General features: G+C 40.8%; 1 protein-coding gene and 1 long non-coding RNA gene across 3 annotated transcripts; one reads left to right on the top strand and one right to left on the bottom strand.

Annotated features, from left to right (window-relative positions):
* Positions 1 to 18,354: 18,354 nt before the first annotated feature.
* On the top strand, positions 18,355 to 29,033 carry LOC126203720 (uncharacterized). The gene is made up of 2 exons (XR_007540355.1): positions 18,355 to 18,488; positions 28,682 to 29,033. It is a non-coding gene; the product is annotated as an uncharacterized LOC126203720 (long non-coding RNA).
* Positions 29,034 to 77,599: 48,566 nt separating this feature from the next.
* On the bottom strand, positions 77,600 to 134,931 carry LOC126203681 (zinc finger FYVE domain-containing protein 21-like). 2 transcript variants are annotated; one of them, XM_049938046.1, is made up of 7 exons: positions 134,670 to 134,931; positions 134,540 to 134,590; positions 134,141 to 134,309; positions 123,894 to 123,975; positions 100,963 to 101,057; positions 90,782 to 90,909; positions 77,609 to 77,898 (listed from the first exon to the last, which is right to left on the bottom strand). In XM_049938046.1, exons 1-7 carry the CDS (start codon positions 134,787 to 134,789, stop codon positions 77,854 to 77,856), a joined length of 690 nt encoding a protein of 229 aa, XP_049794003.1. In that variant the 5' UTR covers positions 134,790 to 134,931; the 3' UTR covers positions 77,609 to 77,853. The 2 variants fall into 2 exon arrangements, with proteins under 2 accessions (XP_049794004.1, XP_049794003.1); XM_049938047.1 differs by lacking the exon at positions 134,141 to 134,309 and having other exon boundaries at positions 77,600 to 77,898; positions 134,670 to 134,850.
* Positions 134,932 to 144,179: the final 9,248 nt, after the last annotated feature.

Raw genomic sequence — 144,179 nt, 5'->3', positions numbered from 1 at the left:
ATCTTAAGTTATATGTTGTATACCTCGTTAATCTGAGAAGATTTTTATAATCTGTTCAGGATTCTACCGCTGTCGTCGGAAGTGGACGAGCAAGGCGTTTGTGTACGGTCGAAAAATAAAACTGTTAGCACGAAAAGGCTATGGCCCACATCCAGCATTCTCGGCGTGTACAGTCACGTCACAGATTGTGGCAACACTTTCGCCCCTTAACGCCGATTTTGGGTTATAGCAGCGACATATTATCATAGCAGAGAGCTGTGAATTGGCGAAAACCCTTGAATTTAAGGGTTTTTGAGTGTATGTGTTCGTAGGGCTTTAATACCTGAAGTTGTGTAGATGTTGCAACAGTATGGTTATATTCTGCACGAAGTACTCTTACGTTAGCTAAATGACTTGTCCTCCAAACTGATTAGCCTAACTATGAGGCTAGGTTTCTGCGCAAGATGGCTTATTTCCAATACGCTGTACCATAGGTATCCCAGAACGTGACAGCGTCGCATATTAGGATATGCTATCTCGTTCTAGGATAACTTCAGCTTGCCATTCTAATATTATATGGATTCAGAATCATGTATTAACTAAGTGGTTGACAATTTCGTGAACTTTGTGAAGCCATCTGATGATCATATCGTGCTAATTCTTACTGGGCATCATATCACATTTGTGTGATACACAAAGCAAGAGAAAAGTATGTCCACATCGTCTGTTCATCACACCCCCATTATACACATAAAATGCAGCTTCTTATTTGGAATTCATGGGACGGTTTTAAAAACATTTTCACCAAGAAATATAAACTTGGAGGGCAAATAATCCAGTCCAAGCAGTAAGTCAAATAACACAACGCTATGTAGGGATCAAGAACATGTCCCGTCTACTTTCCTCCTAATTGAATAAAATACGTCATAAACAGCATTGTTCTTCTAGATGTCTCAACTCATTTGCTTCTAGCGAGCAAAAGTATCTGTTGGACTGCTCTAGCCAGGAAGTGGCAAATGCCAAAATGACTACAGAGAAAAACAAGGGCTTAAAATTTAAGAATTTCCACCATCTGTAGCGTTGCTCCTTTGCAGTATTCGCTGACATCGAATGCCTCCTCGCTCTTGTAACAGGCTGTGAGGGTGACCCCATTGCTTCCCATACAACGTAAGCAGAGTGACACATACCATATGTGGCAGCAACTCAAGCCTACCGTACGATTAAATCTAGTTAAAACTGTTTAAACTATTATCAGTTACTCGTTCGAAATTCTGAGTGGTTGTTCCCGTTCCCCTTCTAACACACCTATTTTCGCCTTCAGATACATAATGTCATCTTCGTCTTTGTAGCTTAAAACCAAAGAAATTGCAAAGAGGCAGGAAATTAGGGCGATGGGATCTGGATAAAGAACAAGCGATTGTTGAGAGATTGACAAGAACGGTGAAAAGGAATACAGTAGAAGACGAATGGGTAACTTTGAGAGTTGAAATAGTAAAGGGAGCGGAAGATGACAAGGCCTAGTAAAATCCTTTGATAACACGGTATGTGTCTATTGGACCTATCAAAGCTCAATATACACCTCTCTCATTACAGATTTGTGAAATCTCATTTTGCAGATCCAAAGTTACTTTATGCAGATACAGACAGTTTCATCTACTGGGTGAAGGGTTTCTATTCATATAAATTTATAAGGTGGCACCCTAACTCAGACGACACCTCTGGGTACACAGCCGATAACCATTATGGCATAACGCTTGGAAACAATAACGTTACCGGTCTAATGAAGAACGAGTGTGTACTTCGTGAGCCTGGATCAAAAAGAACGCATACTGTACAGGCATAGGAGAGCGGAGAGCGTGCACCGTGCGGCCTCAATGGCTCTCACAACTGATGACTACAAGGACTGCTTGATGAGTGTTGTTAGCGGTGCTCCACCTGCTCCTCAGCGTATGGAACACTAACTAAGCACTTGGTCACGAGACCACGTGTTACACAGTGTATCGCAAGGAACACTAACTAAGCACTTGGTCACGAGACCACGTGGTACACAGTGTATCGCAACAGAAAGTCAGGCTGTCGCCTCGTCAACATAATGCCATACTATTCCACATACATAAACTCATTTTCACTATATACAGGGTGAGTCACCTAACATTATCGCTGGATATATTTCGTAAACCACATCAAATAATGACGAATCGATTGCACAGACCGAACGTGAGGAGAGGGGCTAGTGTAATTGGTTAATACAAACCATAAAAAAATGCACGGAAGTATGTTTTTTAACACAAACCTACGTTTTTTAAATGGAACCCAATTAGCTTTGTTAGTACATCTGAACATATAAACAAATACGTAATCAGTGCCGTTTGTTGCATTGTAAAATGTTAATTACATCCGGAGATATTGTAACCTAAAATTGACGCTTGAGTACCACTCCTCCGCTGTTCGATCGTGTGTATCGGAGAGCACCGAATTACGTAGGGATCCAAAGGGAACGGTGATGGACCTTAGGTACAGAAGATACTGGAACAGCACATTACGTCCACATGCTAACACCTTTTTATTGGTCTTTTTCACTGACGCACATGTACATTACCATGAGGGGTGAGGTACACGTTCGACGGGCGTTTCATAGGACGTGGAGGACGCATAAATTGGCCAGCCCGTTCTCCTGATCTTACACCTCTGGACTTCTTTCTGTGGGGTACGTTAAAGGAGAATGTGTACCGTGATGTGCCTACAACCCCAGAGGATATGAAACAACGTATTGTGGCAGCCTGCGGTGACATTACACCAGATGTACTGCGGCGTGTACGACATTCGTTACACCAGAGATTGCAATTGTGTGCAGCAAATGATGGCCACCACATTGAACATCTATTGGCCTGACATGCCGGGACCCACTCTATTCCACTCCGTAATTGAAAACGGAAACCAGGTGTGTACGTGTACCTCACCCCTCATGGTAATGTACATGTGCGTCAGTGAAAAAGACCAATAAAAAGGTGTTAGCATGTGGACTAATGTGCTGTTCCAGTCTCTTCTGTACCTAAGGTCCATCACCGTTCCCTTTGGATCCCTACGTAATTCGGTGCTCTCCGATACACACGATCAAACAACGGAGGAGTGGTACTCAAGCGTCAACTTTAGGTTACAATATCTCCGGATGTAATTAACATTTTACAATGCAACAAACGGCACTGATTACGTATTTGTTTATATGTTCAGATGTGCTAACAAAACTAACTGGGTTCCATTTTTAAAAAAACGTAGGTTTGTGTTAAAAAACATACTTCCGTGCATTTTTTTATGGTTTGTATTAACCAGTTACACTAGCCCCTCTCCTCACGTTCGGTCTGTGGAAACGATTCGTCATTATTTGATGTGGTTTACGAAATATAAATATATCCAGCGGTAACGTTAGGTGACTCACCCTATATATATATATATATATATATATATATATATATATATATATATATATATATATATATATATATATATATATATATAGGGTTTCCTTTACTGCTTCTCAGTATAGATTGAATAACATCGGGGATAGACTAAAGCCCTGTCTCACTCTTTTCTCAACCAGTGTTTCCCTTTCGTACCCCTCGACCCTTATAATTGCAGTCTGGTTCAGTAAAAATTGTAAATAGCCCTTCGCTCCCTGTATTATACCCCTGCCACTTTCAGCATTTGAAAGAGAGTATTCCAGTCAACATTGTCAAAAGCTTTCTCCAAGTCTAAAAATACTAGAAGCGTAGGTTTGCCTTTCCATAATCCATCTTGTAAGATAAGTCGTAGGGTCAGTATTTCCTCATGTGTTCCAACATTTCTACGGAATCTAAACTGATCTTCCCCGCGGTCGGCTTTTGCCAGTTTTTCCATTCGTCTGTAAAGAATTCGTATATTTTGCAGCCGGAACTTACTAAACTGATAGTTCGGTAATTTTCATACCTGTCAACATTTGCTTTCTTTGGGATTGGAATTATTATATTCTTCTTGAAGTCTGGTGGTATTCCGCCTGCCCCATACATCTTGCTGACCAGATGGTAGTTTTGGCATGGCTCGCTCTCCCAAGGCTATAAGTAGTTGTAATGTAATGTTGTCTACTCCCAGTGCAGTGTTTCAAGTCTTTCAGTGCTATGTCAAACTCTTCACGCAGTATCATACCTCCCATTTCATCTAATCCACGTCCTCTTCATTTTCCATAATATTTCCCTCAAGTACATCGCTCTTCTGTGGGCCCTGTGTGTACTCCTTCCACCTTTCTGCATTCCTTCTGTGCTTAAAACTGGGTTTTCATCTGAGCTCTTGATATCCACAGAAGTGGTTCTCTTTTCTCAAAAGGTAGGCAGTATCTATCTTACCCCTAGAGATATACAGGGTGTTAAAAAAAGGTACGGTCAAACTTTCAGGAAACATTCCTCACACACAAAGAAAGAAAATATGTTATGTGGACATGTGTCCGGAAACGCTTACTTTCCATGTTAGAGCTCATTTTATTACTTCTCTTCAAATCACATTAATCATGGAATGGAAATCCACAGCAACAGAACGTACCAGCGTGACTTCACTTTGTTACAGGAAATGTTCAAAATGTCCTCCGTTAGCGAGGATACATGCATCCACCCTCCGTCGCATGGAATCCCTAATGTGCTGATGCAGCCCTGGAGAATGGCGTATTGTATCACAGCCGTCCACAATACGAGCACGAAGAGTCTCTACATTTGGTACCGGGGTTGCGTAGACAAGAGCTTTCAAATGCCCCCATAAACGAAAGTCAAGAGGGTTGAGGTCAGGAGACCGTGGAGGCCATGGAATTGGTCCGCCTCTACCAATCCATCGGTCACCGAATCTGTTGTTGAGAAGCGTACGAACACTTCGGCTGAAATGTGCAGGAGCTCCATCGTGCATGAACCACATGTTGTGTCGTACTTGTAAAGGCACATGTTCTAGCAGCACAGGTAGAGTATCACGTATGAAATCATGACAACGTGCTCCATTGAGCGTAGGTGGAAGAACATAGGGCCCAATCAAGACATCACCAACAATGCCTGCCAAAACGTTCACAGAAAATCTGTGTTGATGACGTGATTGCACAATTGCGTGCGGATTCTCGTCAGCCCACACATGTTGATTGTGAAAATTCACAATCTGATCACGTTGGAATGAAGCCTCATCCGTAAAGAGAACATTTGCACTGAAATGAGGATTGACACATTGTTGGATGAACCATTCGCAGAAGTATACCCGTGGAGGCCAATCAGCTGCTGATAGTGCCTGCACACGCTGTACATGGTACGGAAACAACTGGTTCTTCCGTAGCACTCGCCATACAGTGACGTGGTCAACGTTACCTTGTACAGCAGCAACTTCTCTGACACTGGCATTAGGGTTATCGTCAACTGCACGAAGAATTGCCTCGTCCATTGCAGGTGCCCTCGTCGTTCTAGGTCTTCCCCAGTCGCGAGTCATAGGCTGGAATGTTCCGTGTTCCCTACGACGCCGATCAATTGCTTCGAACGTCTTCCTGTCGGGACACCTTCGTTCTGGAAATCTGTCTCGATACAAACGTACCGCGCCACGGCTATTGCCCCGTGCTAATCCATACATCAAATGGGCATTTGCCAAATCCGCATTTGTAAACATTGCACTAACTGCAAAACCACGTTCGTGATGAACACTAACCTGTTGATGCTACGTACTGATGTGCTTGATGCTAGTACTGTAGAGCAATGAGTCGCATGTCAACACAAGCACCGAAGTCAACATTACCTTCCTTCAATTGGGCCAACTGGCGGTGAATCGAGGAAGTACGGAACATACTGACGAAACTAAAATGAGCTCTAACATGGAAATTAAGCGTTTCCGGACACATGTCCAATTAACATCTTTCCTTTATTTGTGTGTGAGGATTGTTTCCTGAAAGTTTGGCTGTACCTTTTTGTAACACCCTGTATGCCTCTACATCTTAAGCATCCCTGCTTAGCCATTTTGCACTTCCTGTCGATCTCATTTTTGACCTTTTTGTCTGCTTCATTTACTGCATTTTTATATTGTCTCCTTTCATCATGGGAGATACGATACTGCGTGAAGAGTTTGATAGAGCACTGAAAGACCTGAGTCGAAACAAGGCCCCCGGAGTAGACAACATTCCATTGGAACTACTGACGGCCTTGGGAGAGCCAGTCCTGACAAAACTCTACCATCTGGTGAGCAAGATGTATGAGACAGACGAAATACCCTCAGACTTCAAGAAGAATATAATAATTCCAATGCCAAAGTAAGCAGGTGTTGACAGATGTGAAAATTACCGAACTATCAGTTTAATAAGTCACGGCTGCAAAATGCTAAGGCGAATTCTTGACAGACGAATGGAAAAACTAGTAGAAGCCGACCTCGGGGAAGATCAGTTTGGATTCCGTAGAAATGTTGGAACACGTGAGGCAATACTGACCCTACGACATATCTTAGAAGCTAGATTAAGGAAGGGCAAACCTACGTTTCTAGCATTTGTAGACTTGGAGAAAGCTTTTGACAATGTTGACTAGAATACTCTCTTTCAAATTCTGAAGGTGGCAGGGGTAAAATACAGGGAGCGAAAGGATATTTACAATTTGTACAGAAACCAGATAGCAGTTATAAGAGTCGAGGGGAAGGAAGGGGAAGCAGTGGTTGGGAAGGGAGTGAGACAGGGTTGTAGCCTCTCCCCGATGTTATTCAATCTGTATATTGAGCAAGCAGTAAAGGAAACAAAAGAAAATTTCGGAGGAGGTATTAAAACCCATGGAGATGAAATAAAAACTTTGAGGTTCGCCGATGACATTGTAATTCTGTCAGAGACAGCAAAGGACTTGGAAGAGCAGTTGAACGGAATGGATAGTGCCTTGAAAGGAGGATATAAGATGAACATCGCCAAAAGCAAAACGAGGATAATGGAACGTAGTCAAATTAAATCGGCTGATGCGGAGGGAATTAGGTTAGAAAATGAGACACTCAAAGTAGTAAAGAAGTTTTGCTATTTGGGGAGCAAAATAACTGATGATGGTCGAAATAGAGAGGATATAAAATGTAGACTGGCAATGGCAAGGAAAGCGTTTCTGAAGAAGAGAAATTTGTTAACATCGAGTATAGATTTAATTGTCAGGAAGTCGTTTCTGAAAGTATTTGTATGGAGTGTAGCCATGTATGGAAGTGAGACATGGACGATAAAAAGTTTAGACAAGAAGAGAATAGAAGCTTTCGAAATATGGTGCTACAGAAGAATGCTGAAGACTAGATGGGTAGATCACATAACTAATGAGGAGGTATCGAATAGGATTGGGTAGAAGAGAAGTTTGTGGCACAACTTGACTAGAAGAAGGGATCGGTTGGTAGGATATGTTCTGAGGCTTCAAGGGATCACCAATTTAGTATTGGAGGGCAGCGTGGAGGGTAAAAATCGTAGAGGGAGACCAAGAGATGAATACACTACACAGATTCAGAAGTATGTACGTTGCAGTAGGTACTGGGAGATGAAGAAGCTTGCACAGGATAGAGTAGCATGGAGAGCTCCGGACTGAAGACCACAACAACAACATGAATTAAATTCAATATCTCTTCTGTTATCCAAGGATTTCTACCAGCCCTCATCTTTTTACCTACTTCATCCACTGCTGCCTTCACTATTTCATCTCTCAAAGCCACCCATTCCTCTTCTCACCACTAAGCTGAACTATTCATTGGAGGGCGTGCCCACGACCACAGGTTTACTCCCACTAGCCTCAGTGAGCGTGTTGGCGATGGTGATGGCGGGCAACTCGAAATCCGAGAAATAGGGCTCTCTTACATCCTGCTGCTCCTACAGGGTGTTTCAAAAATGACCGGTATATTTGAAACGGCAATAAAAACTAAACGAGCAGCGATAGAAATACACCGTTTGTTGCAATATGCTTGGGACAACAGTACATTTTCAGGCGGACAAACTTTCGAAATTACAGTAGTTACAATTTTCAACAACAGATGGCGCTGCAAGTGATGTGAAAGATATAGAAGACAACGCAGTCTGTGGGTGCGCCATTCTGTACGTCGTCTTTCTGCTGTAAGCGTGTGCTGTTCACAACGTGCAAGTGTGCTGTGGACAACATGGTTTATTCCTTAGAACAGAGGATTTTTCTGGTGTTGGAATTCCACCACCTAGAACACAGTGTTGTTGCAACAAGACGAAGTTTTCAACGGAGGTTTAATGTAACCAAAGGACCGAAAAGCGATACAATAAAGGATCTGTTTGAAAAATTTCAACGGACTGGGAACGTGACGGATGAACGTGCTGGAAAGATAGGGCGACCGCGTACGGCAACCACAGAGGGCAACGCGCAGCTAGTGCAGCAGGTGATCCAACAGCGGCCTCGGGTTTCCGTTCGCCGTGTTGCAGCTGCGGTACAAATGACGCCAACGTCCACGTATCGTCTCATGTGCCAGAGTTTACACCTCTATCCATACAAAATTCAAACGCGGCAACCCCTCAGCGCCGCTACCATTGCTGCACGAGAGACATTCGCTAACGATATAGTGCACAGGATTGATGACGGCGATATGCATGTGGGCAGCATTTGGTTTACCTGGACGGCTTCGTCAATAAACAGAACTGGCGCATATGGGGAACCGAAAAGCCCCATGTTGCAGTCCCATCGTCCCTGCATCCTCAAAAAGTACTGATCTGGGCCGCCATTTCTTCCAAAGGAATCATTGGCCCATTTTTCAGATCCGAAACGATTACTGCATCACGCTATCTGGACATTCTTCGTGAATTTGTGGCGGTTCAAACTGCCTTAGACGACACTGCGAACACCGCGTGGTTTATGCAAGATGGTGCCCGGCCACATCGCACGGCCGACGTCTTCAATTTCCTGAATGAATATTTCGATGATCGTGTGATTGCTTTGGGCTATCCGAAACATACAGGAGGCGGCGTGGATTGGCCTCCCTATTCGCCAGACATGAACCCCTGTGACTTCTTTCTGTGGGGACACTTGAAAGACCAGGTGTACCGCCAGAATCCAGAAACAATTGAACAGCTGAAGCAGTACATCTCATCTGCATGTGAAGCCATTCCGCCAGACACGTTGTCAAAGGTTTCGGGTAATTTCATTCAGAGACTACGCCATATTATTGCTACGCATGGTGGATATGTGGAAAATATCGTACTATAGAGTTTCCCAGACCGCAGCGCCATCTGTTGTTGAAAATTGTAACTACTGTAATTTCGAAAGTTTGCCTGCCTGAAAATGTACTGTTGTCCCAAGCATATTGCAACAAACGGTGTATTTCTATCGCTGCTCGTTTAGTTTTTATTGCCGTTTCAAATATACCGGTCATTTTTGAAACACCCTGTATATACAGGGTGCGGCCCATAAAATCAGGGCCAGTTACAATCTGAATTTCCGACCATATCGTAGTTCTGCCAGAGGTCACGATTGGCGTCCTTGGAAGCCATACGCATCTAATAAACAGTCATAACCTCATAGTCGCGGATATGTTGCGGACAACTGCGGAATACAACCGAAGAGCAGCGATTATCGAAAGTCATCGCTCTGGGCGTTCGCCGACTGAAACAGATTCGTCGGGTACCCGATATCAGCTGCTTACGATATTGTGGCCAAGTATAATGCTTCGGAGAAGTCTGGGGAAGGTTCCGCTAATCAAAAAAAAAAAAAAAAAAAAAAAAAGATGTGGTAAAAATGGCTCTAAGCACTATGGGACTTAATATCCGAGGTCATCAGTCCCCTAGACATAGTACTACTAAAACCTAACTAAGGACATCACTCACATCCATGTCCGAGCCTGGATTCGAACCTGCGGCCGTAGCAGCAGCGCGGTTCCGGTCTGAAGCGCCTAGAACTTTCGGCCACAGAGGTCGGCTTCCGCTAATCCGGCAAGGAAACCTCATCCGAGGAAATGCATGTCACGAACTGCGGCAGTTATCGAAAATGCTAAGGCGCTGATTTCGGAGGACCCGGGGCAATCGCTGATGAAATTAACGTCAATATTGAATGTCAGAGAGAACGATGCGTCGGATGGCAGGGGAGATACGAGCCATTTCGTCCAAAACTGGCTTTCGGATAACGTTGACATGTTCTGGTCTAAGGAATTCTGGCCCCCGAATAGCCCGGGTTTGAAGCCCCTCGACTACTTAATTTGGAGCGTATTCGAAAGGGTTACCTAATTTCGCATCTCTACGCATCGCTATCGAAGCAGCATTCGCGAATATGGGCAGCGCTACTTTAAAGAGTGAGTGCAATCGCTTCTGGACAAGATTGGAGGCGGTCATTGCAGCTGAAAGGATTATATGTAAAAGGATTTTCATTTTCATTTGAATTTTGTTTTAATAAATTTGTTTTTAAAAAAGAAGTTTCATTTGTTCGGATGTAAGCGCCGCACCCTGTATTCGCCAACGTGCTGCTGCACGTACGAGAATAATGAGCCACTGCATCATCAGTGGTTCGTTGCGCACTGTAAGGTAAATAATAATCAATGTAACAATATAATGAGCAGTGAGGAAGATGGAATGATGAATAATACATACATTCGAATGTGAAAGTCTTGTTCTTCTTTTCACTCTCTCTGGAGGAGGTGACTGATCCCTGTTGGCCGTTGGTGATGGTGATCGACCGACTTACGAGGACTGATCAACAACTGCTGAGACGTATTTTTTCACATATATTTATAACTCCATTTCAGTGTTTCATGATCTTTTTCAAAGTACCCCCCGCCCCTCCCACTACTTGAATGTACTTTTTGTAGCGTCTCTGCCAGTCCTCGAACACATGGTGTAGGTCACTCTTTCTCAGGTCCTTGAAATCGCCTCACTTTTCCTGAGGATTGCTTCAGAGTTCTTAAATCAAATGCCCCGCAAATCTGCCTTTACTTATGGGAACAAAAAAGTCTTTAAGTTGCAAGATCGGGGCTATAAGGCGGACACGGTACACGGGTGGTGTTGAATTGGCCAGAAACTAAATGACTTTATTTGCAACGTAAGGCCGTGCATTGTCAAGAGGAAGTAGGCATACATTCCGAGAAACTTCTGGCCGTTACAATGTGCTTGTTTAATGTAGCCAATACTGATGTACAGTATGCTGCTGTAACAGCAGTGTGAACTGCATACTGGTACATCATTCTATGACAGTTAAAAAAATGTGATCACCATTATTTTCTCTGCAGATGAAAGAACTTTTGCCTTTTTTTGGTGTTCGAGAACCTGGCGATTTCCACACTGTGCTCGCTCATTTTCCTTCCGGATCATAATAATGTAGCCACGACTCGTCACTGGTGATAATCGAATCCAGAAACACATTACCCTTATCACAAAGAGACGCGGCACCTCACTGAACATTCGCGCAGCCTTTTGTTCGGGAGTCAATAGACGTCGCTTCCGACAGGCAAAAACACGGGTCATATGGAGAGGATCATGCATAATCATAATAACATTGCCACATGAATTCTCAACACTTCACAGAGATTACGTAATGTTATCCTCCGATCCTCACGGACAATCCAAACAGCTGTGTTGATGTTGATTTCAGTCACAGCAGAAGTCGAAACACCAGGCCCAACATGCTTAAGACAGACAAATCTTTGAAGTCCTTGAACCACCCAAACACTGTTGCACTAGATAATGCATCTTCACTATACACTTGCTGCAACTTTCTGGAAGTTTCATTGGTTGTATCATTTAAACGACACAGAATTTTATTGCACCGTACTCTTCCTTTCGCATCACCTCCATTGTTTGGTATGCGAAATGCAAAGAGCGCCTACAAAAATAAAACATTACTGCCAACCTACTGATACGAGATTGCTGCTGCCTATGGACATTATACACAAAAACCCGCTCTTTTCAAATTTTCGTGGCAAAATAGGAAACTATCATGGAAGCTACAGGAAAACATCACTCTCGGTCTTTGTTGACCAGCCCTCGTACACTGCATGGAGGAACATTTTATGATAGGGGCACCCACAACGCTAAGAGTGTTGGTGGTGGGGAGAGGGGGGGAGGGAACATGCAACAATAGCACATCTCCCCTCTTCGGGCTAGAGGAATAGGGGAGAGGAGGCCGCCATTTTGTAGGTCAGAAATTATGGTAATTAAGATTAGTCTCGAAGCATTTGGTCAAAAATTACACTTTCATAAACATAAGAGCGTACATATGTAGTTTATTTAAGTAAACATAACAAGTGATCAATTTTTGCATAAAGATGATAGGCCAAGTGACTGGTTTGTTTGCATAAGGAGCGGGACCGGCTCTGCTATGCTACTTCAGTCTAATTCATTGCTCCTAGAAACATGAAATTTGGAGGGAACTTTCATTATGTACCTTAGACACCATTCAAAATTCAACTCCACGGGGGGTATATATGGTATGAACTGCATAATTAAAATTTCAATCTACCGTTGGCGCCGCGGAAATTTATCGACAATAAGGGTAGCATTAGGTTCACTCAAACGAAAATAATTTACGTAGCAACGGACGCAGACAGCGAGTCGTAACGAAACAAGAAAAGCCAATCTCCAACGTACTAATCAAAATTGTTCACAAAGACTTGTTCTGAAACGTCTAACATAGAAACTGATAGTTCCATACACTAGTGAAGTGAAGTTGATGATGATACTGTGTGTGTTTTTGTCCGATTGGCATCCTGTAACTTGTAAAGAATCTCCTTCCTTGTGATCAGAAGACTTCAAGCATCAGATACAGAGACAGGGAGAGAAGCAGATGGCGGTGTAGACCTCTTAACGTCCACGTTTCTGAAGTAAACCGCTTTCAGCTGCATGTGAACGTTTACAGGAATATGGCTGGTTTTGTGACTTCACATCACATCGTCAGTTGTACATCCACAAGATAATAAACGTGCAATCAACATTATGACAAAAATATGCTCATTCCAATAATGCATTCTCTATGAGAACCAATATAACATACTCACGCATCAGTAAAAACACTTAAGCCACGGTACGGGAAGGAGTGAGACTCAAACTTGTCAAAACAGAATAATGTTACCCGCAACAAGCAGAGCGTCATAATTCACATTAATCAGTTGAAAAACTGGCATGTTAAGAGTGCGTTTACCTGCAATGAAAGGGCAAAATAAGAAAGAAAGAAAAGGTAAAAGGCCCAGCTAGCAACACTGAAAGGCAATGGTTTAGAAAACTCACTTCATACTAAGAAGCGACGGACAGTAACCCTCCAAGCGCCTCACCTCTGATCATTGTGCTCCTTTTTGTCACTGAGAGCACTACTGCCACCATACACGTAGCGGGGAAAATTACAAACATTTTCGCTCGTATCCAATATCTTGTGGATGATAGAGGCCTCTGTTACACATTATCACCACTTAAACTATAAAATACTTCCGGTTGTGTTCCTGTAAAAGTTCACATACAACTGAAAGTGGTTTAACTAAGGTACAAGAATTACATCAGCTGTGTTTTCCCTCAACAGAAAACTATTTGTCACTTACCGTCTGACGTTACAGATGATAACGCAACTACAGCTGAGTTACTAAACATGGTGCTCCGTAATTCATTCATCAAAGAAGACGAAGTAAATATTCCAGAATTCAAATCAAGGACAACTGCAAACACGAGAAACTTAGAAGTCGATATCCTCGGTATAATGATCCAATTTAAAGCAAATAATAAAGACAAGTCTTGCAGTCGACTTGTATACCAATTACGTCCTTTTCACAATACGCTGATATAATAGCTCCATACGTAGCAAACATATACAACCACTCGCTCAACGAAATATCTATACCTAAAGACTGGAAAGTTGCACAGATTACATTAATTATGGACCTGTTTCACTGGTATCGATTTACAGTAGTATTGTTGGACGTATACTGTTTATCTCGAAGAAAAAATTCTGTTGACAAGTAGCCAGTTTGTATTTAGAAAATATCGTTCTAGTGAAACACAACAAACTCTTTATTCTCACCAAGTAATGAGTGCTATCGGCAGGGGATCGAAAATTGATTCCATATTTCCAGATTCCCAGAAAGCATTTGACAGAGTTCTTCACGTCGCAGGTTCGAATCCTGCCTCGGGCATGGATGTGTGTGATGTCCTTAGGTTAGTTAGGTTTAAGTAGTTCTAAGTTATAGGGGACTGATGACCTCAGCAGTTGAGTCCCATAGTGCTCAGAGCCATTTGAACCATTTTTAGAGTTCTTCACGTCCGCCCCCGGTAGCTGAGTGGTGGCGCCACGGTAGCTCAGAGTGTTCTGTCAGAGGGTTAGCTACCCTCTTTAATAAAAAAAAAAAAACTGAGTGAACTAATCAACGAAAAACCTGAACGGGTATCATCGGACGTCCGCCCTGAACAAATTCAACGAACAATATAGAGCAAAAATGAGATTTGAAAAAAAAAAAGTGGTCAACGCGACAGAATGTCAATCATAAGGACCTGGATTCGATTTTCTCCGCTCAGAGACTGGGTGTTGTGTTGTCCTAATCATCATCAGTTCATCCCCAACGACACGCAAGTCGCCGAAGTTCCGTCAACGAAAGAATTGCACCCGGTGAACGGTCTGCCTAGTCACACAACAATTGCATTTTACCGTTCTTCACAAGCAGCTTTTAATCAAACTGCGTGTCTATGGAGTTATCAGTCGTCTTACTTCGTGATGTCCTGTTACAAAGGTTACAGTTCGTAGTAACTGACGGAAAGTCGTCGACTAAAACAGAAGTGATATCTAGCGTTCCCTAAGTAAATGTCGGACACCTTCTTCCGTTCTTAATCTATATAAACTGTTTAGGAGACAGTCTGGGCAGCCCTCTCAGATTGTTTACAGATGAGGTTGTCATTTATTGCATAGTGAAATCATGAAAAGATCAAAACCAATTACGCAATGATTTTGACAAGATACTTCTAGGCAGATTAAAACTGTGTGCCCGACCGAGACTCGAACTCGGGACCTTTGCCTTTCGCGGGCAAGTGCTCTACCATCTGAGCTACCGAAGCACGACTCAGGCCCTGTACTCACAGCTTTACTTCTGCCAGTATCTCGTCTCCTACATTCCAAACTTTACAGAAGCTCTTCTGCGAACCTTGCAGAACTAGCACTCCTGAAAGAAAGGATATAGCGGAGACATGGCTTAGCCACAGCCTGGGGGATGTTTCCAGAATGAGATTTTCACTCTGCAGCGGAGTGTGCGCTGATATGAAACTTCCTGGCAGATTAAAACTGTGTGCCCGACCGGGACAGGAAGTTTCATATCAGCGCACACTCCGCTGCAGAGTGAAAATCTCATTCTGGAAACATCCCTCAGGCTGTGGCTAAGCCATGTCTCCGCTATATCCTTTCTTTCAGGAGTGCTAGTTCTGCAAGGTTCGCAGAAGAGCTTCTGTAAAGTTTGGAAGGTAGGAGACGAGATATTGGCAGAAGTAAAGCTGTGAGTACCGGCCGTGAGTCGTACTTCGGTAGCTCAGATGGTAGAGCACTTGCCCGCGAAAGGCAAAGGTCCCGAGTTCGAGTCTCGGTCGGGCACACAGTTTTAATCTGCCAGGAAGTTTCATATCAGCGCACACTCCGCTGCAGAGCGAAAATCTCAAGATACTTCTAGATTGTGAAAAAAGAGAATTGACCATAAATAATGAAACCTGTGAGATCGTCTACATGAGTAGTATAAGGAAGCCCTTAAATTTAGGTCACACGGTAAACGCACAAATCTAAAGGCTATCAGTTCATCTAAATACCTGATGATTACAATTACGAATAATTTAAACTGGAACGACCATACAAAAAATATTGTGGAAAAGGTGAAGCAAAAACTGCGTTTTGTTGGCGGGACACTTAGAAATGCGACAGGTGTACTAAACAGCTTCACCATACATATACAGTTGCATACATGTACAAAAACAGTCTGTCTTCTTCAGGAGTATTGTTGCGCGGTATGGAATCCTTATGATAACATCATCGAAAAAGTTGAAAGAAAAAGCAGCTCGTTTTGTATTTTCACGAAATAGGGTAGAGAGTGTCATGGATATTAACACGAGTTGGAATGTTTATCACGACAACAAAGAAGACGTTTGACGTTGACGAGATCTTTTTCCAAAATTTCAAACACCAACTTTCTCCTCCGAATACGAAAATGTTTTGTTGACGCTTACCTACGTAGGGAGAAACGATCATCGTAATAAAGTGAGAGAGAACGAAGCTCGCACGGAAATAGTATGAGTTTGTTTTTCCCACGCGGTGTTCGGGAGTGTAACGGAAGAGAAATAGTCTGAAGATGGTTCGATAAACCCTTCACTAGGCACTTCAGTGTAAATTGGAGAGTAGTCTTGTAGATAAATTCTTGCTTCTACACTTGCGCTTCGCATACACAGCACCAAACGGCTAAAATATTCAACGGGCCACCCAATTCCAGTTGGAGGTTGCCTATTTAACGGCTCTCAGAAGTAAAAAAAATTGATTTTCAGTATTTCATATAATTATTGATAGAATTTATAAATTTAAAATGCTATTCACGTATACCACTGAAGGAATGTGCAAAATTACGTCATTTCGCGACACATAATTCAGCAGACACGACGCCAAAAACAATGCGATGTCTGAAAAACTAGCTGTTCTTAAAACGGAGCATAAATCTTCAATTATTTAAAGAACTGTGGTGTCGGAAGGAACGGTGGAGGGTGTGGAGGGGAGCTACTGGCAATTTCTAAACAAATATGGGCTCCTTTTTCCGATTTTCTCTTCATGATTCATGATATACTATTTACTCCAGCAGCCAGCACCCACGAAAAAGAGCGACGGTTCGTATACGCCCTTCCTTAACTTCCTTGGAATGCACGGGCCTGCATTTATCATGAGTAATCTCGTTTCTGCTGATATTCGTTTACCATTTATCAGCTCAATGTGTACTTCAAAGTCCTGCTAGAAACATTTTAAGGTTAGAATGACTTGAATACTCGTAAATAATCAAATCTCATTTTTTTAAATTATGGTGAAACGGCCAGCCGAATACCAGAGGAGGTACATATCCGCTGTAGTATACTTTCTAAGTTTCTCAAGGGTAGTAACGCAACAGTTGCTACTAAAAACAACTGTGATGTATAGCCAAGTGGATTAGACGTTCTTAAATGCCTGAATGGCTTTTCTAAGTTTAAATCCGGTAATTCTGATCTTTCCGACTCTTATCAATCAGGAAGTCTAACAACTGTTAGTGACATATTGAGGGTGGAAATGGAAGCAAATCCGACAATGGAAGAACTTTAAAACACTTTCGACCATGCAAGAATATTCGCAACAGATCGATAAAGACAAACAAAGCTAACCGATCCACCACATGCAACTCATTGCAATAAAAAAGCGTTTTTTTAACGATTGATCACTTCACTCCACATGAAAAAAGAATCCTCTATGGTAATCCAAAACGCAACAGGTACTGTCTCTCTCCGAATGAATCGTCACGAAGCACAGCTAAGCTATGTTTACATCTCAAAACGGCGCTTTTGTATGTTTGGTGGAGTATTCTCGGGTTCGTTCATTTTGGGCAGCTGAAACCTGGACAAACTGTTAATGCAGACCTTTACTATGAATGACTGGATTTAGTAAACATAGCTTTAACTGAAAACTGACCAGCGATTGTCAACGGAAAAATCGTTATCCTGCAACACTACAACGTAGTACCGCACTACGGAAGACGAACGCCGAAAAAGAAAATAATTACACTGGAGTTGGACGTATGACCTCACCAACCATATTCGCCCGATACTGCGCCTTCGGTTTTCCATTTTTTCCGAAGGGTACAACATTTTCTAAGTAGCAAAAAATGTGAAAATGAGGATTATGTACTAAACGCCATCTCCAGATATTTTGTTCAAAAACCACTTGATTTTTATCGATCTGGCATTGAAAATTTCCATACTAATGGCGTAAGGTTGTTGGTAACGAGGCTGCTTACGTCATGGATTAAAAATGAAGAGAATTTATTTGTTTGAATTTAATGTAAAAATACATTACTATCCGGTCCCCTAAACGTAAAATATTCTCTCGTCTGATTATGGTTTCGATATCATTCTGTACCGTGATAATGATGAACACACTGGACCTATCTGACAGCAAACCAAGAACATTCAAGTTAATAACGCAACTGTAATAGTATTTTTCGGTAACAAAACAAGAATTTAACATAAACAAAGAAATATTCGGCTAAGTAGTTCACAGAATGCCATATGCCACCACACGAAACCTATTGGTACGATCTGTAGACGTAACACAATGGCCATTGTATGTCACAGTCGGTGCTTTTGTGCAGTAGCCCTTTCCGGCACCTTACAAAATGTGTTTTTGGTTGACGCAGACAGCTGTAAGAGCAAGGCTCACGCGACATTTCGGCTCTCTTCCGCTTCGAGGAGCACGCAGCAAATCCTTTATAAGGGCCAGGGGGACATCAGAGCTCCATCAGTCGTCATGACAGCCTGCACCAAGTGTCTCCTGCTCCTCTGCATAGTTCTAGCGGTAAGTTCGACTACGCTTCGTTCTTTCATTCACATAGACAAGTGCAGCTGGCTCAGAACAACATCAACACCTATCAACCAAAGCATGGTCATATGAGGTATCAAATTAAACGTGTTACTGGAAAGAAGATTTCTTGATTGGGAAGACAGAGTATGTCATCTTGGACGGAGAGTCGTCGACAGATGTAAAAGTAACCTCAGACGTACAAGAGGAAAGTTTATTGCGACGCTTGGTGTTCGTATTACATCTTAATGACCAGGCAGACATATTAACATTAACCTCATATTTTTGGAGCTAATACAGTTGTAAGTAACGAAATATCAGTGGGATCGAAAAGTAATGTCGTACTTCTACTTTAAAAAAAAATGGTTCAAATGGCTCTGAGCACTATGGGACTCAACTGCTGTGGTCATAAGTCCCCTAGAACTTAGAACTACTTAAACCTAACTAACCTAAGGACAGCACACAACACCCAGCCATCACGAGGCAGAGAAAATCCCTGACCCCGCCGGGAATCGAACCCGGGAACCCGGGTCTACTTTAAATTCCAACACATATATTGTTAACAAGTTTTTTATTTTTGATCAGTGGTCTACTCAGCCTAAACAGCTGTAAGACTGGCAATGTCCTTAAAACGTTTAGGAAACTGTCCTTGTAATTGTTTCAGGGTCACAACGAATTCTTCAAACATCGCGTTTTCCTTAGCTACAGTGAGTTTAGTGAACTGAATTGTGTTCGGGAATTGGGCTGTGTTCGTCAGAATATCTCCATTCTACAGCGCGATTTTCGTTTTAAATGCTTCCTCGTCAGATCAGAAAGTAGTTGTTTCTTATCTTGCAGTATCTTACTATGGGCAGAGTGCAGTCCACTTAAAACGCGAGGTCTGCAATCCATTCCGGATCTAATTTTCTTTCCTGTTCTTATTTTCCCTTCATAAATTCAATAATAGCGAGTTTTAAATCCAAAAATTGTTCCAGGTATGCCCCTTGACTAAATCAAGTATTTTGCAGTAATATACAAAGTATCCATGCTCTTCGTTCAGCTCCCTTGAAAACTTGCAACTGAGAGTAGAATAACGCGTGCGACTTAAGAAACTTTACTATTCGTACCATTAATTTCTCCACGTGTTCCATAACTCCAAATTTAGCACAAAGTGCTTCTACATGTACATAACAATGAATCCTGTCTGTCTACCGTTCTAATTTTGTACTCTTTCACTGTCAATTAAATCTTTAATTCTTTCTGCATGGTGTTGTGATGTCGTTTCATAGCAAATTCGCAATACCCGCCGCTTATGCGACTGCATGATGTACACTGAGAATTCTCATGCCTCTCTTCTGTCATTCCTATTCATTTTTAAACGCTTGCGACGATAGATCGCTACACTACCTCGTCTTGTAAGAGCAGCCATTAGGCCTGTAAAGTCCTTCATACCATGGACAACTAGGGAAGGGTAAACAGTGCTGACACTACGACTGCAGGAAACTGGTATATTTTGTGATCTGTCAAAGGCATTTGTATCTACAAATCACAATATCCTTTTAAGTACGTTAGAATATTATGGTGTAACAGGAAATGCTGCAGAATGGTTCAGACCTTATATCTCTGGCAGAAGCAAAGGTTGTTATTGAGAAAGAGACATGGATTAAGCTATCAAACATCATCCAACTGGGAACTAATTACATGTGGGGTTCCTCAAGGTTCCATCTTAGGGCCCTTACTTTTTCTTGTGTATGTCAATGACCTTTCATCAGTAACATTACCAGATGCCAAGTTTGTTTTGTTTGCCAATAATACAAACATTGGAATAAATAGCAAATCAAGTGTAGTCTTAGAATTATCGGCTAATAAAATATTTGTGGACATTAATCACTGGTACCTAGTCAATTCTTTGTCACTAAACTTTGAAAAAAACACAATTCAGGCAGTTCAGAACTTATAAGGGGTCTCCCATGAGTATATGCCTAACATATGATGACAAGCAGATAGAAGAAGTCTACAGCGTTAAATTCTTGGGATTACAGCTTGATAATAAACACAACTGGGAGGAGCACACCACAGATCTGCTGACACGTCTAAACAAATCTCTACTTGCAATGCGAATTCTGTCAGACATAGAGGATATTAAAATTAAAAAGCTGGCATACTAAGCTCACTTTCTCTCCATATTGTCATATGGGATTATTTTTTTGGGTAATTCATCAAGTCAAGCGAAAGTTTTCCAGGCACAAAAACGTGTGGTATGAACTCACGAACATCCTGCAGAGGCCTGTTTACGGAACTGGGGATACTAACTACTGCTACCTAATATATTTATTCCTTAATGAAATTTGTCATTAAAAATATATCACTTTTTCAAACCAACAGCTCACTTCATGGAATCAATACTAGAAATAAGAACAATCTTCCCAAGGATTTAAAATCACTGATATATATATATATATATATATATATATATATATATATATATATATATATAGAGAGAGAGAGAGAGAGAGAGAGAGAGAGAGAGAGTACAATCTGACCTCTGCACCATTTCAGTACAGTAATGTGTTCATTGTAAATAAGTATTGTAGTAATTCTATTATATGTTTATTACCTTATAAATAAAAAAACATGTTTTTAATTTTAAATTCAGTGCATTAAATCGATCTTAGTAAAGGGGTTTTGTAAAATGATCCTTTCATACAGTGTTCATTAAAAAAATTACGATCCTTCCACTTTGGACCTATGGAAGGTACATTAGCTTGTTTATTTCAGTTGTAAGTATTTGTCATGTTTTATTGTTTTTCTGACATGTTCTACATCCTGAAGAGCCTCCTTACTGCGGATCAATTGGAATGAAAGTAAATCTAATATAATCCAATCTTCTACCGAACTGAAGAGAGTTGCGCCGACCGAAAACTGCCGCACCTCAGTTAGGACTGGGCAGACGATACTCGCCTTCGAACTGCTCGAGATTTCCCGATATGCCGCGGCGTTCGACACAATATCGAGTTTGTTCGAATAATCGTGCAAAATAGACTTAAGTGCAAAGTATACGTACAAATATACAAGCAAAGTATCCGAGTTCAAAGTATATGTAAGAAACAAGCCACAACAATAAGCTAAGGCATTGTTTTAAATTTCACAATTTTGTGAAATACTGGCGAGAACAGCAATAAATCCTACCATTTCACAAACTCCTATTGTGTTTGAACAAATTTACGAATTCTCATGCAATACTGGTATGTATGGATATATTAGCATAAACATTTATGCTGATTTTTAGGTAAAGGTAACAGGCAAAGACGAAAATTTTGTTCTCCAAAAAAGTTGCTTGACTGACCACACACAGTATAATATTTTATTCGTTTATGAGAGGCGGTACTGATTTACCAGGTAAGCCGCAAATGAGCAGATCGATATCTGTTCACATGTTAGAGTAAGATATAAAAACGTTACCACATATAATGAGTTTGAAAACCAGACGGCAACATTAAGGATGAAACAACAAAGACAATTAATCAAGAGCTAAATACGAAACTAACAAAATACATCGTAACAAAATGATTGTAATTCATATTGCGAGAATGAATTACAGCGACAAGGCCCGTCTTGAAAATAGTGCAGTACGAGCAAAAGCTGGAGAACTGGACAGAATCATGATTGAAATCTTTTATTTATTTATTAGTTGCTGTTGTTACGCATGACCTGTACTCTAGAAGATATTTCAGTCCGTGTTTCAAAGTTATTTTTATTATTAAAATCCATAGTTAATTAAAAACGCTAAGACAGGTCGTTGTGATAGTACCAACGAAAGTGACTAGATCGCTGATCGATCAAAATATCGAACAGAACCCGAGATTTCACGGACTGTAACGAAAACTGCTCGAACAGTTCGAGCCGTGTTCAAACACAGGCCTAACCGCAATACTAAACAAAATGACGCGCTGTTCCGAGTACTTGCGAGAAGGACCGAACCAAGCCGAGACGCTGCACTCGTGAACTTGGGCACATCGTGGCCGTCCCTGCTTTATAACAAAATGAGACCCAGAAATATATAGATATATGCGCTCAGGTAGGTCCCGTGTTCCTTGACTTCCGTAAACTGTTCGATACATTTCCGCACTGTCTCCAAATGAACAAAACACGAGCTTACGCTATGTCAAGCCAAATGCGTGATAGGATCGAAGAGTTTCTAGCAAACAAAACACAGCATGTCACTCTCAACGGATAGAAGTCTGCAGACGTAAAAGTAACTTCTGGCGCGCAGCAAGGTAATGTTGTGGAACCATTACTTTTCACAATATACAGGTTGTTTCAGAAGTGATGGTCAATAATTCATACATGGAAAGTACAGACCAAAAGTAGGTAAAAAGCGCCAATACCCATGGATCTCCAGATCAACCGTTGCCGAGTTATCGCATTAATTCGCGATAGTAACAAACTACAAACGCACCTGGATACCGTGGTCTTTACCTTGTTACCTCAAAGTCTGGGAACGACTTTTTTTTTTTTTTTTACGCATGCGCAACTACTTCCCTTTCCCCTTCCGTGCACTGTGCCGTACTGTCCTCACAATCAGTTACGAATGTGAAGGTAGCATGGACGGAGGTGACACCAATAAAGAGTACGCCGAGATGCACTTCATGTGTGGCAAAGCGAATGGCAGTGCCCTTGAGACTGCACGAGTGTATGAAGAAGCTTGTGGTCTCAGCAGGTGGCCCAACAGGCGTACATTTAACCGGTTACATCAGCGCCTTAGAGGAAAAAAGAGAGCACCGCACACCACGTACGAGAAGGTCGACCTACCCAGATCCATAGGACAGGGTGTTACGCATTGTACGTACATCAACACATCAACATCCGGGTACTTTAACAAGGACGCCCCAAGGGTGTGTGGCGGATTTTACATCGGCAATTACTCAGTCCATATCATTTTGAGTGATTGCAAGCCCTCAACTATGCAGACCTCCCCCATAGAGAGAATTTCTGCGAATGGGTGCAACGACAGTGTACCCTGAATCCCCCGTTTGTAAGCAATATTCTGTTCAAGAATGAGGCTGGATTTACCCATGACGCTATTTCTAACTACTATAACTGTCACATTTGGGCTGACGTCAATCCTAGTGCAACACGACATCAGCAGCGCTATTCATTTAAGGTCTGGACACGACTGCTCGGAGACGGCGTAACTGCACCACACTTCCTACGACAGAAACCGAACAGCAGTACATGCGATTTCTGCGGACTTCCAGATGTACGTGATGATGTCCCTCTGAACCAACGCCTCAACGTGTGTTTCATGTGTGATGGTGCTCCAGCACATTTTCATTTACGAGTGCGCCGGCTTCTAGCTTGGATTTATGATCAACGTTGGGTAGATAGTGGAAGGTCTGTACCATGGTCTCCAAGGTCTCCGGATTTAAATCCCATAGATTTCTGTGTGTGGAGTCATGTCAAAAGACTGGTTTACGCTACCGCGGTCAACTCTCTTGAGGAATTACGCTTGCAGATTGAAGCAGCCATTCAGCATTTACAGAGTTCCCCTGGACTGCTGAGAGGATTCACAACTCATTTCAGAGACGAGTTGCATTCAGACGCATGGACAACATTTCGAACACGTGCTTTAACGTTTTCAGATGCCACTTGTTCCTAGACACTGATGAAGGGCAACAGAAAATGTGCTGTATCTCAACAACGATTGATTTGTGGACCCATGTTTATTGGAGATTTTTAGCTACTTTTGGCCTGTTCTTTCCATGTGCGAATTATTGACCATCATTTCTGAAGCAACCTGTATGTGAATGACCTAGCAGATAACGCCGGAAGTTCCGTGAGGCTTTTCGCAGGTTATACTGTTGTATACAGAGAAGTTGCAACGCTAGAAAATTGTAGTGAAATACAGGAAGACCTACAGAGAATCGATACTTGGTGCAGGGATTCGCAAATTGACCCTCAGCATAAACAAATGAAACGTATTGCGTATATGCAGACGTAGATACCCAGTATTGTGCGATACACAACTGCAGAACAATCACTGGAAGCTGTTACCTCCGTAAAATATCTAGGAGTATGCGTACGGAGCAATTTGAAGAGGAACGACCACATAAAACTAGTCGCGGGGAAAGCATATGGTAGACCGAGATTCATTCGAAGAATGTCAGGCAATGTAATCCACCCTCAAACGAGGTACTTACAAAACCCTCGTTCAACCGATAACTAGATGTTGCTCGTAAGTCTGGGAACCGCACACAGAAATAGGAAATAGAGCAGCACGTTTCGTTACAGGCTCATTTACAAAGCGCGAAAGCGTCTGGGAGATGCTTAGTCAACTCCAGTAGCACACGCTCCAGGAGAGGCATTCTGCATCAGGTTATGGTCTACTGTTAAAATTCCGATAGTGTACGTTGCTAGAAGAGCCAATCGATATCTTGCTTCCTCCTACGTATATCTCGCTAAAAGATCGTTAATTTAAAATCAGAGAGATTGGAAACCATATGAAGACTTATCAGCCATCGTTCTTCCCGCGAACCATACTCGATTGGAACAGCAGAACGGGGAAGTGGCATGTACACAGATTACCTTCCGCCCCCCCCCCCCCCTGCACACAACGTTTTCAGTTATTCGTTCATCTTTCCCTACAGTTTTTAGCCTCTATATATCTATATATCCTGATATCCTATGTCTAATCATTCTGTCGCTTCTTCTTGGTAATGATTTCCGGTTGTTCCACTCTTCAACGAGTCTGCAGAGAACCTCACCATTTCTTATCAGTCCCACTAATTTTCAACATATTTCTGAAGCATCACATCTCAAACGCTTCAGTTCTGTTCTTTTCTGGTTTTCCCACAGTCCATAATCCACTTCCATACAATTCTGTGCTCCAGACATATACCCTTAGGAACTTCCTCCTGTAATTAAGGCCGTTTTTTCTCTAGCTCACTTCTTTTGGCCAGAAATGCCTCCTCTGTCTGTGCTCTTTTGCTTTTTATATCTTCCTTGTATCGTCTGTCATAAATTATTTCGCTTCAAAGGTAGAAGAATTTCTTCACTTCACCTGCTTCGCGTTCCCCAGTTTTGATATTAAGTTTATCCAAAATCTCATTTTTACTACCCCAATATTAAATTTAGCTCAAATCTCATTTTTACTACCCCTCTTCATTTTCGTCTCTCTTTGGTTTATCTCAATCTGTGAGGGCTGCCCAGAAAGTAATGTACCGCATTTTTTCTTCAACATTTCTTTATTGAACATAATGAGAATTGCACACACGAAAGAATGGTGCTTTATCTACACACCCTATTTTTCCACGTAATTCTCCAACACGAAACGAGGGCGTGTACGCCATCTCGCTACCAATCCTTGTCCTGGTGGTGGAGCCAGTGCCTCACTGTGTGAATCACCTCCTCGTCGTCCTCAAAATGTCTTCCCGGAATGGCATGCTTTAATGGGCCAAACAAGAGGAAGTCCGAGGGGGATAGGCCAGGGCTGTAGGATGGATGGAGTAACACTGTCCAACCCTGTTTTGCGATGTGTTCAGCAGACCTCAGACTTGTGTGGGGCCGAGCGTTATCATTGCGAATACATAGAAAGAAGGAGCCTTTATTGTACGATTATATGATAGCGGAACAAACACTGGTAGCAGTTACTTCTGTAAAATATCTGGGAGTATGCGTGCGGAACGATTTGAAGTGGAATGATCATATAAAATTAATTGTTGGTAAGGCGGGTACCAGGTTGAGATTCATTGGGAGAGTGCTTAGAAAATGTAGTTCATCAACAAAGGAGGTGGCTTACAAAACACTCGTTCGACCTATACTTGAGTATTGCTCATCAGTGTGGGATCCGTACCAGATCGGGTTGACGGAGGAGATAGAGAAGATCCAAAGAAGAGCGGCGCGTTTCGTCACAGGGTTATTTGGTAACCGTGATAGCGTTACGGAGATGTTTAATAAACTCAAGTGGCAGACTCTGCAAGAGAGGCGCTCTGCATCGCGGTGTAGCTTGCTCGCCAGGTTTCGAGAGGGTGCGTTTCTGGATGAGGTATTGAATATATTGCTTCCCCCTACTTATACCTCCCAAGGAGGTCACGAATGTAAAATTAGAGAGATTAGAGCGCGCACGGAGGCTTTCAGACAGTCGTTCTTCCCGCGAACCATGCGCGACTGGAACAGGAAAGGGAGGTAATGACAGTGGCACGTAAAGTGCCCTCCGCCACACACCGTTGGGTGGCTTGCGGAGTATAAATGTAGATGTAGATGTAGATGTTGCAGGAAAACATCTCCTGGATTGCTGTGGCGTCGAAGTCGCTGGAAGCGCATCTTGAGTTTCGTTAATGTGTTGACATATGCTTCTGAATTAGTGGTACTGCCTTTTGGCATCACATCAATGAGAATCACCCTTTCAAAGTCCCAGATGCTTAGTATTTTTTTCTGCTGTCGAGAGTGGGAATGGCGCCATTCCATCGACTGTCGTTTTGTTTCTACAGTCGCAGGTTCGAATCCTGCCTCGGGCATGGATGTGTGTGATGTCCTTAGGTTAGTTAGGTTTAAGTCTAGGGGACTGATGACCTCAGATGTTAAGTCCCATAGTACTCAGAGCCATGTGAACCATCTGTCGTTTTGTTTCGGGCTCAAAATAGTGAACCCAGGTTTCATCACCTGTCACGAATCAGGACAAGAAAGCCTCTCCCTCAGCATCCATGCAACAAATCAAGACAAATGTTTTTTCTGTGCGATTTGTGATCCACCGCGAGATACCGCTGGACCCATCTTGCACACACTTTTGAATATCCAAGAGTGCGGATAATTGCATCAACACTTTGTTTGCTGATCGACATATGCAGTGCCAACAGATATTGGCATCCTCCGTGAAAGTGAGGAAAAGTTACAGGGCTTGTTGTGTGGAATGAACAATCTTCTGAGCACAGTGTATACGAGGGTTGCCCAAGTCTGTCCTCGCGCATGACAGAATCAGCTAGCTGCAACATGTCAGGTATGACAGCCATGGATGGTCTCCCTGACCGCTGCAAATCATGGAACTCCGCCTTTTTGATGACCTCACACTCCGTGCCCAGAAACTAACTGTACTTCTGACGACAACAGGCGCTCCATAGACTTTGCAAAACCGTTTGTGAATATTTCCGATAGTTTCTTTCTCTGCAGTGATGAATTCTATGACGGCACATTGCTTGTGACGTACATCACATGCAGACACCATTCTGCAACTGTCCTGCTGCTACGCTATCTGTCGGAAGTGACGGAAACTTGGCACGCTCACTCAAGGGACTTCAAATAATACATACGTAACGTTTCGCATTTTTAGCATTGTTGTCGGCTGAGAAAAAATGCGGTGCACTACTTGGGCAACCCTCGTATACACTGTGCTCAGAAGATTGTTCATTCCACACAACAAGCCCTGTAACTTTTCCTCACTTTCACTGAGGATGCCAATATCATTAGTGAACCCTATCATTGATATCTTTTCATCTTGGAGCTTAATCCCTTTCCTCAACCCTTCTTTTATTTCGAGTATTTATTTTGAGTACTGCTTGAGCGTTTGGGATGCCTATACGGAAATGCTTCAAGAACTCGGGTGGGAGTCTCTGGAGGAAAGGAGGCGTTCTTTTCGTGAATCGCTACTGAGGAAATTTAGAGAACCAGCATTTGAGGCTGACTGCAGTACAATTTTACTGCCGCCATCTTACATTTCGCGGAAAGACCACAAAGATAAGAGAGATTAGGGCTCGTACAGAGGCATATAAGCAGTCATTTTTCCCTCGTCCTGTTCGGGAGTGGAACAGGGAGAGAAGATGCTAGTTCTGGTACGAGGTACCCTCTGCCACGCACCGTATGGTGGATTGCGGAGTATGTATGTAGATGTAAATGTAGATCATTGTCTCTCGGACTGTATACATTTAACGGTAGGGACGAAAGAGTACACATGTCTAAACCCTTTTAAACTGATGCGTCGTTCTTGGTCTTCCATCATTATTTTATCCTTTCGTTTCTTGTACATAGTGTGTATTACTCGTCATTTCCTTTGGCTTACACCTATTGTCCTGAGAACCTCAAACATCTTGTAGCATTTGCACTGTCGAACGCTTTTTCTAGATAGGCATATCTTATGATCATGTTTTGATTTTTCTCAAGACGTGGTGATTGAAAAATGCGCGCTGGTTTCAATAGTGACTTGTCGTCCTTGTCTGCAGGCTGTAGCCGCCATGCCGCAGCAGTCTGCTGACGCGCCACCACCAGCGCTCCCTGGCGGGGATGTCGCCAGCAACCAGGAGCCGGTGCAGCCAGTAGCGGGCGACGAGGCATCTGGGGACCAGGCGCTACAAGACCGCTGGGGAATATCCGTGCACTTCCATAGCGGCTGAGCGAATTGCTGGTAGCACCAAGAAACACAGAGCTCTACCTTATTTTAAAGTTTTCAGTTTATTACACACTGCAGACTTTTAACACTATTCCTGTTTCTATATCAAGAGCGACCTGTCCTTTTTTTTCAAATCTATAAAAGAACATTACAAAAAATAAATAAATTTTAGTACTCAAAAAGCACTACTGACTTCGTTTGTTTACTGAATGTTTTGCCTGTTTAGCTGTCTTCGCATATCCCTAAGCATTCACTGATTGGTATGTAAACGTCACAACATCCAGCACCAGTCTGACATTTTTCAGTATTTATGGGGATGGTCATCACATAAAGGGTATTAAATGATTAAACGTTCATCCTATTTGAAAACGGCATCCTTCATGATCAGTGTAACGTGTGGCACATACTGGCACGAATACGTTCTTGCTGTGCCTGAAGCAGATGCTGTGTCAATTCACGACGATTGCTGACTGGAGACTGCAATGAATCTGCACGTCTTCCCATCGTATCCCAGATACAGGGTGTTTCAAAAATGACCGGTATATTTGAAACGGCAATAAAAACTAAACGAGCAGCGATAGAAATACACCGTTTGTTGCAATATGCTTGGGACAACAGTACATTTTCAGGCGGTCAAACTTTCGAAATTACAGTAATTACAATTTTCAACAACAGATGGCGCTGCAAGTGATGTGAAAGATATAGAAGACAACGCAGTCTGTGGGTGCGCCATTCTGTACGTCGTCTTTCTGCTGTAAGCGTGTGCTGTTCACAACGTGCAAGTGTGCTGTAGACAACATGGTTTATTCCTTAGAACAGAGGATTTTTCTGGTGTTGGAATTCCACCGCCTAGAACACAGTGTTGTTGCAACAAGACGAAGTTTTCAACGGAGGTTTAATGTAACCAAAGGACCGAAAAGCGATACAATAAAGGATCTGTTTGAAAAATTTCAACGGACTGGGAACGTGACGGATGAACGTGCTGGAAAGGTAGGGCGACCGCGTACGGCAACCACAGAGGGCAACGCGCAGCTAGTGCAGCAGGTGATCCAACAGCGGCCTCGGGTTTCCGTTCGCCGTGTTGCAGCTGCGGTCCAAATGACGCCAACGTCCACGTATCGTCTCATGCGCCAGAGTTTACACCTCTATCCATACAAAATTCAAACGCGGCAACCCCTCAGCGCCGCTACCATTGCTGCACGAGAGACATTCGCTAACGATATAGTGCACAGGGTTGATGACGGCAATATGCATGTGGGCAGCATTTGGTTTACTGACGACGCTTATTTTTACCTGGACGGCTTCGTCAATAAACAGAACTGGCGCATATGGGGAACCGAAAAGCCCCATGTTGCAGTCCCATCGTCCCTGCATCCTCAAAAAGTACTGGTATGGGCCGCCATTTCTTCCAAAGGAATCATTGGCCCATTTTTCAGATCCGAAACGATTACTGCATCACGCTATCTGGACATTCTTCGTGAATTTGTGGCGGTACAAACTGCCTTAGACGACACTGCGAACACCTCGTGGTTTATGCAAGATGGTGTCCGGCCACGTTGCACGGCCGACGTCTTTAATTTCCTGAATGAATATTTCGATGATCGTGTGATTGCTTTGGGCTATCCGAAACATACAGGAGGCGGCGTGGATTGGCCGCCCTATTCGGCAGACATGAACCCCTGTGACTTCTTTCTGTGGGGACACTTGAAAGACCAGGTGTACCGCCAGAATCCAGAAACAATTGAACAGCTGAAGCAGTACATCTCATCTGCATGTGAAGCTATTCCGCCAGACACGTTGTCAAAGGTTTCGGGTAATTTCATTCAGAGACTACGCCATATTATTGCTACGCATGGTGGATATGTGGAAAATATCGTACTATAGAGTTTCCCAGACCGCAGCACCATCTGTTGTTGAAAATTGTAACTACTGTAATTTCGAAAGTTTGTCTGCCTGAGAATGTACTGTTGTCCCAAGCATATTGCAACAAACGGTGTATTTCTATCGCTGCTCGTTTAGTTTTTATTGCCGTTTCAAATATACCGGTCATTTTTTAAACACCCTGTATGTTCTATGGGTAATAAATCAGGGGACTGGGCAGGCCAGTCGATGATCCCTACATTCCTCAAAATATTTGTGCTGTGAGCTGCTAGATGGGGTCTTGGTATCGAATCCAGCGAGCGTTCTAGACACTGAATGTCTTAGATATGGAGCCAACGTGGTGAAGGCTGACCAAATGATTTCAGGAATTATCTGTGGAACTTGTTTCGGAAATATGAACAAATTAAGGCAAAGCTTTAGCAGCAATAAACTTTACTGCTCGTCTGAGCAAAATGGATAATGATATACTATTCCTGTCTGAATTGTAGAGTTCCCTTGGAGGGTGGAACACAGCTATATACAAAATGCGAGTGGAGCCAGAGCAAATAATCTAAATCCAGACCCCCAGGCCTGATCTATACGAAGTTCCCCCCATGGCGACTGTTGCATTCATTCACAGCCCGAACGGTTGGCCGAACCGCTCACCAACCATAGCTGTGATTTGTCCAACTGTTTGTGGACACTGCCAAGCGCTTGGCAGACGCTGTTTACCAGTACTGACGGAGTGTGGGCCGGCAGGTAGCAGTCGAGGTAAGGAGGGAGGGACTTGCCAGTGGGAATGACTCACCCGAAACAGAGCGGGCAACGAGCCCTTCGCTCAACCATAGGCGAGTAGGTCGGGCCTGATCCGCTCGGCGAGCGTGTCGGGTGTACGGGTGTCTTCACTCTCAAACTGACCTAGCGAGCGCCCCTGCCTCCATATTTACACTACTGGCCATTAAAGTTGCTACACCACGAAGATGACGAGCTACACACGCGAAATTTAACCGACAGGAAGAAGATGCTGTGATATGCAAATGATTAGTTTTTCAGAGCATTCACACAAGTTTGGCGCCGGTGGCGACACCTATAACGTGCTGACATGACGAAAGTTTACAACCGATTTCTCAGACACAAACAGCAGTTGACCGGCGTTGCCTGGTGAAACGTTGTTGTGATGCCTCGTGTAAGGAGGAAAAATGGGTACCATCACCTTTCCAACTTTGATAAAGGTCGGATTGTAGCCTATCGCGATTACGGTTTATCGTATCGCGACATTTCTGCTCGCGTTGGTCGAGATCCAATGACTGTTAGCAGAATATGGAATCGGTGGGTTGAGGAGGATAATACGGAACGCCGTGCTGGACCCCAACGGCCTCGTATCACTAGCAGTCGAGATGACAGGCATCTTATCCACATGGCTGTAACGGATCGTACAGCCACGGTTCGATCCCTGAGTCAACAGATGGGGACGTTTCCAAGACAACAACCATCTGCACGAACAGTTCGACGACGTTTGCAGCAGCATGGAGTATCAGCTCGGAGACCACGGCTGCGGTTACTCTTGACGCTGAATCACAGACAGGAGCGCCTGCTATGGTGTACTCAACGACGAACCTGGGTGCACGAATGGCAAAACGTCATTTTTTCGGATGAATCCTGTTTCTGTTTACAGCATCATGATGGTCGCATCCGTGTTTGGCGACATCGCGGTGAACGCACACTGGAAGTGTGTAATCGTCATCGCCATACTGGCGTATCACCCGGCGTGATGGTATGGGGTGCCATTGGTTACACGTCCCGGTCACCTCTTGATCACATTGACGGCACTTTGAACAGTGGGCGTTACATTTCAGATGTGTTACGACTCGTGGCTCTACCCTTCATTCGATCCCTGCGAAACCCTACATTTCATCAGGGTAATGCACGGCCGCATGTTGCAGGTCCTGTACGGGCCTTTCTGGATACAGAAAATGTTCGACTGCTGCCCTGGCCAGCACAGTCTCCAGATCTCTCACCAATTGAAAACGTCTGGTCAATGGTGGCCGAGCAACTGGCTCGTCACAATACGCCAGTCACTCTCTTGATAAACTGTGGTATCATGTTGAAACTGCATGGGCAGCTGTACCTGTACACGCTATCCAAGCTCTGTTTGACTCAATGCCCAGGCGTATCAAGGCCGTTATTACAGATAGAGGTGGTTGTTCTGGGTACTGATTTCTCAGTATGTACGCACCCAAATTGTGTTAAAATGTAATCACAGGTCAGTTCTAGTATAATATATGTGTCCAATGAATAGCCGTTTATCATCTGCATTTCTTCTTGGTGTAGCAATTTTAATGGCCAGCAGTGTATTTAGTGCGTCAGGCCACGTCGCCTACTCCACACTGACGCTTCTGGCCATCGTCTAGTGACACCTCAGGTGACCGTATTACGCCTAGCCAGTGCCGTGCCGCGCGTAGTGGCTTCTTCAGGTGAGTCCACGTAAGTTTCACGTTCCCATCAAGCCATGCCTAAGATAACAGGATTCCTGCAGCGTCACCTTTGTATTCTCAAGCAAAATGATTCGTTGTAGGTTCTGCTCTTTGCCTTTTAGGCGTAGCTATACGACTCTGGATTACTCTCCTGAAGTATGCCAATTGACATACTCGTCAAGAAGGGTATGACATTCTTGCCAGATACTGATCTCTTCAGCAATTACCAAACCAGTCCTCTTACGGTATCTAATAGCTTCTTTACTTTACTTTTACTTAACTATTTATTGAACCTCATTTGATTAGGGTCAACAGGCTCTCTCTTACACTGGACCAGGGCTTCACCGGTACAGTATATTTTTTACATCCTAGTTCCCTAAGAAATAACAATATTAATATGACAGCTAGTATTAAAATTATTTGTGTGTCTGAAGTGGCATTGTGAGTAAATTATACTGACTATGGGCGAATACAGCTAATAGTGCCAGTATCTGTACAAAACGGATGTTTTCTGATACAACGAATTCTGGGGATAGGGGATTTAAGCATCGGTGAAGAACACTGAGAAATGAGGAAAGGCAGGTTGAAAAGAGGGACATACAAGGGTAACGAGTATCTACAGGGACAATGGTAATCCTTGTTGTCGCTTTAGGAGGCATGTCAGTAGCTGTCTTTTGAAGCTGGAGATGTTGTTCAGTTCTCTAATATAATGCGGAAGGTTATTATAGAGTCTGGTTCCTGTTAATTAGAAGGATAAAGTGGGACAGAAAGGAGTTTGCTCTGATGGGAGCAAGTGTTTCTGCCATGTTGCTCAGACCAGAGCGTTGAGGTCCAGGAGAGTTATGAGGGACAGTGTTAACTGATAAGCCAGTAGAGGAGACAGAAGGTATGCTAATCTCTGCGCGCACGTGGACAGGGTAGCTGTGAAGTATGATCAAAGAGTCGAATATCACAATATAAGGAACATAGGCATTCATAAGCGGTTCTAGGTATCGTGAGCTACCCTGAGAAAGGCCTCGCAGGATAACGTCGCTGTAATCAACAACTGGAAGTGTAAGTGTTTTCACAGGTTCTTTTTCAGGTCAAGAGGTAAGAGCTTTTTAAATATTCTTGTAGGGCATGGAGAGATGCTGATGTCTTCTTGGACAGTTCCGTGCTCAGTCCAGTTTAGAGTTTCATCTATTATTATGCCTAGATTCTTTGCTGCAGGACTAGAGTGGACAACTGTCCCATTTAGAGTTAAAGAAGGAACGAATTCCCAATATTGTGAGCTAATGAGTTTAGAATGACCAGCCACCGTCGTTTGGATGCGCCAATTTCGATAGTACACACAGATCGGCATTGGGATTCTCAATAGCTGTCTTCAGGTTTATAGATTTTGCATTTAGATACAATTAGAAGTCATCAAAGTACTTGTGGTATTTGCAGTAGGTCAAAACTGATGACACATTACTTGCGTATGATGAAAAGAGTGTAGGACATAATACTGAACCCTGGGGAATCTCACGATTCCAAGAAATGGAGAAGTATGGGTAGCGAGTATCGCTACTTCCTGTGACCTCTGATCAGGTCATCTACGGATTTGTTGGCGTCGATCTGACCCGCACAAACGGAACGCTGAACACCACAGAAAGTCGCTGACTATGGCCCTACATCACTCAAACAACACTCAAGCCCATGTTGTCTGTCGAATTGTATCAGCGGCAAACGACGGGTAGAAACTCCAGATCTCAAGTCAGCTTCCAGCAATCGATTCCCGTCTGTTAGTGGTGACCCTCTGCCTGCGACCTCTACCTGGATTTCAAATGCTGGCATCCTTCTTCTTGTCTGAACCAGTCGAAAAATCTTACTATCTTCTCTTGTTGTAGTCCCAGTTAGGGTTAAAGATAGTAGGGATTCCCGATATTTTGGGCTAATGATTCTAGAAAACTATTTATCACATGAGTACCCAACTTCATAGGAATGACTTTCGGACTGTGCGCTGCTATACTTGCTTTGTTAGCAGTGTTGGGTAACGACTTGTTATTAAGCTCTGGTGCAGGTACGTCGATGTAGCGTTAAAACACAAGCATCAGTGCCCATTACAATTGTCGACAGCCAACATGAATCTTTTGCCAAAATAACAGCGACAACGCTGCTGCTCTTCTCGGCTATCGATGCATTAAAGCTGCACGGATAGTTCCATCTTCCGTACCGGAAATTCGTAAGTTCGGGTTAACTGGCGATTTAGGAATTGCTTCTGGTAGATGGCGACTGGCGACGGTCAATTTTTTGTAACCTGGAACGTGAACGGTATGCTATTAACAAATGTTAGTCTCTCATGTGGAAATTAAAATGTCTTTCAATGGTTTATTCGTTATTTCTCTTCCACATATCCTTACAAATGTTGCAACGAAATTTCTTTATCCTATGATCGCTCATTTTTCCTCCCAGGTAGCGAAATTTTTGTTATAATCACAACGTATGTAAATACTGCAGTAGAATGTGTCGGAAGCTCTTTAAGGCTGTTCGCAGATGATGCGTTTGTGTGCAAGAAGGTAGCAACACCAGAATACAGTAAAGATTTACAGAATGACCTCAAGAGGGTTGACGAATTATGCAGGCTCTGCCAATTGACCCTTAACATAAATGAATGTAACATATTACGTATGCATAGGAAAATGAATTCACTACTGTACAAGTATGCTACTGATGAAAATCGCTGGCAACAGTAACCACCGTAAAATATCTAAGAGTATCTGTCTGCCGGCCGGATTGGCCGTGCGGTTCTAGGCGCTACAGTCTGGAACCGAGCGACCGCTACGGTGGCAGGTTCGAATCCTGCCTCGGGCATGGATGTGTGTGATGTCCTTAGGTTTCTTTTTTTGGTCAACAGTCTACTGACTGGTTTATTGCGGCCCGCCACGAATTCCTTTCCTGTGCTAACCTCTTCATCTCAGAGTAGCACTTGCAACCTACGTCCTCAATTATTTGCTTGACGTATTCCAATCTCCGTCTTCCTCTACAGATTTGCCCTCTACAGCTCCCTCTAGTACCTTGCAAGTCATTCCCTCATGTCTTAGCAGATGTCCTATCATCCTGTCCCTTCTCCTTATCAGTGTTTTACACTTATTCCTTTCCTCTCCGATTCTGCGTAGAACTTCCTCATTCCTTACCTTATCAGTCCACCTAATTTTCACCATTCGTCTATAGCACCACATCTCAAATGCTTCGATTCTCTTCTGTTCCGGTTTTCCCACAGTCCATGTTTCACTACCATACAATGCTGTACTCCAGACGTACATCCTCAGAAATTTCTTCCTCAAATTAAGGCCGGTATTTGATATTTGTAGAGTTCTCTTGGCCAGAAATGCCTTTCTTGCCATAGCGAGTCTGCTTTTGATGTCCTCCTTCCTCCGTCCGTCATTGGTTATTTTACTGCCTAGGTAGCAGAATTCCTTAACTTCATTGACTTCGTGACCATCAATCCTGATGTTAAGTTTCTCGCTGTTCTCATTTCTACTACTTCTCATTACCTTCGTCTTTCTCCGATTTACTCTCAAACCATACTGTGTACTCATTAGACTGTTCATTCCGTTCAGCAGATCATTTAATTCTTCTTCACTTTCACTCAGGGTAGCAATGTCATCAGCGAATCGTCTCATTGATATTCTTTCACCTTGTATTTTAATTCCACTCCTGAACCTTTCTTTTATTTCCATCATTGCTTCCTCGATGTACAGATTGAAGAGTAAGGGCGAAAGGCTACAGTCTTGTCTTACACCCTTCTTAATACGAGCACTTCGTTCTTGACCGTCCACTCTTATTATTCCCTCTTGGTTGTTGTACATATTGTATATGACCCGTCTCTCCCTATAGCTTACCCCTACTTTTTTCAGAATCTCGAACAGCTTGCACCATTTTATATTGTCGAACGCTTTTTCCAGATCAACAAATCCTATGAAAGTGTCTTGATTTTTCTTTAGCCTTGCTTCCATTATTAGCCGTAACGTCAGAATTGCCTCTCTCGTCCCTTTACTTTTCCTAAAGCCAAACTGATCGTCACCTAGCGCATTCTGAATTTTCTTTTCCATTCTTCTGTATATTATTCCTGTAAGCAGCTTCGAAGCATGAGCTGTTAAGCTGATTGTGCGATAATTCTCGCACTTCTCAGCTCTTGCCGTCTTCGGAATTGTATGGATGATGCTTTTCCGAAAGTCAGATGGTATATCGCCAGACTCATATATTCTACACACCAACGTGAATAGTCGTTTTGTTGCCACTTCCCCCAATGATTTTAGAAATTCTGATGGAATGTTATCTATCCCTTCTGCCTTATTTGACCGTAAGTCCTCCAAAGATCTTTTAAATTCCGATTCTAATACTGGATCCCCTATCTCTTCTAAATTGACTCCTGTTTCTTCTTCTATCACATCAGACAAATCTTCACCCCCATAGAGGCTTTCAATGTATTCTTTCCACCTATCTGCTCTCTCCTCTGCATTTAACAGTGGAATTCCCGTTGCACTCTTAATGTTACCACCGTTGCTTTTAATGTCACCAAAGGTTGTTTTGACTTTCCTGTATGCTGAGTCTGTCCTTCTGACAATCATATCTTTTTTGATGTCTTCGCATTTTTCCTGCAGCCATTTCGTCTTAGCTTCCCTGCACTTCCTATTTATTTCATTCCTCAGCGACTTGTATTTCTGTATTCCTGATTTTCCTGGAACATGTTTGTACTTCCTCCTTTCATCAATCAACTGAAGTATTTCTTCTGTTACCCATGGTTTCTTCGCAGCTACCTTCTTTGTACCTATGTTTTCCTTCCCAACTTCTGTGATGGCCCTTTTTAGAGATGTCCATTCCTCTTCAACTGTACTGCCTACTGCGCTATTCCTTATTGCTGTATCTATAGCGTTAGAGAACTTCAAACGTATCTCGTCATTCCTTAGTACTTCCGTGGTGGTGGTGGTTAGTGTTTAACGTCCCGTCGACAACGAGGTAATTAGAGACGGAGCACAAGCTCGGGTTAGGGAAGGATTGGGAAGGAAATCGGCCATGCCCTTTCAAAGGAACCATCCCGGCATTTGCCTGAAACGATTTAGGGAAATCACGGAAAACCTAAATCAGGATGGCCGGAGACGGGATTGAACCGTCGTCCTCCCGAATGCGAGAGTACTTCCGTATCCCACTTCTTTGCGTATTGATTCTTCCTGACTAATGTCTTGAACTTCAGCCTACTCTTCATCACTACTATATTGTGATCTGAGTCTATATCTGCTCCTGGGTAAGCCTTACAATCCAGCATCTGATTTCGGAATCTCTGTCTGACCATGATGTAATCTAATTGAAATCTTCCCGTATCTCCCAGTCTTTTCCAAGTATACCTCCTCCTCTTGTGATTCTTGAACAGGGTATTCGCTATTACTAGCTGAAACTTGTTACAGAACTCAATTAGTCTTTCTCCTCTTTGATTCCTTGTCCCAAGCCCATATTCTCCTGTAACCTTTTCTTCTACTCCTTCCCCTACATCTGCATTCCAGTCGCCCATGACTATTAGATTTTCGTCCCACTTTACATACTGCATTACCCTTTCAATATCCTCATACACTTTCTCTTTCTGTTCATCTTCAGCTTGCGACGTCGGCATGTATACCTGAACTATCGTTGTCGGTGTTGGTCTGCTGTCGATTCTGATTAGAACAACCTGGTCACTGAACTGTTCACAGTATTCATAACGAATCCTACACCTGTTATACCATTTTCTGCTGCTGTTGATATTACCCGATACTCATCTGACCAGAAATCCTTGTCTTCCTTCCACTTCACTTCACTGACCCCTACTATATCTAGATTTAGCCTTTGCATTTCCCTTTTCAGATTTTCTAGTTTCCCTACCACATTCAAGCTTCTGACATTCCACGCCCCGACTCGTAGAACGTTATCCTTTCGTAGATTATTCAATCTTTTTCTCATGGTAACCTCCCCCTTGGCAGTCCCCTCCTGGAGATCCGAATGGGGGACTATTCCGGAATCTTTTGCCAATGGAGAGATCATCATGACACTTCTTCAATTACAGGCCACATGTCCTGTGGATACACATTACGTGTCTTTAATGCAGTGGTTTCCATTGCCTTCTGCATCCTCATGTCATTGATCATTGCGGATTCTTCCGCCTTTAGGGGCAATTTCCCACCCCTAGGACAAGAGAGTGCCCTGAACCTCTATCCGCTCCTCCGCCCTCTTTGACAAGGCCGTTGGCAGAATGAGGCTGACTTCTTATGCCGGAAGTCTTCAGCCGCCAATGCTGATTATTTATCAAAATTTAGGCAGTGGCGGAGATCGAACCCAGGACCAAAGATGTCCCCCCCTCCCTTTTTTTTTTTCTGCTCGGGGCGGAAGCCGTAAGACATCCATTTATGTTCGTTCTTGATCGATTGACTCAGTTTTTTTATTACAGAGGGCACGTAACCCTCTGACCGAACACGCTGAGCTACCGTGCCGGCACCCCTAGACCGTGGGTACATATAAGCTCTTAAAACCACTGTGGAATGCATGACAGACAGCACTTGGCATTTTAGGGCTTTTCCCATTTCTATTTTACAGCCCTCGAAGAATGACTGCTTCAATACCTCTGTGCATGCTGTAATTAGTCAAATTTTGTCTTCATTATCCCAATGAGAGTAACATACAAGAGATTGTAGATTCTTCATGTAATACTAATTCTTGAAATTTTGTAAGTAGGCTTTGACAGGATAATCTGAGTCTGCCTTTGAGAGTGTGCAAATTCAAGTTTAGCATTTCCATTAGGCTTCCCTGCAAGCCAAATAAAACAGAGACCATTTTGTCACCCCTCTCTGCATAATTTGACATCGTCATTAATCATATTTGGTGTGGGGCCCACTTTCCAGCAATTTAAAAAAAAAAGATGAGGCACACATGTGTTTTGTAATCAATCTCTTTTGTATACTGACTGTATCTTCCAAACATCCTGCCAATGAACAGAAGCCTGCTACCTGCCTTAGCTACAATTGACTCTATGTGATCATTCCATCTCGAAACCTAATAAATTGTCACCCCAGGTATTTGCATGAGCGGATTGATTCTGATTGTGAGTTTTTGATATTGCAGTCATATGATACAACTGTTTTTTTCATTTTAGGAAGTGCACAATTTTATATTTCTATACATTTAAAGCAAGTTGGCAGGTTTTCTTCCACTTTGAAATCTTGTCAAGATCTGTTTAAATTTTCTGCAGTTTGTTGCTATGATTATCTTATGTCATGGCATTAATTTACAGCCTGAACAGCAAGAGTCCCAACATGCTTCCCTGGGGCACAGCTGGAGTTACTTCTGCATCTGTAAATGAATCTATGCTTTCATACCAAAGGAAAACAAAAGTGATTCTGTTATGAAGTTTACCTAACATGTCTTCCATCTATGACAATAGGATATTTCATGTACGACACTGGTATAGAGCTTAGAGATAGCTACTCAGACACTGTTCAGGAGAATACATTGTCTTATTTTTTCTTTTTGCATTTCAAAACTTTAGAGACAGCTTTCAATTAATAAGCCAAAACATGCATGTCATAAGAAAATAACTGTGTGCACAAACATTTACGAATTCTGTCATTGGTCCTAGACCCATTTGCTCACATCACTTCCAGGATTGAATGTTCATAGATTTGGAATGAGGCACAACTATAAATATAATAAGGTCTCTGCTGCTCTCAGATCACTGGAATTTGCCAAAACATGTTACAATTCACTTGCGAATTAGGCAACTGTGTAGACAATATGGCAGGGGACAGTCAATTATCAGCACTTAGAACTTCCGTCCACAATCCCAACAATTGGCAGCTATCGACAGGGGATCTCAAGTTGATTCTGTATTTCTAGATTTCCAGAAAGCTTTTGACACCATTCCTCACAAGTGACTTCTAATCAAGCTGCGGGCCTATGGGGTATCATCTCAGATGTGCGACTGGATTCGTGATTTCCTGTCAGAAGGTCGCAGTTCGTAGTAATAGACGGCAAATCATCGAGTAAAACTGAAGTGATATCAGCTGTTCCCTCGAGAAGCATCCTGAGACCTCTGCTGTTCCTGATCTATATAAATGACCTGGGTGATGATCGGAGCAGTTCTCTTAGGTTGTTCGCAGATGATGCTGTAATTTACCGTCTAGTAAGGTCATCCGAAGACCAGTATCAGTTGTAAAGCGATTTAGAAAAGATTGCTGTATGGTGTGGCAGGTGGCAGTTGACGCTAAATAACAAAAAGTGTGAGGTGATCCACATGAGTTCCAAAAGAAATCCGTTGGAATTCGATTACTAGATAAATAGCACAATTCTCAAGGCCGTCAATTCAACTAAGTACCTGGGTGTTAAAATCACGAACAACTTCAGTTGGAAAGACCACATAGATAATATTGTGGGGAAGGCGAGCCAAAGGTTGCATTTCATTGGCAGGACACTTAGAAGATGCAACAAGTCCACTAAAGAGACAGCTTACACTACACTTGTTTGTCCTCTGTTAGAATATTGCTGCGCGGTGTGGGATCCTTACCAGGTGGGATTGACGGAGGACATCGAAAGGGTGCAAGAAAGGGCATCTCGTTTTGTATTATCACGTAATAGGGGACAGAGTGTGGCAGATATGATACGTGAGTTGGGATGGAAGTCATTAAAACAAAGACGTTTTTCATCGCGGCGAGATCTATTTACGAAATTTCAGTCACCAACTTTCTCTTCCGAATGCGAAGATATTTTGTTGAGCCCAACCTACATGGGTAGGAATGATCATCAAAATAAAATAAGAGAAATCAGAGCTCGAACAGAAAGGTTTAGGTGTTCATTTTTCCCGCACACTGATCGGGAGTGGAATGGTAGAGAGATAGTATGATTGTGGTTCGATGAACCCTCTGCCAAGCACTTAAATGTGAATTGCAGAGTAATCTTGTGGATGTAGATGTAAATTGTCTATTCTGAGATGTTTCATAAAATGTTAAGTGTTGTTCACAGTTAAGCAAATTTGGATAACACAGGTATGTGTTGGTATTTAGTGAAGTACCAGTTGCTCTGCATCCCCCACCACATCTCCACAATTTCTTAAAGAATTGAACTCCCATGCATAAAACAATTTCAATAGCTCTGTTTTAAGGAAATTTAGTTTTTCACACATCTTAGTGTTTATGATGTCATACCTCCGGAACTATTTATCATACAATAATAAATTTTGCAGGTACAGCCAGTGGTATAAGTGGATATAATCTGCAAAATGTGTTACAAATTGAATAAGTAGTACGGAATTAATAAATTAAAATACCATGCTTGATGGTGTCTTGTTGCATGAACAGCAAACATGCTTTCATTATTTTATGGGGTGGGGTTTCGGCGTGAAAAAATGTTGATGGGGTTACAATTTATGTGTAAAGTTTGTTGTAAGTGGCTATGTGCTCCCTCTCTCTCAATTACTGGACAAATATAATCCAGGTAATTTGCATGTCATGAGTTACGCTGCCTTCAGGCATATACCGTCTCTAACTTTAATGCTTACTTATTGTGTGAAAACCTTTAATGTAAGATTAAATCAAACAATGGAAAATCTAGGATGGAATGTAACAATACCAGAGAAGGAAAGTTGCTACTCACCATATAGCAGAGATAGGCACAACAAAAAGATATAAGATTAAAGCTCTTGATCGTTAGATTATGATAGTATTTTAAATTTTTAAATTCAGTCACTAATTGTATTGAAATACTGAAAATCAAATTTTTGTCATCCCTGGAAACCATTACATAGGCAATCTGCAATTGATACTGGGTGACCATTTCAGCTGTTTAATAATAGAGATTACAGCATACTTAATAAACAGCTAACATGCCTGTCTCTGTTAGCATACTATTAATAATGCTTGTGCAGAACACACTGGTTCCTAGCCTTACAGATTTGTGCTGCTTGGGAAACACAGCACTGATGACTCTGTGGATCCATACCCTGCACATCCACAGCCTAGATTTATAGAACTACGACCCTGGGAAGTGTGTTGGACTTATTAAGGTGTATTCATACTATTCATGTGGCTCGTGTACTTGTGAGACTTGCGAGCCTTACAAGTAATGTGAACAGAGGTAGACTCAGAGAGCTCGTCACAAAACAGGCTCGCAAGAGGCACGAGCATATAGCTTGTCTGGCTCTGGCTGTTATCAGCACAACAAAGGGACGCATGGCAAGCTGCATGAGTGGTGTAGACGGCAGCAAGCATTGACCAGTAATTAAAACTTCCGGGCTAAGAGGCCGTGGTCCAATAGTAGAAATACTTCTCCCTGACGTTTCGTTGCCAGCTGCGGGCAACATCATCTGAGGTGAGTCTACGACTGGCTGCTAGGCCGTGGAGGTCCTGTTTATATAGAGTGCGTAGAGGGCGCCACCACTCGTCACGTGTTGTCAACAGTAAAACTATCTCTGGCTGGCGTCATTACTCTCGATCGAAGGTAATCGATTGTCACATCTTTGGTACAGAGTCGATCGCCATATCTTATCTAGCTTCAAGCCTTCTTCTTTCCTGTTAAAATTATTGTGGTGTTTAAAAATCTCTACAGCCTCTCTATACATACGTGCATAATAATGCGATGTCTTAGCTAGCACGCTCGTCTCACTAAATTTTATTTCATGGTCACCCGTTTCAAAAACATGTTCCGCTACAGCCGATTTGTCCGTGTGTCCCAGTCGACAGTTCCTTTTATGTTCAGTTAGGCGAGTATTGATACTTCTTTTTGTGGTTCCAATGTAAACCTTCCCACAACTACACGGAATCTTATAGACACCAGGAGTAGCTAGAGGGTGTCGTGCATCTTTCGCCGATCTTAAGCATTCACTAATCTTCTTGGTGGGTCTGAAGATTGTTTCAACTCTGAATTTGGCCAGCACTTTCCCGATACGGTCCGTAACATTGTGGATGAATGGAAGAAAAACTTTCCCCACCGATGGTTGTTGTTGTTGCACGTTTTCGGACATTTTTCTTCTGGGATGGAGTGCTCTATCTATCTCCTTGCCAGCGTACCCATTTTTCTGGAAAGCGGTTTACAAGTGGTTTAGTTCCTCTTGCAAATAAGCTGGCTCACAGATTTTATTAGCCCTGTCCACCAATGTCTTGAAAATACCTCTCTTCTGCCTGGGATGATGGTTTGAATGCTTATAAAGATAACGATCGGTATGCGTATCTTTTCTGTAGACTTTGTGACCCAGAGTCCCATCTGCTCGTTTAATTACTGAGACGTCCAAAAAATTTATCTGTCCATTACTTTCTGTCTCCATAGTGAATTGTATTTTTGAATTAATGCTATTCAAATGCTTCAAAAAACGGTTCAGTTCTTCTTCACCGTGATTCCATATGACAAAAGTGTCGTCCACATACCGATACCACTTCAAAGGCCTATTTCTGGCTGACTGCAGTGCTTGCTGTTCAAAAAATTCCATAAAAATATTAGCAACGGCTGGACTTAGAGGGCTACCCATTGCCACTCCATTAATTTGTTCATAGAACTCATTATTATACTGAAAATAAGTCGTGGAAAGGCAATGTCTACACAAAGCTACTATATCAGTCGGAAATATGTCAGATATGCAAGCAAGAGCTTCGTTGACAGGAACCATGGTGAACAGAGACACCACATCAAAGCTGACAAGAATATCCCTGGGGCTGACGGTAATCTCCTCCAATTTTTCGATGAATTGCATAGAGTTTTTAATATGATGATCAGTTTTTCCAATAAACGGTTGTAACAAGGTGGCAAGATGTCTAGCCAGCTCTTGAGTAGGGGATCCAATAGCACTTACTATTGGTCTAAATGGGACATTAGGTTTATGCACCTTAGGTAGCCCATATAATCTATCGGCTGTAGCGGAACATGTTTTTGAAACGGGTGACCATGAAATAAAATTTAGTGAGACGAGCGTGCTAGCTAAGACATCGCATTATTATGCACGTATGTATAGAGCGGCTGTAGAGATTTTTAAACACCACAATAATTTTAACAGGAAAGAAGAAGGCTTGAAGCTAGATAAGATATGGCGATCGACTCTGTACCAAAGATGTGACAATCGATTACCTTCGATCGAGAGTAATGACGCCAGCCAGAGATAGTTTTACTGTTGACAACACGTGACGAGTGGTGGTGCCCTCTACGCGCTCTATATAAACAGGGCCTCCACGGCCTAGCAGCCAGTCGTAGACTCACCTCAGATGATGTTGCCCGCAGCTGGCAACGAAACGTCAGGGAGAAGTATTTCTACTATTGGACCACGGCCTCTTAGCCCGGAAGTTTTAATTACTGAAGACGCTGGCCGCGAAAGCCTACACGCTATGATTAGACGCCTCTACGGTGGGATATGTCGGTTATGGTACGACGATTGGAGAGCCTACTCAAGAAGAAGGCCCAGCAGCTTTGTTCGCTCACTTTCTTGCTACGTTGTCGTGACACCGGTACAGTTCCGAAGTTTTTGAAGGTGAGAAGATTGTTTCATTCAGCGCAAGCTAGCCGTATCTATTCACGTATGGAACTGGCAATGCTACGAGAACGGATCCATCAAACACGTCGAGGACTGGCGGTAACATGCAGTCAGCTATTAAATCTCCATCTATTTATTAGCAATACAATGCAGGTTTGCGATTGGAATAAGGTGGATGGGCTAACATTTAGATCCATGGGACATAGTGCAGAAGTGTCTTCTAATAGACAGAAGAAGAAGTTTGACTATCTACATAAGAGCAGACAGGAAACACCGGTTATAGACGATTCTCGAACGGTTATAAATTTGTCCAGAAAAGAGTTATCCAGGGAAGAAACTTCTGTTCTCTCGAAAGGAGGTAATTTTGCAATTACTCCACTGAATATTCCAACGGAGGATATTGTAGCTAATATAGAGGCGGGGATTCGGCTGTTACCATCACCCACTGCTGATGAAGTTAGGATGGAAACAGCCAGGATACTGCGTAAAAAAATGGTTCAAATGGCTCTGAGCACTATGGGACTCAACTGCTGAGGTCATTAGTCCCCTAGAACTTAGAACTAGTTAAACCTAACTAACCTAAGGACATCACAAACATCCATGCCCGAGGCAGGATTCGAACCTGCGACCGTAGCGGTCTTGCGGTTCCAGACTGCAGCGCCTTTAACCGCACGGCCACTTCGGCCGGCTACTGCGTAAAGCTAAGCCACCCAGCAGTAATCTGTCTCAAGGAGAAAAGAAAGCATTACGGGAGATTAATGCGGACAAGAGTATTATTGTACTTTCTGCTGACAAGGGAAATGCTACCGTGGTGATGAAGAGTGAAGACTACCACAAGAAGATCAGTGACCTTTTGGATCTTACCACTTATAAAAAGTTGAAAAAAAAGGATCCTACAATGAAAGTGTTGACAGTTACCAATCAATTAATAAAGAAGTCTTTTATTCCTTCAAAGGATAAAAAGGATCTTTGTAAAACGGAAGCTTATCCTCCTAGATTATATGGGCTACCTAAGGCGCATAAACCTAATGTCCCATTTAGACCGATAGTAAGTGCTATTGGATCCCCTACTCAAGAGCTGGCTAGACATCTTGCCACCTTGTTACAACTGTTTATTGGAAAAACTGATCATCATATTAAAAACTCTATGCACTTCATCGAAAAATTGGAGGAGATTACCGTCAGCACCAGTGATATTCTTGTCAGCTTTGATGTGGTGTCTCTGTTCACCATGGTTCCTGTCAACGAAGCTCTTGCTTGCATATCTGACATATTTCCGACTGATATAGTAGCTTTGTTTAGACATTGCCTTTCCACGACTTATTTTCAGTATAATAATGAGTTCTATGAACAAATTAATGGGTGGCAATGGGTAGCCCTCTAAGTCCAGCCGTTGCTAATATTTTTATGGAATTTTTTGAACAGCAAGCACTGCAGTCAGCCAGAAAAAGGCCTTTGAAGTGGTATCGGTATGTGGACGACACTTTTGTCATATGGAATCACGGTGAAGAAGAACTGAACCGTTTTTTGAAGCATTTGAATAGCATTAATTCAAAAATACAATTCACTATGGAGACAGAAAGTAATGGACAGATAAATTTTTTGGACGTCTCAGTAATTAAACGAGCAGATGGGACTCTGGGTCACAAAGTCTACAGAAAAGATACGCATACCGATCGTTATCTTTATAAGCATTCAAACCATCAGCCCAGGCAGAAGAGAGGTATTATCAAGACATTGGTGGACAGGACTAATAAAATCTGTGAGCCAGCTTATTTGAAAGAGGAACTAAACCACTTGCGAACCGCTTTCCAGAAAAATGGGTACGCTGGCAAGGAGATAGATAGAGCACTCCATTCCAGATGAAAAATGTCCGAAAACGTGCAACAACAACAACCATCGGTGGGGAAAGTTTTTCTTCCATTCATCCACAATGTTACGGACCGTATCGGGAAAGTGCTGGCCAAATTCAGAGTTGAAACAATCTTCAGACCCACCAAGAAGATTAGTGAATGCTTAAGATCGGCGAAAGATGCACGACACCCTCTAGCTACTCCTGGTGTCTATAAAAGAAACAATCTTCAGACCCACCAAGAAGATTAGTGAGTGCTTAAGATCGGCGAAAGATGCACAACACCCTCTAGCTACTCCTGGTGTCTATAAGATTCCGTGTAGTTGTGGGAAGGTTTACATTGGAACCACAAAAAGAAGTATCAATACTCGCCTAACTGAACATAAAAGGAACTGTCGACTGGGACACACGGACAAATCGGCTGTAGTGGAACATGTTTTTGAAACGGGTGACCAAGAAATAAAATTTAGTGAGACGAGCGTGCTAGCTAAGACATCGCATTATTATGCACGTATGTATAGAGAGGCTGTAGAGATTTTTAAACACCACAATAATTTTAACAGGAAAGAAGAAGGCTTGAAGCTAGATAAGATATGGCGATCGACTCTGTACCAAAGATGTGACAATCGATTACCTTCGATCGAGAGTAATGACGCCAGCCAGAGATAGTTTTACTGTTGACAACACGTGACGAGTGGTGGCGCCCTCTACGCACTCTATATAAACAGGACCTCCACGGCCTAGCAGCCAGTCGTAGACTCACCTCAGATGATGTTGCCCGCAGCTGGCAACGAAACGTCAGGGAGAAGTATTTCTACTATTGGACCACGGCCTCTTAGCCCGGAAGTTTTAATTACTGAAGACGCCGGCCGTGAAAGCCTACACGCTATGATAAGCATTGACCAGTTGGCTCGTTGCACTCATACAGTTTGGTCTAGGTATTATTCTTATTCTGTGTTGTGGACATCAGTTTTTCTTTTAAAATGGAGTGGATCGATGTTTTTGCCATTAAATTCATTAATATTTATGAACAATATCCTGTGCTGTGGGATGCAACAAACTGCCAATACAAAATAAAATTAAAAAAAAAAATGAAGCATGGGATTCCATCGCGACTGAACTCCGCGTGGAATTGCTTATTCCAGCTTATTAGCCACTTACAGGAAAGTCCGCCAAAAGAAAAATAAGCCTGGGAAGTCTGGCGCTGGGTTTGAGGAAGTGAACGTCCAAATTGGTTCGCTTTCAAAGCATTTGAATTATTGCACTGTAAATATCAGCCACGGAAGACGATCAACACAGACGTAAGTAAAAAGTATTTATTTTTGGAAATGTATAAAAAACCTACTAACAAACTTAATGGGGTTTGGTCCCTTTTTGTTCCGTCTCCATGGCTACTTAATGTTTTGACTTTATCAGCTTAGATTTCAGTCCCCACTCATTTGTTATTTTTAAATATTTTGGTGTTATTCCCTTATATACTATTAATCATATCATATCTTACCTTAAGATTTTTTTTTTGTGTTTATTTTAGCATACTACCCTTTCTATTAGGAATATATCTAGTAATTGCTTATAGTTTTCAAATTTAAAAATTAAAACATAGTTCTAATTGTAACAAAATTATAGGGTTTATGACAAAATGAGCTCTGAACATCACAGAGGGGAAAGGAGGAAATGGACTAACAGGATTGGAATGCATACCGGGGCAATGCTGGGTACTCAGCTAGTAATAAATAAATAATACTGAATAACATTTATTTTTCTAACACAATATATTTAAGCACATGTACACTCTTTGACATAAAACTTGACCGGCGACCGGCCGCTTCAGAGGCTAAGTCCGCGCCGATCGCGACATGGGACAAAAAAACTGGCCAACTCGCTAATTCTCTAAGTCCGGTTATCTGCACAATCTGGCAACACTGTAGACTGCGGCACGTCCTGGAGGAAATCTTGTCCCATGATAGAGAAACTCTAGGCTGATTACGCCTGTGGTCTAGCGGTAGCGTGCATTGTTTCTGTTCATAATGTCAGTGGATCGAGAGCAGCTGGCATAAAATATTTTTATAGCCTCTTCTGTCTGAATGCTGAAGACGTGAATGTAATGGTAGCGCAGATTCAATCTATTTCGCTTTGTGACATACCGATATCAAAATTTTATCCAGTAACGATTTTGCGGCAGATTTCCTGCAGACTTTCCTCCTCTGGACGCCGTATGCGGCAAAGCTCCGGGATCCATTTGCTGGCTACTACAATTTCCATTCACGCTCAAAAGCAACGGAGACAGACGCCCTGATTAGTAGGCGGGTATTATATTACATTAATCGGCAAGAGCTGAGTATGGCCCGAAATTAATTTTATAGACTGGGACGAAATTAAACCACCTCACTACATTCGATGAATTTATAAATGCTTCATACCTCGTTTCTTTTCCTTTCAAACTCAGTTATTTGTGCAACTTTTGGTCAATGTTTGGATGTTTTCGTCAAGCCAGAGTGAGCGTCTGCGGTGTAAAGTGTATTACAGTTCTTGTTTCATTCCTTATGGTAAGTCTATGCGATAAGCTGTGTGAATACCTTGCAATGCATGCTCTGTAGCAGTGCAGGAACACTGCACATTTGGAGTTCCATGTATGGGTTCATGAAGTATTTATTGTTGATCGTAAGTGATAGTTAAGGTCATCAGATTTAAACCTGAAAAATTTGTCGTTTTGAAGGTTTCAGAGAACGGAAAGGAATTGCTAACGCCGGTGTTAGAAAACGTCTACAGTTAAATGCTATTGCAAAAATTTAGAAGAAGGGAACTACATTAATGAACATGTGCACTTCATAAACAACCTTCTGACATGTTAGACCTATATGACGAACAAAGCTCAAATTTATATCGTTGACAGTCGGTTTGAATCTTTTCAGGGTCTATTTTACAGTGAAGCACCTTGGAATTTGCAATGCAGAAATCCATGATATTAACTTAATTTACTAAGTCGAAATCGGACGAAGATTGATGTTTAAAGGCATTCTTCAGATTTCGCATAAGAAATTTTTACTAGCAGTTTGCAACTCCATTAATTAAAATGGAAAATAAAAGGTTGTAGTCAGGGGCTTCTACCGTGATTCGAACTGCTATGTCTTATAGTACAAGCACTGCAACGCACAAGGGAACCTCTGAGCTAACGACACACTGGCGGCCAGAGGCGGAATATAGTCACTGCGATGTTGCCTGAGCCTCAAAACGCAACCTTAAACACACGAACAGAGGAGATTACTGTTTTAACGTCCCGTCGACAACGATGTCATTAGAGACGGAGCACAAGCTCGGATTAGGGAAGGATGGGGAAGGAAATCGGCCGTGCCCTTCCTAAGGAACCATCCGGCATTTGCCTGAAGCGATTTAGGGAAATCATTGAAAACCTAAATCAGGATGGCCGGGCGCGGGATTACACCGTCGTCCTCCCGAATGCACACACAAACAGGTGTTACTTATGTGAAGAACGCCGTTCTTGGAGTCCAGAAATTAAATATACTTTCTAATTGTGTCATCTTGCAGTGGATTATATCGTACGAGTCTTCGATGTGGAAAACGAATGTCAAGTGAATTTAGCGAGGTAACGCCGACCTACACCCGGAAGTAAATGCACTATCAGAGTGTTGACAAATACTTGCTACGACGCTGCCATTTCTAGGCTCTCTGACGAGGCAGCTCTTCAGCGAAATGCTTGCCGTGATTCTCCGATACGGTTCTTCAGAGTGGAGACGCGCGCGCACGTTTGGTTTTTATGCGGCGTTCTCCCCTGATGGTTTCTGACGTCGCCTTGTGGGCTATGTATACATATGAGACATTCAATTATCATTAATCCAGAATGATACAAGTTTCAGCTTCCGGCGTGGAAGAAGGCTGTTGACGCCGACATTATATCTGTGGTGTCACCGCTAGACACCACACTTGCTAGGTGGTAACTTAAATCGGCCGCGGTCCTGTAGTACATGTCGGACCCGCGTGTCGCCACTGTGTATTCGCAAACGTAGCGCCACCACAGGGCAGGTCACAAGACACGGATTTGACCTCGCCCCAGTTGTACGGACGACATAGCTTGCGACAAGACCTACCCAGTCTTCCTCTCAATTGCCGAGAGACTGATAGAATAGCCTTCAGCTTCTTCCATAGCTACTATCTAGCAAGGCGCCATGTGTATCATTGCTAATTGCTTACTACTATGCAAGAGATGTATTTCAACAAGAACAAGACTACATTAAAGTTAAGTATATTAAAATCTCTCTTCTTTTCTTTATAGTTTTCATCCAGTCTCCTGTTTCAGAATTTACGCCCGTCTGCGTTAGTTTCGCGTGCACCTAGCCACTCATTGTGTCGAGACCTTAGGGAATCGACACAACAATATCATTTCAACGTTGGGAAAGCAAAACGGATCATTCAATGTTTCTCATTCAACATAAAGCATGTGAGAAAATTTTCCGTAACGTTAATAATCATCTAAAAATAGAAACGAAGTAAAAATACACCGGAAACTTATTCGAATTGAATATAACGCTTTGCACCTCGATGCCGAATTTGTCCACTTGCCATCTTTTGCAGCATACACATAGAATGTCATGATTACCACGAGAATGAAGAAATATGTTGGTAAGGATGGAAGCAAGAAGAGACGCAGTCAACAAATATTCTATTCCTCATGGCATTCATTTCATTTGACACGTAAGAAGAGGTAAAGCGGGAATTTACTTTCGTTAACACGAAAGATATGCCGCACATATTGATAACGAGGAAGTCTGCGTCTTCATACGTTTCCTCCTTGAAATCTGTATGCTCTATTATATACTAAGTAGCCCGATCATTGTTTCAGTAATGTTACCCTCTTGTTTGACCCCGTAACGATGAACAGATTCCAAATGCATGTCTCCCTTCCTGGGTTGTTTTTTGTGTTTTATTGCTTGGAATTCCTGAAGCAGACCACTGTGCCTTCCCCCCTCGTGGGTTAGGTCTCAAAACTAAACCGCTTTGTATCCAATGGCATAATTTATTCAGACAGCATCAGCATAAGACTATCAAACAAAGCCTTCCATTTACAGTTGCAGCACTCTAACCAGCACTGACCAAAGTGTAATCCACGGTCATGGTCCTAAATTACCAGCTGTCTGCTACTGTGGCAAAGTCCGTACTACACTGTCGATTCCGCAGCACCATTTTATCTGGTAACACTGTGTAGTTGCACAGTTGTGCTACCAGGTCTGTCCTCACACTGTCAACTTTATGTATCTCACTTCTCCTGTAGCGTAGATCACGAGGAGCCGAAGTAAATGAGTGTATTCTGCATGACGTAACATTCAGTATTCCCTTCTTTCATAGCCACTCTTCATGTGCATCAATACCAAATAGGAATGCGAAAACTCTTGCGAGTGAGAGAATGACAATAACAATCGTAACAAGAACAAGCAAATAATGAATGATGTTTATTCCAACGCAGAACGAGAATGGCTTTAAATATAAAAATCTGTATCTATATCTATATCCATATCTATTGATCTTTGAGTTGGCACAATGCAAATATATTCTTAGCATTTAGTTACTGAATTTAGTTCTGGATGTTTGCAGAGAAAAGGAAAAGTCGGTACTTCTCGCTAGTGTAATATAATGTGAACCAGCAACTACCCTTTCCTTAGAACACGACTCAAGCAGGTCCTCAAGTAGGTAGCAAGGCACTGCTGCATTCTGTTCCCTGACATTGCTCTGATGACGGTTAATGCAGATAGTTCCGATTATTAAATACAAAACGTATTGCAGGTTAGTTCCTAGGATAGTAACATTAAATTTGCGTTGTAGACGGCACATGAACGTGACGACTATCCATATTACTCATCAATATAAAAAGACAATATTTTGGGAATTTAGCAGGATTACTCAAAATGAATTCTGAAAATGGGTGACTGGCTGCACAGGTGCTAAACGTCGTCAAGAGTATACGACGTCCTAATCGCATTAGGAATATGAAGAACGTCTTCGACAGCTCGCAACTTTCACATTGCTATCTCCACCCTACTCCAGACAGCCCTCGGTGGAGTTGCACTACGTTGCCGATGTTATGGAAGGCCTTCAAACCGACAACAGACCACATATTGAAAAATACAAGCGAATTCTCTTGCAGCGTAAGCTTATTGTAACTAATCTAAAAATTATTGGAGAGGAACATTGTCCTATTCAAAAAAAGTAAAATGTTACACACTGTTGACGTCAAACGGACATTATCTATGTCCTGTCTTGTGTCCTACTCATCTATAATATCAAGTGTACTATGAAAATGATTATATATAATGGATGACAGGGTAATGCATTGATACCAGATGGTGGGGGCCGGCCGGTGTGGCCGTGCGGTTCTAGGCGCTTCAGTCTGGAACCGCGTGACCGCTACGGTCGCAGGTTCGAATCCTGCCTCGGGCATGGATGTGAGTGATGTCCTTAGGTTAGTTAGGTTTAAGTAGTTCTAAGTTCTAGGGGACTGATGACCTTAGAAGTTAAGTCCCATAGTGCTCAGAGCCATTTGAACCATTTGAACTATTTAACACAAAATGACATTAAAAATTAAAGTTATTCACGAGCAGCTAGTTGAGAATATGTATGAACATTAAATGACACGACGAACTGAAATAATATGACGAAGAGTTCAGCGCTCACTGGGAATAGAGCCCCACACATATCGTTGTTGACTACACACAAAGAGACGTCAGCTACCGAATTTTTCTCCACCAGCTGCTCAGAATAGCATCTTGAACTTACAGTCATCTCGCAAATAGTTCTGTGTCTCACTGGGAGTTAAAAACGTCAGATATCGTTAGTGTTGACAACGAATGAAAATACATTAAAAATCAAAATTATTATCCACCAGCAGATAGGTGTTCTCATGATAGAGCTTGATAATACATAATTAAATCTTTAGTGCCGGGCCAGGATTCGATCCCATTCACGCGTAATATGTGAAGGTGTTGAGGAATCTGCAGTTTTGAACAAACAACAAATTGTAGCCGAGCTGTATTGCCACGAAGGGATCAAATTCCGCGTTAAGGGCGGTCTGAGTTGCATTCCCAGTTTAGAACCAATTTTATCGACATACAGAAGCTCAAATAAAAGATGGAATAAGTGTCCTGTGACCATACATAGCGTTTGTGTCGTCACTTGAAATAAATAACTAGTATAAGAAAGGTTACTGGTGATAGAGTTTCTACATGTCGCCACTCCAGACTTTATTGTGGTTCAACCTACCGTCTACTTGGTAAAGAAGGAATATCATCTTTAATGTGAATTTTTAGACCACGCAGCCATTATATCTCCTTCACTTGGTGTAGCCAGGAGAGAATGGAATCTATCTCTCCCTATCTAAAATCATTGACGGAAGTGGGAATCGAACCCAGACCATAGGTATAACAACCTACCATCCGTCCAACAGACCACGAAATCCTCTTCTCTGCGAGTCATTTTTCTATCGTAACGCAGTTGCGCCACACTGGATGAGAATTCTGACACACAGGCTCCCTGTAGTAATTTGCAGCATGTTCAGTAAATTCATTTACTTGGTTGACCGAATCACCATGAACTAGCTGCCTCGGCTACCCAGTGCATACATTAGACTATTTTGTAATCACAGAAATAAAATCACGTAACTGCTACCTACACACAACTGCCAACAGTGTAGGATGCAGAAGTTTAAATAGGAAGTGTTCCTTTCCACTTGAGCTATTCTATTGCGCTATCTGTTACTAGAAAACGTCGCTCAGTCCAAAAGAAAAGCTGTAACTGTTTGTCTCTCAGAAGACCTGGCCATATGCATAATCTCACAGTGCTGTGGAATCCAAAAGTTCTGGAGGAATAGTTGCCGAGCTCTGGAGCTGCTGTGGCTACGTAACAGCTTGTAGCATAGATAAGATGTCGCGAGTTCGAATACATTCAGAGCTACATTTTTTAAAACGCAATTCTGCTCTCTGCTGAAGGTATCAATCTAATGGAACTTTGAACATAATTCCCTTCACTTCTCAACCCAAAGTAGTCGCATGTGGAAAAAGGGCTAACTACTGTGACATTTTGTTCTATTCAGGTTTAATAGACAGCAGGCAGCAGATGCATCTCGAAGATGTGCAGGGAGAGCGCATCGTGCCGTAATATGTCAGAAAAGTATTTTCTACATTAGCCGTCGTGTGGTAGTGATATTTTATTCTTCTTCAAACTTTGTTTGACAGCTTTAACTCAGAACAAGTTTTCTACATGCATGTAATCAATAAACTGCATGTGCATTGTCAGACTGTCATAGGTAACATCTGAGAATTCGCATATATCGTTGATGATTAATTTCTCTCTCATGTTTACTATTGTTTTAACAACACGAAAGGAAACCTTACGAAAATTGTGCACTGTATTATAAGAAATGAAATAAAACTAACCATGATAACCTTACGACGAAAGTATCTGTACACAAGCATGCCTCTATCGACACGAATTAGTAAAATACTACTCACTTAGATTTTGATTGGGTCTGTGTTTAATTGGTATGCTGTGTCATACTCAAGAGGTATGCAAATGTGGCATTTCATAAATATAGTTACGTATTCCTAGAAACCCAAAATTCGCTTGTCAGCAGCGGAAAGAGGCCTTACCTGTTGTGCAGCATTGTAAGTTTTCAACATTGCACTATGAGCTGAAAGCATTTTCTTGCGATTTCCTTATTGATGTTTGATTTGACTGCTTGTAGCTCTTTCACAGAAGGGATAAAAACGTTACGGTCAGTGAGACTGGAACTGCAAACAGTAACAGACGCTTTTTCACAGGTCAGCACGTTACTACAGAGCTGGCGAGGAGGTATGGGTCTTAGCTTCCTATTACGATGGCAATAGTAACTAGAACTCGTAAACCGCTATTTGAAGGTCGAGATTAGTTGCGGTTTCCACCTGCAACGACTTTCCTGGGCTGAAAACCGTAAATTTTCACTCTTTTGTTACGCTTCAAGCGATAATAACTCAGATTATTCAATGGAAATGACAGGTAAAATCAAGTGAACTTTGAGGCTTAATTCCGTGCACACCAGGAAGTAACTCGTCGATCACAGAGTTGCCAAACATACGTTGCCTTGTTGCCAAATCTCAGTTACAGTACCAGCAGGAAGAAGACGAACCGATGTGATCCTACAGCGGTCTGGGAAGTGACCATAGCTGGTGTCTCCAAGTCACGGCTGCTACGGCCTGGAATACGTAATGCGTCTGATTCGCTTTCTGTAACTAGGTTTAGGGACTGGAGCGTAGTTACTAATAATACTCAGAACTGACTGCAAACTGAGCATCATAAATCAGTAAAGTCATTCACAGGCGTTTTCGTGCCTCGCCGATAGTCGAGCACAACATACAAATAAAAATAAAAAAGAATGTGTGTGTGTGTGTGTTTTTGTGTGAGAGTGAGAGAGAGAGAGAGATAAATAAAAAGCAATGAGAGAGTGTAAAAAATTGTTGTAAAGAAATTGAATCATGGTATTTAAAGAAATCTTTCATTAAAATGACACGTTCCACATCATTACAAAATGTCGTATTCATGATCTATGGAACAAGAGTTAATCTAATGTAATGTAATCTAATCTAATCACATCATATTGATGATTAGCCATGAAGAGTCATGAATTACCGAAATTTTGGCCAATACCAGTAACCAAATCTAAACTTGAAAATAAAAGACGACAATTTTTGTAATAAACCGTGACTCCTATCAAGACCCTTTCGTCCCTGTTATCTAACCACGAAAGATGTCTGATATACCTCCATTCTGAAGTAACAAAGTGTGCATGCATTTAAAGATGAAGTGCATGATGTGAAGTTCTGTGACGGATATACGAACCCAACACGTAATCCGATTGTTAACTAAGAAAAATCAAATGTTACGTATCGGTTTTTCTTACGAGCCGCTAGGTGTCTGAATCTAAAATAAGGATACAAACTTTTGTGCCTAAGCGACAATCGAACTGCACACCTACCGTGCATCCACGAATATAGCTTAAGTATCAGTTGCTTACTCATGAACAGTAAGATGTGTGCGTGTTTGACCAGAAATAACGACACCTGTTGCGATTGTTGGAAACACATGAACAGACATTGAAATTGCGCGTTAATTTTCACTAGCAGGTGGGTGTGCACTTGATAAAGCTAGAAATGAAATTATGAATATTTTTGTACTGGATCAGGTTTCAGACCCACATACTTACCTTTGGAGGAGACCTAGAGAAGATTGCAGTCTTGGGAAAAGGAACGAAATGACTGAACTATACTGTTCCGAGAGATTCAGATCCTCGAAAGAGGAGATACGAATTCGAATCACAGTCCAGCACCAAATTTTTAAACGTCTCTAGTTCAATCAAGTACAAGTAAAATAAGAGCCCTGTCCCTTTAAATGGCTATCGGTTCATCAAATAAAATAAAATTTTCTAATGTAAGTAAGCTTACTGGCGACTGTATTTCTGTTTACCATGACTTCCGCTGTGTCATTTCCCAATGTAAACCGGCTCTGCCCAGTTGGTAATGAAGGAACGTGATGTTTAATGCGGATTCTGGATTATAACGTCTTTCTCTCGAGGTTACCAGAGGTAAAATAAATCTGTTTGTGCCTCTTAAAAGTAAATGCCTGAACCCATGCATTGCACCTGTGATAGCTCGTTCCACCATACCATTGTGGCCACATTACCCAGCCCCAAGAGTGTGCTGTAACGGATGATGTGCTTAGCTTACAAAATTAGTCACGGTGGAAAAAATGCGAGTCTATTAAATGGTCAAGTAGAAGCAAGCTTCTGACGCAGAGATTATGCTATTCTCATGTCAGCAGGATGTAAAGACTCTTCTAGGTATCATAGGTTGGATATGAAGCCATTTTGATTTTTCACAAATTCAGCAAATTTTGTAGTTCGAGAAAATCCACTGTGAAGTGTGAAGTTGCCGGATAATTCGATTATTACTGTTATTATTAATATCATTTTATTCATACCGCTGCTGGAACACGACCGTAGTCTTCAGGTAAAATGCGAGACCAGCTAATATGACCTCTGGCGACCGAAAGCACATATCGACAAAATATTTATAGCCCCTTTCCTCTCGGTGCTGAAGCTATGAATGTAATTCAAGCGAATCTACAATATCATATTAGCTGGTCCCGCGTTTTACCTCAAGACTACGGTCGTAGTCAAGAGTAATGTACTAAGACTGGAGTCAAGACTTCCTCTGCGAAGTGCCGCAGTCTACATGTTGCTAGATCGAGCATATTGCCAGAGATAGAATTCTGAGAGGAGCACGACTGTATTGTCCACCTTACGTGAACGACTCGGCGGTCAATTTTTTGGTCTGAGACTGTATCTACAACACATATTGCACGCTGAAGACCCAGAAGAATTTTAAAAAAAAGTAGTTTATGAGAGCAACGTTAACCATAGCGTTCGAAGTATTCATAGTATTGTATACGTGTGTGTAAACGCCTTCCAATGACCACTCAAGAAAGACAAGGATACACAGTCTAGCTCCAATATTATAAATACGCCTCAGTTTGTGGATGAACTCAGACTTAGGTTGATAATAATTGTGAAAATTTAGCAGCACTGTACCCATTGGTGTTAAACTCGTTTTCAACCAATGATTCCCACAGCTACAGGGATACTACTTGTGATACCTCTTAGACAAAATACTTAAGCAGTGTTATCAGACGAAAAGATCAACCTGACACAAACTGTGGGAAGTTTGTTTTACAACCTTCGTACCTGGATATTCAGCTTTTTCCTATTTGAGATATCTGTGAACGTTGCTGCTTAAGACGATTTAAGCAGAGACTAAATTCCCTCAGCTTCGACAATGTTTAAAGAAATCGTCTTATTGGCACTAAATCGTGGTTTGTGAATTGTTTACCGGCCGTACTCTGCCGTATTTTGCCGGTTGGAAGGCAAAAGCTTACTGACAAATTTCACACAGAAATTACTGTTACAGTGTACTTATGGAGCCAAATGAGTGAATTGCGTATTTTCCGGTGAGAAAGAGCACTGGCAAACAGTCTTCGCTACATTAGGTTATTTAAACTGGTGTCACTCTGAGCTAGAATGTATGGTCAGCGACTAAGTGTAAGGTCAACGTTTCGGATGCGAGTTTTGCGACTGTGAAATACTTTCCTACATTATAGAAGCGAATATTAAATTTGAACTAATATTGCGAAAATTTTGTACTTGGACAGCTTAGAATGAAAATACTTCTGTTTATTTCAAAGGGAAACAATAGATTTTCTAAAACACTGTCTGTCATACACAACTTGAAACAGGTCATGTCGACCAAATCATGTGGAAGAACTAACAGCAACGTATATCGGAAGGCAGTAAGATCTCTTGCCTTTTGGTTTGTCAGTACTCGATAGCCATTTCTAGGCGAAAGTAAATGAAGAAAGGCAGTGCGTTTTTGTTACCAAGTAACGTCTTCGTCAATTACTTTAGTTTTAAAGTAATCTACGAGTAATTGCTGGTGTTTGATATTAACATGAAAAGGATTCCGTAGACGAAAGAACCTGTTCTTGGGAAACTACATCTATAGTGACCAAAAGGCATTAAATGATGTTCAAGCACTTGTGTTACAGCAGCGGTATGAATAAAATGATATTAATAATAACAGTAATAATCGAATTATCCGGCAACTTCACACTTCACAGTGGATTTTCTCGAACTACGAAATTTGCTGAATTTGTGAAAAATCAAAATGGCTTCACATCCAACCTATGATACCTAGAAGAGTCTTTACATCCTGCTGACATGAGAATAGCATAATCTCTGCGTCAGAAGCTTGCTTCTACTTGACCATTTAATAGACTCGCATTTTTTCCACCGTGACTAATTTTGTAAGCTAAGCACATCAACCGTTACAGCACACTCTTGGGGCTGGGTAATGTGGCCACAATGGTATGGTGGAACGAGCTATCACAGGTGCAATGCGTGGGTTCAGGCATTTACTTTTAAGAGGCACAAACAGATTTATTTTACCTCTGGTAACCTCAAGAGAAAGACGTTATAATCCAGAATCCGCATTAAACATCACGTTCCTTCATTACCAACTGGGCAGAGCCGGTTTACGTTGGGAAATGACACAGCGGAAGTCATGGTAAACAGAAATACAGTCGCCAGTAAGCTTACTTACATTAGAAAATTTTATTTTATTTGATGAACCGATAGCCATTTAAAGGGACAGGGCTCTTATTTTACTTGTACTTGATGGAACTAGAGACGTTTAAAAATTTGGTGCTGGACTGTGATTCGAATTCGTATCTCCTCTTTCGAGGATATGAATCTCTCGGAACAGTATAGTTCAGTCATTTCGTTCCTTTTCCCAAGACTGCAATCTTCTCTAGGTCTCCTCCAAAGGTAAGTATGTGGGTCTGAAACCTGATCCAGTACAAAAATATTCATAATTTCATTTCTAGCTTTATCAAGTGCACACCCACCTGCTAGTGAAAATTAACGCGCAATTTCAATGTCTGTTCATGTGTTTCCAACAATCGCAACAGGTGTCGTTATTTCTGGTCAAACACGCACGCATCTTACTGTTCATGAGTAAGCAACTGATACTTAAGCTATATTCGTGGATGCACGGTAGGTGTGCAGTTCGATTGTCGCTTAGGCACAAAAGTTTGTATCCTTATTTTAGATTCAGACACCTAGCGGCTCGTAAGAAAAACCGATACGTAACATTTGATTTTTCTTAGTTAACAATCGGATTACGTGTTGGGTTCGTATATCCGTCACAGAACTTCACATCATGCACTTCATCTTTAAATGCATGCACACTTTGTTACTTCAGAATGGAGGTATATCAGACATCTTTCGTGGTTAGATAACAGGGACGAAAGGGTCTTGATAGGAGTCACGGTTTATTACAAAAATTGTCGTCTTTTATTTTCAAGTTTGGATTTGGTTACTGGTATTGGCCAAAATTTCGGTAATTCATGACTCTTCATGGCTAATCATCAATATGATGTGATTAGATCAGATTACATTACATTAGATTAACTCTTGTTCCATAGATCATGAATACGACATTTCGTAATGATGTGGAACGTTGCATTTTAATGAAAGATTTCTTTAAATACCATGATTCAATTTCTTTACAACAATTTTTTACACTCTCTCATTGCTTTTTATTTATCTCTCTCTCTCTCTCACACACACAAAAACACACACACACATTCTTTTTTATTTTTATTTGTATGTTGTGCTCGACTATCGGCGAGGCACGAAAACGCCTGTGAATGACTTTCTTAGTTTTGAGTACACTTACGAAAGAAATATAAAAACAACAATGAGAGTTACTGATTTATGATGCTCAGTTTGCAGTCAGTTCTGAGTATTATTAGTAACTACGCTTCAGTCCCTAAACCTAGTTACAGAAAGCGAATCAGACGCATTACGTATTCCAGGCCGTAGCAGCCGTGACTTGGAGACACCAGCTATGGTCACTTCCCAGACCGCTGTAGGATCACATCGGTTCGTCTTCTTCCTGCTGGTACTGTAACTGAGATTTGGCAACAAGGCAACGTATGTTTGGCAACTCTGTGATCGACGAGTTACTTCCTGGTGTGCACGGAATTAAGCCTCAAAGTTCACTTGATTTTACCTGTCATTTCCATTGAATAATCTGAGTTATTATCGCTTGAAGGGTAACAAAAGAGTGAAAATTTACGGTTTTCAGCCCAGGAAAGTCGTTGCAGGTGGAAACCGCAACTAATCTCGACCTTCAAATAGCGGTTTACGAGTTCTAGCTACTATTGCCATCGTAATAGGAAGCTCAGACCCATACCTCCTCGCCAGCTCTGTAGTAACGTGCTGACCTGTGAAAAAGCGTCTGTTACGGTTTGCAGTTCCAGTCTCACTGACCGTAACGTTTTTATCCCTTCTGTGAAAGAGCTACAAGCAGTCAGATCAAACATCAATAAGGAAATCGCAAGAAAATGCTTTCAGCTCATAGTGCAATGTTGAAAAACTTACAATGCTGCACAACAGGGAAGGCCTCTTTCCGCTGCTGACAAGCGAATTTTGGGTTTCTAGGAATACGTAACTATATTTATGAAATGCCACATTTGCATACCTCTTGAGTATGATACAGCATACCAATTAAACACAGACCCAATCAAAATCTAAGTGAGTAGTATTTTACTAATTCGTGTCGATAGAGGCATGCTTGTGTACAGATACTTTCGTCGTAAGGTTATCATGGTTAGTTTTATTTCATTTCTTATAATACAGTGCACAATTTTCGTAAGGTTTCCTTTCGTGTTGTTAAAACAATAGTAAACATGAGAGAGAAATTAATCATCAACGATATATGCGAATTCTCAGATGTTACCTATGACAGTCTGACAATGCACATGCAGTTTATTGATTACATGCATGTAGAAAACTTGTTCTGAGTTAAAGCTGTCAAACAAAGTTTGAAGAAGAATAAAATATCACTACCACACGACGGCTAATGTAGAAAATACTTTTCTGACATATTACGGCACGATGCGCTCTCCCTGCACATCTTCGAGATGCATCTGCTGCCTGCTGTCTATTAAACCTGAATAGAACAAAATGTCACAGTAGTTAGCCCTTTTTCCACATGCGACTACTTTGGGTTGAGAAGTGAAGGGAATTATGTTCAAAGTTCCATTAGATTGATACCTTCAGCAGAGAGCAGAATTGCGTTTTAAAAAATGTAGCTCTGAATGTATTCGAACTCGCGACATCTTATCTATGCTACAAGCTGTTACGTAGCTACAGCAGCTCCAGAGCTCGGCAACTATTCCTCCAGAACTTTTGGATTCCACAGCACTGTGAGATTATGCATATGGCCAGGTCTTCTGAGAGACAAACAGTTACAGCTTTTCTTTTGGACTGAGCGACGTTTTCTAGTAACAGATAGCGCAATAGAATAGCTCAAGTGGAAAGGAACACTTCCTATTTAAACTTCTGCATCCTACACTGTTGGCAGTTGTGTGTAGGTAGCAGTTACGTGATTTTATTTCTGTGATTACAAAATAGTCTAATGTATGCACTGGGTAGCCGAGGCAGCTAGTTCATGGTGATTCGGTCAACCAAGTAAATGAATTTACTGAACATGCTGCAAATTACTACAGGGAGCCTGTGTGTCAGAATTCTCATCCAGTGTGGCGCAACTGCGTTACGATAGAAAAATGACTCGCAGAGAAGAGGATTTCGTGGTCTGTTGGACGGATGGTAGGTTGTTATACCTATGGTCTGGGTTCGATTCCCACTTCCGTCAATGATTTTAGATAGGGAGAGATAGATTCCATTCTCTCCTGGCTACACCAAGTGAAGGAGATATAATGGCTGCGTGGTCTAAAAATTCACATTAAAGATGATATTCCTTCTTTACCAAGTAGACGGTAGGTTGAACCACAATAAAGTCTGGAGTGGCGACATGTAGAAACTCTATCACCAGTAACCTTTCTTATACTAGTTATTTATTTCAAGTGACGACACAAACGCTATGTATGGTCACAGGACACTTATTCCATCTTTTATTTGAGCTTCTGTATGTCGATAAAATTGGTTCTAAACTGGGAATGCAACTCAGACCGCCCTTAACGCGGAATTTGATCCCTTCGTGGCAATACAGCTCGGCTACAATTTGTTGTTTGTTCAAAACTGCAGATTCCTCAACACCTTCACATATTACGCGTGAATGGGATCGAATCCTGGCCCGGCACTAAAGATTTAATTATGTATTATCAAGCTCTATCATGAGAACACCTATCTGCTGGTGGATAATAATTTTGATTTTTAATGTATTTTCATTCGTTGTCAACACTAACGATATCTGACGTTTTTAACTCCCAGTGAGACACAGAACTATTTGCGAGATGACTGTAAGTTCAAGATGCTATTCTGAGCAGCTGGTGGAGAAAAATTCGGTAGCTGACGTCTCTTTGTGTGTAGTCAACAACGATATGTGTGGGGCTCTATTCCCAGTGAGCGCTGAACTCTTCGTCATATTATTTCAGTTCGTCGTGTCATTTAATGTTCATACATATTCTCAACTAGCTGCTCGTGAATAACTTTAATTTTTAATGTCATTTTGTGTTAAATAGTTCAAATGGTTCAAATGGCTCTGAGCACTATGGGACTTAACTTCTAAGGTCATCAGTCCCCTAGAACTTAGAACTACTTAAACCTAACTAACCTAAGGACATCACTCACATCCATGCCCGAGGCAGGATTCGAACCTGCGACCGTAGCGGTCACGCGGTTCCAGACTGAAGCGCCTAGAACCGCACGGCCACACCGGCCGGCCCCCACCATCTGGTATCAATGCATTACCCTGTCATCCATTATATATAATCATTTTCATAGTACACTTGATATTATAGATGAGTAGGACACAAGACAGGACATAGATAATGTCCGTTTGACGTCAACAGTGTGTAACATTTTACTTTTTTTGAATAGGACAATGTTCCTCTCCAATAATTTTTAGATTAGTTACAATAAGCTTACGCTGCAAGAGAATTCGCTTGTATTTTTCAATATGTGGTCTGTTGTCGGTTTGAAGGCCTTCCATAACATCGGCAACGTAGTGCAACTCCACCGAGGGCTGTCTGGAGTAGGGTGGAGATAGCAATGTGAAAGTTGCGAGCTGTCGAAGACGTTCTTCATATTCCTAATGCGATTAGGACGTCGTATACTCTTGACGACGTTTAGCACCTGTGCAGTCAGTCACCCAATTTCAGAATTCATTTTGAGTAATCCTGCTAAATTCCCAAACTATTGTCTTTTTATATTGATGAGTAATATGGATAGTCGTCACGTTCATGTGCCGTCTACAACGCAAATTTAATGTTACTATCCTAGGAACTAACCTGCAATACGTTTTGTATTTAATAATCGGAACTATCTGCATTAACCGTCATCAGAGCAATGTCAGGGAACAGAATGCAGCAGTGCCTTGCTACCTACTTGAGGACCTGCTTGAGTCGTGTTCTAAGGAAAGGGTAGTTGCTGGTTCACATTATATTACACTAGCGAGAAGTACCGACTTTTCCTTTTCTCTGCAAACATCCAGAACTAAATTCAGTAACTAAATGCTAAGAATATATTTGCATTGTGCCAACTCAAAGATCAATAGATATGGATATAGATATAGATACAGATTTTTATATTTAAAGCCATTCTCGTTCTGCGTTGGAATAAACATCATTCATTATTTGCTTGTTCTTGTTACGATTGTTATTGTCATTCTCTCACTCGCAAGAGTTTTCGCATTCCTATTTGGTATTGATGCACATGAAGAGTGGCTATGAAAGAAGGGAATACTGAATGTTACGTCATGCAGAATACACTCATTTACTTCGGCTCCTCGTGATCTACGCTACAGGAGAAGTGAGATACATAAAGTTGACAGTGTGAGGACAGACCTGGTAGCACAACTGTGCAACTACACAGTGTTACCAGATAAAATGGTGCTGCGGAATCGACAGTGTAGTACGGACTTTGCCACAGTAGCAGACAGCTGGTAATTTAGGACCATGACCGTGGATTACACTTTGGTCAGTGCTGGTTAGAGTGCTGCAACTGTAAATGGAAGGCTTTGTTTGATAGTCTTATGCTGATGCTGTCTGAATAAATTATGCCATTGGATACAAAGCGGTTTAGTTTTGAGACCTAACCCACGAGGGGGGAAGGCACAGTGGTCTGCTTCAGGAATTCCAAGCAATAAAACACAAAAAACAACCCAGGAAGGGAGACATGCATTTGGAATCTGTTCATCGTTACGGGGTCAAACAAGAGGGTAACATTACTGAAACAATGATCGGGCTACTTAGTATATAATAGAGCATACAGATTTCAAGGAGGAAACGTATGAAGACGCAGACTTCCTCGTTATCAATATGTGCGGCATATCTTTCGTGTTAACGAAAGTAAATTCCCGCTTTACCTCTTCTTACGTGTCAAATGAAATGAATGCCATGAGGAATAGAATATTTGTTGACTGCGTCTCTTCTTGCTTCCATCCTTACCAACATATTTCTTCATTCTCGTGGTAATCATGACATTCTATGTGTATGCTGCAAAAGATGGCAAGTGGACAAATTCGGCATCGAGGTGCAAAGCGTTATATTCAATTCGAATAAGTTTCCGGTGTATTTTTACTTCGTTTCTATTTTTAGATGATTATTAACGTTACGGAAAATTTTCTCACATGCTTTATGTTGAATGAGAAACATTGAATGATCCGTTTTGCTTTCCCAACGTTGAAATGATATAATGTCGGCGTCAACAGCCTTCTTCCACGCCGGAAGCTGAAACTTGTATCATTCTGGATTAATGATAATTGAATGTCTCATATGTATACATAGCCCACAAGGCGACGTCAGAAACCATCAGGGGAGAACGCCGCATAAAAACCAAACGTGCGCGCGCGTCTCCACTCTGAAGAACCGTATCGGAGAATCACGGCAAGCATTTCCCTGAAGAGCTGCCTCGTCAGAGAGCCTAGAAATGGCAGCGTCGTAGCAAGTATTTGTCAACACTCTGATAGTGCATTTACTTCCGGGTGTAGGTCGGCGTTACCTCGCTAAATTCACTTGACATTCGTTTTCCACATCGAAGACTCGTACGATATAATCCACTGCAAGATGACACAATTAGAAAGTATATTTAATTTCTGGACTCCAAGAACGGCGTTCTTCACATAAGTAACACCTGTTTGTGTGTGCATTCGGGAGGACGACGGTGTAATCCCGCGCCCGGCCATCCTGATTTAGGTTTTCAATGATTTCCCTAAATCGCTTCAGGCAAATGCCGGATGGTTCCTTAGGAAGGGCACGGCCGATTTCCTTCCCCATCCTTCCCTAATCCGAGCTTGTGCTCCGTCTCTAATGACATCGTTGTCGACGGGACGTTAAAACAGTAATCTCCTCTGTTCGTGTGTTTAAGGTTGCGTTTTGAGGCTCAGGCAACATCGCAGTGACTATATTCCGCCTCTGGCCGCCAGTGTGTCGTTAGCTCAGAGGTTCCCTTGTGCGTTGCAGTGCTTGTACTATAAGACATAGCAGTTCGAATCACGGTAGAAGCCCCTGACTACAACCTTTTATTTTCCATTTTAATTAATGGAGTTGCAAACTGCTAGTAAAAATTTCTTATGCGACATCTGAAGAATGCCTTTAAACATCGATCTTCGTCCGATTTCGACTTAGTAAATTAAGTTAATATCATGGATTTCTGCATTGCAAATTCCAAGGTGCTTCACTGTAAAATAGACCCTGAAAAGATTCAAACCGACTGTCAACGATATAAATTTGAGCTTTGTTCGTCATATAGGTCTAACATGTCAGAAGGTTGTTTATGAAGTGCACATGTTCATTAATGTAGTTCCCTTCTTCTAAATTTTTGCAATAGCATTTAACTGTAGACGTTTTCTAACACCGGCGTTAGCAATTCCTTTCCGTTCTCTGAAACCTTCAAAACGACAAATTTTTCAGGTTTAAATCTGATGACCTTAACTATCACTTACGATCAACAATAAATACTTCATGAACCCATACATGGAACTCCAAATGTGCAGTGTTCCTGCACTGCTACAGAGCATGCATTGCAAGGTATTCACACAGTTTATCGCATAGACTTACCATAAGGAATGAAACAAGAACTGTAATACACTTTACACCACAGACGCTCACTCTGGCTTGACGAAAACATCCAAACATTGACCAAAAGTTGCACAAATAATTGGGTTTGAAAGGAAAAGAAACGAGGTATGAAGCATTTATAAATTCATCGAATGTAGTGAGGTGGTTTAATTTCGTCCCAGTCTATAAAATTAATTTCGGGCCATACTCAGCTCTTGCCGATTAATGTAATATAATACCCGCCTACTAATCAGGGCGTCTGTCTCCGTTGCTTTTGAACGTGAATGGAAATTGTAGAAATTTTCTGTGGACCAGCATTTAATAATAAAGCGTTTTAAATCATCAAAAGCGATGAGCGGTAGCAGGCGCTTTCGATAAAGAACGGGGGAGTGCAGCGCCGCTGCTGTCGCCACGGCCGCTGCCAGTAGCCAGCAAATGGATCCCGGAGCTTTGCCGCATACGGCGTCCAGAGGAGGACAGTCTGCAGGAAATCTGCCGCAAAATCGTTACTGGATAAAATTTTGATATCGGTGTGTCACAAAGCGAAATAGATTGAATCTGCGCTACCATTACATTCACGTCTTCAGCATTCAGACAGAAGAGGCTATAAAAATATTTTATGCCAGCTGCTCTCGATCCACTGACATTATGAACAGAAACAACGCACGCTACCGCTAGACCACAGGCGTAATCAGCCTAGAGTTTCTCTATCATGGGACAAGTTTTCCTCCAGGAAGTGCCGCAGTCTACAGTGTTGCCAGATTGTGCAGATAACCGGACTTAGAGAATTAGCGAGTTGGCCAGTTTTTTTGTCCCATGTCGCGATCGGCGCGGACTTAGCCTCTGAAGCGGCCGGTCGCCGGTCAAGTTTTATGTCAAAGAGTGTACATTTATACGTATTTTATTTGTATATTGTGTTATTTGTGAAAATAAAAATAATAAAATAGGAATTAATGAAGGTAAAACTTCACATATATAGGTAGTTGAAATGTGTGCAGTCAGGCAGCCACTAGTATGTATGTAGCTAGTACCTGAAAAAATTCTTTAATAAGTTATTGGTAATCATCTTGCCATGGCAGTCTTCCCTCTTCGGAAATGGAATAAGCAGCGAATTAATTTCTAATATCTTGGGCAGTCTGCGTTGAATGTCATGGAATGTTCACTAATCATGTAGTAGTTGTAGCAGGAGTGATCTCATTTCTCCAAGTTCCTGGCTTTAAATGCCTGTTCTCCTCATGATCCACTGCCCCTACAGGGGTATAAATTTGTCTGGAAGCAGAACTTTTCCGCAAGAAAGTATGGAGGTATATAGAAATCATAACAACACTTTGGGCTTTCTCAGGCTGTAGTAATACAGGCTTCTTTAGTATCTGGAATACGGAAAAAAGTATTCCGAATGCATTTTCCACAATCCGCCATATTCTTGAAAGTCTGTAGTTAAAAATTCTATTCATTGACCTCCGAGGTTATTGTCCACTATAAGGCTTCATGATATGACTGTTCAGGGGAAACACATCATCTGCAATGATAACATAGGGTACTTCTTTCTGTCTACCTGGGAGCGTACGATCATCCGGAAAAACAATGGTACCATTACTCATATTCTTAAAAAAAGCTGTAAGTCAAAAAACACCGTCAGAAATTCGACCTTGGCAGCCGACATCAGCATACAAAAAAACAAAAGTCAGCATCCACTAGACGAAAAAGAAAAATACTGAAAAAATTCTTATAATTGAAAAAATCGTGTCAAGAATTAACTGGGCTTTGTACTGTGCAATGTTTGTCATCCATTGCACCGTGGCAATGAGGAAAGTTCCATTTTCTCTCATATTCCTCTGCTACAAGCAACCACTCTTGTTGTCTCTGTGACACCCGCAAAAAAGTAAATAGAAACCAATAACTTCTAATAATACAAATACTTATTAATAGCATTGACAATAATGAACATTAATAATAATTAAAATCAATAATATTGCATAATAATCGGTAGGTAATCATTATAACAAATCTTCTGCATTTCACTTATCAACTTGACATTGTTCCCAATTTTTAAGGATTACTATCATACATACCCCTATCCATACATCAATTCTTTTATTTTTTTATTTTACTTGCTTTGTTATTCTTTATATAAATCTATTGTTGTTGCTTTGTTTTAGGAGGAATTTTAGGAGGATTTGGAAGAACAGAGGGTTGCAGGCATGGATGCAAACGAAGGTACAGCAAACACTTGCGAAGAAGTTGGTAGTCAAGATGTCGATCATCAAATAACGCAAGGCAACAAGCAACCACCCACACCAAACAAATGCACGAAGGTATTTGCTTCACCTAGAAAAAAATCAGAGAAAAAAGGCCGAAGATCCTCGTATAGGAGAGGCATATAATGCACTACAAACTGCTTTATCCAAAACTACAGACAAGTTTGACGGCTAAGGAGAGTACAAAGCGAACGTTCTGTGGTCCATGGATAAAAGAGCACATGCTTTTGTTAAAAAAGAATTTTCCGACACAATTTTGAGAGCAGAAAGCAGCTGTTTCGAACATTCTAGACCTAGTTCAACCAACAGTGACCACAGCTGCTAGTCACATTTAGCGATTTCTTCAACTCAACATGTTCATGCCCATGAGCAGATGCAAAGCAACTTCCAACAGACATCTACCTCTACTTCGACTTCTGACAACACCGAACAAGGCTCTCCACATTTTCTGGACCTACCTGATTTATAATAATTAAAATCAATCATCTTTGCAGTTAACTGTTTCTCATTCTTTAAATCTAAATGTTTTATTTCTTTTGCTTATTAACTGATGAATAAAAGTGCATTAATATCAAAATTTGTATAATTTGTTAACTTACCTTTATAAGCTGCTTCAAGCTGCCAGTAAGAGCTGCACATACTTCAGGAACAATGTTTGATATCACTTGTTCGGAGACTAAATAAAAAACTGAGGCTTGTGTAGGAATCACCAGTTGCTGAGTGTAAGTGCTAACCGCCCAGTAACTGGTATAGCTTTCCTAAATTTGCTGCCAGCCTTTGATATTTTCAGTCCAACCAAATTAACAAAATATTCAAAATCTGACGCAGAGATACGGCAAAATGTCTTGAAATGTATGTTTTCAAAATCCAAGTCATCCATCAAATCACTCCCACTATCTTTTTCTGCTCCTGAAAACTGTAGTCATCCACCACCTGCGTTTTCTTGGGTCTTTGTAGCATCTTCTTATATCTCCTCCCTCAGCTAATAGGTGCATCACAAGGAAGCTGGCACTTGCTATAACCACTTCGTCTATTTTTAAATTAGGAAACTGGCAGTGGACATAACAGCGAGTAAGGTGCAGATTCTCATGAGCCAAAGCCTGGCAAGCAACTGGAGTAGTGTGGACAAAGAAAGAAGCAGCACAAGCTCAAGTCAGACAGGTTTGACAAGTCTCCTGAGAGACGAGTATGACGAGCACACGTCTGGCGAGCACGAGTAGTGTGGACACACCTTTACAGTTCTAGCTGCATACTAATGCCCTGGCAGAAAGTATTAACAAATTGACTACTATGAGGCCACCACCAGCCACAGCAGAGCCATACACCTGATGTCTTGTGCCTGTAGGTGACCACACCAGTGCCACATGCCTGACAACGCAGCCTGGCAGTGAAACATCCACCACTATGCATGCCGCAATCAAAATGTTAACTGTAGCCCTGTTATCTGTAACAGGGTGTATACATGGCCAAGAAAAAATAGTCCCCTTTTTTTCTCGGATTAAAATATAGTTTTTCCAGGTGAAAATACGTTTTCCACATGAAAATACGTATTTACCATGTCAAGTGACAATGTATTTTCCCTCAGAGCTGTAAAACTTATCAATCCTTTGTATTGGTAAAGGTTTTATACACCATCGTAGAAGTTCCTAGCACTTTAGGAAATGAAATCCAGCAAAAAATGTGTTTTGGAAACACGTTTGTTGCATGGCAACATGTACACTGTATATTTTCACAGTACAAAAATATAAGTACGAATTCAACCAAACACAGTACAGTGGTTTCCAAAGCACTGAATTCGAGACTGCGATGTGTTTTTGTCAGCCAATCATAGCTCATGTCACATGATCTAGCCAGCCAATGACAGCAGGTAGAAACTCTAAGCTTTCACATATGATGTTGGTGTTTTTAAACAGTCGTTACCTTTATGATATATCAAACACAAATGCTCCAGCAAAATTTTAAATAATGGCATGAATGGCTGGTCTTTGGGGTCAATAATTTTTCTATGTGGCTGGTCCTCAAAGTGTTAAGTTTTGAATGAAAATTAAATGATCCATGATTTGAAATTCATTGCACATTCTTACACATAACACAATGCATCTTGTGTAACAGGAAACTTACTTTGAAAGTAACGATTCTCAAATCACCGTTCATAATATTTTCCCACAATCTGTTAAGGACACCACACATAAGCAACAAATCATAGCGATACACTGAATTTGATATTGCCTGTAATCAGTCACTTGCCTTGACACCCACAAACAAGTGATTTGCCAAGCAGTTTGAATCAGTATTATAACATCACTGTGTTGACAAGTTCTACATAAAATGAACTGCCATGTTTACCACCAGTTGCAGCTGATTTCCTTATCAATAGGAATACTTGCAAAACATAAATTTAAAATAAATGAGAATTATAATTTATTAAACTTGTTTCAAAATGCTTTTATTCAGAACTGTGGGTTACTTTGCATTTTTCACTGACACTAAATTGGTTGTGTACATCTTTCCAGTGTGCCAATGCAATTCGTGTTACGTTTATTAGTCCTCAACTGCTTTTTATTCTCTAGCCCTATGATTTAACTGCAAGTATTTACACAATTTATTCGATGTGTGTATAGAGATGTTGTCAACAGCAACACTACTAATTACCGTAACTCTTGTTTTAAATTGTATGAAGGAGAGTCAGATTATATGAAATGACAAGGGATTTGAGTATAACTGTGTAATAGATTTGCCCAGAATATTTAAACTAAAATGTCCTCATAACATTACAGCACGTACAAGTATCTTATCCTATTTAGAAATTATAAACTTTAATAATGCATACAGTTATTTCATAACTAGCTCAACATCATAAGAGGGTGCCCACTATATCATGACTACGAACTTCCCATCAGTTCAACTTCTATAGACCAGCTTCAAAATGCTAATCAATGCAAAATTGGAGAGTGTATTCTACATTACTTCTTAATATAAATGGAACTCTGGCTCCCTCTTAACTTCTCACAGTAGCTCACGGTCCATGAATAACTTTAAATTCTAAAGATAATTTCTTCCTTAATACGGACAAAGTAAAATGAAATAAAACTGCACAACCACACTTAATAAATAGAGAAATGAGTCACAGCCATATTGTGTGCATGAATCCCATGCGACCGACCAGACTGCCTGTGACTTCCATGCAACCAGTGACAGATCGCTGCCATCTGTCGCTCAAGTGCGTGGCCCGTTAGAAATTTAAACAATTGTGACATCATACTTATCGAAAGCAGTTCACTGTTATGAAGTATTGATTAGTCTTTGCCTAAAACCTTTGGCAGATTTTACTGTTGGCAGACACTTGTACATTCATCGTGTTTTGTTGTTGTAAATGACGCATTTTCTTTGCGACTAAAGTTTTATTTTGGTGTTAAGTCACTCATTTATGTTTTATTGCTGGAGTAGTAGGCTAAAGTAAAATTCTTTGTTGCAGTATCAGTTCTTACAAAACAAAATTACAAAAAATTAACGGAAATTAAAAAAATGAAAAGTTCCCAGAATTATAAAAAAAAATTCCAGGTTTTTCCTGAATTTCCCAGTTGTTCTGGGTGCATACACCCAGTGTAATCATGTACAACATGACAAGTTGCGAAAAAGACCAGATGGTGGATTTACAACTAGTGCAAAAATTTTGACACTTGCTTTATATATTCAGAAATTTAAAACTGCGCAGTTCACACATCTGGGGTTATATACGGTGTGAAATTTAGTACAAATGGCTGCCACCTCTGGCAGCAACGATGGCTCTAATTCAGTTGAGCACTGAGTCGATCTGAGCTTGGATGACAAATACTGGTATGTCATTCCATAGCACCTCAACTCTGCCAGGGTTCATCAGTTGGTGTGGCTAGTGAATGTTGGCCTGTAGGTTTCTTAGTAACCCAGGACCAGATGTTTCCAATGTGAGAGAAACTTGGATAATGCGCTAGTCAGGAAACAGTCGAACACCCTCTCTGTTGAGGTAGGTCAGGACAGCACAGCAACATCTTGTCTTGCATTGTGCTGTTAATAGATAATGTCTCAGACATCAAACACAGGTTGCAGACACCAGCTTAGTATGTCAAATTTGACACTATTGTCCAAATTACCAGCGCTATGAATCAGAAGTGGTAGTCTTGTGTAGCCACCTACCTTCACACTAGATGCTGGATCCATACGACTATGATGAATGCATCCTGATAACATTCATTCTGCTCAGTGTATTCACATATGAGTACATCCATTATGATGCCGTACGCAGAATCGGTCTTGTCTGAAAAAATGCTGTGGTGTCACTTGTGGGTCCATTGTTGATGTTAGATGCAAAAGCAGTCCGTGCACATACTTGGCTTGCTACAAACAAGCCTAACGTACATGACTGGCTGTACAGCCCAGCGCATCCAAGCAAGTGATATGTCTGTCCTCTCAGCTGCTAACATAGTGAGCCTACTGATGTCCTTCATGGTGATGTGTATGGGGCTCCTGAACCACAGATTACATATTTGCATGGAAATCATTAAAGCCCAACAAAAATGAGCAGCAATATCCCAGGAACAATAAATTACAGTATCAATAGGCCATGACTCTGCTGCTGTTGAATTCTAACAGGTGTCAGTAGCTGGTTCTCCTACTTATATTAGATGTAATGTGATGATCTCATAAACAGCTACCATTCAAGTGCAATTTCTGAATGAGACACCTACTGCACAGTCTTACCTTAAATACAAAATGGTGATTGTGTTGCTGCTATGTGCTTTGTGCAGTTGTGCTGAAATGCTAATCATTTGCATATCCAAGTATTTAGTACACTTCATGCCAACTTGACATCTGTTGCATATGCCTTCATACTTCTGCGATTCTAGTGATTTGCAGTGTATGAGGGCTGTTCAAAAAGTATCTGACTTTTATTTATAAAATCAATTTTTATACAGATACAACAGTATGACACCAGTCATCTTCTAAGTAATCTCTTCAGCTTCTACGCACCTCTCCCAACACAGCCACCACTGCTGGAAGCATCACTGGAAAGCCTCTTTTGGTATGGTGCACAGCTTCTCCAGAGAATTCTACATGATGTCTTCCCTATTCTGGTATCTGGTCCCTTTCAGAATCTCTTTCAGTTTGAGTGTCGGGAATGATGGATGCTTCCATTGCAATGACTGGAACTTTGTTTCTGGATCATATCCATAAACCCAAGACTCATCAGTGATCACTGTGTTAAGAATGCGGGGATTACTGTTCACAGTATCCAGCATGTCCTTTGTGATCTCTGAACGAAGTTACTTCTGCTCAGTTGTTAGCAACTTTACACAAATTTTTCTGATATCCTCCTGAGATGCAAATGTTTTGTTTAAATGGAATGAATGGATCCAATACTAATTATAATCTTGTCTGCAGTTTTCTGATCATGATTTGTCTATACTGCATCACCAGGGTTTTAATGTGATCAATAGCATCATCATTTGTGGACGTTGGAAGTCTACCTGAATATGCTTCACTCCTCAGTGTTAAGTGGCCACTTCTGAAGCAGCTGTACCATTCCTTTATCTGTGTGGTTCCTGTTGCTTCGTCACCAGAGACTTGTCAAATCTTGCAGATTGCTTCGTCTTGAGAATTGCCAAGCTTAAAACAAAATTTGATGCTGCAACATTGCTCCACTTTTCTGTCATTTTGCCCATAGCACAACCTCTGGTGACTACCACTTACACACATTCACTTGTCAATGGCTAGTCGGTGACTTCTCGTTTCTCTAAGGGAAAAAAGAAAAAAAAGAGAGAGAAGAAGCTTGCCCAGTACGTATGCCTACAAGCATAGAAAGCGTGCACACCCCATACCACTGTTGGTTTTAGCAATAAAAAAATGAGGTTGCATGCTTTAAGAGCAGCCCTCCTAAGAGTGACACGATGCAATGTTGCTCAACCACATGTACTACATCGAGTTTTGGCTGGGGATATTGTGGCCCAAACCTGCAGAAGGGCAAAGATCAGAAGCTCATTTTTATACCCTGCAGAAGGTATCCATCAACAGCTCAACAGTAAAATGCCCTGGTCAGCCCAAGAACTTACCTGTCTCCCATGACTTCTTTCACCTTTGACAATGTTTAAGATGAACATTTGTTTGGAGTATATGTTAAACTGTAGGTCTGACTATAACTGATTGGTAAGTCAGTTCAGAGATCAGCAGATGGTAAGGGCACATACCCTTCAGTAGGACCACACCTAGTAAAGAATGGTGTGTTCACGTCAATAATCAGGTTCACGACAGCTTATGGCATCCTCGAGCTTATGTACAGCAGTATCTATTGTCGAAGCACTGTAATTTAGACAGGAGCTATTTACATACAGTGACAATGCAGCTGAAGGATGTGCTGCAGAATGATACCAATTGAAACTATGGGGAGTGCTCATGACTGATCCCAGGAGAACCCATTCTTATGGATATGTCAGCACTGATAGCTGAAAGTGGCCCCATCTACACCCTTAACATCTGAAGCAACAAAGGTTCAGATGAAATTTGAAAAGCAGTCATGGATACTCCACCAGAGTGAATAGCACAAGCCATCATCTACTGTTGTAAAATTTTTCCAGTCGATGAAAACACCTGTTTATCGTGATGGCACAATGGCGGTTTTTAGATGATAACAGCATGGGTATTAGTGCCCTTGCTGAATATGAGTATATACACTTTGTAATTTGACAAAAAAAGTCTTTCCTTACAAGTAATATTATTGTAATGGTGTACCATGACAATATACTATCAGCTCTCCTGACAATTTGTGGCAATGTCAATGTTTGTGAGTGAGTTCCACACAGGCTGAAGGTACATCACGTCGGAGCAGTCTCCATGTGTGACCTAAGAGTATGTCATAACATAAATCCACCTTTGTTCACATATTTGTTAAGTAGAATTTGTTCTGTTGAAATTCAAGCTAACTTATGTTTTGTTGATCGTTTTCCTGGTATAGGTCTCAATGAAAATTAAGTAATAACACACAACTGGCCACAGGTTATGAATGCATAAACATTGTTTTAAATGGAATACACCATTATAATTTATATTTCTGAATAAGAATATATAGTATTCTGATTAAATACAAAACAAAATATTCAATAAACAGGAATGCATAAGAAACATACATATAAAATATAACATTCTAAATACAACTGCTTGTAGGTAACAATTTCTATTGGTTTAAGTAGATATACATATATAAGGCACTTAAAATTTGGTTGTACTTTCATAAATCTCCCTTATCAACAGTATTTTACCAACTGCCTGATCTAAACATTTGCCACACGATGCAAGATAGAACATAAAATCTGTCTTCATGTAAATTCATCTTCTAAAAATATTTTTCTTTTTGTGATTCAGTTATCTGTTCTCCCCCGTGGTGCGCCGACAAATCAGCTTGAACGCCTAAAACAAAAGTAAAATTTTAAAAAATGAATCAACAGCAAATTCCACTGATTAAGAAAGTTACTTTAAATATATTAAGTGATCTATAAAATTACTCAAAATGTCTTTTATAAGAGACAAATCTACACAAAAACATTTTAAACTGGGTACTATACGAAGGGTATCCAAATAAAAACCAGAGCTTGTGTAGTACGCATCTCAGCCACTAGGTGTGTATAGCACAACTCATTGACAGTTCAGTGTCACCTGTGTTGTTGACCTGGCTTGTTCTGTTCATCTACAATGATTGTGCTTGCTAGAGCTGTTTTGTTCTTATTTCATTTTTTATGATGGTAAGTTTAAGTGAACAACTGCACCTGTGAAATTTTTTCTACTCAGTAAAAATGCTGCTGAAATTGTTTTAATGTTGAAAACAGCTTACCAAGATTATGCTATGGGAAAACACAAGTGTAACAGTGGTTTGTTCATTTTAAAAATGGCAACTTGTCGATTGATGATGAACCTCGTTCTGGATGCCCATCAACAGCCTGAATCGGCAAAGGCATTGAAAAATTCGAGAGCTTGTGCTCACAGACCATTTTAGGAAGTAGTAAGAAGATAACGCAACAGTGTTTCTAAAAAACAATTTGTGGCAGACATGAGACTGGTTCTTCCACCAAGACAATGCACCTACACACGCAGCCATCTCTGTTAGAGTTTTTGGCTAAAAATGGCATGGTTCCGCTGCCCCACCCACCTTACTCCCCTGACCCAGCTCCATGCAACTTTTTCTTATTCCCAAACATAAAAAGGGGCATAAAAGGACACCAATTTGACAACATTGAAGAAGTCACAGAGAAAAACAATGGAGGATCTGTCAGCCATTTCTAAAGGTAACTACAAAAAATATTTCAAACTGTGGAAGAACCTGGGGGGGGGGGAGGGGGGGGATGTATTAGTGGTAATGGAGAGTATTTTAAAAGGGTAATGTTGTTTTGTAAACAATTTGAAAATATGTAGCTTAAAATTACTTAATAGTTGACCTCTGCCACTTGCAGCTACAGTGTCGCCACATTGGCTGGCTGTTAGAGCTTGCTTATAGGTGACACACAAACATAGTAAGTCACTTCACAAATGCTATTAATGTGTAACATGGAGCAATCTTGGAAGTGGCCACCACAAAGTACAATGGAAATCCAAGATGCGCTGTCAACAGCTGATTTTAAGTGTCAACTAAGTGAACTGTGGCAGATGACATGTTTTGTAGCTCTGAATTTAAACTCACATTCTAACCTAACCACAACCTCGTGATGTGCACTGTATCTGAGACATGGCAGTCAACAAGCACCAGCAGAACTAAAATCACAATCACTTTGTTCATGGCAATTAAAACTAACCTCTATGAGAAAACTCAAGACAGCAAAATTTCAGTTTCAGTACTAAAAAACAAACTGTAATTTCTCGCCATCTTTCATTTGTTACCTGAAACTATTCTCCCACTGTCTACACGAACTGCTGCAAATAAAAAAGTCAAAACAATGTTGAAAATGATGGAGTGAAGTATTAGAAATTAAAAAAAAAATACATTTAAAGGAGTTAACTGAGTAAAAATAATAATAATAAAAGTCTTTTCATTAGATTTTGAAATTAAAAATAATAATAAAATAAAATAAATTTGCTCATAAGTTTGAAATCTACAACCTTCTACATGCCAGGGTTTTGTACTAACCACTACTCTATGACACTACAATACATAAAGTTGTTACATTTATGACTTTGATATTCCAAACGCAACAATGCATTGGTGCCTTCAAAAATTTAGCTTCATGTAATGCCACGCGAAACTCTTCTAACAATCTTTGTGATTATGATAACAATATATGTGCCACTGAATCAATCTAGTGGGGAAGGATCCAGTAGTTTTTGGTTACTGCTGTGCACGAAACATATTTATATTGCTAGCATTGTGTGTGCGTGCTGTTTGGCAACAGCAAATGGTTTGGGAGTGATGTTGAGCACCCTAATTGGTGGAAACTAGCACCAGCCATGAAATGTCAACTGTCAAGTAATTTTAATCTGGCTGTAGTGTCTCAACTTGAGTTGTTTGGACAAGAGCAGCAGTGCTTTTAGGATCAGAGCTCAAAGAAGTCCTTCAAACATATTCTCTGTTATAGGCAATAGTTATTCTCAATCACCATCAATCTCTTATTCCCTGATTCCTACAACTTCTTCCATAGTCTTCCTTTCTTTTTGCATTTTGCATTATCATTCTCTCCTTAACAGTCCATCGCCATTATTTTCTTCCTTTGTTCTGTCCCTCATACATCTTTTTACCATTTTTGTCTACGTTAATTCATCTTTTAGTTTCTTTGGTGATTAAAATTCATCTTTCATCAACAGCTCATTATTAGGAGTACTTTAGAATCGGGGCAATACTGTTAATGTACCGTCACTTTTCAAAACCTTCTCTCTCCTGGTTCAATAATACATCAGTTGACCTGCACCTTAATTTGTCATCACTGTTCCAGCAGCAGTGGGTTTCTTTTCAGTACAGTGACTTGAGCTGATGTACATTTTCAGTATCAAAGAACATGTGAATAAATACACTGGTATCCAAAATTAAAGCAACAAACCAAAATTTTGCAAGGTTGCATTCATTTTGCCACAAAAAAGTATAATCAGGTGATAATAAGGCAGTTATATAAAGAATGTAAACAGCAGCAGCATGCAAGACAGTAGACAAAAATGTTCTTCATTTTTCCCAACTCAAAAAATTTACACAACAACTGGGTAATGCAATCAGTAGGGGGTGTGACCACCTCTGGCAGCAATACAGGCCTGACAGCAATGGCGCATACTGCAAATGATGTCAACCTCTGGTGAGGCAATAACTCCCATTCTTCCTGCAGCGCTGCTCACAAGTCATGGAGAGTCGTTGGTGGATGCTGAAGTGATGCAACCCATGTCCCTAGTGCATCCCAGACGTGCTCTATGGGATTCAAATCAGGAGAACTACCAGGCCACACCACGGCTGCAATATCTTCCATTTCTAAGAAAACATCAACCACGCGTGCTCTATGAGGTTGAGGATTATCGTCCAGCAACACGAAATCTGGGCCCACAGCACCTTGCAACAACCGCACGAGGTCCCAAGATCTCATCATGATACCTGACAGCAGTTAAACCTTTCCAATTTAACCACCAATTTTATGAAGAGTTGTTTAAGTGGTCAACATAATCCCTACCCACACCACTAGGGACAATCCTCGATATCAGTATCTTTCCACAATGGTTAGGTCCCGAAATAATGTTCCACATTCCCTCCAGGTGAGAATCCATCGAAATCATGTGCAGACCAAATTGGGACTCTTCTGTGAAAAGAACACTGGTCTACTGTTCAACCATCCTGGTAGAATGGTAACAGCTCTGCTCTAGACGTTCCCTTCTGTGAAGACGCATCAGGGGTACACATACAACAGGTCTGCAACAATAAAGGCCACTCTTCTGAAGCTTTCTGTGCACCGTTTGCCTTGCTACAACACATCCAGTGGATGCTGGGAGGTCAGATGCCAGTTGCTGTGCAATACTAAGGTGGTACCATCATGCCATTACAGCCAATGTCATCGTTGGTGTGGTTGTCCATTGACCATAATGTCATCACCATGCAGGACACGATCATATGGAAATCTTTTGACAGTTTGTATGATTATATTGTGAATTAGATGCAGGATGGGGAAATAGTAGTGTGTTGCTTTAATTTTGGACACTAGTGTATGAGTAGTTGTTTGTATAAAACCACTATCATAACTGAAATTCCACTGTTAAAGACTAGTTTAATATAAAGAATTTTAAACATAAAAAGTGTGATGTAGGCACTACATTAAGACTATAAATGAAAAACAAGAGAAAGTCAGAGATTGGTATGAGGAATGCAGAGATGTTAGGGAGTGGGAGACGTAAGAGAGGTAGAGATCAATTAGCATGGGTATGCTGATAACAATATTGTCACAGAGAAGTTTGGGAGACAACAAAAATGGCAATAAGATTCTGATTCTCAATAATAATGGAAACACACGGTGATTGTTGTTTATAGGACCCCTAACTCTGACTTCAGAGCATTTCTGCTCAAGCTACAGAGGGTTCTTGATTGATTTTATAGGAACCACCAGAAATTAGTTATATGTGGTGACTTCAATATTAATTTTGTATATGATTGTGCAAGAAAAAGGATGTTGGTAGATATCCTAAAGTCTTTCCAACTAGGGTGCAGGGGAACAGTAGCACAGCCATAGACAATATTTTTATTCATTCTTCATTACTTGATGGGCATTCTGTTAGCAAAATGGTGAATGGCATTTCAGACCGTGATGCACAAATTTTGACACTAAAAGGCTTTTGTACTCAAATAAATGTCACATGTAAATACAAACTTTGTAGGAAACTTACTCCAACGGCAATAGAGTTTTCTAAAACTCATCAAGGAACAAGAGTGGCAGGATGTTTATAGTGCCAGTAACATAGCTGACAATGTAATGCTTTCCTTAACACATTTCTCATGCTGTTTGAGAGCTGCTTTCCATTAGAACGTTCTAAATGGGGTTAGGGGTCCAGTAAAAGGGCACCTGGCTGGCTGACTAAACCCGGGCCACTGAAACATGTCACTTCGAGGTCATTCCTTAATCGCTGTAGAGTTGGTGGTAGAACTAACGAACAAGTGAGGAACGGGAGGTGCCGCGTCTTCTGAACCAATAATAGCACAGAACAAAAGCTGGTTCCGGCGTCGATGCTACCACGTTGCCGGCTTACATGTAAACATTGTATGTTAGTGCGCGAACGCCTGCTGTTGTGTTGTTTGTTAAACCATGTCACCAAAATGACATCGTTCACCAAGCGACAATCCGTTGTGCCGTGGAGTGCCATTAAATAGTCAGGCTTTGGAATTGCTATGGAGGAAGCACGAGTTTTACGAACAAGACAAAGAATTTGTTTCTGTTCATGGGCATGCATCGATTCCTGCCAATAAAGTTTTAGATCGTACCTTAAAAACTTTAGGACTCACTGAAAGAACAGTTATAAGGAAAGGTGTGCTACTTCACGACTTACAAGACAGTGAAGTAAACAGTGTGGAAGAAAGCCCCTGCGGAAGAAAGAGTGTGTGTTTAAGTACTCCGGGCACAAAAAAGAGCAGCCTCATCCTGTTACAGATATTGATTCTTCCCAATCTGATGCAATTCGTCGGCACATATATGGATACTATAAAAGGAAAGAATACTCCACAATAGCAAAGTTGCTAATTTCTTTAAAAGAAAGTGAACTTTTCTCAGGGGGGAAAACGTCACTTAAGATGATATTAAAAAGTACAGGCTTCCGTTTTAAAAAATTAGATTGACTAAAACTGTAGGAAAGCATATACACTCAGTCATATGGTTAGACAAAACCTGGGTCAATGTTGGAGAATCAGTTGAGAAATGCTGGACAGATGATACTCCGAATAGCAGTGATCATCAGCCAACAGGAAGAGGGTCCCAATTAATTGTGACCCATGCAGGATCTTCAAACGGCTTTGTGCCTGAAGGACTTCTAGTTTTTCGATCGAAAAAACACTGGTATGAGGGTATGGACCACCCACGGTTTCTATGGTGGTTTAAAAATTTGTTGCTCCAGTTTAGTGTTCCGACAGTTTTTGTGATGGACAGTGCACCGTACCATTCCGTGATTTCAGATAAAAATCCCACCACTAGTGACCGTAATGAAACTATGGTGCAGTGGTTGCAGGCGGAGACATTGCTGCGGACATGAGCATGACAAGGCTGCTGTTATACTCACTTGTGAAACAAAATAAGCCTGTGATGCCTAACTACATCGTAGATGAAATTGCAAGCAAACAGGGTCACTTGGTAATTAGGCTACCATCTTATCACTGCCATTTTAATCCAATTGAATTGGTTTGGAGTGAAGTCAAGGCATACATTAGAAGTAACAACAAGACTTTTACTTTAACAGAAGTGGAAAGACTGCTATGTGAAGGTCTTGCTACTGTAGACGCTACCTCATGGAGGAAGAAAGTAGACCATGTTGCTAAACTGACAAGAGAAGCACAGACTATAGACAGCATTATAAATGAAAACCAACAATTAATGATTTCTCTTAATGATGACGAAGACAAAGATTTTGGCACCGATTCCGATGATAGTGAAGGAGAACTGGATGGAATTGTGGCATTGACATCGTAAATTGATGAGTGTAAATGTGTACAGAATTAATTCTTTTTCTCTCAGCAATCTGACAGGCTATGCATGTTTTGCTTTATTTCTTTCTATGAGTGTGGATAGCGTGTTACTTGGTATGCTTAGATTTACATTATTATATGCCGTTGTACATGCAGCTATTACTGTAATGATTTAGAACGACTTTTCATAGATATTATCATTAACTTCAGATGTTTTTACTTCCCAGTTTCATATACTATTGAACGTCATCGTTCTATCCATTGTTAGAATAACGTATTTTGTTGCACTTAACATATAAACGTTGATTGTAGCTTACATTTACAAAACGTACTTCGGAGTTGTGGGCGTGTGCGCTGGCAGCTACTGCAACCTCGCAAGCATAGTGTAGCCAACCCCACACGAGCTGTCAAGTGACATGTTTCATCGGCCCGGGTATAGTGGGATAAGGGTATCATGTAGAACAAAGCAGGAATTATACCAAAATGTTAGACGTAGTCACAATCGAGCTATAGTAGTCCATTACAAACAGTATCGTAAGGTGCTTAAAAATGTTACTAGGAAGACAAAGAGTATATGGCATGCAAATAGAATAGTTAATTCACATGATAAAATTAAAACCATATGGTCACTTGTGAAGTAAGTGTCTGGTCAGCAGCACAAGGTCAACAATATGAAGTCAGTTCATAGTAAAAATATTTCTGTTACTGATAAATCAGATATATGTACAGTATTTAATGATCATTTTCTGAGCATTGCTGGTGAATTAAATATTTAAATTTAGTTTCTACAGGGAATCATGTAACGCTCTTGGCAAATGCCTTTCCGAGATTGATGTCTGAAATACTCCTCTGTGATACAGACAAGGTGGAGATTGAGTCAATAATTAAATCACTCTCATGGATACGATGGAGTGCCTAGCAGAATATTAAAGTACTTTGCTGTACATGTTAGCCCCGTACTTAGCCATATTTGTAATTTTTCCTATAGGAATGGTCAGATTCGTGAACGATTAAAGTACACAGTAGTAAAGCCACTTTATTAAAAGGGAGAAAGGGATAATGTAGATAATTTTAGACCTATTTGTATGCCATCAGTGTCTCGCGAAGAGACCATGAGGATAAAATCAGAGAGATTAGAGCCCACACGGAGGCATACCGACAATCCTTCTTTCCACGAACAATACGAGACTGGAATAGAAGGGAGAACCGATAGAGGTACTCAAGGTACCCTCCGCCACGCACCGTCAGGTGGCTTGCGGAGTATGGATGTAGATGTAGATGCAGATGCTAAAGTTATTGAAAAGGCTGTGTATTGATCATTTTATATCACTTAATTTACCATGAAATGTACAGTTCGGTTTTAGAAGTTATTTAACAACTGAAAATGCTATATTCTCTTTTCTCTATGAAGTACTGGATGAGTTAAAGAAAAGGTTTTGAATGCTAGACAAATATTTTTATTTAACTGATGTGTTTGTTTGTGTTGATCACAAACTATTGCTCCAGAAGTTGGACCATTACAGAATACGTGGAGTAGGTCACAATTGGTTCACCTCTTACTTTAGCAACAGACAGCAAAAGGTTATGACTCACAGTCTTGAGAACAGCCATGATGTGCGGTCTGAGTCGGGTATGGTCAAATGAGGGGGAGGGGGGGGGGCCCTACGGATCAGTGTTGGGGCCACTCCTGTTCCTTATTTATATAAACAATACACCTCTAGTATTACGGCTAACTCTAAAATATTTCTGTTTGCTGATGACACTAGCTTGACAGTAAAGGGTGTTGTGTGCAACACTGGCTCAGTTTCAAATAGTGCAGTTCATGACCTAAATTCATGGCTCGTAGAAAGTAAACTAATGCTAAACAACATTATGACTCAGTTTTTACAGTTTCTAACACACAATTCAACTAAACCCAAAATTTTAATTTCACAGAATGGGCATATGATTAGTGAAACTGAACAGTTTGAATTTCTAGGTGTTCAGATAGATAGTAAACTGTCGTGGAAAGCCCACATTCAAAATCTTGTTCAAAGACTTAATGCTGCTATTTTTACTATTCTACCAGTCCCTGAAGTAAGTGATTGTTCAACACAGAAATTAGCCCACTTTGCTTATTTTAATTCACTTATGTCATATGGTGTTATATTTTGGGGTAACTCTTCCCAAAAGTATAGCTTTGGCTCAGAAATGGGCGGTTCAGGCAACAAGTGGTGTAGTTTGCGAACCTCTTGTCAACCCCTGTTCTCTAGTCTGGGTATTTTGACATCGGCCTCTCAATGTATATATTCTTTATTGTTGTTTCTTGTTAACATTATCAGCTTATTCCCAAGAATAAGCAACTTTCACTCAGTTAACACTCCTCAAAAATCCAACCTGCATTTATATCGGACTTCCTTAACTTTTGTGCACAAAGGTGTGCAGTAAACTGCTGCATACATTTTCAACAACCTACTACAAGAATTCAAAAATCTTAGCAGTAATCCACGCACTTTCAAATTAAAACTGAAGAGTTTCCTCATGGGTTGGTCCTTCTATTCTGTTGAGCAGTTTCTTGAAAAATTAAGCTGATTCTTATGTTCTATTGTTGACTGCATTTACTTAAACTTATGGCTAAACTTTTTTTGGGTTCATAAACATTTTATTTTTATCCAATATTACTTTTTTATGTTGTAATTTCATGTACTGACACATTCCATGACCTTGGAGATTTGCTCCTCAATTTGGTCCTATGGAACTTGACGTGTAAATAAATTAAGCGCAAATGTGCTTCTTACATGTTCAAATAGTTGTAATAATGTACCACTGTCCTTGTTACCGTATTTACTCGAATCTAAGCCGCACTCGAATCTAAGCCGCACCTGAAAAATGAGACTCGAAATCAAGGAAAAAAATTTTTCCCGAATCTTAGCCGCACCTGAAATTTGAGACTCCAAATTCAAGGGGAGAGAAATGTTTTAGGTTGCACCTCGAAATCAAAACAAAGTTCGTCTAGTTCTAATATGAGACACAATTTAGGTCGAATGAATGACGATACAGCTGTAGTAGTTTGGTTCGAGTCGTAAGCTTAGCAGTTACGGTTTACCAGGTAGCCATTGCTACGCGTCACGCGCTCCGTCCGTATTTATACGGATAGCCTTCCTTTTTCACATGCTTCGTCTGGTTTGAATTGATTGCTTATTTTTCTTTGATCTGATAAGTGCCGTTCTCTTTGTTATAGGTGTTTACGTCACTCCAAGCTGAAAATGCATTACTGCACTGTGTCATGCATTGTTTGTCTCATTCCGATAGTGCGTGTTTACGGCCTGTCGCCGCTCGCGGCGTGGCTTGCTTTTGTGCGCGCTACCGCTGCTTACAAATAAAAAATAGAGAGGAGTCGTCTCATTAGCGAAACATTTGTTGTTACTTACACTACTGCTTTCTTTGATAATGATCAACAAGAACCAAATAACAGACTGTGTATGATAGATGATGTTCTGAACGAAATTTTAGCGAAAATTTTTCTCCGTTCCAAAATCTTTGCAGGCGCCTCTTTAGTTCATTACATTCTGCACAGAAATTAGAGTCATCTTAGATTTAAAAATCTAGTCAGTTGCCGTGCTTCATTTCTGACTGTATCACTATCAGGCATAAGAATAATACGAATATAAACATGACATGATATGTATATTCTTCCGCGTTTGCTGTTGTCTCACTCTAGTTTCGTAGTTTATTAGGCAGACAGGATTTAAATGAGATAGTAGCAAACACGAAACAATACATGGCAAAATGTTTATATTCGTATTAATCTTATGGCGAAGAGAATACTACATGTGATTCACAATTCATAAAAGCTCCTATTAGCAACCATCTCTTCTCACAGGTAGGAAAAAATTCAGAACGTAGAGTTGGTCATATTGACAAACATCCCAAACAGTCTTGCCAGTCGGATTTTCGTAGTACATTGAAATGCTGCTACATTTGAAGATCAACAATACAGAATTTGTATTTACTTCGTTGGATAATGTACCAAAATGCAATGGTCGAAACTCTGGGCGGAGGAAAAATGCTAGTCTTCCACTTTTTTTTTAAATTTATTTACTGACGCAGAGATTTTGGTGCCAGTATTTATCTTTGTGCCTACAAAGCATGCCTGTGTGGCGCTACATATATTCGACGGCAGAAGTTAGTTGTGGCGGCACCTACCAACATTTTTCAGAACTCCTGCTTGCTTTGCACTCGATTCTAAGCCGCAGGCGGTTTTTTGGATTACAAAAACCGGAAAAAAAGTGCGGCTTAGATTCGAGTAAATACGGTATGTGACCACTGACCCCTAAGACCACACGTTCAGGTAACAAGTGGTCCTCAGCAACCTGCTTCGTCGAGCTGTTTACTAGCTTACCCCATCAACAACAGTCTTTGTCTGCCAAGAGGACATCTTTCTGTGATTTTCCCCATCACAGCTCAGGGCACTGCCTTTTTGGACAATGTCAGTGTCCACATATCAGAAATCTCTGAAAGTTATTTTATTAAGCTCTGAGCTGAGGCTTTTTAAGTTTCTTTAGAGAATGGAAAAATGTGTAAATGCCTAAGAGTAATATTTTAAAATAATTTTAACTGACTATAACAAAGGCTTTTTCCAAAAGTTTACCACGTAATGTAGAATCCAAAATATTGTCAATAACAGGATCATTTATCAAAGAGCACTGTCACAGTTGAGAAAGAATTTCAAAAATAAAGTTGGTGTGGGGGCAGAAAAACCAGTACCAGTCTTATCTAAGAAAAAATCTCAGCATCCATTTCAAGCAATTAAAAAAAAAAAAAAGTTTAGACAAATCAAATCAAAATAGTTGTATTGGCATTTGAATATCACTCCTGAACACAAGTCCAGTTCAAATATAGCAAGACTCCATTTGCTATCATTCTATTCCAACTGCTTCCAATCATACGCAGATTCATATACAAAATTTCCAAATAATTATTCACGCAGTATTTTACATAATGTTGTTATTCATATTATAATTTACAATCTCCTGATTCCAATGGTATATTTCAGTTTTCTCTAAAAGATTGTTAGTTAAGAGAAATTGATAATTTAAGTTGTTCCTGTAGTATGTAATCATAAAAAATTATGTGAGTTAATAACAGTTCATTTTTAAAAAGACCTAGCACTTTCGATAGTCCTAGTTTTGTTATTTCCTGTAATCAGTTTACTTTCTCTGAAAATTCATTAACCAAGAAAAAATTCATAATTAAAGTTTGGACTGAACCAAAAATACTTTCATTATTTGAACTTTCAAGCTATCTTTATTACCTAGATTTGACATTATCCTTTTGTTGCCCTAATTTTTCTGAATCACACTGTCTTTGTTTACTCAAACAAGCCAAAAACTAGAGTAGTAGTATGGTATTCTGCCTTATGGCAGGTCTTGTCATGGGTTAAGCCTTTTCCACTTTTGTCTGTCCATAGCCAGTCTTTTCATTTCTGAATATTTGTTTCCTTTGACATTGTCTAGCATTTGATATCTTCTTTTTCCTCTTCCCTTTTTCCCTTCCTTCAATAAACAGTCCCTCCTCAAACAATGTCCAATCCATTTCTGTTTTCTCTTTCTGATGACTTTCAACATTTCTCTTTCTTCTCCAACTCTTCTTAATACTTCTTCATTCCTTACTCTGTCTTCCAATTTCACCTTTTCCATTCTTCTCCATATCCACATCTCTAGTGCCTCCAATCTTCTTTCATCTTCCTTCCTCAACATCCAGAAGTCAAAGAAATTAAAGAAATTATGAACCTGGAAATTTTACATGAAAATCAATAACCCACCGCACTGGTATAAAGTGTAATAATCAAACAATACTTCAGACTTTAATAATTTTCTAATTATCTATCAAACAGTTAAGCAATATTGTTGTTGGGCTGAACAGATTGACCCCCTCCTAAATTTGAACCTTATATCATTATAATTGCAAATAAAATTACCAATGGCACTGAAAATCCATACACCCATCTTTATATACCCCTGTCTGCACTCGGAAATCATGACAATAACATCTGTGCGCAATCAGTCCAAATCGAGCTACCAACGATTAACAACTCAATGTACAACCCCATGGGCAGAATTCTTTCAAGCAACATCACTGTCACTCATCTCGAAAGACCAGAATTTGTTACGATTATTTGGACATTAGTATGTAGTAATATTCCACTGTGTTGTGTTTTATGCGAATTTATTTCTTTCTTAAAAAAAAATCATTGTGTGTCTAGCTACAAGCTCACCAACATTTATGAGTGAATATAAATACATATGTTATGTGTGAACTCAGTTGGACAGTCAGTCAGAGCTGTGCGGAAGTGTGGTGAGGATAGATGATAACAACACACTTGCTACAACACTAACAATGAATTATTCTGCCACTCTCTGATATCCGTATATAGGGCCACTAACTTGGTTTCGAAAGAAAATGCACTGAACAGATGAGATTTATTAATGAAATTCTTATCCGCAAACTGCTAATTTTGTGTGTGTAGGGAAGGGGGGGGGGGGGGCGCGTGTGTGTATTGTTGACGAAGGCCTTACTGGCCGAAAACTTTATTTGTGACAAACTTTTTGTTATGTGCATCTGCGACTCAGCGTCTCTGCAATATGGTGAGTGGCAACTTTCATTGTTACATATGGAAGATTTGTTTATACTGACCTCATGAATGGCCGACACCCACAGACCAGATGCTGTTTGATCAGTTTCTTGACCACAAGATAACTTTAGCTGCCGATAGGGCCCACCCTTCTCACCATTGTCGTAAACAATCTTCACACCACATGGACCTTGAAATAATAAGCATTCAAAAATATAGAAGCACAGCACACACAGTACCTGTCAACAAATGAGACCACTGAAAATACATCATCATATATTACAGGCAGTTTACTATTTAGTACACCTAACTAAGTAATTCCTCCAAATTTATGTCAAAACCTTTCAAGCTTTTTTTTTAAATGAAGCAAACCTTATTAACACTCCACATCTTTATTCTTGATGCCCACACATTTGAAGCCCTCTGCTGTAAAAGGACTACAAACTGTTGTGTATAGCATGGTAGCTCATAACGTAACTATCTCTGGTGTGCAAAGATCAGTGACCTGTAATCAAGTTTGGAATTTGAAGAGTTTGTCAGCATATTGAGAATCCTCTCCTTCAGCATGACAATGCCATACCACACACAAGTGCTGCAACAATCTGTCACCTTGGGTTCACTGTCATCGATGATCTACCATACAGTCCCAACCTTGTCCCCATCTGATTTTTCATCCATTTGCAACACTTTTGAGGACTTCATTCTGATACTGATAAATCAGTGCAAGCAAAGGTAAGGTTGTGGCTCCATCAACAAAGTCAAACATTCTATGGTGACAGTGTCAACAAACTGGTCTCTCGTTGGGAGAAATGTATTCATGCCAGGTGGACTATGTTGAGAAATAAATATGTAGACATGAAGAATAAAAATGTAGAGTGCTAATCACATCTGTTTCATTTAAAAATCTTTACGAGTTTTCACATAAAAATTCAGAGGCATTAATTTTCAGTATGCCTTCATAACACTAAGACCAAGCTGAGGTACACTGATGAATCATTTCTGGCACAGATAAATGTGTGAATGGGCATGGTAGTGTGTGTCAAACATCAATAAAATCGTTATAATTATTCTGAAAGCTCAAACAAGGAAGTTTACTAGTACAACTAATAAAAACGAGGGCTATCCACAAAGTACATTACGTTTTGGAATTAAAAATAAATAAAGTATTGGAAATTTTTTTTATTATATACAGGTGAAAGCCACACTTAAATACTACTTTTTTACATAGTTGCCATTTAAATTAAGGCATTTATCATAGCGATGGACGAGCTTGGAAATTCCTTCGTCGTAAAATTCGGCCGCCTGCGCCTTCAACCACATGGTTACCTCTTTTGGGACAGAAAAGGTGTGATTTTTGTGGATTTCCTGGAAAGAGGCACTACAATAAACTCTCAAAAGTATTGCCAACTCTACACAACCTCAGAAGAGCAATACAAAACAAGCGCAGGGGAAAGTTGGGCTCAAAGATCTTGCTGATTCACGACAACACCCGGGCCCACACGGCAAATGCCAATCGTGAAGTTCTCGAATCTTTTAAGTGGGAGTTGTTTCCTCATCCACCGTACAGTCCCAACCTGGCACCGAGCGACTTCTACTTATAGCCAGCAATGAAGAAGTTCTTGGCTATGCAGCGTTTTGATGACGACCCACAGCTTCAAGAAGAGGTAACCACGTGGTTGCAGGCGCAGGCGGCCGAATTTTATGACAAAGGAATTTCCAAGCTCGTCCATCACTACGATAAGTGCCTTAATTTAAATGGCAACTATGTAGAAAAGTAGTATTTAAGTGTGGCTTTCATCTGTATATAATTAAAAAAATTTCCAATTATTTATAATTCCAAAACGTAATGTACTTTGTGGATAGCCCTCGTATGTGCATTTTCTTTGGAAATATACTTTGTTTCTTATGCAAAATTTGTCAAAGAGCATAAGTTCTGGAAGTATAGCTCGTGTGCTCCTTGGAATATGTCTCCACTGCTTACCGGGACCATTCAATACACATGGTGTGTATGAATCTTTCTTATCTTCTTAGGGCACATTTTTCTTCTGCATGCTTTTGTAAACAAAGTATCAACCACTGATGATAACGATGTAAAAGAGCAATCACAGATCCAACCAGTGACACTTAGAATTCAGCACATTCTTATAGAGGAGGTGGGAGGGTATCTTGAAAAACTGTATCAGTACTCTTTTTTTCGGTGATATCAGGTGATGGGATCGATGGAAGACATGGAACTAGCAACAACAATTATTACATCTACATCCAGCGAGGCTGCTATTAGCAAGGAAACATCTCCAGCTGGCCAATCAAGCGAGACCAGCTAGCTGTCAAATTTAAGCCTTGGCAGCCATGAGCCCACTCTCATTCTCTGCGAGTCAGCCATTGTCATGTCCTGGTCTAACAGATGCTTCCCTAGACAACAATGCTGTATTTATGGACTCCGCAGAACAATGACACAAATTGCTGTTACCACCATGCAAGTCAAAGATGCCTGTTTGTGAGATTACTAGAGTGAAGTTAAAGTTCAGTGCCTACAGACTGGTATACTTATTCAGTCACGTGAACTAACTACTGCAGTGGTTTTAACCATCATGTATCAATATTGTGACACCTGTTTTACTGTAAACTGCTAGCTTGTATTCGGTTTATAAACTGATATACAGTATATTAGTAGTGCAAATTGATTTAATTTTCTTGTGGATCAAGACAATTACTTTACTGTGAACTTACTGACATTTCATAATGCAGTGTACTGACGGCTGGGCGATTCATCTCAAATCACACAGGTCAAGAGTGAATGTGCCACATCACTATTTCAAAGTTTGCTGAGAAAAATGTGTGTTGAAGTTATACATAATATCCCACCAAAACTACAATATTTTGATTTTCTGATGATTTGTTAAAATGTTACAGACCTCTCTAAATGAGAGTATTTGTGAAAATTAAAAAAAAAAAAATGTAATAAAGAAACCAAATGTGATAGAGATCTGAATTTATTTTCAATAAATACTTTGTTCCCAATACTATGGGACATGATTAATACATACAGTGTGTTAACTGTAAGATGGCAGAGTTGTGAGGGGAGTGCGGGGAGAGGAGGAAGCAAGCATTGGCTGGCGAGAGATGATGAGTTGTTGGGGGGGGGATAACGCCTACCAGTTGCAGTGCCGGCACTACAAATTGCGCGTCATGCTTACACAAAAGCAGACGAAAGGCTTGGAAGTAAAACTCGCTTTAAATGTTGTTCGTAAACGAAACTGAAATCGTCATGTAGATTAAAATATTCCCATTCGCAGCATACAATCACACGCAATATAATTTTGCGAGCATCGCTATGTAATACTAATTTCCTTCTAACCGTAGGCCTACCGGTAGGGGTTGTTGGTGACTCCCGAGATAGGCCAGCAACTGCCTCTTCACTCATTTTGATAATGTTTAGCACACTGCACAATAAAAACACGCAGAAGAGTACAGCGCAAAACAAGAACGAAGCAGACGACAGTGATTACCTTGTACAACACAGTCATCTACGTAATGTTGGCAGCAGTCGATACTGCGTACCTACCGAAGCCTCCCGAAGTTTACCGACTTGTACCGATTCAGGACTAGGGAGAGGCCTGCCATCTAAAAGTTTACACACTGTATACACTTCTGAGCTTTTTTCCATTTATTCTGGAAAAATAAACTATGAAAATTTGTAACTTTTTGTGAATTTCAAAATTATGTTTTGAAAATAAGAATAGTCACAGCATGATAATTGTCTTGAGAAATGATAAAGTGCAAGAACTGCTAAATGTCAGCTATGACATTAATACATGAAATTCTTAAACTGTCAAAATATTTGTACATAAGATGAAAGAATCTGAAATTTTTGGTTATTTAGATATTTTCTCCAAAACCCCCATCTTAAATGTTCTAAAATTTCATGGTACATTAGATGGTCACTGTACTTAAGGAAAGTACAGTCAGAATGGGCAATACTTGTCTGTACAAAATGTGAGAATTTTTTTTAGGTAGACCTAGCTCAATTCTAAAGGCCAAAAATCATGGACATTTAAATATTTAAACTGATCACTGATTTTAAGTAAATGTCATGTAAAACTGGCATTTCTGAATCAAAATAATTACTTTATAATATTATAAGTAAGGGGGGAAAATAACTCACAATTTTGTTCAAAAGCATTTTATAACAAAAATGAGATATAGAATATTTATATCCATTTTTCTTTTTATGGTATTATTCACAAATTATTATTGTCTTCTGTCATGCTTTTATTTCTTCATGACTTCCCATGAATTAAAATTACATACAATATAACAATCAACAATGTACTGTTGAAAAGAGTTTTTTTTTTTTCTTCCCCATCTGCTTGTATAGCAGAGTTGAATTTGTGCATGGACATGGATGACCCAACGAGATCAGTACTTGGGAAATGGGAACTGCACACTGATCTTTTGATGACAGCTATTTGAAAACATTAGCAGGAGCAAGAGGTGTCATAAAGGACATGGTTGTATTTTGCAGCTCATGAGAGACAATTATTATCTTCCTCATCCACCACTGATTGTCATACACAAAAGAAATGAAGTGGCTCACTTCAAGGTCTTCTAATGGATACTGTGGTCTCTGCATCTCACTCATAGTAATAGGCTGCATTTCATGGAGAACCATTCTTGCAATGTATGTGCCACTCCAGGATGCAACCCAATAGTGTCTTGATTGAATTCCTACAACAGGCTTCATAGCAGATCACTCTTCTCTCTTTTTTAAATGGAATTCCCTTAATGTACTTTCATTTAGAATTCAGAGTTTCATGTGTGTTACTAATGTTGACATGGTGTGTACAAATCCATTAGCATCTCTTATATCATCAACAGCTTCATGCTGGAGATTAAATCTTGTTGCAAGATGTTTACAGAGACCTTCTACCCTGTCCGATGAACTTTTTCCATCACCTGTTACTAAAAAAATACCTTTTTCGCCTTAATTCCTGCACTACAGTATTGACCAAACTCATAAGGGTGAAAACGGTTTTTAAAATGAGATGCTGCACCATCATTCACATACACATGTTTAGGAAATGCATGGCCTCTAGATGCTATGTCATCAATTTTCATGCTGACAGTGTAGCATGCATGTGTACTGCCACTTATGAGATCACTGACAGTAAGAAGACAGTGTGATGTTCCAAGGAAGTGAGTAACACATGTGAATATTGATACCTGTGATGCGTACCAGTGGTAACTTTGAATTTCATTCTGCAAAGCAACAGACCAGTTCTCAGCAAAGTCGAAATGAAGAACTAATGCATCAATATTCTGGGATGTGGCTGATTTTACTTCTGCTATGACCTGTCTCCAAAACCTCCAGATATGATGGTGAGCTATTACTTTCATGACCCAATGCCTAACCTTTGTAACAAACTTCTGTGGCTCTCCTCCCTCACACAATGCATAGGTTTCATCATTATCAGTATCCATAAGGAGTAATGCTTTAATAACAGTCACCACTTCAGCACCAGGACACATTGCACACTCCTGCCACCAACATTTATCTGCGGCTCTTGACATATACAGAAAAGCATCAGGTCCATCTCTGTTTACTTCTTTCCTGTGACACTGCTTATATCAAAACAAACAAATTTCAAATTAGTGCACCCTAAACACATATGCATACTTCCTTCACTGGCGGGCATTTTACCCATTTTGGTCGTAAGGGGAAGAATTTTGTGAGACCAATTTTTAAATTCAGATTCTCCTTTTTCATTAGGAGATATGCTTCTCTTATTGATCTTTTCACATATATTTTTACTTTTTTAACTTTTTCACCATTTTCACTAACAGAGATAACATCAGCCTAGTTAGGACTTTGCCTGCTGCAATCTTTGTCATCACTTAGGTAATATTCCAGAGCAACAGTATCATCTTGCAACGGATGCCCACAATAAGAATCTGGGCGTGCCCAAGTACCTCTATCATTCTTTATTTTACCTTTTGAGTTTAAATAATGTGAAGAAGTGGGTAAGCATTTCTGTAACTTCTGCTTACAGTAGCTACCTGGCATCAGTGTCAGTAACTGTACCTTCTCAGCATAGGTGGCAGCTGAGATAGCAGTATTTAGGTTCTGAAACCACATATCACATTTCATGCACATATCACTATCTTCAGTTTCTGCACAAAGTGCATCTACATTACACATTTCATAAAGTTTTGAAGATGTTGCTTGTGTAAACCTTGTTTCAATTTCTTTCACTTTTCTTTTTATCTGCACTGTCGTCTTCAGTTTCGCATTCAGGTGATGGTGATCATGCAGGTGGGTTGTCACTAAATTTCTTCACATAGCGAGTGTAGTGCAGCTGTAGTGAGTGTCGCAATTCCTGCACAATGAATCATTCCTCGAGGACCATGATATTCCTGTAATACCTCTGACAGATTTCCAACACCTCTTTTCTGAAACACTACCTTATTGTGTCTTTTTTTCATAGTCCACACACCTCACTCTTTCACTACTGTATTTCCTCACTGACACTGTATATAACAAAAAGTTCGAACCAAACACAACACTCGATGCAGAATGGATTACATGCAAATTGTCACTCATTTTTTATAAATAAAAGAGCCTGGAAACAGTGTTGCCAACATGCATATTTTACACTAGAAATTCAGTGATGTGAAATATGCAGAGTGCTGAAAAATTTTTGAAACTTTACACACAAAAATATTTTCCACTGTCTCTGTATTGACAACTAACATATCAACCACACAATATTTTGTATAATTCTCAAAAGTTTTTGGATGGCGTTTTTCGAGTAAATAATTCATAAATACTTATAAATATGAAAATTTTTACATTTTTAGTAATACATATGTACATAATAAAGACAGCTGGAGCAGAGGAGATACTGCTTACAATTACATCAGTCATATCTGGTAACATGACAGAAAAGATAGCATTCTGTGACTTTCCAAATTAAAAAAAAAAAAAATTTAGTGGAAAAATTAACTTAAATTTCATATTTTCATCTTAAATTTGTAAGTTAAAGAAAGTCCATAAGTGTGTGGGTGTCAACTAAATTTAAACACACTAAGAGGGGGCTTTAATGCAAAACATCTGCCAGGTCTAAAGTACTTTTGGTTTATTTACAAAATAAACATTTTTCAAAGGGCGCTACCATTTACAAAAATTAAGACAAAACAAAAATACTTTATTTGTTAACACTTATGATATAGAGGTCTAAAATATAATTTTTACAGAGAAATTCATGACCATGAGTTACATGATGTTATTGTAACAGTACAGTTGTAAAATGAAACTAACTGTGCATTATGCTTTATTACATATGGGAATATCTTTTAAATAAGAGTGTGTGAGAGATCAACAATACTCATCACACAGAGAAAACACTGAGTAGCAGACTACATGTATTCTGCATTTTCACAGCACTCTACAAGCTATCCATGCAAATTTGGATCACTGTTTGCATCATTGCACCCTGCATTACAGCATCAAGTTCACCCAAGTCCCTACCTGCATGAATATATGCTTTGCACGTTAAGATCATCCAGTAGGACATGATTCACATGATGAGCTCAAGAGAACATCATCAAGTATGTAACAATCCTTTATCTGGTAATAAAGTACCCTTTAGAACAAAATACAAACCACATTAATATAAACCCTGTTGGCATGAATGCTGCTTCTATTTTACTGATAAAAGGTGCTCCAACAGGTTGTTTTTATGGCAGTGTACTTTATCAGCCATGACTTTTATAAAATTTACTTGTACAGCAGAGATAGCAGTGTACTGCCAAGTGAGACTATGACCTCAACTGTGTCTCATTACATGAGGCACATGTATTATACATAGGGAAAACATGCAGCATCAAGATGTTAGAATCACACCACTAACGAATTTCTTTTGCTACTGCAGTGAATGTAGCTTAACACTTGCGGGAAAAAATGACACTATTAAAAAAATAGGGAAAATCTTACTATGTGTTATGCACTACTCCATAACAGTTATTGAGTTCCAGCAGGCTGTATGCTGTCCCTAGATCTGGGTGATTTGTTCCTACAAACGGAAGCAGTTCTCAGGATTTCTTTTCAGCCATAGAAGTAAGAGCATAGATATTATGTCAATTAGTGAACTGTTCCTCCTAACTAATTTCTCGGGTTTTCTGGGATGATTTCTACAAGATATATAGATACAGAACTTCTACAAGATTTACATTTCGGTTGATTGTGATGTTTCCCTAAACCATGTATCTAAAAATTATAAAAAAAATACCTAGTCATCTTCATCAGTCACTGCAAGTTATGCATTTGCTGATTGGACTCCAACAGGATTATGAGAGATAGCCAGCATTGCACAGCCATGATCCTTTAAGAATTAAAAATGTCGAGACAAATGTTATGAAATGCTGATACCAGAAAACAAATGTGACATGTAACTATGTGCCTGGAAGGTACTGTGAATCAAAGTTAGGCTTAAACAGCAGTATGTTGTTAACAATAACACACAGCCTGACAGGATCCAGATAGTGACTACAGCCAAAATAATTAAACTGAGAAAGACTACTACATCAATCACCAAAATACTGGTCCCAAAATTGGATCAACAGGTCTACAGTTTTACACATTTCCATGGTAAATATGTGGTGTTCAGTGTTCCTCACCTCCACTGATGTGGAATGGTGTGCTTTTGACAATAATGCAGAATCCAAATCCAATTTCATGAAATTACAACAATTTAAAAACATCTGAGATATAATCTATTTTGAATGATGATATTTGGGCTAAAGTCTACAACAAGGGACAATGCCAGACAGGGCAGTTTCCCTCTAAAGCACACGATTTGGCAACTTCTCGTTCCTAACTAACTAAATAATCCACATAAAACTAGCTAAAACTGAACATGTTGGAACAGGTATGTTCCTCACAGACACAATGAATAACGTTTACAATAGGTTAAGACAATTAACTAAATACTACAAGGATCATTTAAATAATTTCATAAATTAATAGTTCTCTGCAATACCTGAAGCCATACACAGTATTGATGCCACTTACTAATACAACACATACTAAAGAAAATAGTGCTGCCACAAGGTGCAGTAAGACTAGCATCCTTAGTACCGATTTGCCCAGAAAATAAACACACTATATACAGTTCAACAGTAGCATGGAGACACAAAATAAAGTCACTAACTTGTCACCTCGAGCTATCAACAAACGTTTTAATATTGTGAGAAGCAGAGAAAGAAAAATGTCATCACAAGCCATGGGACAGACAAATGTCTCTTACAGAGAAATTGGCAGGGCAGGATTCTGTAGAATGATACACAGTCTTCTCGTGAACATACCAGCCACGATTGGCAGGAGCTCAAACCCTGGCTACTACCTAAGTGGGAACATGCATTTGCCTGTTGGATAGAAAGTCTTGCGGTGCGATGCACTGCTGTATATACCAAGCTGCGCTGTAGTTGTAAAGGTGTAGGCGTAAAGATGGTATAACTTCTCAACAAATGCCCAAGAATGAACTTGGTATCATGTACTGCGCTATTAGAGATACAAAGTCCAGAGCTACCTAACACATCCATTGCAGAGCTTGCATGAGACTGAACTCCAGTGCTCTTGTCTTGAAGAGTGAGGTTAAGACAACGGAAGCTTATCTAGATCTGAAGCTACTGTCTTGGCGCCATTAGCCAGTGACCATAGTAGACAGGTGTCCCATCACATGACAAAGAAAGAGCCTTGCTGCATCAAGCAACAGCCAAAGCAAGCCAGATGCATATAAAATGGGGCCAGACTGCTAAAATCAATGTGCAGTGAAGTGCCACCATAGTAGGATGTTTTTAAGGTAACCAATGAAAGACAAACCATTCAATACAGTGGGCTGAAGGACAAAGAGAGATCTAGGTTAGGCTGAAAGGTTACACTTTGACTGAGAACATGAAAAGCCAATGGAGTGATATGATGGGACGCTCGGCTACATTTAGCAAAAAGTTAACAACGAGCTGTTGACCCATTCCCATCTGTTCTTGTTACACCTCTAAGTGTGCACTTGCCAAAATTGCTATGCTAAATATGGAAGTAATGGCACTGCTCCTGGTCTAGACTTTTACCTATGATTAGTGGCTTAAAAAACTATTTTTATTAGTTTGTGCATCCAGACATGCAGTGTTACTATGAAACCAAATCTGCAATATAGCAGCTTCCAACCACATAATGACAGTTCCTTACCTGAATCTTGATAACGGGTAACACAGAGTGATTTTATTTCAGAGAGCTTCAATGGTTCTGGTTTGTCTGTTTCATGTCCCTCAAAGAGAAGGTACCTATAAATAACATTATACTATAAGTCACACCACACCATATTTCAATACAGCTTACCAGACAGAAAATTTGCTAGAGGGAGAATTAATTGTGAAACCTACTTCCATCACCACTTTATCAACATAATGGTGATTGGTATTTGACATTATCACATTTCTATTTCATTATGCAATAAATAATATATTATAAATGGGGGAAAGGAACTGTATGAAAAATACTAACAGCTGACATGTACTTGTCCAAGAAAGTTAGGATGTATGATTTAAATTTTATCACAGCAATTCCAAGTATAGGGATAATTCAATAAATAAGTCACAAAATGGGACAGAGACAACAATAATAAACATAATTTCCTGAAATTTATTTTACTTTTCTACCTGTCCACCCTGTACATTCTGACACTTATCCTAACTCCTTGATGGCCAGCAGCAAAGAAGTCTTTTGGTTGCTGTCACAGCCAACATATCTCTTCGGCTATGGTATCATCAGTTTCAAAACACTGGCCACCCAAAGTAAATTTTAGGTACCCAAACAAATGAAAGTCACTTTCTGTAAGAGCATCGTCATCCAGAAGAATTACTCCCTTTGTCAGGATGCCAGACCACTGGAGAAGAATGGCCTGTTGGAATTCCTGCACAGTGGTGCAATATGAGGTGGCATTCTCTGGTTCACTGTGAGACTGGAATGTCATCAGTACGATCCCTTGCATGGCCAGAAACCTGGTGAGCATATAACCTTGTGGGCTGATGAAATGATCTTTAACTTTTTTGCTGTCAGGGAGGTGGAATGTTTCCATTCCATGAACAGTCATTTGGTTTCTGGTTGAAAATGGCAAACATAAGACTCGTGCCCTACAACAGTTCATGTCATGAAGTTCTCCCATTCCTCTGAGTATCGAACGAGGCACTGGAAAGACACACTCATTCGCTTCATTCTGTGTTCCTCAGTTGACTTGTGCAGCACCCACAATGCACAAACTTCATGAAACTTCAACAACTCGTGCATAACGCTATAAGAAGTTCCATGTGAACAGCCTACAGTATGAACTATGTCACTGAGCCTTATAATCATTACAAATGATTTGTTCCACACAATGTGCTGTGGTTTCAGTTGCCACTACAGCAGGGACATCAGGATGCTCCTGGTCTCTGATGCTTTGCCAATCCTTGTTTAACTCCTAGTATCAAATTGAAGACAACTTTCCACAATAGAATATTGTCACCATACATGGGAGGTATTTCAAGATGTACTTCTTTTGTGGAGAGTCTTTTGGCCCCTAAAAATGCACAACCAAATACTGTTCTAATCCTGTACACTCATGCCACACATCAGGCATCTAGCATAGGCTGCCACGTGATGTCCTGCAGTCTCTGTAACAAGCAAACATATACTGCTATCTTCTGGCAAAATATGCACGTGTAATTTAAACACAGTATAAGGAAAGCTAACATTTGTGACTTATTTACTGACTTACCATCATTATCAAAATAAATCTACTACTTCATTTTCTAGTTAAAATAATTTTCAAATCTCCAGTAATCAACGTATGTGCCGGCATAAGATTATTATTGTACAAGACATGATCAAAAAGTAACAGGAATTTTTTTTTATTTTACGGGCTTTATACATCGGATTTGCAATTTTTTTCATCTTGTTGGTACTCATGTTCCTGATGTATGTTAGCATTTTCAGCTGTTTTGAATATTTAGTTTATTGTTGACAGTCAAAAGCTTGTGTGTGTTTTCAAGTGCTCGGCAAGTTTTTACTTTCAAAAAAGGTTGATCAAAGAATCTGCATTACATCTGTTTGGAAATGGAATAAAGTGCAGCACCACATTCAAAATAATGGCTATGGCTTTTTGCAAATCTTCTACGAGTAAGACAAGAGTTTATGAGTGGTAAAAATGTTTCAAAGAGGGCCAATAAGATGCTGAAGACTATGACTGCCCTGGATGCCCTATCACATCAAATACTGACAACAACGTGTAAAAAGTAAAGAAAATTGTCCTGGAAAATCACCATCAGAGAGGTTGCTGATGATGTCAGTATATTCTTTGGCTCATACCAAACAATTTTTTTCAGATGTTTTGGGCATGAAACTTGTAGCAGCAACATTTTTTCTAAAATTGTTAAATCTCGACCAAAAACGACGTTACATATACATCACTCACAAACTGCTGGATGAAGAAGGTTACAACAGGTGATGAAACATGGGTATATGACATAAAAACCAAGGCCCAATCATCTCAATGGAAACTGCCTGAAGAAGCAAGTCAGAAAAAACTTAGCAAAGTCGATTACATGTGAATGTTGTTCTTACTGTTTTATTCAATTCCAACAGGATAGTGCATCGTGAGTTCCTGCGTTATGGTAGCACTGTCAATACAGAATACCACCTGAAAGTTATGTGCCGTTTGCATGAAGCAGTCTGAAGAAAACAATCAGTATTGCAGCAAAACCATTCATGGAAATTGCATCATGATAATGCTCCTGCTCACACCTCAATACTTGTTCGTGATTTTTTTGGCAGAAAAACAAAATCGTTGTGTTGCCTCAGCCACTGTATTCACCGGACATGGCCCTCTGCAAATTCTATTCCTGAGGCTAAAGAGAACCATGAAACTACATCGTTTTGGCACCATTGATGAGATGAAAACAGAATCACTAAAGGAGTTGAACATCATGTCGAAAAGTGAGTTCCAGAAGTACTTCCAAGATTGGAAAAAGTGCTGCCACAAGTGGGATCTGAGGGGGATTACGTTGAAGGGGACAAAGTTGATGAACAAATAAAGATTCTTTACGATAAGTTAAAATTCCCATTACCTTGTGAGCACATCTCATAATGGTGCCACAAAGTGGTTTCCTCATGAAGCCTACATAACATACACAAATTGCACAATAAAATACTGTTGAAATTAAAGTTACAGTATGTTTGTTATTGCCCAAATCAGATTTAATTTTGCCTTAATAGCTGCATAACATGATAAATATTTAAGAAACAGGGGAAACAGGAATGAACTTTATGACACAGGATGCAACAAAGGGTATGGCGAAACTTTCAGGACCCATTCCTCATAAATAACAGAAATAAATGTTATATCTAAAAACAAAGATGATGTGACTAACCAAACGAAAGCGCTGGCAGGTTGATAGACACACAAACATACACACAAAATTCAAGCTTTCGCAACCAATGGTTGCTTCATCAGGAAAGAGGGAAGGAGAGGGTAGGACGAAAGGATGTGGGTTTTAAGGGAGAGGGTAGGAGTCATTCCAATCCCGGAAGCGGAAAGACTTACCTTAGGGGGAAAAAAGGACAGGTATACACTCGCATACACACACATATCCATCTGCACATACACAGACACAAGCAGACATTTGTAAAGGCAAAGAGTTTGGGCAGAGATGTCAGTTGAGGTGGAAGTAAAGAGGCAAAGATGTTGTTGAAAGACAGGTGAGGTATGAGTGGCGGCAACTTGAAATTAGCGGAGGTTGAGGCCTGGCGGATAACGAGAAGAGAGGATATACTGAAGGGCAAGTTCCCATCTCCAGAGTTCTGACAGGTTGGTGTTAGTGGGAAGTATCCAGATAACCCGGTCGGTGTAACACTGTGCTAAGATGTGCTGGCCGTGCACCAAGGCATGTTTAGCCACAGGGTGATCCTCATTACCAACAAACACTGTCTGCCTGTGTCCATTCATGCGAATGGACAGTTTGTTGCTGGTCATTCCCACATTGAGAGCTTCACAGTGTAGGCAGGTCAGTTGGTAAATTATGTGGGTGCTTTCACACGTGGCTCTGCCTTTGATCGTGTACACCTTCCGGGTTACAGGACTGCAGTAGGTGGTGGTGGGAGGGTGCATGGGACAGGTTTTACACCGGGGCGGTTACAAGGATAGGAGCCAGAGGGTAGGGAAGGTGGTTTGGGGATTTCATAGGGATGAACTAAGAGGTTACGAAGGTTAGGTGGACGGCGGAAAGACACTCTTGGTGGAGTGGGGAGGATTTCATGAAGGATGGATCTCATTTCAGGGCAGGATTTGAGGAAGTCGTATCCCTGCTGGAGAGCCAGATTCAGAGTCTGATCCAGTCCCGGAAAGTATCCTATCACAAGTGGGGCACTTTTGGGATTCTTCTGTGGGAGGTTCTGGGTTTGAGGGGATGAGGAAGTGGCTCTGGTTATTTTCTTCTGTACCAAATCGGGAGGGTAGTTGCGGGATGCGAAAGCTGTTTTCAGGTTGTTGGTGTAATGGTTCAGGGATTCCGGACTGGAGCAGATTCGTTTGCCACGAAAACCTAGGCTGTAGGGAAGGGACCGTTTGATGTGGAATGGGTGGCAGGCTGACTGATCCATCGTCATTCTTCTGGCGGACAAGGGTTCCACGACCGTGGTACTTGATCGTCGGGAGTATCTGGCTGAGGGACACAACACTACTTACGAAGTTTGTCAAGGTAATCCCATTCCTGACGTCCAGGCGGAGCTTCAAAGAATCCTCAGAACCTTAGGCCCCCTACAAAACCTTTCACCTGACTCCATCAACCTCCTGACCCCACCGACACCCCGCACCCCTACCTTCTACCTTCTTCCTAAAATTCACAAACCCAATCATCACGGCTGCCCCATTGTAGCTGGTTACCAAGCCCCCACAGAACGTATCTCTGCCTACGTAGATCAACACATTCAACCCATTACATGCAGTCTCCCATCCTTCATCAAAGACACCAACCACTTTCTCGAACAACTGGAATCCTTACCCAATCTGTTACCCCCCAGAAACCATCCTTGTAACCACTGATGCCACTTCCTTATACACAAATATTCCACACGTTCAGGGCCTCGCTGCGATGGAGCACTTCCTTTCACGCTGATCACCTGCCACCCAACCTAAAACCTCTTTCCTCATTACCTTAGTCAGCTTCATCTTGACCCACAACTTCTTCACTTTTGAAGGCCAGACATACCAACAACTAAAGGGAACAGTCATGGGTGCCAGGATGGCCCCCTCGTATGCCAACCTATCTACGAGTCGCTTTGAGGAAGCCTTCTTGGTTACCCAAGCCTGCCAACCCAAAGTTTGGTACAGATTTATTGATGACATCTTCATGATCTGGACTCACAGTGAAGAAGAACTCCAGAATTTCCTGTCCAATCTCAACTCCTTTGGTTCCATCAGATTCACCTGGTCCTACTCCAAATCCCATGCCACTTTCCTTGACGTTGACCTCCATCTGTCCAATGGCCAGCTTCACACTTTAATATATTTTGTGTGGGATCTACAATTTAAAAACCCTCTCTCACACTGGCCTGATTTAAGCTTCACTGATCAGGATAGTAAAAACATGCGTATGTTAAGGGAATTTTCATTCACAAGGAAGGCTTATCACATTCACACAGTTCAATACTGTTCTATCCTGATTAAATTGAGCTTAACTTAAATTCCATAAGGCAGTGAAGCAATTTCGAAGTCTCGGTGCGACGAAAATTGTCAGTCGATCTCCTGAAAACATTTGTAATAATTATTAACTTTCGGTGATCACATGGGGAAGACCGGAGATCTGCTGGTAAGACCGTTTTAGCCTATTTATTTGAAGTAACTGGATATCTTGAGCATACAAAACGGCAGGTTCGTCCAGTGTAAATCAGACGTTCCCCACTGATCACGTGCAACACAGCGTAGTAAGCAGACACAGTCAATAATAATCAGTTAAATAATACGCGAACACACTTACTTTAGTTTAGTTCATGTATTAAATTCCTTCTCATACAGAATCTCATCAAGATTGCGACTAGCTCAACAATACACACATATACATCCTTCTTTCACAACTCATCAGCAAGAAGACCCCTATTCTTTTCATAAGAGAAAACATAGATAGCAGAGAAGCTATTCCATGGAGTAAATGGACGCTCCAAGGAATAATTGGGCTTGAAACTACTTTGCATTGATAATCAGTAAGATAAGAAGAGATATTTCGAGATATATACTGAGTTATATAATTTATAAATTTTCTGAAAATATCGCGGAGAGACCGCTGCAAGAGACATTACAACACGTCTGTCCACATCAAACCCACCAACAAACGACAGTACCTCCATTATGACAGCTGCCACCCATTCCACATCAAACGGTCCCTTCCCTACAGCCTAGGTCTTCGTGGCAAACGAATCTGCTCCAGTCCGGAATCCCTGAACCATTACACCAACAACCTGAAAACAGCTTTTGCATCCCGCAACTACCCTCCCGACCTGGTACAGAAGAAAATAACCAGAGCCACTTCCTCATACCCTCAAACCCAGAATCTCCCACAGAAGAACCCCAAAAGTGCCCCACTTGTGACAGGATACTTTCTGGGACTGGATCAGACTCTGAATCTGGCTCTCCAGCAGGGATACGACTTCCTCAAATCCTGCCCTGAAATGAGATCCATCCTTCATGAAATCCTCCCCACTCCACCAAGAGTGTCTTTCCGCCGTCCACCTAACCTTCGTAACCTCTTAGTTCATCCCTATGAAATCCCCAAACCACCTTCCCTACCCTCTGGCTCCTATCCTTGTAACCGCCCCGGTGTAAAACCTGTCCCATGCACCCTCCCACCACCACCTACTCCAGTCCTGTAACCCGGAAGGTGTACACGATCAAAGGCAGAGCCATGTGTGAAAGCACCCACGTGATTTACTAACTGACCTGCTTACACTGTGAAGCTCTCAATGTGGGAATGACCAGCAACAAACTGTCCATTCGCATGAATGGACACAGGCAGACAGTGTTTGTTGGTAATGAGGATCACTCTGTGGCTAAACATGCCTTGGTGTACGGCCAGCACATCTTAGCACAGTGTTACACCGACCGGGTTATCTGGATACTTCCCACTAACACCAACCTGTCAGAACTCCGAAGATGGGAACTTGCCCTTCAGTATATCCTCTCTTCTCGTTACCTGCCAGGCCTCAACCTCCGCTAATTTCAAGTTGCCGCTGCTCATACCTCACCTGTCATTCAACAACATCTTTGCCTTTGTACTTCCACCTCTACTGACATCTCTGCCCAAACTCTTTGCCTTTACAAATGTCTGCTTGTGTCTGTGTATGTGCAGATGGATACATGTGTGTATGCGAGTGTATACCTGTCCTTTTTCCCCCCTAAGGTAAGTCTTTCCACTCCCGGGATTGGAATGACTCCTACCCTCTCCCTTAAAACCCACATCCTTTCGTCTTTCCCTCTCCTTCCCTCTTTCCTGATGAAGCAACTATTGGCTGCGAAAGCTTGAATTTTGTGTGTATGTTTGTGTTTGTTTGTGTGTCTATCAACCTGCCAGCGCTTTCGTTTGGTAAGTCACATCATCTTTGTTTTTAGATATATTTTCCCACGTGGATTGTTTCCCTCTATTATATTCATATCAGAAAAAAATGTTATATAGACAAGCCCAAAAACATTGTATTTTCATGACCAAATTCATTTCTTAAAACTCTTAATAGAACACTAATCATGGAAAATACAGGAAAGGAATGTATTAGCACACCATATGAAAGTCTTTCTTATATGTTCAATGTTTAAGATTCAGTTTGGAATGATATATGTGTTAACCTGCTATTGACTGAATCCCACAGTGCTGATGTATTCCTGAATTATATATTTGTAACAGATTTTTATATATATTTTCATCATCAGTCTTCTGAATGGTTTGATGTGGTCTTCCACAATTCCCTCTCCTGTGCTGATCTCTTCATCTCAAGTGTAGCACTTTGCTCCCAATGTCCCCATTATTTGCTGGATATCCAGGTTCAAGTCCCAGTGTGGCATACAGTTTTGATCTTCCAGAGAATTTCATTTGCAGGATATATTCAAATCTCTGCCTTCCCCTGCTGTTTTTATCCTCCACAGCTCCACTCAGTACCATGGAAGTTATTCCCCGATGTCTTAATGCATGTACCATCAACCTGTCCCCCCTCCTTGTCAGTGCTACTCATGTTTGTTTCCTCTCTGATTTTGTGGAGAACATCTCCATTTCATTTTATTAGTCCAACTAATTTTCAGTCTCTTTCTATATTTCAAATGCTTCAATTATCTTTTCTTCCATTTGTCCAATAAGCGAAGATTCACTTTTAGACAATATATAAATTTGAGGCCAATGTTTGATACTAATAGACTTCTTTTGGCCGCAAATGCCCTCTTTCAGTGTGCTAATCTGCTTTTTATGTTTTCTCTGCTTCATCAGTCGTGTTATTTTGCTTCCAAGATAGCACAATTCCTTCACTTCGTTTACTTTCTGGTCACCAATTTTGTTGTAAATTTGATCTAATTTCTGCTACTCCTTATTACTTATGTCTTTCTTTGGTCTACCCTCAATCCATATTCAGTACTCATTAAACTGTTCATTTCATTCAAACAATTCTGTAATTCTTCTTGAGTTTCACTGAGGGTAATAATGCCATCAGTGAATCGTATTATTGTTATCCTTCCACTCTAAATTTTAATCCCAAGCCTGAACCTCTCTTTACTTCCATCATTGGTTCTTCATCATGTTGACTAAAGAGCAGGACTAAAAGGCAACACCCCTGTCCTAGACTATTTTTAATCCAAAGACTTTGTTCTTGGTCTTCCATTCCTATTGTTCTCTTTTGGTACTTGCAAAAATTGTACATTACTCATTTTCCCCTAAAGCTTACTCCTAGTTTTCTGAAAATTCTGAACATAATGCACCATTTTATATTGTCAAATACTTTTTGTAGATTGACAAATCCTATGAATTTGTCTTGATTTTTCTTCAGTCTTACCTCCATTATCAAGCTTAACAGTAGAATTGCCTCTCCAGTGCCTTTACGTTTCCTAAAGCCAAAATGACTTATCGAACAGATCCCCAATCTTCTTTTCCATTCTTCTGTATGCTGTTTTTAATAGCAACATGGCTGGATCAGCTGTTAAGCTGATTGTGCAGCAGTTCTTACACTTATCTGCCCTTGCTATCTTCAGGACTGTGTGGATGATATTTCTACAAAATTCTGGTGATTTATGTCTCCAGTCCCACACGTTTTCACACTAACTTGAATAGTCGTTTGGTTGCAATTTCCACCAATAATTTTATAAATTCCAAAGGAATGTAATCTATTTCTTCTGCCTTATTTAACTGCAATTCTTCCAAAGCTCTGTTAAACTATGACTGTAATACTAGATCACATGTCTTTCCTATTGATTCCCATTTCTTCTTGAATCATGTCATTTGAAGAGGCCTTCAATGTACTCTTTCAACCTTCCTGCTCTTTCCTCTACATATAACAGTGAAATTCCTCTTGCACTTTTAATTTTGAAGCCTTTGCTTTTAATTTCAGTGAAGATTTTTTTTATTTTTCTGTATGCAGAATCTCTCCTTCCAATGACCACTTCATTTCAGACTTCTTCAAACTTTTTCTGCAATAATTTCCTGCATTCCCTATTTGTTTCATTCCTAAGTAAAATTACTTTATTTCAGTCTCTTCAAGAGCACTGTTGTACTTACTTTATTTATTTGTTGATCAATTCACACATTTCTTCTGTTACCCAAGTGTTCTTTGGAGTTACCTTCCTTGCACCTTTGTTTGTCTGTCCAACTTCCATCATCATCCTTATTTGACGTGTCCTCTTCAACTGAATTGGTTACTGAGGTATTCATTGCCGCAGTACTTGCAGCCTCAGAGAACTTCAAACATGCATCATCCCTCACACTGATTCTTAAACACAGTTCTCTTAAACTTCAGTCTGCTCTTCATTATTACCAAATTATGATTTGAATGTGTGTCTGGGCATGTGTATGCTTTACAGTCCAATGTCAGACTTCAGAATCTCTCACTGTGATGTAATCCAGCTATCTTCTCGTGTATCCAGGCTTTTTTCAAGTATACCTCCTCATGTGATTTTTGATTAGTATATACACTATCAGTGGCAAAAGATTAAAGGAGAATTCAATTAGTCTTTGTATTCCCTCATTTCTGCTAGCAAGCCCACATTCTCCCATAATTCTGTGTGCTGTTTCTTTGCTTAATTCTTGTTGTTGTTGTCGTCTTCTGTCCAAAGACTGATCTGATGCAGCTCTCTGTGCTACTCTATCCTGTGCAATGCTCATCTCTGAATAACAACTGCAATTTACATCCATCTGAATCTGTTTACTGTATTCATCTCTTGGTCTCACTCTACAATTTTTACCTCCCCCCCCCCCCTCCCTCACATTTCCCTACAGTACTAAACTCATGATCCCTTGATGTCTAAGAATGTGACCTATCAATCAACCCCTTCTTTCATTCGGGTTGTGCCATAATTTTCTTTTCTTCCCAATTCTATTTCATACTGCCTCATTTGTTATGAGATCTATCTGTCTAATATTCTGTAGCATCACACTTCAAAAGCTTCTATTCTCTTTTTGTCTAAACTGTTTATTGATCATGCTTCACTTCCATACATTGCTATCCTTCAAATAAATACTTTCAGAAAGGACTTCCTAACACTTAATCAGTATTTTATGTTAAATTTCTCTTCTTCAGAAATGCTTTTCTTGCCATTGCCCATCTACATTTTATATCCCCTCTACTTTATCTATCGTCAGTTATTTTACTGCCAAATAGCAAAATAGAATCTGCTACTTTAAGAGACTCATTTCTTAATCTAATTCCCCCAGCATAAGCTGATTTAATTCGACTATGTTCCATCATACTTGATCTGCTTTTGCTGACGTTCATCTTATATTCTCCTATCAAGACACAGTCTATCCTGTTCAGCTGCTCTACCAAGGCAGCTGCTGTCTAACAGAATTACAATGTCATCAGCCAACTTCAAAGTTTTTATTTCTTCTCCATGGATTTTAACTCCTGCTCCAAATTTTTCTTTTGTTTCCTTTACTGTTTGCTCAATACACAGACTGAATATCGGGGATAGGCTGCAACTCCGTATCACTACCTATTCAACCACTGCTTTCTTTCATTGCCCCTCAACTCTTAACTGCTGTCTGGTTTCAGTACAAACTGTAAATAGCCTTTTGCTTCCTGTATTTTACCCCTGCTTCCTTCAGATGGTTGATTGGTTGGTTTAAAAGAGAGGAAAGGGTCCAAACTATGAGGTCATCGGCCTCTCGTTCCTAATAAAACAATGCCACGAGTGTGAGAATAAAACAGACGAGACATATAACACAAAACGGAAAGAAAGGAAAGACCACAAAAACAAAGAAAACGCAATGAACACAAAAAAAGAGGACAAGAAAACAACAGAGATGCAAGAAACAGTTAGAAGAGAGTAAAACAAGGAAGCAGATTACAGTGGCTGGCCGACCACAAAAACAAAAACAAAAAGCCAACCACCCAGCAACCCATTAAAACCTACACCCTAAAAGCACTAGAGTGGATGACACAGAGGGACAAAGGACATGCACTAAAACTCAGATCGAATGATAAAACCCATCTTCATGGATGAAACGTAAAACCAAATCAGCCGATGAGGCGTTGTCTGCTAAAATCAATGATAACGAGTTCGGCAACCGAAGATGAAGCCGCAGGGCAGCCAAAGAAGGACAGAGCAGAAGAATATGGGCCACTGTCAACCGGGCGCCGCACCGACACTGAGTTGGGTCTTCACGGCGCAGGAGGTAGGCGTGGGTTGCCCAGGTATGGCCAATGTGGAGCCAGCAGAGAACCACGGAGTCCCTGTGAGAGGCCCTCATCGAGGATTTCCACACATTCATGGTCCCCTTAATGGCTTGCAGTTTGTTGTGTGTAATGAGATTTTGCCATTCCGTCTTCAAAAGCTGAAAAACCTTGCGGCGTAATAACGAACGCAGGTCAGTTGTGGGGATGCTCATCACCAGAAGTGGTTTCCGTGTAGCCTGTTTGGCCAGCCTGTCAGCAAGTTCATTTCCTGGGATTTCGACATGACCAGGGGTCCAGACGAACACCACTGAATGACTCTACCGCTCCAGGGCATAGATGGACTCCTGGATGGACACTACCAAAGATGATTATGGTAGCACTCGTCGATAGTTTTCAGGCTGCTCAAGGAGTCATGTGCATGGTGGTAGCCAGTCAAGGAATATTTTAGGGAAATGGTTTAAAAAATGTAGTTCAAAGGCCCAGTCAAATCTTTACAAGTTTACTCCCAGAGCAACTTACGCTGTGCCTACGTGACATAAGTTGTCTGTCTTTCAAAAACCAAGGCAGTTCTGTCCAGTTAAAGCTGCTGACAAGAGATGCCTTGAGCCCTCTGCTGAAACTGTTAGCGAATTCATGCCATTGGTTTTAGCCAGTAGCGTGCACGGGATGCCGATCACATGTGTGGATGCTCGAGTGGTCTGCGGTGCAGAACACAGTTGCTTCTCTCTCTTGTAATTCAGACCTTGAGCAGAACAGACATATTTTTGAAAGGCCTTTGGATCTGCTTTCATGACCGGCCACCAACGTAAGTTAACATGACCGCTTTCCCTTCCATTACCCATTTCATTTAATTGTTCGATCTCCTAGACTGGCCTAAACCTGCTAACTTCCGACCCTAGGTGCGCCTATTGTACTCCATATATCGAAATACATCCTCTTTATTGTACTTAATTCACTTTTTTGTCATTTAACGGTAGCCCTGGATGCCCACTATTAAATCCTGACCGCTCGACCTCCTGCACACTGCCACTACGAGGCATATTTAACAACCTCCTTCCCCCTTCACTACCATTTTATACATAAACATTGGTGTCAGAAGTTTCTCTCCCCAATATCAAATCACATACTCATTTACAGTCAGTACATAAAAGAAAATACACCCCAGGGCATGAATGGAGATACTGAAATGCACATGAAATGGCCACCAGCTCTGCAGCCATTGGGTAAGGAATGCTGTTCAATATGGCCACCATGAACATAGGCAAAGCCAACGCGACTATCAGCCATCGAGCCATTGGTGTAAACCACTTCAGAGCCCCGGACACATTAAGAATTGAGAGGAAGTGACAGCAGAGAGCTGCAGGGTTAACGGAGTCATTAGGGCCACATGAAAGGTCCAGACGAAGCTGCGGCCGAGGCATACACCATGGAGGCATATGTGAACAGACCTCAAGTAGAGGTGGTAAAGGGAAAGACTCCAGTTCGGAGAGAAGGGGCCGCACTCAAACCGCAATCGTCAGACCCAACCAGGGCCACCAATGCAGGAGAGGGACTGCCGCGGGAGGAAAAGGAGATGGTAATTTGGATGCTCAAGAGAACTATGAATGTGTGTTGCATAACTGGTGAGCAGTTGTGCACATCTGATCGGCAATGGAGGGACTCCAGCCTCCACCAGTGCGCTGGTCACCGGGCTTGTCCTAAAAGTTCCTGTCGCTAGTCGAACCCCGCAGTGGTGCACAGGGTCGAGTGAAGGCAACGCTGAGGGTGCTGCCGAACCATAAACCACACTCCCATAGTCAATTCTGGATTGGACAAGGGCTCTGTAGAGCTGCAGCAGCTTAGAGCAATCTGCACCCCAATTGGTGTTGCTCAGGCAATGGATGGCATTGAGGTGCTGCCAGCACTTCTGCTTAAGCTGATGAAGATGAGGAAACCAAATCAATTGAGCGTCGAAAACCAGTCCTAAGAATCGATATGTCTCTACTACAATGAGTGGATCATCATGGATGTAAAGTTCTGGGTCCAGATGAACAGTATGACACCGACAGAAGTGCATGACACATGACTTTGCGGCTAAAAACTGGTAGCCGTCAGCTAGAGCCCATGACTGTGCCTTGTGGATGGCTCCCTGTAGGCGACGCTCAGCAACACCAGTACTGGTGGAGCAGTACAAAATGCAGAAGTCTTCTGCATACAGAGAAGGTGAGACAGAGGGCCCGACAGCTGCTGCTAGACCGTTAATGGCCACTAAAAATAGAGACACACTCAATACAGAGCCCTGCGGGACTCCATTCTCCTGGATATGGATGGAGTGATGGTAGGCACCAACTTGGACACAGAGAGTATGGAGCAACAGGAAGTTTTGGTTAAAAATAAGGACCAGGCCCCGGAGACCCCACTCATACAACGTGGCAAGGATATGATGTCACCAGGTCGTGTTGTATGCCTTATGTAAGTCAAAAACGACAGCAACCACGTGTTGCTCTCTTTAAAAGGCTGTTCGGATGGCAGACTCAGTGGTAGAGCGACCCTGGCGGAAGCCGCCCTGACATGGAGCCAGAAGGTCACGTGACTCCAGGACCCAACACAACTGCTGACATACCATATGTTCCAGGAGCTTACGAAGAACGTTGCTGATGCTGATGGGCCAATAGCTATCCACATCAAGCTGGTTTTTACTGGGTTTGAGCACCAGAAAGATGGTGCTCTCCTGCCATAGCGATGAGAAGACGCCATCGCACCAGATCTGGTTGAAGACGACGAGGAGATGTCGTTTGTTAGTCAGATGAGAGATGTTTAATTGGCTGTGGATCAAGTCAGGCCCAGGAGCTGTGTCAGGGCAATGTGCAAGGGCACTGAGGAGCTCCCACTCTGTAAATGGGATGTTATAGGATTCACTGTGGTGTGTAGGGAATGAGAGTACGTTCCCTTCCTACCGCCATTTGAGAGTGCGAAAGGCTAGGGGGTGGGGAGGGAAGGGGGGGGGAGGTAATTCTCCGACACAGAGGCTTGAGCAAAGTGCTCATCAATCGGGTTTGTGTCGGTACATTATCTCTCCCAACACTCCTGCTTCCGTCATTTGATAAGCTGGCGAACATGGGCACGGAGCCGTTTAAAGGCTATGAGGTGCTACAGAAAAGGTTGCTGTTTATGCCGCCGTCGAGCTCGCTGACGCTCCTTAATTCCTTCAGCAACTTCCAGTGACCACCAAGGAACTGCCTTATGCCTCGGACACCCTAAAGAGCGAAGGTTCACATTTTCTGCCGCATCACATCGATGTTACCATGTGGGGGAGATTCAACAGTGACAGCAGAGGTGAAAGCTTCCCAGTCTGCCTTGTTTAAAGCCCATCTGGGCAGGCGTCCATGGGCCTGACGCTGGGGCAGTGACAGGCAGATGTGGATGTGGTCACTGCCACATAGGTCATCATGTGCTCTCCAGTGGATAGATGGGAGAAGTCCTGGGCTGCAAATTGATAAATCAATGGCTGAGTAACTACCATGAGCCACACTGAAATGTGTGGCTGCCCCAGTTTTTAAGAGGCAGAGGTCAAACTGAGAAAGTAAAGTTTTCAGATCTCTGCCTCGGCCAGTAAACACTGTGCCACCCCACAAGGGGTTATGGGCGTTAAAATCTCCCAGAAGTAGGAAAGGTTTAGGGAGTTGATCAATCAGTGCAGCTAATGCATTCAGGGGTACTGCACCATCTGGAGGAAGATATACACTGCAGACAATTATTTCCTGTGTCGTCCTTATTGTGACAGCCACAGCTTCAAGAGGGGTTTGAAGGAGCACAAGTTCGCTACAGACTGAGTTTACGACATAAACGCAAACTCCACCTGACACTCGATTATAGTCACTATGGTTCCTGTAATATCCCTAGGGCAGGGGTCCGCATTGCCAGGAACCAAGTCTCCTGGAGGGCAATGAAGATAGCAGGTGTAAAGCTTAACAGTTGCCATAGCTCAGCCAGGGGGTGGAAAAAACCGCCGCAATTCCACTGGAGGATGACGTCATTGTGAGACTGGAAAGGCATGGAACATTCAATGAGGTAGTTTAACCTCAGAGTCACCTGCTGCCACTGACTTATTGCCTGAGCTGTCCATATCCATTGTGTCTAAGGGTCTGGCGAGATCTAGGTCCTCAGCGGACACCAAAATCTCCACCCCATCCTCAGATGCAGTGCTCATAGGTAGCAGTGGTGTGGGTGCCACCGCAATTTCCTTGGTCTTAGGGGGGTCTTCTTTTTGGATTTCTCTCACAGCTCCTTGGGTTTCCCTGGCTGGGAGGACTTCAATGGATCAGTCTCTGGGACTGAGGACAAGAGTGAAGCCCTACAACCAGCTGCTTTTGGGCTCTTCAGCCACTGGCAGGCGTCATCTTTCCAACGAGCAGAAACCTGGGAAGGGAGTAACCCAAGGGACCCCTTCGTAGCGTGAGAAGCAGAAGAACACTTGCGCTCCTCCAGCTTAGAAGTGAGGACGGACGTCCCCGATGGTTGGGGGGGGGGGGGGGGGGGTGTTCCTCCCAAAGTAGGTGGTGCAGGAGCAACAGGGAGCGAAGTGCACCCCCACCATCAAGGGGGCGGGTGTAGTCTTCTGGCTCTGAGAGGTGACTGGGGTCGGCAGAGCTGATAGTGCCCAAAACTGTTGTAGCAGAGGTGTAAGACAATGTCTACGCACAGGATGCAGGCGTTCAAATTTTCTCTTAGCCTCAGTGTAGGACAGTCAGTCCAGGGTCTTGTACTCCATAATTTTTCTTTCTTTCTAGAGAATCCTGCAGCCTGGCAAGCAAGGCGAATGGTGCTCTCTGCAGCTGACACAGATGGGAGATGGGGCACGTGGAGTATTGGGATGTGATGGGTGTCCGCAAAATAGACATGTCATGGAAGTACAGCAGGAAGACATATGGCCGAACTTCCAGCACTTAAAGCACTGCATGTTGTTGTTGTTGTTGTGGTCTTCAGTCCAGAGACTGGTTTGATGCAGCTCTCCATGCTACTCTACCCTGTGCAAGCTTCTTCATCTCCCAGTACCTACTGCAACCTACATCCTTCTGAATCTGCTTAGTGTATTCATCTCTTGGTCTCCCTCTATGATTTTTACCTTCCACGCTGCCCTCCAATACTATACTGGTGATCCCTTGATGCCTCAGAACATGTTCTACCAACCGATCCCTTCTTCTAGTCAAGTTGTGCCACAAACTCCTCCCCAATTCCATTCAATACCTCCTCATTAGTTATATGATCTACCCATCTAATCTTCAGCATTCTTCTGTAGCACCACATTTCGAAAGCTTCTATTCTCTTCTGGTCCAAACTATTTATCGTCCACGTTTCACTGCCATACATGGCTACACTCCATACAAATACTTTCAGAAACAACTTCCTGACACTTAAACCTATACTCGATGTTAACGAATTTCTCTTCTTCAGAAATGCTTTCCTTGCCATTGCCAGTCTACATTTTACATCCTCTCTACTTCGATCATCATCAGTTATTTTGCTCCCCAAATAGCAAAATTCCTTTAATACTTTAAGTGTCTCATTTCCTAATCTAATCCCTCAGCATCACCCGACTTAATTCGACTACATTCCATTATCCTTGTTTTGCTTTTGTTGATGTTCATCTTATATCCTCCTTTCAAGACACTATCCATTCCGTTTAATTGCTCTTCCAGGTCCTTTGCTGTGTGACAGAATTACAATGTCATTGGCAAACCTCAAAGTTTTTATTTCTTCTCCATGGATTTTAATACCTACTCCGAATTTTTCTTTTGTTTCCTTCACTGCTTGCTCAATATAGAGATTGAATAACATTGGGGAGAGGCTACAACCCTGTCTCACTCCCTTCCCAACCACTGCTTCCCTTTCATGTCCCTTGACTCTTATAACTGCCATCTGGTTTCTGTACAAATTGTAAATAGCTGTATTTTACCCCTGCCAACTTCAGAATTTGAAAGAGAGTATTCCAGTCAACATTGTCAAAAGCTTTCTCTAAGTCTACAAATGCTAGGAACGTAGGTTTGCCTTTCCTTAATCTAGCTTCTAAGATAAGTCGTACGGTCAGTATTGCCTCACGTGTTCCGATATTTCTACGGAATCCAAACTGATCTTCCCCAAGGTCGGCTTCTACCTGTTTTTCCATTTGTCTGTATAGAATTCGTGTTAGTATTTTGCAGCCGTGACTTATTAAACTGATAGTTCGGTAATTTTCACATCTGTCAACACCTGATTTCTTTGGGATTGGAATTATTATATTCTTCTTGAAGTCTGACGGAATTTCGCCTGTCTCATACATCTTGCTCACCAGATGGTAGAGTTTTGTCAGGACTGGCTCTCCCAAGGCTGTCAGTAGATCTAATGGAATGTTGTCTACTCCCGGAGCTTTGTTGCGACTCAGGTCTTTCAGTGCTCTGTCAAACTCATCACGCAGTATCATATCTCCCATTTCATCTTCATCTTCATCTACATCCTCTTCCATTTCCATAATATTGTCCTCAAGTACATCGCCCTTGTATAGACTCTCTATACACTCCTTCCACCTTTCTGCTTTCCTTTCTTTGCTTAGAACTGGGTTTCCATCTGAGCTCTTGATATTCATACAAGTGGTTCTCTTTTCTCCAAAGGTCTCTTTAATTTTCCTGTAGGCAGTATCTATCTTACCCCTAGTGAGCTAAGCCTCTACATCCTTACATTTGTCCTCTAGCCATCTCCTTAAATTCCCACCTTTTTGCAGTTTCTTCAGTTTCAATCTGCAGTTCATAACCAATAGATTGTGGTCAGAGTCCATATCTGCCCCTGGAAATGTCTTATAATTTAAAACCTGGTTCCTAAATCTCTGTCTTACCATTATATAATCTATCTGAAACCTATCAGTATCTCCAGGTTTCTTCCATGTATACAATCTTCTTTTACGATTCCTGAACCAAGTGTTAGCTATGATTAGGTTGTGCTCTGTGCATAATTCCACCAGGCGGCTTCCTCTTTCATTTCTACCCCCAATCCATATTCACCTACTATGTTTCCTTCTCTCCCTTTTCCTACTGATGAATTCCAGTCACCCATTACTATTAAATTTTCATCTCCCTTCACTATCTGAATAATTTCTTTCATTTCATCATACATTTCTTCAATTTCTTCGTCATCTGCAGAGCTAGTAGGCATATAAACTTGTACTACTGTGGTAGGCATGGGCTTCGTATCTATCTTGGCCACAATAATATGTTCACTATACTGTTTGTAGTAGCTTACTGCATAGGGCGAGGGATATAGGGCTTTACATGACAGCGGTAGATCACCACCTTTACCTTCTAGGGCAATGTATCACCCTCGAAGGCCAAGATGAAGGCACTGGTGGCAACCTGATTATCTCTCAGACCCCGGTGGACACGCCAAACGAAATGTACACCTCACCACTCTAAATTGGCGTGCAGCTCATCATCAGACGGCAAAAGAAGGTCCCAATAAAATATGATTCCCTGGACCATATTTAAGCTCATATGGGGCGTGATGGTTACAGAAACATCCCCCAGCTTGTCACAAGCGAGTAATGCCCGTGACTGGGCAGACGATGCTGTTTTGATCAAGACTGACTCAGATCTCATTTTGGACAAGCCCTCCACCTCCCCAAACTTGTCCTCTAAATGCTCAACAAAATACTGAGGCTTCATCATCATGAAAGATTCCCCATCAGCTCTCGAACATACAAGGGGCGAATAAGATCTGCGGCCGTCCTTAGCCTAAGGTTCCTCCCATGGTGGGGCCAGGGAGGGTAACTATTTGGGGTCATACTTCTGTGCGCTGAATTGAGCTCGTGAACGCTCAGAGTCTGCTGGTGTTCGACCACCAGCAAGAGATGATGGACTATGCTTCATCACATGTCATCTGCCCTGATGCCACCCACTCTGAGCAGGGGCCCGCCCACGGGCGCCACCCAGCTACTGCTAAGGCCACCTGGCAGGATGGCCATTGCTGGGAGTCCCGATGCCCCATGGGGATGGGCATCTACCCCTTGGCATACGTGGGGAGTTAACGGCACAGGCATCAGCAGAGCGATCCCTGTGTGGTCAGGAGGCTACAACCAACAGGGTACATGGCGGCCCCACCACAACAGACTAGCTAGTTTGCAGATGACATGCTGTCAAAAAACGACGAAAACGGGCACTAAAAGCAATAGTTTAATCAACAATGTAATTTTAAGGTGAATGTCCAAACAAAATGAAGAAAATTGCAAATATTGTATTTCTTAGGCCTACAATAGTTAAATTATTGCAAATGTGATATTGTACTTTACAAAAAATAAAAGTTAAACCACAGAAGATGACACATTGGTGTCGAGACTTGTCTGGGGAAATATAAAAATAAACTAGTTTGTGTTTGCATAAGGCTGATTTCCGAAATAGCCCAGTTTTTAAATCGCAAACGTGGAAGAACGAGAAGAGGAGCTTCAAAACTTAGTACAATAAATAAATATCACATCTACAAAATTACTGATACAGCTATATTATTTGAAGTTAAAGGGCAATTTTCCAACTTCCAAAACTATTACTTCCAAACACAACTTCATCTGTTTTTGTATGTTAATTAAATATGTAATAAAACTGATTTGCCTGGTTCCTTGAATTGTGAATATTCTGGTAAATATCTTCTGTGGGGGTATTAAAAACTGTAGCCACTACTGTCAACAAACTTTGCTTCTTAGCCCACTGTCTGTCGTCCAGTAACTGTACATCCCATAATGCTAGCCTTCCTCCTACACACTAATTAAATACACAACTTCGTCCTGAGTACACTTCATGGCAGCTTTCTTAATTACTACTTTTACGCCACATCACCGATATTCACTCACGGTGTGTATCCATTATGACAGCAATGCTTGTACACATTTACACAAAGATTTGTTGCAGTGTTAAACTGGCACAGTGAGTAGCACGTTAGTCTGCCATTCATAGTATCATATTAACATGATGTTGAGTCTCTCCAGCAAGAATTTTTTTTAATTTTTGTTTATTAATTCTATATTATATGTCTATGATGCTTTTGTATGTTATTTGCAACATAGCATTAAGTCTAGTAGTTTCAAAATTAGCCAACTGCTCAAGCAGTTCAAATCATGCAGTTTTGTGGGTACTTCTATTATGTGTGCATAAGTATGGCAAATTATATTATCAAGATGTGGTACTGTACAAACTGTGGAATATGGCACAAGTCTGGGACGCAATATAGCTGTGCAGCAATCTCAAAGTGCTCTCAGCTCTCCTAACATGCCCAAGTAGCTTTTATTGTCCGAGAGCTATGGCAAGCAGTTCTCGAGAGATGGAGGTTGCAGTCTACACAAGAGGTCTAAACTCGCGAAGCATGACTATATGAGATGTTTCCCCACACTCAGACACTGTCGGTGAACTGATTCTCAGTGGTGTTTACACAACAACAACAACAACAACAACAACGCCCAGGTGCAAAGCAGGAACTCCTGTTCACTTCATTTCACTTTCCTTCCGTGACTTTGCCATGGAGGGAAAATTTTTGGGGTCTAATGATTTGCAATGAAGAAATCAATTCTCTTGAAGAGACATTTTCATCATTAGAATAAGAAACATTCTATTAATCCTATTAGATCTGCCTTAACCTTTGACGAGTTTAGATCACAAGATACCACACTGAAGTAAAGGAAACTAGTCCCGACATGACAACAAAACTTTTAAGGACGTATCACTTATGTTTGGACAGGATGTTTGGAATGTTGGTCAGACAGTTGAGAGAGAACGTGGTCAGACAGTTTAGAGAGAGTGATAAATTCAGACTTTTTATTCTAACCAATATTCTTCAGTCTGAAAAGTTTGTGGTTGCAGGAACTGGTTTGTTTCGTATCAACAGTAACTGCAATTTTTTTAAGACCTGTGTAGACCAAAAGTTCTCACCACAATGCAACGCTAGGAAATGTGTATAAACCATGTTCTTTATGGAAACTACTGTATTTACTCGAATCTAAGCCGCATACGAAAAATGAGACTCGAAATCAAGGATAAACAATGTTCCCGAATCTAAGTCGCACCTGAAATTTGAGACTCGAAATTCAAAGGGAGAAAAAAGTTTTAGACTGCACCTCCAAATCGAAACAAGGTTGGTCCATCGTAACATGAGACACAATTTAGGTCGAATGGATGAAGATCCAGCTACAGTAGTTTGGTTCAAGTCTTAAGCTTAACAGTTAAGCTTTACCAAGTAGCCATCGCTGTGTGTTAGGTGTTCTGTCCGTATTTATACAGGTACCTTTCCTTTTTCACGTGCTTCATCTGGTTTGAATCGATTGCTTATTTTGATTTGAACTGATAAGTGCCATTCTCTTTGTTAGAGGTGTTTACGTCACTCTAAACTGGAAATGCATTATTGTACTGTGTCATGCATCGTTTGTAGCTTTCTGATAATGAGTGTTTACAACCTGTCACCACTCATGGCATGGCTTGCTTTTGTGTGCGCTACCGCCACTTACAATAAAGAAAGAGAGGAACTGTCTCACAAGCGAAACAATGGCAAGAGACTGCTTTTTGTTGTTACTTACACTGCTGCTTTCTTTGATAATGATCAACAAGAATCAAATAATAGACTGTGTATGATAGAAGATGTTCTGAACAAGAGTTTAGCGAAAAATTTTCTCCGTTTGAAAATCTTTGCAGATGCCTCTTTAGTACATTACATTCTGCACATAAAAGTCATCTTAGATTTAAAAATCTAGTCAGTTGCCGTGTATCATTTCTGACTATCACTATTCACCATAAGAATAATACGAAAATAAACATGACCTATGTATATTCTTCCATGTTTGCTGTTGTCTCACTCTAGTTTCATAGTTTATTAGGCAGACAGGATTTAAATGAGATAGCAGCAAATACGAAAGAATACATGGCATAATGTTTACATTCTTCTACCTTTTCTTTTAATTTATTTACTGACACAAAGGTTTTGGCCCCAGTATTTATCTTTGTGCCTGCAAAGCATGCTTGTGTAGTGCTACATATATTGACGGCAGAAGTTCACACACACACACACACACACACACACACACACACACACACACACACACACGCAAAAGTAGTATTTTCATGTAAATTAAAAAAGTTTCATTAAAAATAGTTTAAACCACTGTAACATGCTTAATGATGTGCAACAATTAAATCTATGAAAAATCACCAGAAATATCGAAATTATCAACTAAAGTTGTTCACTCATACCTGTGGTCGCGAGATAGCTTGCACCTTACATAACCAGATGTACTGGCATTCTGACCCAGATCTTCAATCAAGAAAGCTGCCCCTAAAAGGAGTAAATAACAATCACAGAAATCAATTACACATTAAGTACAATACTCATAAAAGCTAATATTCTTTCAATAAATACATGTTTTCTAGAATTAAGGAAACTCTGCTACAATGATAAATATAGTTCTTTACAAAAAATATTGGAAAGCCATATCAAATTCACTCAAACTTCTGATATTATGATGTACAATGATGTACATCGGTTTGAGTACTGCTCCAGTCAAAACTGCTATAGCAAATATACTTACGGCCTTGTCCATTGCTTCTTTCACCACTGCAGGACTAATCTGACGTAGGATAATATTTTATGCTTGATATTACCACAATGATCATCAAAAATGGCAATTAAATGAGACTTAAAATCTAAGAATGTACTAATTAAAGCCATTTTGTCATGACATAAAAGCCAAATAAGTCACCTGACACCATTTTTTACTCACTCTTCCCTTCATTTAAAGGGCAGCCTACTGTAATACTGCATGTTTACAATTGGGTGTGTATAAGTTTACTTTGAGAAGACAGCTAAATTCAATATGTCATTACAGAGAGGTTTCCTTATATGGTATGCCTTATTTAGACAAGTTCTGTAATGGCAACATGTAGCAGGTTTTGATTTTTGCCTGCAGTTTTCACAAAAATTTATTTATTTGTTTTTATTCATCCAAGGATCATCACACAATAGACATACAGGATCTGTCAAGGTAATACAATGCAATTCAATAGGCCAAAATATACAACATACAGCATACATAACATGTTTTATGAAGATAGAACAGATGGTCAGCTGTGGTCTTGATTTAGGAGCTATCCCGGCATTTGCCTTAGGGATCCATGAAAACCACAGAAAACCCAAATCAGGATGGCTAAACAAAGCAATTCCATCCTCCCTAATATGAGGTCAGTGTCTTAACAGCTGCACTGTCTCATTCGGTAAGCCCCCATTGTACAATGTTTCTACATCCACACAGATACTCCGCAAGCCACCGTATGGTGCGTGGCGGAGGGTACCCTGTACCACTACTTGTCATTTCCCCTCCTGTTCCACTCCCAAATAGAGCAAGATAAAAACGACTATCTGTACACCTCTGTAGGAGCACTAATTTCTCTCGTATCTTATCTTTGTGGTCCTTACGCGCAATGTATGTTGGTGGCTGTAGAATCATTTCGCAGTCAGCCTCAAATGCCAGTTCTCTAAATTTTTCAAAAAGAACATTGCCTTCCCTGCAGGAATTCCCATTTGAGTTCCCGAAGTATCTCTGTAACACGTACGTGTTGTTCAAACCTAGCAACCTGCCTCTGAATTGCTTCCATGTCTTCCTTCAATCCGACCTGTAAGGATCCCAAACACTCCAGCAGTACTCAAGAATAGGTTGCACCAGTGTCCTTCATGTGGCCTCCTTTACACGTCAACCACTCTTTCGTAAAATTGTCCTAAAATTGTGCCCCAACCGAGATTCGAACCCAGGATCTACTGCTTACATGGCAGATGCTCTATCCATCTGAGCCACCGAGGGCACAGAGGATAGCGCGACTGCAGGGACTTATCCCTTGCACACTTCCCATGAGACCCACATGCCCAACTGTCCACAACCTAAATTCATCCCAGTTGGGGCACACATTTTCAACTGTTCCCACTAGGTTATATCAACAACACCTGTTGGCAGCTAAAGGATTCGATTAATTATCATTTCTTTCTAAGAAAAGCTGCACGGTCATCATTGATATCTTTTCTGTTGGAACAGTTACTATTTTCATATAGTTTCCTGATTGTTTCTTGATTTATACACAACTTTTTTCACGTAACTTGCAGTATAAAACATAGTTTCATTCTTCAGTGCCACACAAATTTAAGACAGATCTGATGACTACTGGACTGTTCCCAGTTACTTGCAATGCAAAACACAGTTCCACTATTCACTGTCACACAAACTAAGGCATCCAATGACGACTCCTGGACAATGAAAGTGCTGCTGTGCCCCTCGCATCAACTCCAGATTCCATCACAAATACTCCATTCTGCAAAAATGGCTAACTTTAAAAAAATTATATATCAGTTTCTCCAAATAACATCAGCATCCCTGATTTCCACTTTGACGACTCGATGTTATCTCAATGGCAGACATGAGTAACTCATAAATTTAACATGCATAAGTTACAGGTCATAATAATTATGGCCAATTAACAACGGATGTCAACAGAACTGAAGCTGATGTCACTGTTAAATCATGGCGTATTCATACTAGATGGAACATCAAGACAAAGTCACCACTAAGTAGATGTAGATTCTCCATCTCTAATGACCTTGTTGCCGGGACATTAAACACTAATCTCCACCTCCTCCTCCTCCAGTACCCAACAGTGATAGTAGGTTACGAGATACAACCTGTGTAACAGAATCAGAATGTACTACCAGAATTAAAGAACTAGAAATAATAGAATTTATTAACAGTGAAAGCAAAATTCATAGCAGACGCTTTTGATAAAGTTTGTATGGTAAACTGCTGGAAACTGAAGAACAGAAAAAGTGCTATCCAAACATTCCAAAACCTCAACATTTGTTTACTAGAGAAAATATATACATACAAACACATTACACAATATTTACAAGGCAATATGTATGACCTTTTATCATGTCTGTTCAATTGCTTTCTCTTTCTAATTACCAAATAACATAAAAAATAATTGGCTTTTAGGGTTCCGTACATCAATCAGTAAAAACAGAAACATTATAGGTTCACTTTGTTGTTTGTCTGTCCAACAGTTAAGAGTCAAGAATGGGTAGAGGCATCAAATTGAAATTTATGTCACATACTACGGTCTATGATCTCTTGGCAGAGTCAAAAATTTAAGCTTCTAATTCAATGCAATCAAAAGATATGACCATTTATGTCACTTATTTTGATACTCACAAACTCACTCATCAAAGCCTTCCTGTTTTCGTTGAAACAAATTTTGCCAAGGAGCACGGTTTCACAGTGAAAGTAAAGGAAAAACTTCTAAAACTGTTAATTTGTAATTATATCACAAAAATATTTTTTTGTTGTTTGTTGCCCACCTGCTTCTGTCCATTTGCTAGGAGCCCTTTTCTCAGGAACGGGTAGAGATGTATGTCCCGTGGTGATGTATATAATTTTTAGCTTCTAAGCCAACGTCATCATAAGATACGGTCAAATAAGTCACATAATCTGATATTCGCAAACTTGCTCATCAAACCTACAGATTTATCTGTACATAGGTTGGGCAGGGTGATCCAGTGGTAAAGCACGTGGCAGGAAACCAAGAGGTCACAGGAACAAAACTCGGATGGACCACAGATATTTCAGTCTTTGCTTTGACTAGTCTTCACCTGTCAATGATATGAAGTGCCACGAGGTACAATATGTGATTCATACTTCACATTAAACTGTACGTCCCACTTGTTCAGTTGGACAACTGGGGCAGGCTGAAGACACACATATCACACAAAGGGTGTCCAACAGAAAATCTTGCACCAGGCCAGTAAGCCACACAAATTTATTAATAATATCTATATAGATAATTATGTTTATATAGAACACTCAGTGCTTGAGTCCTGCTCAATAACACTCATTGGACAGACATCCATGTTGTCCTAGAACCTCTGCAGTGTGTGAGAAAGAACAAAGTATACAATAAAATGCAGACTAAAAGGCTCAAATGCACAAAATCCACTTATGTAACATGAGTGCAGACAATGTTACCATCCCCCACACAAATATCACGGTCAAAACTTATTTTCTGAGAAACCTTGGCATAAATATCTGTTCCATTCTGCTGACAGCCTATCAGAATGCCGTCATTTGAAACACATTACGGAACGTTTTGAAATCTTGTTCCATGATGTGTGACTCTACCTTTATAGTTATTTTCATGAAATCACATTCACTGGTTCCATAATCTATAATTAATTTCTTGGGTTTCAACTTAACCTACATCCTGGACTACACAACAATTGAATTCAGTATGTCACCGCAACGTACAATCCAAAAAAATTATGTAGAAGTGAAACAAATATTGTCAGCGTTCTGCCTCGAGACAACACTATTACAATAGCAAAGCTACAATGTCTCCAGCATCTTTGCCAATAAGTGAAAGAACTGATCATGTTATTGGATTCTAGATCAGCACTTGCTCTCTTCCAGTGTTTATACAAGTGCAAATTATTGTTACCCTATTGCATCCAACATATATGGCCTAAAAACCATTATTGTAGAACCTTTGACAGGACAAACAACTTGCTGGATATAAAGGCATCTTGCAATATTACACAGTAGAAATTTTTGCCAAATATATGCTACATGTTTATTATGCAGTTACCATTTGGGTCAAGGAAGCAAGGAACAAAGAGTGACAGGAGTCTCCCAGAAGTAGGAGATGAGCTCAAGCACAAATACACCATTCACTGCCAATGTGTGGCTGGCAAGACACCTGACAACCCTCAATAAATTTCAAAATATTCATTCACTTCCACATATTGACCCATAAAAACCACCACGAATGAGAGCCTTTAGGGATGTGAAACAAATCAAGTCATGCAACAGATTTCATTATCCATCCAGACTGCTTTCATTTTTAAAATGAACAGTTTTGATACCACATGATGAGTCTTCAGAGTAACCCATCCAACTATCAGCATAATTTACATTCTATGATACACAATAAAATACATTTTAAAAATAAAAGCAATCCAGATGGACAATAAAATATGCTGCAAAGGTAGAGAGTGTGGATTTTCTCTAAAGACAGTACGTCAGTTTTGCTGAATCAAGCTATACATGAACAGGCAGAAGCACCCATTGCAGGCTACTTCTGTAAAGTACACTAAACTAACAGTATTCAGTGAACCATGGACACCACACCCAGAAGATACCAGCAGAGGGATCAAAACATCGATCATACGGAAGAAATATAATGCAGCATAACAACCCAGAAGATTTTACCTTCAATGGAAATTGCCACAAAAGCCTACAGACATATTTACTACCAGTAATTTATAACTAGTGCTAATCTGCAAAAACTTTTAATAATTATGGTAGTTACATGTTACCTGACATGCATATTAAGAGAAAATAGTGGCCACTCTTCATCTTACACTACCCAGCAGCTAGTTTTAGCTAATACTTTAAATAGCAATACATGTCTGAGACACCTATCACTGGTTCAAGGAACACCTGCAGTGTCGAAGTTTTACATCATCCCCACTGTGGGCACTTAGTGGACTGGACACAAAGCGTATGGTTTCAAGTGAATAAACGGGCCTTTTTTCCACAAGTTATCTAACCTGAGATCTGATAAAACTGAACTGTTCCCTGCTGACATAAATAACATTGTCATTGCCACAGAAGAAATGTAAAATATATAAGGTCTTATGAACAGTTTTAGCCACCTTGGAAACTCACATTTAATTCTGAACTACAAACAATGTTGTATGAAACTGAGAAGCATCCAGAATGAATCTATCACTCAGCAGTAGAGTGCACACTGTTGTGAAACTTCCTGGTATATTAAAACTGTGTGCCAGAAAGTTGGTAACTAGTAATCTCAAACTACTGTGTTACAAGTTACCAACATAACATCACTTGCTGTAAGTAAACTTCTCAGATGGGGAAAAAAACCTCTTACAACAATCAATGTAGTTGGGCCCCATTCCAAAATTACCATAGCAACTGCTCACAACACAATGTACAGCAAACAATAAGCATTTCTATTGGTTAATTAGCATTTATAACTTTGGAAGTATGAAGAGCAAGTGAGAGAGTTAAGCATTGTGTCACATGCAAATGTTTCTTCTAGTTCCTATCACGTATTGAATACGGGTTAATGCTGGTTCCTGAAACTCTAAGTGACATAACTGCTATCCATCTACGAATCTGCCATTCAGAGTTTTCAGCATTACCATCAAACTAGCATGCTGCCTTTCTTTGAATATGCATATCTTCTGTTAGTCCTACTAGGTATCTACATCTACATCCATACTCTGCAAACCACTGTGAAGAGCATTACAGAGGATATGTCGCACTGTACCAGTTATTATAGCTTTTCCCCTTTCCACCCACGTATGGAGTAGGAAAAGAACAACTGTTTAAATATCTCTCTGTGTGCTTAATTAATCTTGTCCTCATGACACCTATGGAAGTGATATGTAGGGGCTTGTAGTATATTCCTAAAGTCATGATTTAAAACCAGTTTTTGAAACTTTGTAATTAGCACTTCTCAGGGTAATATCTGTATACCTTCAAGGGCCTGCTTGTAAGTTCTTTGCACCCCTCGATACTCTCCCACATGTCGAACAAACCTGTTACCATTCTTGCTGTCTTTTTCTGTAAACATGCAATATTTCCTGTTAGACCACATTTCATACATTTGAGCAATATCCTAAGCTGAGATGCACAGGTGTTTTGTAAAGTAGTCTACTTCACAGACAGACTGCACTTTCAGAGTGCTGCCAATGAAATCTAGTCTGTCATCTATGACTGAGCCTATGTGAACATTGCACTTCATATCTATACAAACTGTTCCACCTAAGTATTTGTCTTCATTGACTGATTCAAATTGTGACTCACTGATACTGTAATTACAGGATACCAAAGTTTTGTATTTTATCAAGTGCACAATTTTATATTTCTGTTCATTTAAAGAAAGTTTCCTACCTTTGTGCCACTTTGAAATCTTTTCAGAATATGACTGAACATCTGTGTAGCTTTCATCAGATAGTACTTCATTAAAAGTTATCTGTATCATCTGCAAGATTACTATTGTCTGCCAGGTCATCAATATAAAACATGAGAAGCAAGGGTCCCAATACACTTCACTGGTGCATGACTTAAGGGGTCAACAGAAGTGTCCGAATCCAACCGTCTGCTTTGAACCGTGACATAATGGTGGTGTTTTGTGTGACATCACTACAGTGCAGAGTTTTTGAGTTGCCTGTGTTTGTAGATGATGTCTTGTTGAGTTTGATGGTGGCATATGTATATGTGCCGAGTGTAACCTGTTGTATTGGGTTCATTTGTGGTTTGGTTTTGACAGTTGCAACATTGCTGTGTGTGTACATAGTTGATGGTATAATGTGGTTTTGAAGCGTTTTCACTGAATTATTAAGAATTTTTTTTATGCGTTTGACTTTTTTGTTGGGTCTTATTAGTTTACTGTTTGTTGTGCAGAAAGAAGTTTAATTTGTTGTATGGCTTCTGTTGTTGGAGATGAATATGACTGTGAATTTTAATAGTGCATCATTGCATGCCGAGATGGGTGAGAACATTATGTCTATTATTAAATTTCTGCAGTTATTTGGGCTGATTGCAGATTATTTGTGGTAATAATATGAGTCTTACAAGAGTTCTGGCATCTTGGACCAGGGACGACTATGTGTGGAGTGTTAGCAGGATATCTGGCAGTGGATTAGATGTGGTACCTGGTTCAAGAAATCTAGGTTGCCCATGAAGGAGAATGTTTTGCTGACTTATTTTTGTTATAGGGGCTCTATCAGTTTTTATGCGCATGAGACTGGTGTGAGTGATAGAATAGTGTTCAATTGGTTTTCTTTTTGTCGAGAGGTTTGTTCTGAGTATGTTAAATATAAAGGGAAGTTGGATGGGCCAGGTATGGTCGTTGATATCAACGAATCTAAGTCTGGTAAGAGACAGTATGGGAGGGGTAGTTCTCAGGTTGATCTGTGGGTGTGGAGGGCTGTTATTCTGCGCCGGGTGGGAGGAGGGGGGCGGGGGTGCTGATTGTGCTTTTAGGGTTTTGGAGGGCCATACTAAGAGGGAATTGGTGGGTTTGATGGAAGAATATATTGAGGGAGGGAGCACTATAGTTTCAGATGCATTTTCATCCTATAGGTAGTTGGAGAAGAGGGGTTATGAGCATTTAGTTGTTAATCACAGTATTCAATTTAAATATCAAGAAAATGGGGCATGTACCAGTATGATTGAGGATTTTTTGTTCTGGGGAAGGGGGGGGGGGGACAATTTACTCAGTTACAGGAAGGGGGAAGAGGTGCTCTTCCAACTTGCAATCCCATTTAGAGGAGTATTGCTGGTTGAAGAGTGTCCTTGGGGATTATTGAATTTTTTGCATCTTTTTAGGGCTGTGGGTAAGATGTATAGGCAGAGGGTGGTGAGTTGAGGGGGTTGGATTTGTGTGGGTGTGGGGAGGGGGGGGGGGATTGTTTTATGATTATGTTGTCTTTTGGTTCTATGTTTCATAGTTGTAGGAGTTGGTTCAGTTGTGGTTGAGCTGCATTGGTCAAGGGAATAGTCCGGTTCCTCCGGTTTTTGTTGGTTAAAGGGGTACCATGATTCTGGTTTTTTTATATTGTTTGTTTTGGGATTGTGCGGCATTTTTTTATTGTTGTATATTTAGCTTGTCGCTGCCCTAAATCCCCAGTTTCCCATGGTTGTCCTGCTAGTTTAATTTTCAGTAATGCCTGACTTAAGTTATTTCTACTACTACTTATGAATTTCCATCCAAAATAACATGCTGTACCCTTTCTACCTATAAACCCTCAAACCAACCAGAAATTTTGTCTGATACCGTCTTACAATCATACTTGTTATAATGAACATTGCCATGTAGTAGAGTAAAAATCCTTACTGAAGTCAAGAAATACTGCTGCTGCTTAATTGCTTTGATCCATGTTTCCAGAATATCATGTGAGAAAAGCCCGAGTTGGGTTTCTCAAGAGCAATGGTTTCAAAATATTCAGGAATGGTGGTTAGCATGAAGGTGATTCCATTTGAAAATACCTCATTACAATGGAGCTCAGAATATGTTCTAGAATTCTACAACAGCTGGATGTTAATGGTTCAAATGGCTCTGAGCACTATGCGACTTAACTTCTGAGGTCACCAGTTGCCTAGAACTTAGAACTAATTAAACCTAACCAACCTAAGGACATCACACACATCCATGCCCGAGGCAGGATTCGAACCTGCGACCGTAGTGGGATGTTAATGATATCTGTTCGTAGTTTAGTGGATCTCTTCTGATACCCTTCTTGTAGATGTGTTCAACCTGTCCTTTCTTCCCACCACTGTGCACAGTTTTTAGTGCAGGGGATCTAAAATATATCATTGTTACCATGGGAGCAAACTCATCTGTTCCTCAACACCATGAGTGCTAGTGCCTGTGTCACCAATCTTCGCAATGCCATGAGAATTAAACTAGGATACCCCTTCTATATCTCTCTTTGTAAAGACGCAACTAAAAATAACACCGAGCGAGGTGGCGCAGTGGTTAGACACTGGACTCGCATTCGGGAGGACGATGGTTCAATCCTGCGTCCAGCCATCCTGATTTAGGTTTTCCGTGATTTCCCTAAATCGCTCCAGGCAAATGTCAGGATGGTTCCTTTCAAAGAGCATGGCCGACTTCCTTCCCGTCCTTCCCTAATCCGATGAGACCGATGACCTCGCTGTCTGGTCTCCTTCCCCAAAACAACCAACCAACCAACTAAAAATAACAGTTCATTAATTTTCTTTTGATTTCCTACATCGGGACACTAACTTCAGCACCAATGAAGTCTTTTTACATATGGCCAGGCTTTCTCCTTTCGCAAGCATTGGCTTCATCATCTCAGAACTCAACTGTCACCTTCCACTTAATTTGGATCTTGGCTGCAGTGCATGTCATCTGTCACTGCAGCCAAGATTTCATGGAGGGGAAGCCAGCCCAATACATAACTTCAACTTCTTTTGCATTTTGTGTGAGATGACATGGTAATCATTGAAGACTTCTTGAATTGTTCTGTTGACAGGCAAAGGTGTTTCATTCAGCATATCTATATATAGCTCTATGCTTTGTTTTGCACATTTGAATAGTCTCTATTTAAAAGAAGTTTTCTCACAAAGACTATACACCACGGAGGATATCTCCTATCACATTGACTGCTCTACCAGGTTTATGTCCAGTACGTTGAGAACCATTCTTCTAAACGAGGCCACAGTTCTCTTACATGTACTTGTCTAGAGGTAATTATTTTGAGTTGTTCTTTAAGATACGACGTTACTTTGTTACCTTGTTTACTGAATATGTACATCTATTCAGTAGTTTCATATGACACAAAAGATCTAATTTACTTGCTTTCGATGATTTTTTATTTTTCACTCTAACAGAAGGTGGCTTTGTTAAGCACTCACCATTTGTCAGTATCTTCAGCTGATTGTTGAAGAAATCGTTCTCGCGATCAGTTACATCAGCACAGGGCTTGCACAGACGAACTGGATCAACGAAGCCCATACGTGGAAGTCCCAACTTGGTAGCACAGCATGAGTTACAGAAGATGTTACCACAGCGTCGGCAGTGATGCTGCAACCGCAGTTTTGATACTTTCATTTCGTTGTTATTGTAACAAAATTACACTACTAATGGTGGAATACTTAATCAGCACATGTAGTGGAAGAAAAACTTTCCGCCCAGTATTTCTCGGAAATATGTGCATGTACAGGTAACAGCTGTCAGTTCCCAAATGAAAATACATATATATTAACAGCAGCAATATGACGGATATGCTTAATTAGTGTCTGCAATATGAGTACCTTTCTGCGTAACATATCGAACTTGACTTCGCAGTTTGAACAATGTGCTGCCTGAAACAAAAATATTTTATTTCACATACTTTCTTTGGTATTTCATTTCCGCTTCTATGTCAAACTGCAATTCCCGTACCTCGCTGTCGGGTATCCATGAAGGTTCCTGCAGAGTAAACGGACTTAAGTTGCCGTCGAGATTTACTAATCGTAATCCCGACTTAGACTTAACGAGTTTTTTTGGTGCTGTCTTCTCCATTCTTGTGCACAATTTTTCATACTTCCCACACTGATAACACGTCAATTAGCCTCACCTTCATATCACCCAAGAGATGTAAACATGTCAAAGTTGCTACACGCAAACACCTGTTCCACAGATTTTCAGAATGACAATTTACATAGTTGTCGCTGACAAAATTGAAGTTACGTGAAAGTCACATTCGTCCTTATTTCTACGGAAAAATCGATATTTCTGCAAAAATTTCGAACACATAATTTACGATGGTATCACGTACTTTTGATACGTGTTACTCGTTAATTATTCTAGACGTGTATTGTTGGACGATTTTATTACTGTGAAATACGGTTAAAGTTCAAATAAATTCTCAAAACTCCCTAAAAGTCGATTCAATCTGGTCATCGTTGCTCGGAACTCAAAAAGATTTTAAAACTAATTTCAATTTCAGCAATAGCATACTCTGTCAACGGAACAGGAAATCAGTTTCAAGGATTTTTCGGGAAATTTTTGACTCTATATTTGGTAATGTGTGTGTGTGTGTGTGTGTGTGTGTGTGTGTGTGTAAATTAGATTAGTTTTACTTTCATTCCAATTGATCCGTAGTGAGGAGGTCCTCCAGGATGTAGAACATGTCAGGAAAACAATAATGCATAACAAATACTTAGAACTGAAACAAATAAACTAATGTCCTTCCACAGGTCCCAAGTGGAATGATCGTCATTTTTTTAATGAACACTGTATGAAAGAATCATTTTACAATCACTCATTTACTACGATCGTATTAATGCACTGAATTTAAAATTTAAATAATTTTTTTATTTATAACGTCATAAATATATAATAGATCTACTACAATACTTATTTACAATGAACACATTACTGCAGTGAAATGGTATATATACACACACAAATCAGTTGGTTCTACTGAGAAATTCATCAATGGAGTAGAAGGAGTTGGCCACCAATAAATCCTTTAGGCTTCTCTTAAACTGAATTTCATTGGTTGTTAAGCTTTTTATGACTGCCGGCAAGTTATTGAAAATGTGTGTTTCTGAATAATGCACACTTTTTTGCACAAGAGTAAGTGACTTTAAATCCTTGTGAAGTTTATTCTTATTTCTCGCATTGATTCCATGAATTGAGCTGTTGGTTTGAAAAAGTTATATTTTTAACGACAAATTTCAAGAAGGAATAAATATATTGGGAAGCAGTAGTTAGTACCCTAGTTCCCCAACTGGCTTCTGCAGGGTGTTCTTGAGTACATACCACTATAACTCTTATTGCATGATTTTGTGCCTGGAAAACTTTAGCTTGGCTTGATGAATTACCCTAAAAAATAATCCTATATAACATTATGGAACGAAAGTAAACATAGTATGCCAGCTTTTTAATTTTTATATCCCCTATGTCTGACACAATTCGCATTGCAAATAAAGATTTGTTAAGACACTTCAACAGTTCTGTGGTGTGCTCCTCCCAGTTGAATTTATTATCATGCTGTAATCACAAGAATTTAACACTGTCCACTTCTTCTCTCTGCTTGTCATCATATGTTAGGCATATACTCATGGGACACCCCTTACAAGTTTTGAACTGCATGTGGTGTGTTTTTCAAAGTTTAGTGGCAAATGACTGATGACCATAGATGTTAAGTCCCATAGTGCTCAGAGCCAGTGACAAAGAATTGGGAAGTAACCAGTGATTAATGTCCACAAATATTTTATTAGAGGATCTTTCTAAAACTACACTTGATTTGCTATTTATCGCAATGTTTGTATCATCAGCAAGCAAAACGAACTTGCCATCTGGTAATGTTACTGATGAAAGGTCATTGATATACACAAGAAAAAGTAAAGGACCTAAGATGGAACCTTGTGGGACCCCACATGTAATTAGTTCCCAGTTGGATGATGCCTGATCGCTGAATACATGTCTCTTTTCTAATAACACTCCTTGTTTCCTGCCGCAGATATAAGATTTGAACCATTTTGCAGCATTTTCTGTTACACCATAATATTCTAATTTACTTACAAGGATATTGTAATTTACACAGTCAAATGCCTTTGACAGCTCACAAAGTATACCAGTTGCCTACAATTTTTTGTCTAATGAATTAAGTGCGTTTTCACTGTAAGTGTAGATAGCCTTCTCAATATCGGAACCCTTTAGAAATCCGAACTGCGACTTTGACAGTATGTTATTGTGATAAGATGGTTATAAAGCTGATTGTACATTACCTTTTCTAAAATTTTTGAGAATGCTGGCAAAAGTGAAATTGGATGGAAATTTGATGCTATTGCTTTATCTCCCTTCTTAAACAATGGCTTAACTTCAAGACATTTCAATCATTCAAGAAATATTCCACTGTTAAAAGACTGGTTACATAGATAGCTTAATATGTTACATAACTCAGAAGCACATTCTTTAATTAACTTTGTTGGTATTTCATCATACCCACTAGATGTTTTTGATTTTAAATATTTTATGATGGACATTACTCCTGCTGGGGTAGTGAGGGTCAAATTAATATTATGGAAGTTACTTGAAATGTCTGGTCTGAGGTATTCCATTGCAGCATCCATCTTTTCAGTAACAGTTATAAAATGTTTATTAAAACGTTCTGCAACACTATACACATCTGTCACCAACGTATCATTTACTCTTAATACTATTTGCCCCTCTTCATGTCTGGTTGTACTGGTCTCCTCCTTCCCTATATCCCATACTGTCTTCATTTTGTTATCTGATATGACTATCTTTTCCAAGTAATATATTTGCTTTGATGTCCATATTACTGTCTTTAATATTTTGCAGTATCTATCTACTATCTACCTACAGATAGTATCTACTATCTATCTAAAGTCTGCTAATTTCAAATACCGGCCTTAATTTGAGGAAGAAATTTCTGAGGATGTACGTCTGGAGTACAGCATTGTATGGTAGTGAAACATGGACTGTGGGAAAACCGAAACAGAAGAGAATCGAAGCATTTGAGATGTGGTGCTATAGACGAATGTTGAAAATTAGATGGACTGATAAGGTAAGGAATGAGGAGGTTCTACGCAGAATCGGAGAGGAAAGGAATATGTGGAAAACACTGATAAGGAGAAGGGACAGGATGATAGGACATCTGCTAAGACATGAGGGAACGACTTCCATGATACTAGAGGGAGCTGTAGAGGGCAAAAACTGTAGAGGAAGACAGAGATTGGAATACATCAAGCAAATAATTGAGGACGTAGGTTGCAAGTGCTACTCTGAGATGAAGAGGTTAGCACAGGAAAGGAATTTGTGCCGGGTCGCATCAAACCAGTCTGTAGACTGGTGACCAAAAAAAAAAAAATCTATCTACATCCATACTCCGCAAGCCACCTGACGGTGTGTGGCGGAGGGTACCTTGAGTACCTCTATCAGTTTTCCCTTCTATTCCAGTCTCGTATTGTTCGTGGAAAGAAGGATTGTCGGTATGCCTCTGTGTGGGCTCTAATCTCTCTGATTTTATCCTCATGGTCTCTTCTCGAGATATATGTATGAGGGAGCTATATACTGCTTGACTCCTTGGTGAAGGTATGTTCTCGAAACTTTAACAAAAGCCCGTACCGAGCTACTGAGAGTCTCCCCTGCAGTGTCTTCCACTGGAGTTTATCTACCATCTCTGTAACGCTTTCGTGATTACTAAATGATCCTGTAACGAAGTGCGCTGCTCTCTTCTCTATCTCTTGTATCAACCCTATCTGGTACGGATCCCACGCTGGTGAGCAGTATTCAAGCATTGGGCGAACAAGTGTACTGTAACCTACTTCCTTTGTTTCAGGATTGCATTTCCTTAGGATTCTTCCAATGAATCCCAGTCTGGCATCTGCTTTACCGACGATCAACTTTATATGATTACTCCATTTTAAATCACTCCTAAGGCCTACTCCCAGATAATTTATGGAATTAACTGCTTCCAGTTGCTGACCTGCTATATTGTAGCTAAATGATAAGGGATCTTTCTTTCTATGTATTCACAGGACATTACACTTGTCTACATTGAGATTAAATTGCCATTCCCTGCACCATGCGTCAATTTGCTGCAGATCCTCCTGCATTTCAGTACAATTTTCCATTGTTACAACCTCTCGATATACCACAGCATCATCCGCAAAAATCTTCAGTGAACTTCCAATGTTATCCACAAGGTCATTTATGGCTATTGTGAATAGCAATGGTCCTACGACACTCCCATGCGGCACACCTGAAATCACTCTTACTTCGGAAGACTTCTCTCCATTGAGAATGACATGCTGCATTCTGTTATCTAGGAACTCTTCAATCCAATCACACAGTTGGTCTGATAGTCCATATGCTCTTACTTTGTTCATTAAATGACTGTGGGGAACTGTATCGAACGCCTTGCGGAAATCAAGAAACACGGAGCCTAACTGTGAACCCATGTCTATGGCCGTCTGAGTCTCGTGGACGAATAGCGCGAGCTGGGTTTCACACGATCGTCTTTTTCGAAACCCATGCTGATTCCTACAGAGTAGATCTCCAGTCTCCAGAAAAGTCATTATACTCGAACATAATACGTGTTCCAAAATTCTACAACTGATCGACGTTAGAGATATAGGTCTATAGTTCTGCACATCTGCTCGACGTCACTTCTTGAAAACGGGGATGACCTGTGCCCTTTTCCAATCCTTTGAAACGCTACGCTCTTCTAGAGATCTACAGTACACCGCTGCAAGAAGGGGGGCAAGTTCTTTCGTGTACTCTGTGTAAAATCGAACTGGTATCCCACCAGGTCCAGCGGGCTTTCCTTTTTTGAGCGATTTTAATTGTTTCGCTATCCTTCTGCCGTCTATTTCTATACCTACCATTTTGTCGTCTGTGTGACAATCTAGAGAAGGAACTACAGTGCAGTCTTCCTCTGAGAAACAGCTGTGGAAAAAGACATTTAGTACTTTGGCCTTTAGTCTGTCATCCTCTGTTTCAGTACCATTTTGGTCACAGTGTGTCTGGACATTTTGTTTTGATCCACCTACAGCTTTGACATAAGACCAAAATTTCTTAGGATTTTCTGCCCAGTCAGTACATAGAACTTTACTTTCGAATTCATTGAACGCCTCTCGCATAGCCCTCCTCACACTAAATTTCGCTTCGCGTAATTTTTGTTTGTCTGCAAGGCTTTGGCTATATTTATGTTTGCTGTGAAGTTCACTTTGCTTCTGCAGCAGTTTTCTAACTCGGTTGTTGTACCACGGTGGCTCTTTTTCATCTCTTACGATCTTGCTTGGCACATACTCATCTAATGCATATTGTACGATGTTTTTGAACTTTGTCCACTGATCCTCAACACTATCTGTACCTGAGACAAAACTTTTGTGTTGAGCCGTCAAATACTCTGAAATTTGCTATTTGTCACTTTTGCTAAACAGAAAAATCTTCCTACCTTTTTCAATATTTCTATTTACGGCTGAAATTGTCGATGCAGTAACCGCTTTATGATCGCTGATTCCCTGTTCTGCGTTAACTGTTTCAAATAGTTCGGGTCTGTTAGTCACCAGAAGGTCTAATATGTTATCGCGACGAGTCGGTTCTCTGTTTAACATCTCAAGGTAGTTTTCAGATAAAGCACTTAAAAAAATTTCAATGGATTATTTATCCCCGCCACCCATTATAAACGTTTGAGTCTCCCAGTCTATATCCGGCAAATTAAAATCTCCACCCAGAACTATAACATGGTGGGGAAATCTACTCGAAATATTTTCCAAATTTTCCTTCAGGTGTTCTTTCACAACAGCTGCTGAGCCAGGGGGCCTATAGAGACATCCAATTACCATGTTTGAGCCTGCTTTAACCGTGACCTTCACCCAAATTGTTTCACATTTCGGATCTCCGTTAATTTCCTTCGATATTATTGCACTTTTTATCGCTATAAACACGCCTTCCCCTTCACTGTCCAGCCTGCCTCTGCGGTATACCTTTCAATCTGAGTTTAGAATTTCATTATTGTTTACATCTGGTTTCAGCCAACTTTCTGTCCCTAGTACTATGTGGGCATTGTGACCATTTGCTAATGGGAGCAGTTCTGGCACCTTTCTATAGACGCTCCTGCATTTTACTATTACCACATTAATATTGTTATGCCCTGTTGCGTTTTGCCTACTACTACCTTGCCGCGTCTTAGGAGGCATCTTGTCGGGCCTAGGGAGGGAATTCTCTAACCTAAAAAACCCACATGTGCACTCCACACATACTCCGCTACCCTTGTAGCCGCTTCCTGCGTGTAGTGCACACCCGACCTATTCAGGGGGACCCTACATTTCTACACCTGATAGCGGAGGTCGAGAAATTTGTACCCCAGATCTCCACAGAATCGTCTGAGCCTCTGGTTTAAGCCTTCACTCGGCTCCAAACCAGAGGACCGCGATCGGTTCTGGGAACGATACTATAAATAGTTAGCTCAGATTCCACCCCACGAGCGAGGCTTTCCGCCTTCACCAACTCCGCCAACCGCCTGTATGAACTGAGGATGACCTCTGAACCCAGACAGCCGGAGTCATTGGTGCCAACATGAGCAACAATTTGCAGCCGGATGCACCCAGTGCTATCGCCGCCGGCAGGGTCTCCTCCACATCTCGGATGAGACCCCCCAGCAAACAGACAGAGTGAACACTGGCCTTCTTTTCCGACCTTTCCACTATTTCCCTAAGGGGCTCCATCACCTGCCTAATGTTGGAGCTCCCAATCACTAATAAACCGCTCCCCCCGTGTGCCTGCCCGGACCTTGCTGAAGGAGCGGCCACATGTCCACTCACAGGCAGAGCGGGCGATGCCACACGGCAAGCCTACACATTGATCCTCTGCCTTGTGCGCCGCGAACGCCGCTGAACCCGCCAATCCCCTTGGGGAGAGGGTGGTCCAACCGTGCCCAGTACCCACGAAGATGTCTCGACAGCAGGGACCGTGTGTGAAGCATGTGACACCTGGGGTGTACCATGCGACGCACCAGACTCCTCACTGCCGCTACACTCCGAGGCAGCAGCCTGGAGACCCCTGACCACGGCCATCAACACATTCAGCTGTTCACGAACAGTGGCCAGCTCCTCTTGCGTCCGTACACAGCAGTCACACACCCTATCCACCCTAAGAAGTCAATTTACTGTAGAGAGTTAATCAACTTTTAACTAGACTGATAATTCACTAAAGGCGGCTGATAGCTGACTGACGATCAAAAATCTTCAAATGTTTCCAGCGCCTGCATACAATATTTATACAACTGTGGACTATATTTGCAGCTAAAATTATTTCTTTATTTCATTATAATTACGTTTTTTGCTAATAAAAGCTCAGCATGCAAATGTGCCTTTAAAACTACCAGTTCAAAAACTTTGTGGTACTTTCAGCTATTTTCCCTCTGAATATATAAAGTGTATCTGAGAGGTACGAGGGTCACTCCAAAAGAAATGCACACTATTTTTTTTTAAATTCATCTTTTATTCTACATGTTTGAAAGTTTTACAGTGTGTAGATACATCCTTTAGGAACAATATTTTCATTTCTCCACAAAATTTCCATCCCTCTCAACTGCCTTACACCATCTTGGAACCAGCGTCTGTATACCCGCACGGTAAAATTCTGGACCAACCTGTTGGAGCCACTATTGGGCAGCGTGCACAAGGGAGTCATCATCTTCAAACCTTGTTCCACGAAGAGTCTTTCAGTTTCCCAGAGAGATGATAGTCACATGGAGCCAGGTCAGGACTGTAAGGTGGGTGTTTCAGTGTTGTCCATCCGAGTTTTGTGATCGCCTGCCACTGCAAAGACAATCCTCAATACTGCCGTGCATGCTTTCATAGCGTAACCTGTTGGCCCACTGACTAACTGTACTGCGATCGACAGCAGCATCTCCATACACCTTTTTCAACCTCTTGTGGATGTTTCCCACTGTATCGTTTTCACAGCACAGGAATTCTATGACAGCACATTGCTTCTGACGAATGTCAAGTGTAGCAGCCATCTTGAAGACATGTTGTGAATGTGCCACTCACGGAAACAGGTTAAACTAAGTTTGAAAACAAGTGGGAAGGATATATCTACACACTGTAAAACTTTCACACACGCAGAATGAAAACTGTATTTCTACAAAAATGGTATGTATTTCATTTCGAGTGACCCTCGAATGAAGTGAAGCGAATAATAAGCTGCACACTATCATATATTTTCAATAGAAGATCGTAAATTAACTACATATGCTTCACAAACAACTTCATTTCTGAATGAGAATTACAAATTAGGAAAAGATAAGTAGCTTACTCTAAAGCTGACATTCTGCACTACCAAATGTATACAAAGGCAGATTTTTACCTAACTGCTTTATTGGATGTCAGTCGAGAAACGCCATAGAACTAAGAAACATATGAAATTAAAAGTTCCTATTTTTGTTGTTTCACGAGAAATGTAAAACATTTACTAAAAATATATGCGCAGAAACGGATGTGGCTTAGTTTTGTGTATGACCAAGTGTTTTTACAGCATGAAAATCAGAAAAATATATTTCCGTTCTGTGCGACGACGTCATAGAGAATCTGAGGGGCGCGGCTTTGGTGTTTGCATAGGGGGCTCATAACTCACACAGCTCCAATTGTAAGCTTAGATCATGCAGTTGTAGTCATCTCAGCTGCCTAAATGGAACTGCACCATTAGAGAGGTTACCTGGCAAATAAGAGCGCATAGTAAGTAGAAATAACTATAGAAGCAAATAGTGATAATGAGATTTTCCAAAATTGTTTGACAAAGTAGAACGCGATAAGAAAATCGGATGTAGGGCAAAGTATTTCGAAGACTACATCGATTTAGAATATATTGCTATATTTCGTCTGTTGGAGGGATCTACAGTCTTCCTGATCTTCTAAATGAGGATGTGAGTAGTACTCGTATAACTGACAAATAAGTCTGCACCTGTCTCTTCAGCATTATTGCATTATTCACTATGTCAATAGTATCCAGCATTAACTTGGACACATGTTTTTCCTTACTGCTATTTCAAAAATTCGTGTCATTACTTCATAAGAGAATGAAGAAATCAATATCATGTTATTTTATTTAATATAAAAACTGGGATTATGTCTGTCAAGCTGGCTGAGCTACAAATTTATCTCCTGCTGAACGTTTTCGTGTCACTGTGTCGTCATTGCTAGAGATTTTTCACTGTTCGCCTTTTTATTTAGCAAAAAGTAGGTCCAACAATACTGCAAAAAATCTGCTCGCTGGAGACTCATTGAATAGAATAAGTCAGCATTCTTTCTTCCATCCTCTGATGCTAAGGGTAGTTCTTCTGTTTCCACAGGAACAGTATATTTACAGCGGAAAATATTATTCCACACGATCCCATTACCGGTTGTGTCTTTTCGCAAACAGCCTAAT

Source organism: Schistocerca nitens, chromosome 9 (assembly GCF_023898315.1).
Source record: "Schistocerca nitens isolate TAMUIC-IGC-003100 chromosome 9, iqSchNite1.1, whole genome shotgun sequence".
NCBI lineage: Eukaryota > Metazoa > Arthropoda > Insecta > Orthoptera > Acrididae > Schistocerca > Schistocerca nitens.
The sequence above is the reverse complement of the archived record's forward strand: the minus strand, read 5'-3'. Positions and strand labels throughout refer to the sequence as shown.

What these genes read in the sequence shown, in the direction of transcription:
- LOC126203681 (XM_049938046.1), bottom strand. Translation starts at nt 134,789, where the DNA reads ATGGAGAAGACAGCACCAAAAAAACTCGTTAAGTCTAAGTCGGGATTA. An exon ending in GCTGAAGATACTGACAAATG is followed by an intron (nt 123,976 to 134,140) that starts GTGAGTGCTTAA and finishes TACTCCTTTTAG; the next exon opens with GGGCAGCTTTCTTGATTGAA. An exon ending in AAGCTATCTCGCGACCACAG is followed by an intron (nt 101,058 to 123,893) that starts GTATGAGTGAAC and finishes TGTTATTTATAG; the next exon opens with GTACCTTCTCTTTGAGGGAC.